This window comes from Falco punctatus (assembly GCF_963210335.1).
Source record: "Falco punctatus genome assembly, chromosome: Z".
Classification (NCBI taxonomy): Eukaryota; Metazoa; Chordata; class Aves; order Falconiformes; family Falconidae; genus Falco; species Falco punctatus.
This window is the reverse complement of record NC_137586.1, coordinates 58,158,414-58,302,592: the sequence shown is the minus strand read 5'-3', so window position 1 is coordinate 58,302,592 and position 144,179 is coordinate 58,158,414. Positions and strand designations below refer to the sequence as shown.

At 39.1% G+C, this 144,179-nt stretch overlaps 4 protein-coding genes across 42 annotated transcripts in view; 2 read left to right on the top strand and 2 right to left on the bottom strand.

Moving 5' to 3' along the window:
* LOC308056270 (uncharacterized protein) overlaps positions 1-34,422 on the top strand; it is a 70,661-nt gene extending 36,239 nt beyond the window's left edge. For 2 of the 3 annotated variants that reach the window (XM_080371355.1, XM_080371353.1), the window contains 5 exons: positions 7,914-8,071; positions 9,334-9,376; positions 12,738-12,924; positions 14,808-14,943; positions 15,641-34,422. In XM_080371355.1, the coding sequence (XP_080227481.1) occupies positions 7,914-8,071; positions 9,334-9,376; positions 12,738-12,924; positions 14,808-14,943; positions 15,641-15,770 (654 nt within the window). In that variant the 3' untranslated portion in view covers positions 15,771-34,422. The remainder of the gene's footprint in view (positions 1-7,913; positions 8,072-9,333; positions 9,377-12,737; positions 12,925-14,807; positions 14,944-15,640) is intronic. The other variant, XM_080371354.1, reaches the window with a different exon arrangement.
* MACIR (macrophage immunometabolism regulator) lies at positions 30,569-73,108 on the bottom strand. 9 transcript variants are annotated; one of them, XR_013924759.1, is made up of 5 exons: positions 66,461-69,850; positions 61,663-61,749; positions 47,609-47,678; positions 34,588-37,276; positions 30,569-30,666 (listed from the first exon to the last, which is right to left on the bottom strand). XR_013924759.1 is itself a non-coding variant. In XM_080371359.1 (3 exons), exon 3 carries the CDS (start codon positions 61,726-61,728, stop codon positions 61,105-61,107), a length of 624 nt encoding a protein of 207 aa, XP_080227485.1. In that variant the 5' UTR covers positions 61,729-61,749; positions 66,461-66,546; positions 70,815-73,108; the 3' UTR covers positions 58,694-61,104. The 9 variants fall into 9 exon arrangements, 6 of the variants coding, with proteins under 6 accessions (XP_080227485.1, XP_080227489.1, XP_080227487.1 ...); XR_013924760.1 differs by lacking the exon at positions 30,569-30,666 and having other exon boundaries at positions 34,562-37,276; XR_013924761.1 differs by lacking the exon at positions 30,569-30,666 and having other exon boundaries at positions 34,562-37,276; positions 47,609-47,675.
* Positions 73,109-79,393: 6,285 nt separating this feature from the next.
* Positions 79,394-132,570, bottom strand: PPIP5K2 (diphosphoinositol pentakisphosphate kinase 2). Of its 10 annotated transcripts, none has more exons than XM_080371115.1 (31): positions 132,433-132,570; positions 121,742-122,133; positions 119,426-119,621; positions 118,626-118,716; positions 117,655-117,740; positions 116,080-116,234; positions 115,577-115,678; positions 113,681-113,842; positions 112,479-112,600; positions 110,892-110,993; positions 110,254-110,340; positions 109,287-109,366; positions 109,096-109,201; positions 107,677-107,762; positions 106,889-107,014; positions 106,667-106,788; positions 103,048-103,230; positions 100,282-100,423; positions 98,978-99,201; positions 97,308-97,435; positions 97,004-97,118; positions 95,578-95,685; positions 95,375-95,491; positions 94,500-94,673; positions 91,956-92,129; positions 90,647-90,716; positions 88,511-88,630; positions 87,560-87,622; positions 83,528-83,659; positions 81,860-81,988; positions 79,394-81,198 (listed from the first exon to the last, which is right to left on the bottom strand). In XM_080371115.1, the coding sequence occupies exons 2-31, from the start codon at positions 121,883-121,885 to the stop codon at positions 81,101-81,103; spliced, it is 3,744 nt and encodes a 1,247-aa protein (XP_080227241.1). In that variant the 5' UTR covers positions 121,886-122,133; positions 132,433-132,570; the 3' UTR covers positions 79,394-81,100. The 10 variants fall into 10 exon arrangements, with proteins under 10 accessions (XP_080227241.1, XP_080227243.1, XP_080227245.1 ...); XM_080371117.1 differs by having other exon boundaries at positions 132,315-132,450; XM_080371119.1 differs by lacking the exon at positions 132,433-132,570 and adding an exon at positions 132,185-132,266.
* On the top strand, positions 131,728-143,764 carry GIN1 (gypsy retrotransposon integrase 1). 20 transcript variants are annotated; one of them, XM_080371135.1, is made up of 9 exons: positions 132,335-132,446; positions 134,767-134,841; positions 135,966-136,106; positions 136,976-137,169; positions 138,219-138,524; positions 139,219-139,407; positions 139,503-139,670; positions 140,138-140,426; positions 143,405-143,764. In XM_080371135.1, exons 3-9 carry the CDS (start codon positions 135,968-135,970, stop codon positions 143,701-143,703), a joined length of 1,584 nt encoding a protein of 527 aa, XP_080227261.1. In that variant the 5' UTR covers positions 132,335-132,446; positions 134,767-134,841; positions 135,966-135,967; the 3' UTR covers positions 143,704-143,764. The 20 variants fall into 20 exon arrangements, 19 of the variants coding, with proteins under 19 accessions (XP_080227260.1, XP_080227265.1, XP_080227256.1 ...); XM_080371131.1 differs by having other exon boundaries at positions 135,961-136,106; XM_080371142.1 differs by having other exon boundaries at positions 135,560-136,106.
* The last annotated feature ends 415 nt before the right edge of the window (positions 143,765-144,179 follow it).

Genomic DNA, 144,179 nt, shown 5'->3' with positions numbered 1-144,179 from the left:
ACCGACTTTCTGTGGACTGCCACAGCTTATCAACTTGTCTACTCTTGCAGCCAGAACTTCCTTATTTGGAGGCTTCTTTCTGCACAATTTAAGATAATGATGTTCTTTTCACCATCCATTTTTTGTTTCCTATCCTTCCCATGGCAGACTCCTTCGATTAGAAGTCCCTTCATTTGTAACCACTTTATAGAAATACTGAATCAGGCTGTGGTATTTCAGGAGTTTAAACAGCAGTTCCCCCCTCTTTGGACTTATTTCAGCCCAAGTCCAGTCCATTTTCTTCACATTTAGGTGGTGCTTGAGCAACTCCAGCCATATGTCTTGTTGTTACTGACTGGTATCTCATGCCCAGTGAGGTGCGGTGGTACCTTGGAGGCAGGTAACTTTTGGAGGGAGCTGTGCGTTAGTATTACAATGACATTACTTCATCTGAGGAAAGTCATTTCACCACAGTGGTTGGGTCAGCTGTGGACATCTCATAGATCCTTCATGTGACAACTGTTACACGGCTTATCAGCTGCGTGCTGCCATCGAATTCCCACTCCTGCAGGGAGCACAGCAGAGCCTGATCGCGGGGTCTCCACTCCGCTCCAGCCTCCGTCACTCCCATCAGGGTGCTGAGCTGGCAGTGTGATGCCTGGGGAGCTGTGGTGGTCTAGATTCCCTGCGTGCCAACCGTCCTGAAAGCAACAGCTGTATTTTACCCTGAAAAGCTTTCTGTAATACTGTGCTTCTGTTATTTCTCTAATTCCTCCCCAAAGTAGTTTTCCCCCATTGGGTTAGTACACTGATTTGCGTAAATTACTGAGATCAGTGGAGGTATAACTATTTGTAATATTTTTGCTTACACTTAGCAACAGTGGAGTTCCACTATACACTCCACAGTTTTGATCCCCCATTGTCCAGATCACTGGACCTTCTCAAACATGCTATTTCCTTCTTTGCCAATGTGCTCAGTTTTTCTGCTAAAGGAAAGCTATCTGGACACTGTGTGGAGATAGACAGTGATGTATTGAAAGCACATCAGCTTAGTCAAGCACTGATCCTTTCTTTACAGATAGCAATGTCTGCTCCTGTAGAACTAGCCTTTGCTGCTCAGCACAGTAAAGTGACTGCAAAGTCACCACAAAATGTCTATGGTGAAGACTTCAGAGTCGGACAGAGAAACTTTTATCAGCTTAACATGAGACCAGTAAAATAACAAAAGCAATCTAGCCATAAGTTCACTCAGATCTTTCAGAACCTGACAGCTAACTTCTTTACAACATGCTGCAGCCTTCAGGATAAAAAAAATACTATGTCTCTCAAACCCATTAAAAAGAAGGAATATAATTCCTGGGACCCAGGAACAAATGGGCCAATAAGGGGTTTGAAGTCTGCGGAGCATGCATTCTTCTATCATGAGGACATAGCTCCTAGAGAGCAAACAGTGGTTTAGGATCAATAGGAAAGCACAAGGATAAAGAAAGCATTAGTGTTTCCAAACATGTTTCCCAAAATTCCTCATTACAAATATTCATCATGTAAAGAATGCAGCTAATTAAATGCTGGGATGTACAAATCCACTAAAAATGCCAGCCAAAGCCAGAATTTCCTAGTTTCAGTTCATCATTGCTTTCTTGCTATGTAAAAGTTGTTTAAAAAGCATGTATAACTAGTGATTTTGTGGGTCAAAGAAGAAAAAACAAAGGTAGAGTTGATAAAATTATAAGAATTAACAAAAGATCATGTTTGCAACATGCCCTAGCTCCTCTCTGGTTTGTGTCTTGCCATGTTCCTAGGAACGATTTCCTGTCTCTTTGCCATAAATAGACCCTGGGAAAGAGGTCAGTGAGACAAATAACCAATCTAGTCCCTGCAAAGGAAAATATGAAGTAAATATCATTCAGGTTGTGGTCTAGGATAAGCTATAAGGACTACTGGCTACAAACAGAAATCTGTCCAAAAAGTCATCAATCTATCTTCCTTTCCAGAAATCAGAGACCGATGTATTCTAGTCAAATCAGCTCTGTCTGTCAAGTCCTTTTGTTATATTTGCCATTTATTCCATTTCTTTCTCTAATTCCCTCAACTAGGAGTGACATGGAACAACAGCAATTAGGAATAAATGCCTAAAGAGTATGAGTCTGCTGCCAGCATTCTGTATGGACTCAAAGTAGGAAAGTCAAAGGAAGAAACTAACAGGAATTAGGAGCACTTAAGTTGGAAACAGTAGTTAGGTTGGATATCACTGTCCTGACAGTAGAAAAGAGCATTCAGAGATTTAGAGATTCAGATGTAGAAAGAGGTGGAACTGTAAATAAGGAGCGAATTAACCTTCATGTGCCACCCAGGCCTCAGAGAAATGGCCTTCATGACAGTTCATAGCTATAATGCTCTGAAACATGCTGTGAGAAAACTGGAACACCTACTCTCAGGAAGTACTCTCACTGAACATGGTGGTGACAGCGTTAAAGGGGATGGATGTGCTTTTTGTCAGTCTTCATTGTGATTATATATAACAATGTCAGGTTAAAAAGTAATTATGGTTTGCATTTCTTAAGCTCAAAAGTTTAATGCCTCTAGGAAGCCCTCAGGCACAGTGTGAGTGACTAAGGCAAAGCTGCTCAAGGCTGAGGTAAGGGCAGTGGGAACAAAGATGTGCATTTCTTAACATCCAAAAGCAGTTAGACCCCAGCCTGGTAGGCAATTATGATATCACCTAAATTATCAGATGTTAGGTAATATTCCTGTTTCCAATATGAAACTAGTCCATTTCAATAGCTCAACCAAATCTTGCCTTCTCTGTTTATTGCAGTTCAATGCAGCCAGCACACTGGTAATTAAGTATTGCTCAGATAATTATACAGTGCTATTTACATTCAAAGAGGTCAATAACCTTCACTTTTTCTCAATAGCAGAATGCTTTCCTCATTGTATATTCTTTAATTAGCAGTGTCTCTGTAAAGAAAATTGCTATTCTTTATTTGTCTCTATTAGGGTATATTTGTGTGTGTAAATCATTCCATGCTCACCTCCTGACTTATCCAGAACACCTGGAAACTGTACCACGATTTACTATTTCTTTTTATTCCAAATAAGATTCAACAGTAACATTTACACACCTCATATAACCAGCTGGATACCAGTCTTCCATTTACCCTTTATTCATAACAAGACACATCACTTTGCGCCCATACCTCAGGGAACAAGTGAAAGCCCTTCCTAAATGCAGAGAAGAAATTTGAATGCAGACTTTAATGTTCCCTTTTCTTTCTGCAGTTGTCTTCTCTTTACATGGGAACAGGGCATTTTACAGAAAGTATATTTATTGTGTGACTCAGACACTACAGTGCATGCTTCTGTTTGCTTGTGTGCACCCTTAAGACTGTTCCCAGTGGGACAGTATAGAGAGGAAAATAATACTTTAAATTATTCTTTTTCTATGGTATATACAGAGTCCAATTATTATAAAGAAAGAAATCCCCTGCCTCCCATGTGTGGACCCTTCACATCATTTCAATCTATGACAAACATTCAGTCCTTTGTTCTTTTGAGCAAGCCTCTGTGTGTTCATCGCTAAGCCTAAGCACTTTATATAAAAGGCTTAGCTATAAATAGATTTAGGTCTGAGCCATTGCTCATAAAGATACAGCTTCTATTTGTTCTTCATTCTTGCTTGGAGCTTTATCATCATAGTCTGGAGCTGCCACGTTATTTAGAGCTGGTATACCACCTGATTTCTTCTCTACATTTTCTATGACTCCCGTGGCTGCAGGATATAATTTTCAATTTACATTAAAGGATCTGCTGAATCCAAGGTTTCCAGTACTTCCATTGTATTATTTCTATTAATAAATGAGAAATAACACTGGCTGATAGGATACACAAATTAATTTTGGCCTACTAACAGATTGCATACCCTGACCCAGGCAAAGAGTCATAATCACATGTATTATTTGACCTGATTTAAGTTGTTCAAAGTTTTAAGACAATCAGTTGTTCTTCCTGTGGGGCTTAGCCCTGCAAACTATGCATTACCTTTTGTGCAATTAATTGCAGCAAATTCTTCAACCTCAACAAAAGACCCAACTGGAAGGTGAAGATTAATCATATCCAAGACCACCTGATTGTACTTTTTTGTCTGATAGCCAATACAGTTCGGTGTAGGATAATTAGTTTCTTCAAATCAGAAGAGCTTTTACAACTTTTTTCCCCTATTGTCTTGCTCTTCAGTATGTTTCTACTCTCTCTACTTTAGATTTAAATTGCTTAAAGCAAAAACAAAATTAAAAACTAAATTAATTTAGTTCTACTGGTGAAAAATGCCATACAAACAGTTTTGGAGTCTAAAGCTCTCTGCTGATATATACAAGTCCTTTACTCAAGGGGAAAGGAAAAAGATGTAGGGGAAAAAAGATTTAAAAGCCTTAGTCTCTCCTCTGCACCAATGTCCCTAGCCCAAAGAAGAAATGCAAATGGGTTATAGCTATAATTTTGTAAATATCTGAACAATGAGCCTACCACCAAGCACAGTGATTGGGGGGTGGGGATGGGGGAAGGAGACAGGGAGGGGAAGATTTTAGAGGTACTACTAAGCAAGCAGCACCAAACCTCAGGGAGAAGCTGGTCAGAGAAAACCAGAAAATAACAGGTAGTGAAAATGCTGGAAGCCTGAGTGCCAGGGAGGGTTGTGGCCACATTTGTGGCCACATCAGCTGTGATAAAGTTAGGCAAATGAGAAATAAGACGCAAAAAGAAAAAGGAGTTCATTTTCTTGTTTCATTTAAAAGATGTCTAGTTTAAGAACACAGGGACACATCCAGGAAGACATTTATGAAAGACAATCAGAAATTTCATCATGTCACTACTGACCTGAAACCAATCTGAACCAGTGACCTGAGGTGTGTCTTATGCTTCCCACTGCCAGTCTCCTGAGCTAACCAGTCTTTTACTTTTGCTTTCTAGCAATGCTCAGTTTTCACTTTGTGTTTTAGTTTTTTCTATTATCTCTTCAAGGATTTGATCTTTGTTTTCTATAAAGTTACTTTTATTCCATTTTCCTAGCACTTGCAGTCTCTTGTGTAGCTTAATTTTAATCTCTTTTCATAGTTTTCTTGATGGTTTTGATTTCTTTCACTGCAAATAGCATGAAAAGTTCATATATCTTTTCAGCTTCTCCCTTCTAAAAGACAAAGAGGCTTAACTAGAATAGTAAATACAACTCTGCTCAAACAAAATTTTTTGAACAGAGTGACTCATTCAGGAAATGCTATGAATGTCATTTATTTTCTGGAAGTATTTACACCAAATTAAATAAGGCTGATTTGTGACACACCCCCAGGCTACATACAGTACTTCAATGACCATTTCAAACAATAAATGAAGGAGATGCCTACTTTTCTATTCTTATTTCTCCCTTATTTCAGTCTCTCATAGTTATACATTGCTTAACCTTTTCTTTTTTCTTTTCTTTTCTTTTCTTTTTTCTTTTCTTTTCTTTTCTTTTCTTTTCTCTTTTCTTTTCTTTTCTTTTCTTTTCTTTTTTCTTTTCTTTTCTTTTCTTTTCTTTTCTTTTCTTTTCTTTTCTTTTCTTTTCTTTTCTTTTCTTTTCTTTTCTTTTCTTTTCTTTTCTTTTCTTTTCTTTTCTTTTTCTTCCCCAGAAACATTTCCCTTAAAACACAGGCCATCTTAAGAAAACTAGCAGCAAGGGAAAGGGTTACTTCAGATGTTTCTAATATTTTTAGAATAACATTTACCAAAAAGCATTCACTTTCTGCAATCTATCTGGAGAACTTTGTCCATATTAGATACTACAGACTGCCAAGAATCCATGAAATAGCTGATAGCAACCCTGAGAGAACAAAAAATCTCTTTTACTTAAGTGCAGAATGGAACAGTAGTAGCTAAAATCTAAGTTAGTTCATTTACATACATATGCATATCATCAACTCAAGCAACATCACAGAGTTATATTAGGTTCCAGAGTGGCAGTATTGCCAGTGGGTTACTCTCCAGTCAGAGACATAAGAAATATTTTTATAATTATTTTTTCAGTAATATACCTTTGGCACTTTTTGTAGCAAAGGGATATGCATCAAAGCAATGCTCTCAAATTACTACTCATGAAAGCCACATGAGTAAAAAGAAATGCCCCTTACATCTGGCTTATCAGAATTAGGGGAACATGGCTGCCTATTAGTTGATGAAGGACATTTGGTCTCTCTTTGAATGTCTCAAATCCATCTTATTCCTTACCTAGATGTATTCATTTGAAATGGAGATGACATAAATCATTCTTGATGCCACAGAGCTCTATCTGCATTCATTCTAGACAGCACAGAAAGTGTTTAGAAAAGGAGTTTATAGCTATGTGCAATAATCGTGGTCACACAGCCATTTCAGTGTCTGCAGTGACTGTCACCTTCAGGCCAAGACAGTCAGCAGAACCCAGACCATGGACAGAATCCTGTTGAATAACACTTCATCAACCTAGAGCTCATTATTCTTTACACTAGGAATGGAATTTGGGTCCTAAACATATACTTTGGCTATGCTGTCTTTGCAATGTAGTTTTGTGTCTGAAGGCGTTATAAGCAAAGTAGGTCACATAGCACTGATGACTTTCAGGATTGCCTTCATCTTCTGTACTGACTTCAGGGTTGCAAATAAAAACAAACAAACAAACAAACAAAAAAAGAAGAAGAAAAAAGCAGAATGTAGGAAATACATTCATGAATGTTTATTTACACTGTTTTTCAATATTATGGGTTATCTTGTTCCTACAGAAAATTCATGTATAACAAAGGGATAATTACATGTGCCAATGAGCATATAGGCAAGTATTTAACTATCTAATACCCATGGGTGCATATTTTGTTTGTGGAAGAATATGTATATTTATTTTCAGGCTAGTAAAAAAATTACATGGGGCATTTGCAATTCAGCTCCTACTGACAACATTTAATTAACTCCCAATAACCAACTGATTTTATTCTGTGAGATTCTACCATCTGTGACTTTTGCAAATGACAGTAAAGCTCCTCATATGTCCCAGCATTAACTCATGTTTTCCATTTTATTGCTGCCAAATCTGATGCAATTGTTAGAGCTCCAGTCACAGCTCTTCAAATCCAAGGGTCTAAGAATATTGTTTAAAACACAGCTGGAGTTCACTATCCAGATGTGTGCACTTTTTTTTTTAAGTTGAGACATGTACCTGGGGGGAGCTGAGCTGGGAAAGTAGGGGGAGGAACTGCTTCGCCTACCTACTTACATTAAGAAGCTTAATGGCTTCTTGCAACTAACCACAGAGAAAGACGCTGACAATGCCCTTCAGTCTCAAAGAGCTTTAACTCAATCAGGAACAGACAAAAGGGTTTTGAAATGCTTACCATTGAAAGCTGTCTGAAGTGAATGGGAAGGGTTATGAACATAACGATATTTAGGGCAACTTTGCAAAGGAACTGAAATACAGCCCTTCAGACTATGCTCACTATTTTCTGAACTTAAACCTTTGTTCCCTCTATCTGCACATGTAAGTTGAGGTTTTCAGCATAAACCCAGACTGCAAGCAGCATTGCTTAGTGAAGAGATGCATGCTTCCCACTCTCACTCAGCTGCAGCCTAAAAAGTTGGAATATTTACAAATACCTAGTGAGGTTTCTGCATGCATGTATGACTTCTGATGAGCAAAAAACAATTAAGAGAGATAAACAGAGATTCTAATTTAGAGGGTGTTTGACTAGTTTGTCTTTTGTGACTGCACTGTATTCTCTGGGGCTGCTGATCATTAAAACCATATGATGGTTCAAAAGCATAAGAGCATGTCACTAATTTCTACACTTTTGAATACTCCCTGAGATTATCCCCATCTCACAGGAATCGGTTTCATATTAGTTCTGAACTTTGGCACCCTTTCTTTCTAATTGCAGGATGAAGGGAAGTGCAGACCCCTGGAAGTGACAAAGCTGGAAGGAGCGGAAATTGGTGTTGACACCAGCCTGGGTAAACCATTTGCGTTTAAATGCATACCTCAAAGTGGAAACAGGATTTTCTACTTCTGTGCAACTTCCAACCAAGAAATGAAGAGGTAAGTGATCTTTCATTTTACAGTGTCAGTTTGGTTAGAGGGAGTTGGAATTTTTGGAGGGTGTTTACATACTTGCTTTGATCAGCAGGAAAAAAATAAAAAATCTGTCAGCTACTTATAGGAAGATGCTGATTCTAGTTTTCATTTGCAAAAGTTTCAAAACCTGTTTTTCAGCTTTACAGTTTTTTTTGATGAGACTCTTTTTTCATAAAGTCTTTAATGTTTGTTCTTTGTTCAAGATCCCCCTGAAATTCTGATATACCTCCAGAAAAAAATCTTCACCTATATTCTCATGCCTTCTCCCCCACTGTTATATCAAATGGAAGTGTAAATCTTCCTGTGGATGTAAAGTTGCTTGTCAGTCATTTCACATGAATTATTTCTCTTCTACCCAACCAGGACAGTGCTAGCAATAAATACAATCTTATCTTCCATTTCCTTTTCTGTCATTCTGTCATATTATCATTTTAGTACCTTAAAATGCAAGTGCACCACAAAAGCATATTGGTTCTGGTAAGAGGCAGTGAGTTTGGGTTTGAATAATAGTTAGACTTAAAAAATATACTTTTTGCATTTCCCAAAGACTATAGATGACAAAACAAAGAGACTAAAACTACCCAAAACACAAGTAACAAACTTGTAAGGCTTTAATTTCAGAATGTACTGAAAGCTAATCTTATTTTCCTCTTTGTTTTATTGTGAATTATTAAAAACATAAGGCTATGAAGTAGGATGATAACTGGTATTCAACCACCAAACTTTTTATAACATCTTTCTACTTAATATAACACCCACCATTGTAGTATCAGAGTATTTTCCACTTCCATATTCTATACCATTCACAGTGCAAAAAGAATAACATTGCTAACAAACAGCTTGCTTTATTCTGTAGTTTCCAATTTCAGGATTCTTTATGTTTCCCAAAAATTCCTTATCTGCGTTATAAGAAAGACACATGAAGAGTGATCATTTAGCCTGACATGTTGAACAAAATTCAAAATATGTAGAATCCCTTGTCTGTAGTATTGCCTGAAATTATTACAATGTGTTACACAGCAAGCTTTGAGACTTATTCCTCTGAGAGGTAGCATGTTTATTTAGAATTAATCCACCACTTTTCTACCTTGAAGCCTTGAATATGTCCTTAAAATTGCACATCATTTTAAATGCTGTCTATGTCAGCATGAGTTAAAAGAGGCAGTGAAGCACGTTTATTCTGGTCTACGAAACTAAGCTATCCTCATTTTTCTGTCATATTACAGGTGGCTGGAGGCTATGGATAAAGCAGTGCATCCTGTCCATCAGGTAATCCTTTATTTATGTTAGAAGCACGTGCATACCAGATTGTGCAGAAGCCTGAGAGACAGTAGATGTATTTGTACATGGTCAGGTGCAGACAGCAACATGGAAGCTTCATAGTTTTGTTCTGGGCTACTGGGACATGAATCAGCTCCAGTCTAAAAGCCATATACAAACATTATGGTGACTCAGCAAATAAGCTTTGCGGCCATATGTTGGAATACATCAGAGTGCTTCCTCTCCGAATGTCAGCAGCTTTAAGCTGGTTCAGAACCATAACCTAAAATGAGGGTGTTGGAAGGGAGGAAGGGAGAGACAACTCCCCAAACCACATTTTGCCTACCAAATAGTAATTACCAACAGGTAATACTGTTTGGAGTAAAGGGAGAGGAGGACAATGTCTTCTTGAGGATTCCCAGCAAGTCTGGCTTGGTTGCAAGCTACCTGCTTTTTCTGACAGAGTATTAAAAGGCGGAGGGGTGCTGCTGCATTCTTCTTTCCTGTATTTTCAGAGATGAAGAAAGAGATAAGTTAGCAGATGAACTGTGGCTTATCTATCTTTTCATACAGCTGTGCTCTCTGCTAGCACCTATGGCTGTAAGAAACATAGCCACAAACTGATCTCGAGCTGCTACAGACAGGCCTTGCTCAGCCCAGTTTTGTATGAACAGTCCCTGGCTGAGCCCTGAACTGGGAACTGCAAAGCTAATTTCAGTACTTCCAGGGCTGAAAACATAGGAGGCAAAGCCACTTTAGCCTGCCCTTCCCTGGCCCCACAATTCTTATTCTTTCCTCCTACAGGAAGACCACCTTTGTAAAAATGTGCTGTTGATCTGTGAAATACTTATTAAAAAGTTTTAGGTACTGAACCAGCTTGGTTTTTAGCAGAAAGAATGTGCAGCTCAAATGCAGAGTAAGTATCAAAGTTTGCCTTTTTTTTTGCAGATGAAATAAAATCATCAATTAAAAAAATGAGAAAATTGCAAGGTACAAATTATAACCTGTATTAATGCATTGGAAAAAAAGAAAAACACATTTCTTCCTCCTTCTCTCAACTCAGGGCACACAAGTGTACAGATGGGTTTCCAACAGTGAAAGGAGGTATTTATTGTTGCTTTAATTTTTACCAAACTCTTCCACCAAATTAAAATTGATCAAAACATATATTTCTTTTGGCTTCAGCTTTCAGATGAGATTGCAAGTGCAAAACCAAATTTGTTTCCAAGTATATTCTACCTGGCAGTGTTTCTTAAAGTAATACAAAGGAATCCACATACTTGAAAACCACAAAAATAAATCAAATAATTTAAAGTGTGTACCCAAGCAAAAAGAAACAAAAAATAGCCTAAGCCAAATAGGAGGATAAAGGCACATATATGCAAAAAGAAACACATCAAAAAAGTAATTCTTTACTGTAACACACAAAAATAACTTGTTGGATAAAAAGTTCCAATGTTATATGTCATGCATTCACCCGTTAACAAGTTGGCTCCTTTCTGTGCTACTGCATCTTGGTTTTGACTGCTTTATCTTTTTTAGTTTTGTTTTTGAGCAAACAGTATCCTTTTCAGAGGAAATGTTTGATTTAAAATGTTGCTTTCATTGCCTAACTTCTGCTTTTAATGAACACTATACCTGTTCCTTTCTTTTAACTGAACTATCAGTTCAGTTGAACAGAAAAGGCTCATATTTTCCTTTTTTCTTTTTTGTTTGCTATACTGTTTTGCAATAGGCAGTGTGTTACAATATGGCTCACAACACAGTGATTTAACAGACCAACATACTGACACAGTGTTGTCTTAATGAATCTACAAGGATAACCATTTTATGAGTACATCTAGTATTACTGAAATATCCTCCTCTGCACTTCCCTGCAGTAAGTCTCAGCAGATTTCCCATTCATAACAAAGAATACAGCTAGGTATAATGTGCCAGGTCTTTTTTCTGTCATAGCCTTGTCAAGGATACTAAAGAAATATCATAAATAAATGCAAAAGAAATCCCCTGTGGAATGACAATGACAATGACACTGGTTGATGCAGGGTTTGAAATATATATTGTAGACAAGTAACAAACACTAGGAGGAGCTGAGTACCTCACAACTCTCAGATACAGAAGAGAAGAAGAAATGTTACATTAGACAACTTGTTCTTATTAAACAACAGTGTATTTTTTCCTGGATTTCTGCTTGGATTCTCTTATCATACAAATACTCTATACAATGAAAGTGTTTCATGGATTGAGCTTTTTCTTCACTTGTAAGTTCCAATAGGATAATTTTAGTAATGAAAAAGACTCTGCTTTCCAGAAAGGAATAGGAAAGCATCTGTAAAAATTCTGTGTCATGGTGCTTCCTTCCAAGTTTGAGTACTGTGTTCTGACTTCAGACACCACCACATTTTCTCTGGAACCTGGAGAGCAGACAGTGAACCCTGTCTTGCAGAATACACACAGTAAAGGCTGCTGAAGTCAGGCATTCAGCAAGACAATTTTTTAAAGAAAGCTTCTTCATACAGCTTTGAAGTAATCCTGTTTCTATCAGAAAAACTTGTACTGAAACCCAAAATAGATGCAGAAAAGACAAGTTATTATTGTAAGAAGAAAGTAGAAGTTGGTCATTTGCCATCAAATATGTTTTTCTAATTTCAAGTTCAGCATTGACTTTTATCATGGTTTAACCCTGGCCAGCAACTAAGCCCCACACAGCTGCTCGCTCACTCCCCCACAGTGGGATGGGGGAGAGACTCAGAAGAGTAAAAGTGAGAAAACTTGTGGGCTGAGATAAAGACAGTTTCGTAGGTAAAGCAAAAGCCACACACGCAAGCAAAGCAAAACAAGGAATTCATTCACCGCTTCCCATGGGCAGGCAGGTGTTCAGACGTCTGATACAGAAAACGGATACTTGGGAAGACAAACACTGTAACTCCAAATGTGCCCCTCTTCCTTCTTCTTCCCCCAGCTTTATACGCTGATCATGACGTCATATGGTGTGGAATATCCCTTTGGTCAGTTGGGGTCAGCTGTCCTGGCCGTGTCTCCTCCCAGCTTCTTGTGCAGCCCCAGACCACTTACCGCTGGGGTGGTGTGAGGGGCAGAAAAGGCCTTGACTGTGTAAAACACTGCTCAGCAATAACAAAAACATCTCTGTATCATCAACACTGTTCCCAGCACAAATCCAAAACATAGCCCTATACTGGTTACTGTGAAGAAAGTTAACTCTATCCCAGACAAAATCAGCACAACTTTTCAAATTATTTTCGCGACAAAAGCTAATTTCCTAGTAGGGGACTACAGCTTGTGTCTTTTCATACCAGCAAGTCCTCCTTAATTTCTTAACAGAACTTTTCATTATATGCTTGCTTTACAGAACCATGTGTGGGTAGATGTAACACTGCATAACACTACACTTCCACCCTTGGCTATCAAAAACCCAGAATGTCTGGGGCTTCTCCACCAGCTGGACAGAAGCAAAGACATCTGGATTCAGCACTACTGCATTCTGAAGGATGGCTGTTTGTACTTTTATGCCACTCTCCGGTCTACACCTGCCCAAGGTAGGGACAGCTGCTGGATTTTGATTGTTAAAGCAGAAATGTTTCACTGCAGTTTCCAAATAGAACTTTTACCATTAATAAGAGTTTCTTATCAGCAAACTCACTCTATCTGTCAAAGCAAGTGAAGGAAGACCAGACTCAGCCTCTTTTCATAAAACAGCTATCTCATTCCCCTCCGTCTTCTTTCCCGTTCCTCGCACGGTATGATTTTTTTCTTTCTGGAATGGCGCTAGTCAGGATCTGTGCACATTATCTCAGAAGCAAGAATCAGCTACAAGGTCCACCCCTCCAAAGCAATTCACAGTGGCTTGAGACAGTCCCACTGATGGCAGTGTGCTGAAAGCTCCTGCATGATGGCAAGCATCCTTGCAGGGAGGGACATCATAAACTCAGACTGGTTTCTCTGCCACTAACAGGTTTTCACATCATCCATCAACAGGCAGAACTTCCCCACTCCAGCAGAGGCTGATGCTCCGGGGTGTAGCCATGGTCATCTAGCAGCTCTCCCCATGCCAGAAGAGAGTGTCTGGCCACTCTGTGAAAGCAGCAACGTGAGGCTACCAGGACCAATTGCAAGTAGAGGATCCAAGTTTCAGGCACTGAGGAGAGCCTGCAAACATAGCTCTGTGAAAGTCAGTATTTTTAAAATAACAGAGGTGCCCCAAGGAGAGGGGATGGGTCAGGACATGTGAATGCACTCTCCCTGTGCTAAGCAAGCTGGCAGTCAGAAGAATCAGAAATAAAATGCTGTTTGTACTTTCACTTACAAGCCAGCTCTCAGATCAAAAGGGAAAACTGTTATCTTAGGGTTAATGCTGTTTGTCTCATGATCATGCAAGAGGTGTTACACTTTATAGTCCATACCATTTACATAGCACTTTTCATCTGCTAAAGGCTATACATATGAAATGACCACTGATTTCCTCTCTACATGAAACTGAAGCTAAGACTTGCCCAGAGCTAAGGAATATGTTAGCAGAAAGGCAAAAATTAAGTATTATATGCTCATGACACCCAAGCCTATGCCTCTACTGCTAAATATGTCACTTTGGTGTTTAAATTTCCTACCACATACAAAGTCTTGTATACAGTAGTGTTTCCTCTCTCGTTATTGCAACTATTGTTTTTTCCAATTTCACTACAGATTCTCACCCTCTTATATAATTCTCAATGCTATAGCATGAATTTGATGCTGTTGTCACTAAATGTGAGACCCAAAAAAATACGTACCCTGCAGACAGTAAGAGGAAGCTGCAGTTAATCAGCTCCACAGTCTTTTTGGTTCATCACCATGTATAAAGTGAACATATGTATTGTTGCAGCCAAGTGAGGTCAGGGTGGGTGGTGGCTGAGGTGTGGGGAAAGGGGGAGGCAATCAAAAAACCTGCCAGCTGATATGAAAATTTGGTCCTGAAGACCAAATTCTGTCTAATGTCTTTCTATCACAGCTGGCCAGTCTGGCCTGCCATGACATTCCAGTTACTGATGGCAGCAAGTGAAACCACTGCTGACACTAGAATTTTTTTCATGTTGAAATCTATATCCGTTTAGTTTTTAAAGGAAGGAAAAGAACATCAAAAGCTAGAAAAAATATTTTGCCACTTCTTATTTAATGAAAAGGTAAATAAAACTATACTGCTGGTCATTTGCTGGACAGGAAGCATATTTTGCACTATTTTCAAATCAATTTTCAGAAAATAAAACCCTGAACTTTCACATTTTTAAATATTTTACAGGTAAATTCTGTACAACTCTGTTGAAACATCCAACACAAGGCATCTGAAAATCCAACTTGCAAGAATTGTTGGTATGCTTGTGATTGGCAGTGATTTCATAAATGGTATCTGCAATACACATGATGCATGCTATTTTATTTTGTCCAGGTGGCCTTTACCTGCAGGGTTATATTGTGAGTGAACAGTCTTTGGGCTCCAAGAGATCTGTAATTGAACTCAAACCTCCATCTGAAGAATTTAAAACTTTCTACTTATGTGCAGAGAATGTGAATGAAAACAAAAGGTAAACCAAACTTTCTTTTCCAGTTTTATTTGCCAGACTTTAGGAAAGTGGGAACACTGTAGCTTGGGAAGATCTAGTGACAACTTTTAATTCTGTTTCACTTGTTCCCCCAAATGTCCCTGTAATTGTAGCTTTAGTTAAACTGCAGTATAACATGCTAGCACTGTGATCATCAGTTCTGCTATTGTCAGTGCTGGAACTACAGCAAAGCTGGTGTGTGGAGGTTCAGAAAGAAACCTGGATAAGGTACCTTTCACAATGACGTGTGGGTGATTACACTAAACAGAAAAGCTATGATACCTCTCATTAGAGATAATAGAAAGTATAACCTCCTTATTCCAAAGAATTATTTACTTCCAACAATGACCATTAGAATTAAAAAAGAAAATTGGCTTATGAAATCACATTCTGAAGGTGAATTCCCACATCAAAATCCAGCCAAACTCCATGGCTGTCAGTGGGAGTTCATCTAAAGCCTACTAATTACATGATTTGGGTTTTAATGTATTGAACAAAGGGAAAAGCTTTTTGATATGTTGGAAATTGGTCTTAGGGTATATTATTCTTAAAGTCAACTCCTCCATCTCCTGTGTCTCTCCACTTACTATCAGCATACATAGTAACAGAGCTGTACAAACACCATTTGTGAAAGGTGTGTTTCACAGAATATAAAAACACATGAATAACACTTGATCAGGGATGGTTGTTGTTCTTTCATTTATTCTAGGTGGATTACAGCTTTGAAAGCTTCAATTAATAAGTGGTTACCTCTACACCAGGCAATCCAAGATTTCATGAACAGACCATTGGAGGAAACAAGGATGTAAGAAGACAGCTCATTTTATTTCCCTCCATTTCTGTTTTTGATTAAAAATTCCTTTATATGTCTTATGATTGATCTCAAATGATGCTCTAGCAGCAGCTAATCTTTAGCATTGCTATGTGTTCACAACTTCTGTAAGCATTAGTAAAGAAATATAAAGCAATATTACCTTCTTTGTGGCTGTCATTATTTTGTGTTTCTACTTCAACTCAGACCATGCATACATAAAGTCTGCTTTGTAGCAGTGAACTGACATCAACATTCAATGCAGACAAAAAAGAAAGCACTGTATTTCAACATATATCTTGTACTCCCTGATGTTTTATGTTTTATATCTGCCTTTTTTTTTTTTCCAAATGTACCCTCTGCATAGACTTCTGCTTTTCCATCCAGAAGTTTCATATTTGGGTTTGTCTTTAAGTTTGTAAATTGTGCAGGGCTTAAGGTTGGAACAGGCTGAGCTGACTGAAAAGTTACAGCTACATACCATTACATCATGTCTGGGAGAATGGAATAAATCTGTATGATATCGATAAATACCATTGTTCTTTTATGTTCTATATTAATAGAAAATTTAATTTTATTGTGTTCTTGGTTTAGCCATCTACCATCACAACACAGCACATTTGTGGAGAAAGAACAATTCAAGAACCAAAGACACTGTTTTGTCCAAAGTTAGCAGTGAGACACAGCATCATAAATCTTCATGAGGGATACCAGGGTGTCATGGTTTAACCCTGGCCAGCAACCCAGCCCCACACAGCCACTTGCTCACTCCCCCTCACCCAGAGGGATGGGAAGAATGATTGGAAAGGAATGCAAAACTCAAGGGTTGATATAAGAACAATTTAACAGGTAAAGCAAAAGCTGTGCACGCAAGCAAAGCAAAACAAGGAATTCATTCACCACTCCCCACAGGCAGGCAGGTGCTCAGCCATCCCCAGCAAAGCAGGGCTCTGTCACACATAACAGTTACTCAGGAAGACAAACGCCGTAACACCAAATGTCCCCCCCTTCCTTCTTCTTCCCCCAGTTTATATACTCAGCATGATGTCGTATGGTATGGAATACCTCTTTGGCTAGCTTGGGTCACCTGTCCTGGCTGTGTCCCCTCCCAATTTTCTGTGCCCCCCCCAGCCCTCTTGCTGGCAGGGCCCAGGGAACCGAAAAGTCCTTGATTGAGTATAAACATCACCCAGCAACAACTAAAACCATCAGTGTCCTACCAACACTGTTCTCACATCAGAGCCAAAACACAGCACTGCACTAGCTACTAAGAAGAAAATTAACTCTCTCCCAGCTGAAACCAGGACACAGGGTTAGACATCTGTGGTTATTACAACTAGTCATATACATAGTGTTTGACATTATTCTCTAACATCAAAATAATTCCTCCCATTAATAATTCTGGGTATTCAGTTTCCAAGCTTCCCAAAAAACTAATTCAAGTAAAATAACAAAGGTTAGTTCCATTTATTTATTGAAGCCATGGGCTGACTAAATATCTCATCCTACAAAATTTACAATGTAATGTTACAGCAAAGTACAGAAAGGAAAAGGATACGCACCTAATAAAGACAAAAAATAATGGCAGTTTGTAAGATTTTATTATGAAGCCTGTGATACTGGGTCTTCTTGTCGAGGTCCTTAGACCTCAAGATCATTTGAACACACCAGAACCTCAAATACTTGCTTGCTTTTACTATTAGCCTTGAAAATACCAATTGCAATGCCTTAAAAAGCTAAAAAGCAAGTGGCACTCCCCCAACCACTACAAATGTCTTTTTTAGGAGACTGATTCATTAGCTTCAGATACTTGAAGCAGTACTATTTTAAAGAAAGCTGTTAAACAGTTCAAATGGTTTGCTACAGTGATTTGAGTGATTTAATTAAAAAATAAAATGGTTAGTTAAACAGTGCAAACAATTTTCCGAAAACAGGCACCCAATCCCAAATATGCTTTGTTTAGATCCGTGCTCTGTGGTAAAATGTGTAACTATATTTGAAAACAAGCAGCCATCACAGTCATGTTCTACATTTACTGCTACTAGTTTGAAACTTCTGTGTTCAGAAATTAAATTCACATTTCTGCTACAATATTGAGAACAAGGAATTAAGTAGATATAAATTACTTCTTTTTCCTACTCTTTTCCATATTGGAGAAAATAACACACATAGGCCAAGTACAAATGATGGTGACTTGAGACTAATAACATCTCCTAAAGAACAGATATCCAATTTAGAGTGACAGTTCAGAGCTAAGAAGTAGACAAATAAGCAACAGGTAAAAAAAAATGCAGAAAAAATGGAAGACGACAATTGTGCTTCTCACTGGGGAGGAAAAAAAAGAATAACCAACCAACCAAATAACCAAATACTTACATGACCAGAATGGAGTCCATGAGAAGATCAGTCATCCCAGGGGTCCTAGTGGTTCCTTCCATTGTTACTAGCTTACTCAGCACATTTTTCCCTTTAATAAGTGCCATTTGCAGCCATCTTCAGAGAGAATCACATGTTCACCAAATATCTTGGTTTTATAAACTTTGAAGATGCATATGATAAAGACACAAAAACCTGAGAGAAATAAAATATTCAGTAACCTCAACAGCAAAGTGCAAACAGAAACAAGCTGCTCAATGTGAGTAAAGGTTACAGAATAGGGTCTTTTCTCTTGTTTTGCTAGCTTTTGGGAATTAGAGTGGTGTTCCCCATAATTGCAACAATTTCCAAAGTATATTAGTGTTACAGTAGCAATCTGTGCTTTATTCAGCCACAAATATGAAAACTTAAAAATTTACATACTTCCACCTATCTAATGCAAGTCAAAAATGTATCAAAAATGCCTCAAGTGTACACCTGTACAAAATAGAACCAAATCTTATTTCTGTTGTAAAACTATGTATTTACACAACAGACTTCTTCGGGCTCTTTGTTTAACTGGGTAGAGTTTGTTGAAATCCTTCTGTTTGATGGACTTGATGATTTTTCTTTCTGTTCTATGATTTTATACTTCCAAAGCCAAATAAAACACTAAGGTGTAGTAAACTTACCATTTCTCAAATGACCATTGAAGAAATATGAAATATGTGAACTCTTAAGAAAAAAAAATCAGGCTTTGTAATGATCTAGTTTTTAACCCAGGAAAACTGAGGAGGAGCCAAGGGCAAGCTTGCTAGGTTTCTCTGAGCCAAGGCTGGGTCCTTTCTGTACATTTGAGAAGAGATTAGAGTAGCCTGTGGGTTGTCTTCATTGTCCTGAGAAGTAGCTATGGTCCCTGAGGGGGCAGGCTGCCATCCAGTTGTTTTTGTGACACAGTTCATCTCTTCCCATTATTAACAGGATCAAAAGCACTTTGAAAAATATACTGTTTTTTTTCTCTGACTGTATTAACGTGAAAACTGTCAGATGAGGAATTAGCAAAATCTCAGTCCTAGTTACCATAGCTGATTTTACTATTATTTTTAACAGATATTCACACCACTTTCTGGGCAATACTTCTGGTATGAGATATAGTTCATCTAGCTTGGCAGGACAAACGTTAGTCATGGTCATAAAGTCAGTCATGCCTTTCAAAAAGAAAATCAAATTGGGATTGTTAGATCTATATCCTTTCCATTACACAGCCAGGTGGTGTCTGTTATAATGAAACAATAATGCCTCTGTTGTCTCTAGGGAATAGCCATTCCTTTAGTCATGCAATAATGTCTCCTGAAGATAGGAGGGAGATTAACAAAAGGGTACCCAGATTGCTCACTTTACCCTTCACTATCCTGAACAGCTAATCCTTTTATACTCAGGAAATGTCATTGCCATGCACCAAGTGTAGAGAGAAGTGATGAAGAGGATTTGGGTAAGGCTTTTTCAGAACAAAGTGAAAAAACTGAATTTCTTGGGCAGGAAAAGGGTAAGCCACTGGATAAGGTGATTTGGTGAAGAAACTGCAGTTGTTCAAGAGAAATTAAAAAAACCCTTTCACTTACCCTAGGGCAAATCTGGCACTATAACACATACCAAATTTACTAGGTGGCAGATGTGGTTAAATGTGGAAGTAATTTCTTTTAACAGGTAGGAGTTTTATCATACGAGGAACCTTACAACATGCACTACTTCTGTGCCATGGTTTATGTTTATTTATTTGTGATCTTTAAACAGGAATGTTTAAATAAGGCCAAATGAATAAAACCCCAAAATGTCTCTTTTGACAAGGTAGGGTAAAGTGACAAGCAGAACTGCCACATGTATGCTCTGGCTAGGTACCAGTGCACCACAGCAAAAAGCATATTGGAATGTCAGCATCTTATTGAAGAGCTACTTTTCCTCCAATTTTCTTAACATAATGTATGCAGTCTGAGGGCTGACGTGAAGTCTGCAGAATACTCCAAATCCAATCCCACCAGTCAAATAGATGGTTTCATTCTTCTTTCTGTTTAAAGTTAAACATAAGATTAGAAATGCCCAGAATCATATCTGCAATAGCAGTTTGCATCTTGTTGATTACATTTGTGACATTGGGGCATAAAATATGCCTTTCAAGCTAGACTACAGCACACTTAATTAGGAGTTGAAAAAAAAGTAGAAAGTCGTGGGTTTAAAATGTGTTAGAATTGAATCTGGGGATGCAAACTAATGAAACAGTTGTCAATATCATTTCATCTGTAGTTTATAAAAGATATTTAAAGAAAATTTCATGTTTAGCAATTCTTCAGTGTGAGGGTTCTTGGATTTCTCAGATGTATGACAGTTAACCCATAACATATCTTGCAAATCATCTCTATAGCACTAAAAGCATAAACAGAAGTGCTTGGTTATTTAAATAATAATATAACTGAAACATATCTGGTGATACCTAGAGCATCAACAGAAAACACATGAACTTATGAAGTTAAGGAGCACCAATGTTAAGTTTATTAAACAAAAATGTCCAAGGACACACCACTCTTGCATCACAATGTTGTAATTTGTTGGTGATGCATATTATCTCCAGTTGCAGCAATAAACTACAAAAACTGTGGCATCTTAGCTGGTTTTACCCCCAGGTTCTTGTTGCCAACCTCAGTTAAGAAATAAAAATACTACATTTTATAAGCCAGAAGAATCATGCGATAATTCCTCATTTTCTCTAATGCAAAGTCAGTTGGCATCATTTAAATGACTGCTGACAGCTTTACCTTTATCTTCACATGAAAAAATGTTAGGAGAACAGTGAGAAACAAGGATCACAAGGAAAACCCTACCTCCATCCTGAGAAATGGAAGTCTTTCTTGGCCTTCCCATGAGACTAAGAAAGGCCACTCTGCTTGAAAGAAAATGATATAGTAATACTTTTGCCAGTCTTCCAAGTTATTTCAGTAATGTCAACAGAATGCTATTGTTATACCTACAACACTTCAGATGGGAACTCAGTAAAGTAGGTTCAATATATTTCTGAAAAAACACGGCGAGGAAGCCCCCAGAAATAAGACACAAATAGTATATTTACAAAAAAACAAACCAACAAACAAACAAAAAAAACCCCAGAGGTACACATTTTGCAATGAAATGGAACAGAATTTTGCGTTCATCTCCATAGAAATAGTGGTCAGCCATGACATCTCCAAATCCAATTTTCTCCAAAGGCCGAGGGAGTTTAGATTTAAACCTTTATTTAGTGTTCCCCTTTGGAATCTAAGTTGTAGTTGTATTTTAGCTTTTGTTGCTATTCTTTCAAAAGAAAACACGGAAGGCAAAACTGGGGTAAGCTGCTTCATTGCTGTCTCATGTCAGCAAGGGATCAGCACAGCTGTGTAATCACTATGGCTCATTTGTTTGCATTGAAGACTTTATTCCTAAATAACCCGCATTCAAGGTTTTCCTTTCACTGCCAGCAAAAAACATCACTATATTGAAACCAGAACACTCCCATTAGCAGAGCATGATATTCCACTGAGAAGAGATCAGGTCATGTACTTGAAGCATGATTTATTCAGATGAGTTGCTGGACTCCAAATGGAGCTCATTTTCTGCCCTGTTCAGCATAAAAGATGTACAAGGTTCTGCAGAGGAAAAGCCACAGAAGGTCACCAAAGCATTTCCAAAAACACCTGAGTTATTCAGCAGGAAACACTCCGAAGCCACAAAAACATTTTTGTGAAATGCATAATTCCCTTTTGCAGCATGTTTCTTGAAGGGTAAAGGTGTTGGGGTTAGATTTTCACTTGCTTTCTCCCAGACCCTGGAATCTCATTTACCAGAAGCTGAAAGTCATCTTAGTGGAAAATATTTCTAAATTTTCCAGAGTTAATCCACCTGTCAAATACAAAAATTAAGACATACACATTAGCTAAAGCCAAAACACTGCAGCCCGCTAGGACAGAAATCTGACTACCTAATACCCAGACTTTGCTGACACGTGAACACTTATGCCCATTCCCTACATTGGCATTGCCCCTGTTCACGAGAAAACATGCTAATTTTATCTGAGCAGAGGGGAAGGATTTCAGCAGTGTGTAGAATCTGACATCTCTTATTCAAGATGATCTTCCCAAGGGTGATTTATGACAGCCAAGCCAGACAGATACCTCATAACAAAAAAAATCTCATGCTGACAAAGCTAGGAAATACTTCAGTTTTTCTGGGGAAAAAATGTTGCTTTCACCTAAAGGTTTCATCATTCAGGAGGTCTCCTGCTAATGAAAATAGACAGGAAAAAAGACCCAAAAATAATTTCTTAATACTCTAGGACAGCTAGAGGTTTTGAAAACTATTTGGTGGGGGTTTAATTTGTATACTATATTAGAGGATGTTATTGTAGCAATGTATAATAGCATATCTATTTTTATAATTTATAATTTAGTGTTTTTTTAATTTTACATTGCTGAGAACAGCTGTTATCTAGCACCAGGTGAAAAGTCTTGTTTTCATTGCAACAAACAGCAGCCACTGTGATTTAGAAAAAATGTTTGAAAACCTGATTTAAAAGAAGATATATTTCAATTAAAAAAATATGGAAAGCCTTTTTACACTTAAAAATAATTAAATATTTCAAGTATAAATTAATTTCTACATTTCTAAATGAAAATTATCTGAAATGAACATTTGAAAGAAGGATATGCTGCAAGAAACTTTGAACAAACTTGCCCTCGTCCCTTCTAGGAATGGAAAACAAAATTTGAAATGTGATTACTGACAAGTAAATTAAGGAATTTTGAGTCAATACTAAGGGATATACAATCAAGTACTGAGTGGTTGTTGTAGTAATAATAATAATAATAATGATGATCATAATCATAATCATCATAATAAAGTTTAGGCTGGGATTTTTCTCTGAATAATGTCATTGCTCCAAATTCTGAAATAGGAAGGCATGTAACTTTTTTAGCAACACTAGAAGTCTTTAGCTAAATATTCTTTCTTTAAAAGCTAACGTCAAATGATAAAATGCAAATCCTGATAAACTGCTATAGTTCCACAGGCACAGAATAGCTGCTGAACTTGTAGCTGTCCTCAGGACTTCAGCAGATGTACTGTGGAGATTCAACAACTTCAGTTCACTGCTTTGGTCTTTGTCACAAATAAAAAGTAAGTTTTCCTGACACAGGACAAGAACAACTGTTCACTGCTCTCCAGCTGCCACAGCAATTGATATTCTAAAATAATATGATGACAGATAATTGTACTCAGGACCAATAATAACCAGTTAATTTAATATTTGTCAGCTGCCATGGGACCATTCTTACAGTTAAGATGTTTTTCTCCACGTGGGGAAAAATAAGAAAATTAGCTTTTGGGAGGAACAAGTTTCCCAGGGCAGCCATTAAAGACTCCACAGGCAACTACTTTCCCCAGGTTGCATGTCCCTGTCAATGAAGTGTGATTCCCCTTTCTGCATACCTGGATTGCTTTTGCAGAAATCCCAGAGGACGCACTGCTCTGACATCCTCTTCCTCAGACTCCTCACCAGACTAGAAGGCTAGATGAATCAATACTCCATACAGGGAAAACAGCATGTTCAGCCTGTTCTGGACTCTCAGCTGACATGAAACAAATTAATTCTTTTCAGTGGGAAAAAACTGTAATCACTGAGGTTCTGGCCATTTTGGACTAGGACCCATACCAAGACAGAAACTAGGTCTCTGATGCTTCTATACAACTGCATTTTACCTTGAAAATTTGCCAATGATCAGCAAGCACAACTAATGATTTTCTTGTAAGGAAATTTGGCATCATGCATGTGCTGTCAAATCACACACAGCAAAAAGACCACTTGCTGGTGGCCCAGTGAACTGGGCACTGAAAAAATTATCATAAAACAGGTAAAGCTTAATTAAGCAATGCCCTGAAATTGCCTCTTGAAATCAGCAATTGCCATTACTGCTGCAAATATGTTTTTGAAACACAAATGGAACCATTATTTGGAGATGAAGTAGTATGTTCATGAAGTGAAAAGCATGGATCTGGAAGGGTATCTCTCTTAAGTGCATATGTATAGCACACAAGGGAGCATCAGAGCTAGTAGTAACTCACTAGTGGAGTCAGCAGCACAGGCAGTTCAAGGTCCAGTGTGCCTCTGTACAGCATCATGCAAAAGAGCCAGCACAGCAGCTTGTACTTTGTGTTTCTGTGTAGGATAGACATACCACAAGTTGTTGTTCACAAAGAAGTTTGAAAAACAGCATAGCTTTTGCCAGTGAAACAGACTTCACTCTACAGAAATAGCAAGGCAATCTGATGAGGGAATGGATCAAAGCAGTAAGAGCCACCAGAAAACAAGTTTTCAAGCTTTTCAAGCTGAGTCTGCACAAACTCAAGAAGTAGCCCCAGCCAAAACTACATTCATTACAGTCCACTGTCAATGAAACAGCATGAAAGCTGGGATAAAAATATATCCTGGCTGAACACTACAGTGCAAAGGCAGAAGGGGGAAAAAAAAGGCAGTAATTTAAAAAAAATATTTAGTTTATCTCACTAGATAAAAAGCAGCAGTACACACAGTGACTGTAGATACACAAACATCCAATGAGAAAGGTTATAGCAGGGGTATGAAGATCTGCCCGAGTTTGACTTCAGATATTACCAGCCACAAGACAAGCTGGCATCTATCTCTACACAGGCTGGAAATCAGAACAAATATGCATAATCCCTGAAAAACTGAATTCCGTCCTGCCACATCTTCATGATTGTAAACACCTCTGCTAGCAAAACAAAAGTTTACATATTTATGCAACTGTCACTCTTTCCTATGCCTTCAGAGTACATTCATTGCTGCTAAGGCTGCTTGTTTGCAGTTACTCTGTCAGATCATTAGGTCATTGCCAATTTTATCTGAATAGCAAGCCAAGTACAGCATAATCCCAACATTATCAGTAAGTAGTAATAACAGAATGGAGAAATACGGCCAGATGCTTTTAAAAATCATTCTAGGGGCCATCTGTGGGAAGACATGTAGGCTGTAAATAGGACAGGAAAGCAAAAGGAAACAGTGTCTTCGAACTGATGGCAATGAGTGGATGTGTAGGAGTTCCACCCACAACAGGGCGGTGCGAGTAAGGTAAACCCACAGAATAAATTCAATGTGACAGAAGAGTAAGAACAGTCACCTCTCTCTGTCAAGCAGAAAAATAATTCAGATCAAGGATTTGATTTGAATCAAGGATCCTCATTGAGTGGACAAACTGGAGTCAGCAAGAGAGTCTTCTGTCCTCCTCACAGAAGCACAAACAAATATGCAGGAGCCCGAGAAGAGTCATTGCATGAAGGACCCTTACAGACAGCTTCACAAGGATGGGGTGTGGCAGGTGCTGGCTGGGCTGCGTGAGCAGCCTGCTCCTAGTAAGAACCTAGTGAAGCACAACTACATGCATCCAGCATCCTGGAGCAGAGGAGCCATTATCACATTTGAAAACATATTCTGGCATTCAGGTAACAGCACAGTACAGCTGAGTAGCAGCTGTATATCCTTTCTTACAGGATGCTATGCAACTGTCACAGAAAACTTGCTTTGACATCAAGTTTGGACATGAAATTTTACCACTTGTTATCAGCTACTGAGATCTGTCAGAATCAGAGCTCCAGCTTCAGAGAGTTGAGGTCAGAGGTAAAGTAAAAAATATTGAATTAAAACCATAATGTTTCAATTTTTTTAACCTTTCTCTCTTTTCATTTCTTGTTTTTCGGTTGGTAGAATGAAGTAGCTATTGTATAAGGACTGTTATACCCAACAACATCATTTTCAGGTTCACTTACCAATGAATGACACATTTTTTGATTTTTATCTGCCAGTCTTGAGCTGTAAAGGGCTTTTTAATTATAAAGTAGTATGTGTATCATAATAGTAACCACAATACGATAACTCTTTTCTAGCAGCATAATAGCCTATAAATGCTAGTCAGAGTTGCCTCCACAGAGGTAAACTGGCTGCGATCCATGAAGAATAGCCAGGTAACAGCTTTGAAGAAGCCATGATTTGTCAGCTCAAGTGGTAAAATCCATCTAAATCTGCCAAAGGACCTGTAGGTCTGCACCACACAGCACGCTGCCATGCTGGCTCCCAAGGCTAGTTAAGACAAGCTAGCTCAGATACCTGGAGCAGCACAGCCAGTGTGGTGCAGCAATGTGGGTGGGCTACATTGTGGGTGACAAGCTTGCTTGAGTATATCTCCATAGCTGTGTGCTGGGCATGCAGGCTGTGCACCAAGTCTGCTAGTGCAAGGCTGTTGTGCCATAGGCGGGCTTGTTACCCGATGAACAGCACCAACTCACACACTGAGTTGAGGTGTTTCTGTTCCTCTGTTCTAGTTTGCATGCAGTAGGGAGCTAGATGCCCAGCTCCCCAACTGTCAAAACTTTACACATCTGTACCACTTAGCATACAACAGCCTTCGTTAGTTACAAGTTACCTCATTCCTTCATCACTTAGTATTCAGTTCCCTATTTTTCAAACAGTTCTCTGGTTTCTCATGTTACTTAGTCCTCATGCTCAGTTTCAACTTCTTTTTGGGTCTGGGGGATTTCTTGAGTTGGTCCACGAGCTGGCAGTTGCAATCTCCCCCTGCCAGAATTACCTTTCCCCTAGTTTTTGCTGAGCTCATTCCTCATGGTGAACTTCCAGTCAGCTCATCTGTCTTGTGGGGGTGCTTCCTTTTGAAGTTACACTTTTGGACAAAGGATCTATTGGCACTCAATAAAGCACTTAGCAAGATATACAAAATACTTATATCTTGAATTAACCATTAACAACTCACTTGTTTCAATTGTCTTAAAATCAAACTTCTAACAAAACATTTGATTTTATTAATCATTCCCTTAATCATTTGATAAGCCTTAAAGGTCTGGGACCTCCAAGCCCTTGTTGATACAAAATGAAAGTTTGCAAAATATGGTTTCCCTGTGCAATGGATTATAGCCCACTATAAACAGACACAAAATATGTTTCCTGTTAACAGGAAGAAAGGTGGTCTCCATGAAAACAGGTTTGAGATGCTGCATTGAGAAATTTAAAAATTAGATGCTTTCATAAGAAAAATTTGACACAGCACAGTTAGTAAACCTATTATGGAGCATTGCAGTGACAACTGAGAGACAAAAAAAAGAAAACTTGTTAGTAAAAACAAATTGTTCAGTAGTCAAGGCACATTAGCATAAAGCCAGTGGGAAAACACAAGAGGAACGGTTGCTTGAGCTGTAGATGTTAATGCACTATAGGCAAAACTCTCCATTATTCAGTTCACAGGAGGAAGGAGAGATGAACAACAACAGGAATTAAGTGCAAGTAAAAGTTGATTTTAATCCTGGATACATAAAGCTATGTCATCACATTCATTATGACAACATTATGGAACATCTACATACAAGGAGAGAACAGGTGAAAAGAGTAAATGGTATAAAATCTTGGAAGGACTGATAAAGATACACCCTGACATCTTTGTAACCAGATTTGTTTACAAGTGCAGCTAAAAGTAAACTGCTATCAAAAACATCCTTTATTTCACAATGTCTTGTAAGTTGTTTTGCTTGAGGTTGGACCAAGGCTATTTAAAATATTCATAGTCAACTTTATATATGCACATGTGCACAGACAGTCTGGAAGGATCCTGCTGCTGTCAGTGCCTTTAGTTTTAACATTCAGGTCACCCTAGACCCTGTGGGACTGTGCCATTGTTTACTGTCTAGTACTCGGACATGATTTTCTCTGGAGATAGCCGCCCAGAAAGAGCCTTTTGACAGAACAGAAACTTTCTACCAAGAAACGAGCAAAGAAACAGCTTGAAGACCTCTGTGCTAGCTGCTGAGAGGATGAAAATGTGTAATAAAAGAACACAAGACCTCTCCTAATTGAAAGCATGAATTTGTTTGGTTTCAGTTTATTTGCTCATTTCTTTGGGTGCCAAACTGGCATTCTTACAAAAGCAGTGAACCCAGAAATTCCAGCTCAGAGATGTGCAGCTTGATAAACGGAATTGCAAGGGGAGAGCTTTTCTTCTCCTGCCCCTTTGCAGCTTCAGCCTAATTGCTGTATCGATGGAAGAACAAAGACTCAGCAGAAATATTCATGCATATCCATAGTCTGCAACTGCTTGCTCTTAACATTTTGTAAATGGCACTGCATGAAAAATAAAGCTCTTGCATTGCAGGAGGTAAGATTGCAGTGTAAAATAAGGAGGGTATTGCGGCTGGTCACCGAAGGAGAGTATTCAGCAGTGACAAGTGATGTAGTGTAATTAGTGAACGTCAGAGGAAAAGCCATTTTAAAGCATTTCACATCAGGAAGGGCCTGTTGGAGATGCTGTAACTTTTTATACATGCTAGTGCTCACCTCCACAAATCATAAAAGGTGTCTTAAAACACTAAAGGGGCTGTCAAACTTACAGGCTGACAGGAGGAGTAATTTCTTTCCTAAACTGATTTATTGTTGTTATTCATGGCCAACAGAATTTATACCAATTTAAGCATTTAAGATTCGAAAGCTTTCAAAAATCTTTCATGCTAAGCAAATTTAGAGTGGGAGAACACAGTGTGATTTTTACTTACCAGCTGTGAAACAATCTTACTAAAGGTCCATGACTCCAGGGTTTTTTTTTTCAGGGACTTTATTCACAGTAGTGTTCTTACAGTACCTATTCCCATGATATTCACCAAAGTCATACTTTTTGTCTGCACTAGCAGCTGGGATACTTTTTTTTTGTTTTAACTGTGCAAAGAGACCCACTACTTTTGCTGGTTCTTTTCCCTCCACATGAGTTTCCTTCCTATTACTTACTTTTTCTCAAGCAAGGGAAAATTAGAAAGCATTAAGCACTAAATCACACTTTAAAATCATTTATTCCTATACAAATAAAAGCACTCATGAACTTCTCCACAGGATTTTTTCCCACAGGTTTTAACCAGCAGCAATGTAATATTTTTCTCTCAAGCATACAAGGATTCACCTCAGAGGTGAAAAGGCTTTCAAGTCAAATGTGGGGCATGTACAATGAATGCCAGAGAGCATGTGGTTCATGAAAATTCTTATGCATTAGTAATGTAAATGCACTCAGACTGTAGGACAAGAACAAATAACTTCATACAGCAAAAGCAGCTAAACTGAGCTATACACTAAAAACAAAAAGCATGATGTTTTCCACAAACTGGACAGTTCTAGGGTGCCAAGGGGATTACATACTGTCTGAACACATATTGTGTACTGAGAACAGAACCTCACACACAGCTTTGAGAGTGAAATCTAAAGACAGGCTTTATCACAATGAAGGCAAATAACAATAGCTTCAAGGAGTACAAAGGATTTGCTAGGGGGTATGCAAAGAAGCAAAGGTATTTTGCAGATGTAGTAAGAAGTCTTTCAACCAGTCCACTTCAAGTTTTCAGCCTTCTGGCCCCAGCAGCACCTCCACCACCTCTTCCCTTTGGTGTCTATGGGAACAACAAACTGCTCTGGCCCTGTGCACTGAGAAAGCAAGCAAGAAAGTGTGAGAAGGAAGCAATTGCTAGTGGACTTTATGTAACCATTTCATTAGAGCCAGGCTTAGGACCAATACATTCCTCCCTGATCTCTTTTTAATCAAATAGCCACTGGTGACAATGAAAGGAGTGCTGTACATACATGTGCGGCAGCTGCTGTGTGGGCCAACTGACTGAACTGTCAGAATTAAATGCATGAATTATTGACAGGAGCAATAATAGCTTTGTATCCTTGGTGCATCAAGAGCAGAAAAGGCACCATGACACTGCTACAGCCTTCAGTAACATGTGTATGATTCACAAACCCAGATTAATGTGTTTTCTGTGCCACATGTTGCCTCAGCATACAACAAATATCAACTAGAAAAAGTAGAGGACAGACACCCAAGCAAACGAGACTACAGGTGAGGCAAATAAACCGTAACAGCTCCTTTGAGGAAATTAATTTTAAAGGGTTTTGGTGATTGTTATATATGTTGGCGATAATAACTGGTCAGGGCCAGAGCCAATTGAGCCAAATTAGTTTATTAAAGCAAGTGGCAACAAGCAAAACAGCGCTGGGCAGCCAGGGAGTCTCCTGCTCCACCAACGGCGCACACCCAGTTCCCGAGAGTCACTGGTTTTATACCCTTCGTCTTCCTGTATACGTGTCTCCTTTAGCGGTGTACCCTGCGTCTGTGCCGCTCCTTGCTAGGTTGCTAGGGGGTCGTTCATTGTCTTCTTCAGCCTCCTGGTGGTCGTGGGGATGAAGGCTCCTTGTCTTCCTCACATCACAAATTCCTCGCCTTGTACTTCTGTACTCCCTTTTTCCTTGCTTCCTTGACCCCCACACAACGCTATCTTGCTTTACCACATTTGGTTAGTTGAGCGCTTGCGGTTAATCTTACACAATGTAGCAATATAGTTAGCCTTGCAGTTAGCCTTACATAGTATATGTGGCAACCTCCTTCTCCATTGTCTTTTAACTGAAATTGATGAACAAACAGTTTACTATCTATCACAGTGATGATTATGACACATGGCAGATACAGAACCTCTCCAGGGCAAAGAGTCTCTGTAAAAGGAAGTTCCAGCCAGAGAATACAGGGACACAAAGATGGGCAGAAAAATGTAAGGAATATCAGGAGCAGAAACAGACCAGGGAAAAGAAGCAAAACAAAAGTAAATGGAGAGTTTGTGGGGTAGGAAACACAGTACAAGTGAAACGACACCAGTAAAGACATACAAGAAAGTGGTGGGGTAGGCCAAGGCTCAGAATGTCAGTCCTTCAGCAAAGCTGCTGCTTCACGGTGGACTGAGGAAGCAAGGCTGACAGGAATCCAAAGTGAGCAAATAACTATTGCATTCACAGAGAGGGCATCTGTAAATATTTCAGGCAGTGATGGGGAGGGGAAAATTCTGTTTTGACAAATTCTCCTTGCTTGAGACGCAGCATTGCCTTTGTGTAACAGTGGATACTGCTAAAACCTGAAGAAACTGGTAACCTAGAAAGCCTCTTCAGACCTTCCTCTGTACAGCAGCTCTGGGAAAATAGCCATTAAAACTGTAACCTATTTAACTTAAATAGGTTATCTCACTTAAATAGTGTCTCACAGGATAAATGTTTGAACTCTTACTTCAGCTTCTAGGTGACCTTGAAGTGTCAGTGTGAATACATGAAGATGACAGCAGGCAGGCTACATGCTGCAGTACAAACAGCTTGTTGCAGCAAGCCATTGTCAGTAAGCCTGGTAAAAGCATATGATCCGCTCTACAGAGCAGTGCTACTGCCAGCCATTCGTATCTTTCAGTCACGGCTGTGTACACCCTGTTTGCCTTCATTGCCAGCAGTGATCATCAGGAAACACTTTTAACTGTGATTCCTCAAATCTACAGATTATCTCTGGTGCTACTTCATTCCCTTGAAGTTTCTTTCAAACCAAAGAGTTTGTGTTGAGTGACCTTCTCCTTGAGGGTGAAACACAAGATTAATCCCTTTTAAACAAGCAAACAGAAAGGGGTGTAAAAAGTTAAAGGGCTTCTACGTCTGTCATGTCACCAGAAAGCTTTTCTTGTCCCCTGTAGAATTTTCTACTGAATGCATTTCAACTAAGAGCCAATGCAGTTGCAGTACCTATTGCTATATCTACATACCTATATAGGTATCTACCTACACAGATACCTATTCTTAAAGGCAGGAGGAAACAGTAGATCTGAGCTTCACCTTGTAGCCAAAACCAAGCTAGCGAAATTCAACAAGAAAGCCATGCTGTGCGCTCTAGTGATTGGCAACATTTCACTTTCCGTCTTGTAACCTGAAAAACTGGACTGCAATGAGGGAACACTCCTTAGTCAAACTTCATCAGAAGAAATCTGCTCTAAAATCCCAAATGTCAAAGCACAGAGACTTTGATGTTGGCCTGCAGGGGTAACGTCAGAGGCAGAAGGTGAAACTAAAACTAGGCCAAACCCACCTATTCTTCATGTACAATTCAGCATGCAGACAGCATTCCCTAGCTACTGAACGTTTCTTGAGCTTCACGATTCACATGGCTGGCCTCATACTACAGGGCTGCGCTGTTCCTGTGTGCTTTCCAGCAGAAAGCCTGAGTGCAGATTTCATGTGCCAGTCTGGCAGTCAGAAAAAAGAATTATGGGAACCATTGGAAAAAAATCTCTGTAATTGCAGCCCAAACATGCAAGGCAATGAGCCTCTTCCACAGTGCGTTGAAATTATTCCTGTTTTCCATGCCCTTTTGAAAGGTCACCCTCCTTCCCTGCAAATTTAACGAGTTATAACTAGCATATCTGAAGTGTCTCACCTTAGATTTGGGTTTATAGCCATTAGTAGAGATATGACAGACTAAAGATTTTCCCCTGTCAGTATTCTTCTAAAAGGAAATCCAAAATTTCATTTCCACTGAAAGAAGGGATAACATAATCTAGTGTAAGGCAGTATACTTTGTATATGTGACCCAGAAATATGTCATAGATTTTAATGGTCTTCAAATCAGACATAATATATACTGACTTTGATATAATTTTGATACATACTGATTAAAAGTTTCAGACAGTATTTCCCTTCCAATTTTGTTTTCCTTTCCATGCACACGCCATTTAAATAAGTTTATCTTAATTATGTTTGTTGTTTGGGGTTTTTTATATAGTTAAGGCAAGCAGCCTGGAAGGAAACAAAATTAAGACTGGGAGAAACTAAACTACTCTTGTTTCAAAAAAGATCTTCAATTTACATAGCTCCTTAGCACACCAAAATCCATTTGTGCAAAAGCATCATCAGGGATAACAGCAGAGGTCTGGAGGGAGTAGTGTTTGTTCATTAACAGCTCCTGCAGAATTATAGGACAATACATAACAGAATGTTTTCTTTGGGGATCTATGAGCTGATGGCCAATACTTTGCTCATATTCATGTTCTCGCCAAACAAGCAATGGCTATTTTAAAGATATCTGTGGAAGCCAATCAAAGCCAGGTTTTCAGGAGTGCTGAATATCCACCCCAGAAGTAATCAACAAGACCTGCAAGCACTTGGCCTATAAAAAACAGAGCTATAAATTTCAGTAGATTTTCTCACTATGCTGTTAAAACAAAGTAAAATAGATCCCAATTTCTACCTACATTGTCAGTGACTTTTTACTGTTACGTGTTACTTTCCGTCTTAGCATAACATATCTGTTTTCCAAAAAGCTAAATTTACTGCTGTTAACATAGAGTATATATATGCATATAGTATGTTTATGTATCTATTGGACATATACAAAAAATCATGAAAAAGAATCATAAATGTTAGCAGCCCTCACTGGAGTACAGATACAATTCAAGAAAAGCTTAATCATCATGTACGAAAAGCTTTATTTATTCTCAGAGAATATAGGAAACTGATAATGAACTAAACATAGATCCTGACCAAAGCTAAACTGGCTGTTTTCAAATTACAGCAGTTCTTCCTGTGGGTATGAATCCTGAATAGTGACTGAGATATGCTACTGACAGTCAGTATAGCCTGTTTGTCAGAGCACTTGCAGCTGTGAGATGTTGTTCTGTATGAAGAGATATCAGTTAAAATGTCATGAACAGCTTCATTCAAATGCTGCCTCATTCATGACTGAGGGATCAGAGATATTAAAATGCAATGCAGGTTCCTCACAAACATTGCCAAGCCTTAGTGCACTAGATGGGTATCAGCTGTCTGTGTAGACAATAAGCAGCAGAACTGAAGCCAAGGCTTCGAAGGTGGAACAAGATGTTAAATTCAGTGGTAAATCTTCGTTATGTTTTCAACCAACAAGAAAAGACCTCAGTTACGAAAACAACAATTCTGCACCTAGTAGCACCTGACACTTACCTACCTGTCATGTACTTTGAGACCAAATTTATGCATTGTAGATCAGATAAAGCCTTCCATTCCTCTCTGCAGAACTTCTATTTTGTCCTTTGTTTTCTGCTTATTGTTATGATTAAAGCAGGAAAAATCCTGGTACATGCAAGAGCATATGTTTGTGTGAAATCTATCTAATTAATAGCTTGAATAGCTGTAGGCAGAGTTGATGAGCACTAGCAGAATAAATAGGAATTAAATCTGGGGATGAAGGAATCCTGTTCTGAGGAAATGTTTAACCCCAGCCAGCAACTCAGCACCACACAGCCGCTCGCAGACTCCCCCATCACCCAGAAGGATGGGGAGGAGAATCAGAAAGGAATGTAAAACTCAAGGGTTCAGATAAGAATAATTTAATTATTGAAATAATATAAAACCACAATAACAACAACAACAACAACAATAATAATAACAACAACAGCTATAATGAAAAGGAGGGAGAAGGGGTGAGGAATTAAATCCAAAGGGAAGAGAAAATACAAAACAAGTGATGCACAGTACAATTGCTCACCACTGGCTGACCAATGCGGAGCCAGTCTCTGCGCAGTGACCCACAGGCCCCGGCCACCTTCCCCCGGTTTGTATACTCGGTGTGATGTTCTACGGTGTGGAATATCCCTTTGGGCAGCCCAGGCCAGCTGTCCCGGCTGTGTCCCCTCCCAGCTCCCCGTGCCCCCCCAGCCCTCTCGCTGGCCGGGCCTGAGACCCTGAGAAGTCCCTGACTGAGTATAGACACCAACCGGGCACAGCCAAACCCACCCGTGTGCTGTCAGCATTGCTCGCACAGCACAGCCACAGCACAGCTGCACCTGCTATGCTACGGAGAAGGAAGTTAACTCTGTCCCAACTGGAACCAGGACAGGAAATCAGTGTTTTCTACAGATACACCTTTAGGCTTTATAGCTATTAATTGTGGAATGTATTTAAAATAGATCATTCACAATGTGCTCACACTTAATTCTTATATATTTCATGAAAACATTGAATTCAGGAGACTGGACAGGTTATAAGTATCCTTTCTGTGCAGGCTACTGTTGTGTATTAGACACAGATAGACAGTAAGCTTTGCCAAATCATTCACTATTACCAGCTCTGCTAAGATCAAAGTGAAGTGAAATCAGTTTTTCATGAATGTTGTTCTTTTCCTTCATGGCTGCTGTTGATAGTGCTCATGGAAAGATGCATGAAGAGACAGGCTGAAAAATTCTAGCCCCAAAGGACTAACTTCTCTAGAATAAGCTGTTTTGAAATGCACTGTGACTTTTCTTGCAGACAGGTGGAAAAGAAAGAGATTATCATAGCATATTGCTAGCCCATCCCAGCAACAAACTAAACTAGTTACTGCTCAGCTGTACTGGTCAACAAGGAATGGAGCCAGAGTCTTTATGTTGTCAAACCATTGACTGTAGAGGTCACGGTATGCCTGGCAACCTACAAAGACAAATTAAGACAACTTCTCTACCCCATTACTTTGGCAACATAGAGCATACTTACACAAAGACTGTGTAACAAAATAGGAGTTTCACCCAGAGAATGTGACTTTTTCCTGATGAACAGTATTTTTTTTCTGATTCCTTTATCTCACTGGTCTGAACGCAGTCTGTTATAGGCAAATTAAGAAAAATCCTTTGTGATTTTAATTTCCATCTTTTAGAAACGTACTTTTCAGAACACAAAATATTTTCCAAGTCCAAATTCTTGTGTCTTATGTCTTTCTCTGTTGATTTATAGATTTCCCATTACAATTGGCCACCAAGCATCTCATGTTGCATTCTGAGATAGGGGAAGAATACTGTATAAGTATTTTAGGAAACACTCTGTATTGAGTAACAGATTTTTAAGTATTATGGAGAATATATTAAAATAAAAATCACAACTGCAGTACTCAGTTCTCTAGGAGAAGTCACATCTGCAAATAAGTTCTCAGCCACAGAAACAAAAAATTCTTTACAAATGACAGTAGTTAACTCTATGTTATTTACAACTAGATTTAGGTTAAATTCTGCAGTGAAATGATGTATAAAACTGCTAAAGCTAAATGGACAATAATTTATTATTTAATGGCAAATCTCCCCACACTAACATCAAGAGTAGCAGTCAAATAAAAAACTCTAAAATGTCAAGGAACAAAATAAAAAAGGAAAACTTCCAGTGAAAGAGAAGAAAACAACTCCCAGGGTAAGGAAACCTCTTTCTTCATTTGACCTTTAATTCTAAGGGTTCAATACTGAAGAATCTTAGTTTAATCGATAATCCTCATTCCTCTTAATAACAAAACAAAGAAACCAACCCAAAATCAAGACATTGGATAGAGATGTAACAAGAAGAAAAGAGAAGACTTCTTAAAGAAAAAAAACTGCCTGGACTGTTGAGAACTAAATGAGAGCCCTGCAGGCTAGCTTAATCAACTGAGCAACTGAGGATGACTTTTGTCTTAAATTATAACTACATTTCAGTTCTGTAAATAAAGAATTTAACCTTTCTTGCTTTTTATCAGAAGAAACTTGTTGACATCTTAAGCTAATATTTAGAGTAGATTTAAGGGACTCTAAGAGGCACCAACACAATTTTTAAATTATAAGAACTGCTGTTACAGAAAAACATTGTGAGGAAGAGGGGACAACTCCCATTAATGACCACCATGGGTAGCACCTTACTGAAGGTTAAATACAATTTCTTGTCATCATACATTTGGAGGTTTTTGGACACATCTTCAAAACTATGAAAAAAGGAACTTACCCAAATGGAAAGAACAAATCACTTCATTTCTTCAAAAACATAAAAGAGATAATTTTCTTTTTATATCATTGTTTATAACCTTATTAGAGAATTAAACATCTCCTGATCATGTACTTCTTTAAAAGATTAAAGTTGAGCTGTAAGTCTCTAAAAATATAAACCATAAGGATTCTTCAGAGAGTATCTCCAAATTTTGCATGACAGAAATTTCAAATTATATGCTATACCTATGTTGTAAAAGTTAGGGGAGAAAACAAGATACCTCTCTGCTTGTTTTATTTATGCTCTCTCTAGGAAAATGAACACTATAATTTGTCCATCCAACACGAAACCTCAACATTTTAATACACATTGAGAACCTATTAAGTGACAAACCTCCAGAAGCAGTTGCCTCTAGGGAATTGGTATTTCCAACATTGTCAGAATAGGGCTAAAAGCTGTTCAGCAGTTGCATCAGTTACCTGGAAGCAAAGAAATACAAAGGGTGTAGATAGTACAAAGACCGGCAGAGTGATATATGCTGACACACACAAACAACAGAACTTCAGTAGAGCAAAATCAAGGACAAGCCAGAACAATGACAATGACACCGAGATCACAGTTGACAAGAAACTGTGCATATACTCTCAGGTGCAAAACTGAGTTCAGGAAAAAAAAGTTGTATATAGACAGAAAAGAATACAAGGGCTTTTCTCTTTTTGTTGTGCTTTGTTGAGAACAACAGCCAAGTAATGCAACCAATCCTTGCTCACTTCTTAAGATGAAATATTACAAATTGAAGAGGCTGCAAAAATTGAGGCAATACTTAGAAAAGTGACATAATAGTAAAAGAGTTCACTTCATAAAAAAAAATAGATTATGAACACTTATTGAAGAATTATTTGCTTTCAAATAGCTAGCCTGGAGAATGAAGTGTAGGAGGTCCCCCTTCTGTGCAAGATTTCTCTGTATTCATGTATCTGAATTCTCTGTAGTCAAATGCCATGCTAATGGCAACATAGTCCAGAAGAACTTTGCAAAGGTAAGTGAGGAAAAAGGTGACAGAAGAGTTTCAGCAAAGATAAATTTAAGATTATGCCTATAGGGAAAAATAATCTAGATTTTGCCTTCAAGATGCTGAACTCATATTTGGCAATTACAACTCAGGAACAAGATCCTGGAGTCATCACTGAAAAGTCTCTGAAATCTTTGGCTCTATGTCTAGTGGCAGTTAAGAAACCCACGAACATGTCAGCCATCGTTACAAAAGGCACTGAGCAATGAGACCCATGGTTCTGTCTGTCTTGCTGATATCCAAAACCTTAGCACAGTCACGTCTTGAGTGTGGCCTCTGTAACTTAATAAGGTGTTAGAGGAGTCAAAGGCAAAGTGCCGAGGATGGTGACTAAAGAGATCACAGAAATGAAGCAACTATATCCCCCAGAGTAGTTGCTTTGTCAGGCAAGAAAGTAGAGGAGGAATATGATCAAGACTCACAAAGTATAAAGGCAGCAGACAAGGTGAATGCAGAACTGTTACCAAATCTCACCAACTCCAAATAGGGGACATCAATGGAACTGGGAGATCAGAGGGGTTAGGTTAATGTTGGTGTTCTCCAGACCTCAGGTACTAGAGTAGGTGATTAAATGGGTGACGTCACCTCAGGGATGACCCAGATCATTAACCAGGAAGGCACCAGATCTCCGTTTGGCAATAATGCAACAGTAAATTTCACATCCATTGAGGGTGAAACAAATGACACTACCTGAAAGGAGGCTGTAGCAAGGTGGGTGTCAGTCTCTTTTCCCAAGTAGCAAGTGATCAGACAAGAAGAAATGGCCTCAAGTTATGCCAGGGAAGGAAAAATTTCTTCACTGAAAGGGTTATTAAGTATTGGAACAAGCTGCTGAGGGAAGTGGTTGAGTCACCATCCATGGAGATATTTAAAAGATGTGTAGACATAGCACTTAGGGCCATGGTTTAGTGGTGGGTGTGGCAGTGTTAGGTTTACAGTTGGACTTAATGATCTTAAAGGTCTTTGCCAACCTAAATGATTCTATGATTCCGATTCTAAATCCTGGGCACAAAATAACAGCCCTAGCCCTCAATCACACTGTGTGTGCATAGGATTGATAAAAGGATGGATGCAATCTTCTGTGGGCTCCACACCCTTCCAGGCTCATCATATAGACATATCCCAGCCATATCAACCTGGCCAAAGGGTTTTGAGTACATACCTGCATCAACAGGAAAACCAAACTTATTTAAGTCCAAAGAAACATATTTAGTTGACTAATTCAGCTTTCCATTTTTTAAATTTATGTTTAGAATATGTAACACAAAGAATACAGGAAACAATGATAATCTGAACCCAGAAAGATATACGGCATGAAGATCAATTTTTTAACAAATTAGTGTACAGTCCTACTGTATAGGACTTTTTTCTGTTGACCTGGTTACTTTTTAACCAAATTTCTACTTTCTAAAATATGTAGATTTAACTGTAAAAAAGACTTTTAAAAGCCATGTAGATTTCAGTTATTTTGATTCAAAACTGACATTAAAAAAGAAAAATAGTATTTACATTTTCCATTTTCCATTTTAAAGCTCACTACTCAATTTACGAAACATTTAAATGTTATTTAATTTTTTAAGCAAAATTATCTGATGTTAATGTTTAGTTCAATCGAGATTTTTATCTAGTCTGTGAATGGTAAAGAAAAATAAAGAACAGCCCTCTACTTGGATGGTACAGGAAGTGATTTATATCCAGAGTATTCAGTAATCTATGAATCTTACACTCAGCTTTCTGTTTATTACACTCTGAGAATATGCCCTTAAGACTGTATGTCAACTTTTCATGCTGTTAACTTCTTCACTAGACTTAGATTTAAAAAAACCCTCTGTTCTGGAGATCCTAATGGAAGTAGGCAATCCCTACCTAAACATTTATAGGCATAAAAGAGTGCCTAGCAAAAAGCTTCGCGTTAGTTTAATACCTTACCCCAAGTCAAAACAAATGTTCAAGATTTTTTGAAACAAACACATAAACTTTCTGAAGATATGATTTCAAGCAGCTCCTGGCTCTCCACCTAAAGCCATTGTGTGTCTCACCCTAGCTATACAAATGGCATTCGTTACTGTTTACCTTGCTGTAGTTCTGCCTGCAGATCCTCACTTGCATGCTCCACTCCTCCACCAGTGATGTGCACAAGGGACTTGAGTGCTCTGTCTGCACTGAAAGCTCAGGTTCACTGCACATTTCCAGGAGGCCTCTGCTTTTCTGTTTTCTTCCTCTCTTCCAGATTCCCTATGAATCCTCCAGACACTTCCTTCTGGCTTTGGAAATCTCCTGCAATTCCCACATAAATAGGTCCCTGCCAGGGTTCAAAGTTGGGGCTCAAAGTGCTCTGTTGTCCCACTTTCAAAACCCACTGTCCCTCACTTAATTCTCACTCCCATGCCATGGCTCTATAGGCTTCCTCTTTCTTTTAAGCATTATTTACTCCTGCCCTGCTTGGTTTTTGTCCTGTAGCCAGGACTGTATTCGTCCCTTTCTTTCTGTTTTTATGTGTTGTTCACATACAAGTTCTCTCTATGCTTGCACTATATATTTGGTCCCGTGCCAAAGGTAACATTTTCTCCCATGCCTCTCCTTTCACTGTTGCCACCAGTTTGGCTCCCACCTGAGCAAGAACTCCTGGGGCGCAGGAAAACACACTTCCTTCCCTGTGACAGATTACCCTCTTCCTATTTTATACCTTACCTTTCTACTTGGCTGAAATAAGCAAAGCCCTTCGTGGGTGCCAATGTTTCAGCATGGCATCAAAATTCTTCTGGGCCACAGAAGACAACTGGGATCAGGAGGAAGTGTGCAGCATGTCCCTCCAGTTCTGTTTTCTGATTCCTGCCAAAATTGACAGAGTCATCCAGTCTGCTGCTTTGTGAGACTCATAAACAGCCAAAAGGCATTAGATTGGCTGCATTGTAGGTTCTCAGCCCTTGACCACAAAGCAGAACACGGCAGCTGATATCATGCATTAGCAGGTATTCTCAGCTAGCAGGGGAACTAATTCAAAGTTAAATAATTGAATTGAATAATAATAAGGTGCTTTCTTTTTGTGACAGTGGCCTGGAGTAAACCATTGTTTCAATGTGACCTTTTCCCTTGTTATCAGGAACAACTACATCCTGGCCAAAATAACCCCAAGTCTCAGGCTCAATCCTGAGGTGTTTATTATCCAGGGAAGATGCAATTATTAAAAATTTAACACGAAACTAAAGTTGCAGAGAATTCTAGTAATTACATCTTTGGAGGCATAATTGGCCTAAAAATAATGGTGGTATTTTAGCTGGAAGAAATGCTAAATTGAAGTAGCCAAATTAGTTGTGGTCTTACAGATGTTGCGAGGGAAGGTGTAAATTCGAGGATACCATTTTATGCAGTGTACCCATAAAAGCACTACAACATTGGGAGTGAATAATTACACAGCAGCCTTAAGCAATAATTGGTCAGGGAAACAATCTAAAAACTCAGTGTGCTGTGGGAGAGTGACATCTATTACAACATGAAATCCTTCCTTCTGACTATTTTTATTTTAACTCCCTTAATTTTTACCATACCAAGGATTTTAATTCTTTTCATGTATGTATTTTCTGTTCCTCAAAAAAGAAAACAAAAAAGAAGTGCCATAACTGAGATGAGAAATCATTATTAGGAAGCTGTTGAAAACAGAAATTCTCATTTGTGACATCCAGGCCAAAATACATTAGGCCCTACTGGGGAAACAATTTTTTTTTCACATCTGATGAATCAAAATAAGTTTGATCTTACTTATATGTTTCCTTAATGCTCCTGATTTCTACATTGGATAGGTGGAAGAGAAAGTTGAGCACTCGTCTCCAATATCTGAATGAGAGAGTCAACTTCCTACTGCTCAGCCAGGCCATGGTGTCTGTGTTCCCCATCCCACTGCAGTTTTGAGAACAGAAAAGTATTTGTATTGGGAGCTCTCCAGCCTTCACTAAATATGCTATATCCAACCCTCTGTTCCCAGGCAAAAAAATTCAGATGGTAACCAGCAGTTCGTTGAACAATCCCTCCACATTTTTTTGTTCCAAGTCCTAACTGAATTTTCACTGCATTTTAGATATTCTCAAGTCACAAGTGATGTGATTTTAAACTGCCTCTTATTTAAATGATAGAACATTCAAGAAGAGAGAGGAATAACTGCATTCTGTCATGAGTTTCATGCTGGAATAACACAGGCACAACACACTACTGTAACATACCATCAAGTTAAACTGCCTTCAGCTGCATTACCATGCACCTACCAATACTACAGGGCACTGAGCTGTTCAGCTGTGTGCACACACACAGAAATGCAACTAAACCAACACCAGTACAGTTCCAAGCTGTGCAACACCTCCAGAGAGTGTCATTAGACTCTGGAAGCGAAGACATGAAGTGCTGGATTGCAGTATTTGAACTCATTTCACCTGAGAGTGCTTGAAAACTTCTACCATGCAAAAATATATTTCAGCTTCTGGTCCCAAACACAGATAAAAATAAATATCCAAGGACAGAAATGTTCATCCTTTACCACCTAAACCATCTGTTTATTCCAGTTATTTTTAAAAATGCTTCTTAGCAATCTTGAAATTTATTAGCTATGCATGTGAAAACACAGGCCAGCCACAGAAAGCACGTATTTGATTATTAAAAATCAGTACGTATCCCTGTATCACTTCCTTTCCCCTTGCTTTATTTGTTTTCTCCTCTTACTAATCAGCCCACAATAATACTTAGCATATACTTTATGCTAATGCAGAGATCATATTAAATAACTTATCTGCCTTACAGACTCATTTCCAGTTAACATCCTTATAAATTAATGGTGCTAATTTTGATGCAGCAAATGATATCTTGTATCAGTTTATTTCATTATATTGAAGTGCCAAAAGAAAGATGTAATACTCATTGCCATTTTATTGGTTTTAGTTGGCATTATAATACCGTGGTTTCCTAAGTCACAGGTTCTTGTACCTTTATGTGGTGTTCTTTAACATTTGCAACAACCTGGTACCAGGTATTTGTTATACATTTTTGTTGATATTATTACCATTGCATTTTGGAGGAGTAGTAATGCATCAGGAATATACTGTTCCTCTCCAGTCATTCCTAAACTAAGCTAAACATGCCTTGCCTCCATAATCTTTCTTTATAAGTTAACAGTTCAAAAATTCAACACTTTTTTTTTTTCCCTTAGAAATCTGTCGTGGTTTAATCAGGCAGGTAGCTAAACACCATACAGCTGCTCAGTCACTCCCTGCGTTCAGTGGGATGGAGGCGAGAACTGGGGAAAAAAAAACAAACGTGAAATTCATGGGCTGAGATAAAGACAGCTTACTAGGACAGAAACGGAAGGGGTGTGTGGGGTGTGTGTGTAAATAATAATAACAACAACAGTTAGAATATACAAAACAAAGGATGCACAATGCAATTGCTCACCACCTGCCAATCGATGCCCAGCCAGTTCCCAAGCAGCAGCTCCCAGCCAGATTTCCCCCTAGTTTATATACTGAACATGACATTACATGGTAAGGAATATCCGTTTGGTAAGTTGGGGTCAGCTGTCCTGGCTCTGTCCCCTCCCAACTTCTTGTGCCCCTCTAGGCTTCTCACTGTTGGCATGGGGTGAGAAGCTGAAAAGTCCTTGACTTACTGTAAACATTGCTTAGCAAGAACTAAAATATCAGTCTTATCGACATTATTCTCATCCTAAATCCAAAACACAGCACTATACCATCTATTAGGAAGGAAACTAACTCTATCCCACCCAAAACCAGGACAAATTCTAGTAATTTTTCATTGTCCTATATATGAAACTTGGATGAATGCTACATCTAAGACAGAGATTGTTTTGGTTTCATGCTTATACCACATTGTTTTAACTAATCTTGATTCAGTTGAGAAATAACTAGATTTTTCTATTAATAGTCATACATTTGAACATATGATTTTGATGTATATCTTCTTTTTCGTTTGAAGCATGAAATTCAAAAATGACCTATGAGGGTCATCCCATATAAAGACCTAACATGGACTCACTACAAGAGATGTTTCTGACTGACCTGTTTTTAAAAATAGATTCCCACCACTGCATTTTATTCTGCCATTTAGATGTTGGCTTTTTAGAGCACAAATGCATAAACTGAAATCCCTTTTATTCAATGAGTGCATATGTGGAATGGTATACCTTACCATACATAATGCCATCTCATTGCTTTTGTAAAGTGCTATCCTGCCTAAATCTGTTTACATTTGACCAGTTAGAAATTCCTAATACTGAAAAAACAGCAAGATTTTATGCTGAAAAAATAAAGCTTACTTTCTAAGGCAAAGGGCATTCCATATTAAAGTTCTCCAAATCCTATTAAAAAGGATTGCTACTAGGATTAAACCAATAAAATCTCAGTGTTCTTTTTCCCTTCCCCTGAGCTGGTATCATTCCTTTTAATCTGACTTCACTATTGCACACCTCCTGTCTGTAGTTATTCTGCATTTTATCTTCATAAAAAAATCTACTATAGAGTTCAAGAATAAAAAATAATCTTTCCTTATTAGTACTCATAATTTACAAAAGAATGTCATCAAGGTAGAAGACAGCATGCATCTGGAAAAACCTATAACCAGCACTACATTAGAATGGATCCTATGATTTCAGCCAAAGTATAAAGAAAGTAATACAGATTACCTTTTGAGAAAGTGGCCTTGCTGAAACAAGCAAGTTCTGAATAAACTCTCTTGCAGAGGATATATTCTTTTTTTTCCCCTCAACAAAAAGCAAACATTTTATAAGGCCAACTGAGCCTTTTCTAAAGCAAACTAGATAAGATGCCAAAAGGACTCCCTCCCTTTGAATGATCAAGATTTTTCCTTCTTACAGCCCATAGCAATACCATCAGATACCCCAAAACCATATAATTTAAACAATATTAAATAGTTATAAAACAACAATTACAGTCCTTTTTGAGCTGCTTCCAGTTCTCTGCTCTCCAGACAGAAAGCTTATTTTCATCCAAGAAGGCAAAGGAAGAAATTCTTCAATTTTCATTCTGAGTTCAGTTCTGCTAGAAATTCTAAAAAAGAATTTTCCTCAGTCCATGAGGCATGGTTCCCTTTTTCTATGCTAGGCAGATTTCATCTTGTCCTTAGAAGTACCTTCACCATCAAAAATTAGAATCCCATAGTTCTTGCATAGAAAGAATGTGAAAAACCAAATACATAACCCCAGCCCAGGCATAACTTAGAAAAGTTGATTAACTAATTACACCAACTAAGAGGAAAACTACAAAAAAAAACAAAAAAAAAACCAAAAAAAAACCCAAAAAAACCAAACAAAAAAAAAAACAACAAAAAAAAAAAAGCACAAAGGAAATTAAATTAACTAGGCTGACTTGTTTGTTTGTTTGTTTGTTTGTTTGTTTTTGTTTTACTGCTGTTATTATGATACAATTATAGAATGCTTTGGATTGGAAGGGACCTTAAAGTTCATCTAGTTCCAACCACCCTATCATGGGTAGGGACACCTGTCACTAGACCAGGTTGCTCAAAGCGCCATCCAACCTGGCCTTGGATACTTCCAGGGTTTGGGGCATCCACAGCTTCTCTGGGCAGCCTGTGTCAGTGCCTCAACACCTTCACAGTGAAGAATTTTTTTCCTAATAGCTAATCTAAATCTATCTTCTTTCAGCTTTAAACCAGGACCCCTTGTCCTATCACTACCTGCCCTTGTAAAAAGTCCCTCTCCAGGTTTCTTGTAGGTCCTCTCCTCATGTTGGGTGCCCCAGAGTAGAATGCAGTACTTCAGTAAAAAATAAGAACAGAACAGAGGGGGAGAATCACCTCCTTTGACATGCTAGCCACACCTCTTTTGATGCCAACCTGGGTACGATTGGCTTTTAGGGCTGCAGGTGCACACTGTTGGGCCATGTTGAGCTTCCCATCCACCAGCACTCCCAAGTCCTTTTCCTCTGGGCTGCTTTCAATCCATTCTCTGCCCAGCCTGTATTTGTGCCTGAGATTACTCCATCACAGGTGCAGGACCTTGCACTTGGCCTTGTTGAACTTCATGAAGTTCACAAGAGCCCACCTCTCAAGCCTGTCAAGGTCCCTCTGGATGGCATCCCTTCCCTCCAACGTGTTGACTGCACCACTCAGCTTGGTGCCTTTGGCAAACTTGCTGAGGGTTCATTCAATTCCAGTGTCCGTCCATGTCACTGATAAAGATGTTGAACAGTGCCAGCTCAGTATTATCTTTAAGGGTCACAATACCTAGGAACCTCAACAGAAGATATGCTGTACAGACATGTCAAAAGAGACAAGCCCTTTAACCAAAACAGATGTTATAACTTAAGTGAAGAAGAACAAAAAGCTAAGGAGCAATAAAGCCATGGAGTACACTGGTAGATGACAAGATAAGTGCATTGGCTCTGCCCACCCTTGTATGGACTAGATTTCCAATAAACAATTGAAAAAGTGATTTCACTCAAGCCCAGAAAAACAGTCTAGCTGTTACCCAGCTATCTTAGCAGGACTTGTTATTTTAAGCACAGAACTAGAATAGCATTGTTAGGTTGCCCCCACACTTGATGTAGATATCACAGCAATCTCTCCATTACACTTCTGTTTCACACCTCTCCTGCAAAGAAGTGATATGATTTCTGCAAGACTATACAGGAGACAGGGTCATAGGTAGAAAAGGAATGCAACTCTGCAAGTTGCCTCCCAGCATCATGGTTACTTAGGTCTAGAAAATCAAACAGTCATATTCACACTCAGATCACATTTTTGGGGAAGTACCAAAAACCCCTTATGGCTACTTTTCTTCATTGTGAATTTCTTTGTCTGTTGTGCTGACACATAATCTCCCTAAGCACTATTTTAAAAATCATCTTGTCTGTTTCTTACTGATTCAGGATACGCATGGAAATATCACCTAGGAGCAACAATTTTTTTTTTGTGTGTGCCTTTGTAAGTCTAACAAAGCTGTTCAATGGTTTGACAAAGCAAAAGGAACTTTCACAATAAGGTATGGTTTGGCCTGTATTATTATAAACAGGGAGGGATGCTATCCCCAAGTGTCATAACATCAAAGCAAGGGAATTATCTAAGAAAACTCCAATTAACAGAAAAAATGCCTGCTTTAGCCTACATTTTTGTAGCTACCTCTAGGCATTACTTGCTCTTAATACCAAATTACAACTTTATTGGAACAACTAAGCACACAGTCTAAAATAGGAAATGTTAACATAACTCTGTCTTCTCATAAACCCTCCTATACAAAAACCCTAAGGTGCATTTTTACATTAATTAATCTTCAGTTCTGCTGGGTACTACATTAAATACAACACTAGTTCTTCAATTTATTTATTTTATAGAATTATCAGTGTGACTTAAATACAGCACTGAGAATCAACTTCCATGGTGAAGAGTTTAAAATTCAGGCTCTGGTCCCACGAGATGACTTGTGCATGCAAACCCTGTCACTCTTAAGCAACTTGTTACTGGGTGAAAATGGAGCACTTCCTCCTTCATTTTTGTAAGACATCACTTTCAGAAATGTTTTAATTTAAAACTGTTTGGTAAATTCAGATCGAGCTCTCAAATAGTTTAGAGAATGGCTAAAGGCAATTAGCACTTTGGTTCAGATCCTTCAAGTAATTTTTTCTTGTCTGTAATTTCTCCTCAGAAACATATTCTTTATTTTATAAACATCAACTATGATGTCTAAAAGCAAGAGAAAGAATACCTCTGGTAAGTGGGTCTGGTGTCATCAGTATGGTTCCAAAGCATAAGGAGTTCTCAGGATGGCATCTCTGCTGTGGAAAAAGCAAAGTTTTTCAGCTTAAGTCTGTTTTCAGACATGAATGCCTAAAACCACCTGATCTGCACCCATGATTGTATCTGAACCTGCTGACTTCGGTAGGAGCAGCAGGTATTCATATCTTTTATTCAAATATTACTGACATTCAGGAGTAACGGCTAAATTCATATACTCACATTTAAAATGCTGATACTTAGTTTCAAAGAAAGAGCTTTGTTTTTCATAGGATATAGAAAAAATGAAAGTAAAGCAATTATTTCACTAATTATTTAAAGAAACTGTTGTGACATTTAATTTTCACATTTGTAGAAAAACTGCAACATCCTCTGAAACCAAGTAGGTTGGTTGCTAAGGCTGCAATGAAAATAGTAGGCATTTTCAAGTTCCCCCAAAATTTATTTTTGTAAAAAAAATAAAAAATAAAAAATGCTGGTTTGGCAATAAAATAATGTCAAATAGCACATTTCAACAAGTTTCACAGTAAAAAAGTTTGTAGTTTTTTGTGAAAAATTGTCCTCAGTGAAGAAAATTTTTATGAAAAGGATAAGAAATAGATGTACCATGTTGAAGCAGAAAGATCTTGCAAATGTGCTTTAAAATTAATAGTAACTAGATGTCAAATTGAAGAAAGAAATTAAAAGCAAACTCATTGCATTGATTGTAGTCTTCTCTAATTTTTTTGCTATGAATAGGTGAAATACTGTATTTTTTTCCACATTTGCTAGTGTAAAAATCTATGAAATGGTTATGTTTCATTCTCTTTTTGCAAATGCTATTCTTTTTTCTCTGGATTCCAATGAACTCAGATTGTGAATTATAATAAGAAGCAAGATGACAGAACTCAACATTTTCCAGTTAATTTTATTCTGCTTGAAGCATTTCTGCTGTCAGCAGGGCTAAAATTTACTGCCACAGAAAAGCATGGAAAAGTCAAATATACCATTCTAAAATTCCACATAACTTGCATATAAATGAGGCCACACATGTGAAGGCCTCTCTCTTTCTATTTGTTAAAGTAGGGGTCAAACAACCAGCATGCGTTGCCAAAAAAAAAGGGTGGAAATGGAGTGCTGCTTATCATCCCTTTGTTGAGCAAGAAAAAAACAGACAAGAAAGGAAGAGGGAATGGAAAAAAACTCTGACTTGATAAAGAGAAAATCTTATACTCAGCATTCACAAATAATATTAGTTACCCTAGCAACTGCCACATCACATGGAACTCAGTCTGCCTCCAGGCTTCACAGTGTATTACAGAAACTTACTGGCTTTTGACCTTGGGAAATAGTTTACAATCACATAACACAGACATACATACACACCAGAAGATTAATACCCATGCAAGGAGCATATTCATATTTCTAAGTAATGTTTCATGTATTTTATAATTCTACTGCTCCATTCTGAAACCCACTTTCAGAGTGTATTGCACAATTTTTAAAGTCTGAATTTCAGATTAAGTTAGCACTGTGTTGATGCAGAGAAAAATAGCACTAATTGAGACCATTAGGGTAATGGGAAAGCAAGAATTACAAATGAACTATAGGGATAACATTTACAGGGCTATTCCAGAGCACAAGTATATGAGTGTGCTACTTTGTCCAAAAGCATTTATCCATAAATCCATTTTCCACAGTTAGTTCCATTTAATTACTGTGACTAATAAAGACTTTATGGTATGAAATCTTTTTTCCACTAACTTTTAAAAACCATTCCTTTTTATTTACAATTTTGCTGTTATTAATCTTACTGTACAGGATTCTACACTTACATTCCTCCATCCCTGTTCAATGAAGCAAAATTTTTAAGATACTTAATCCCATTAAGCAAGACAACTTTGGAAAATCTGCTTTTACTGATCTTCTTTCATCCATTTCTGCATTTGTCTTAGTTTTTATTTGATACAGATGTACTGAAAGTTCTTTAAAATCATTAACTTACATTAGTTCATGTCCCATAGGTCCATTCAAGAACTTTTTATAGCATATACATTGCTGATAACAGAGTGTGAAGGATCATCCTCTCCCTTCATCTAGGTATAACCTCATTGCAAAAGCTAATGAAACCAAAAGCAGAGCAACTGAAGAACCTGTAAATGTAATTTACAGTTGGCACTAAACTTGAAACATTTATAAAATCTGCTAAAGGTTTAATGCCGTATATTGCATGTCCAGAATGTATATTGAAATTAAAGGAAATGGTGACAATGGTGAAATCCCCTATAATAAACTCAAAAAACAATGAATACTTAATCTAAATATAGATATGAATAAATACAAAACATATCTCAACTTGATTTGGCTTTTTATTCAGTGCAATTGCATGCTTCAATATTAAAATATTTTCTCCTCTGTGTGTTATGGATAACATAATTATTTCACGGTATGGGAGAAAATCTAGAGCAGATTACATGCACTTGCAGTCCAACACTAACTAACATCCGCTAGCATCTTTGCTACACGCATAACAAGTTTTCCTGACCTTGTCTCATAAGCTGTTTCCGAAGTCTTTCTTCAGTGATTGAACATCAAAGCAAAAGTAGCACTAAACCAGAAGAAAGACCACCTGGTGAAATGTTACTTCATTCTATCATGATTTCTCACTCTAAAAATACATCTCTGTGCATAAACACATGCCTCCATAGAAAGCCCTCTCTTAATACGTTTACTTTTTCACATAATAAATAAACAGGTAATTCCAGCATTTCAACACTGGAGAAAAAAAATCTGAGTGTGCAAACCAAGTAGTGGGGTCACAGCAGTGCTTGGTGGGGGTGGCATGGGATGGGGTGAGCCAGGAAAGGAGACCCTTGCTCCCGCAGTGCTGCTAGCTGCTGTTGGAGCCTGCGGTGTGCTGGCTGATGCTCCAAGAGGCATTTGGATGACACAATGAGACACTCGCAGAGTAAGCAGTATAGCATTACATGGCAAAATAAAACAATTTTTGACACCAGGCCAGCTGGATTTCATTCCTCTTTCTTCGATAGTCCCACACAGCAGGGATTAAGTAATAAAAGCAAGATGCATTAAATACAAAGTTTTTAAGTACATTAAAGCCAAGAATCAAATTGCAAATCAGGCATCAGAACTGCAGCTTGGTCATGCAGCAATCAGATGTAGTATCTGGCCATGTTTTTCAGAAGCTGGGGAACCTGATGGTAACTACTGTTGCGGTGATGTGGACAGCTGGGCTGACCTGACAGCTTGCTGCTGCTGAAAGCCCCCACTTGCCCTTCCCAGCTCCAGTAACCTTTGTCTTTTCACACTAACTCTGGCTCCAGTTGGACTCTAAGGATAGCTAACTTAAGCCACGAAAATAGCAGAAGATGTTCTTTTTTTCCCTGAATCTATTTTGTGACATTCTAACACAATAAAATGGCTCACAAGCGATCGAGCAGTATGACAGCTAAGACAAAGTGAGTAATGGGAACACAATGGAAGGGACAGTGAGTTAAATTATTAATTCATGGACATACAAACCCAAAATAAATAGGAAAACTCTCAATTTTCATGGCTTTGGTAGCACAGAACACAACTTTTGTGTTCTAAGAAACTTGTTTTAAGCAGATCTGTGTTAAAGAAAACTGTTTGAATTATTAGTCAGCAAATCAGGTGATGGCTTTCATTTATAGGTGTTCAGCCCAAATTTAAATTAGTACAGAATACACTATGAAACAATATTTCACACAATAAATGTTCTTTCAAATATAGCTGCCTCCCCACAGTCAGCAGAATGTGAGCCTGGAAGTAATTATTACATGAGAATGCGCCAGAAAAGACTACCTTTTATCTCAGACTTCATCCTTAACTCCACATGCTGTAATAGCAGTTCATATAATGGGAACAGGGAGTTTTTGAACTGGTGTGATACATGGAAGCACGCTTCTAGTCATTTAGTATGCAGACTGCACTACCACATAGCAAACTCTTGGCTATATCCTGCTTTACATAAACATCAGCACAATGATTCAAAGAAAACTATTTAAGTAAACCAGAACATGTGCAGTCCCCTGTTCACTCTGTGGCTGCAGTTTGGGACTTGAAAAAGGGAACTTTTAATGCAGTCCAATATCTTGTTCAGGAAAATCTAAACCCTAATACACTGCACTGCTGTCCAAGGAAGCCCTGGCAAGTCTGGGGTTTAACATTTTTATTATAAAAAGCAAATTCCCGTTTTAATCAACTAAAACAGAGGTTTCAATTGAAAAAAAAGCACTTCAAAATCTAAGCTTTGATACGCCTAGTGACAGTGAAGTGAAATAAAAAGTCATAAGGGCACAATGGATAAAGTTCATGCAGGTCAATCAGAAGTTATGGAACTGATACAAATATTGCTGGATGATATTTTAAGATCAGACTGGACACTATAGTGGTCTCAGTCTGCAGCGAGTGAAGAGACGGAAGGCAGCTTGATGCAAGCAAATGTCAATTTATTGTACACAATCACGAGTTTATATACACTTTCAGAAGCTGCGCGCTTTAAACAGATTGGTTCTTGAAGCTAAGCATTGCATACTAGGCAATCCCCGATTGGTGGTTAACTACCATCAATTAACAGCAAGGTGTTACCTTTCCTTGGCGCTATCTGTGCCTCATTCCCTTATCTTCTCTCAGCATGACTCACCCTGTTGATTGTTATCTATTCACATTCCTTGTCGTCCTCCCAGGGTTTGTGGCCTACAAGCTCGAGCACGTTCCTTTCAGCTAACAGGGTCCTGATTTCCAGGCCCCCTCCTGCATCAGTCTAAAATCTTTCAGCCTGAAAACTGAGAAATGGTAAATATGTTCTTTAGATTGTAGACTTTCTCAGAGCAATGGCACTGGTAATACAAGACTTCAGTCATTTCTCCTATCTTTATAAACGCCTTCTCCTTTTTAGGATCATCTAGCTGATTTCTAGGCTTTTCTTATTCTTTACATATTAGGACAATCCAAAAAAACCTGCAACAGTAACTTTCCAAAACCTAACCATAGAGCTTGCTTTCAATCAGATACGTAAAAAGCCTATGTTTACACTTAGCAGCCAAGTCACATACACCCTTCACGGATAGCTACCAGAACAAGTATTTGTTTCTAGTAAGTACATCTGAGAATGGACAAATTTAGCTCAAAGTTACCAGTCATAATTACTTTTGGACTGGTAACAGAACAAGATGAATTGCAGTACAAGAGAGGAACAATCTAACTGGGAGTAGAGGAAAGAAAAGAATATAGAAATTGATCTTAAAGTTTCAGCAACCCAGGGTTCAAGCCAAGAGAAAAAACATTTTGACTTGCCAACGTATCTTGAAATCCAATCAAGTACATTATAAACTATTATAAACCTTGGACTATAAACTATTAGAAGCTTTGGACTTGTGGAGGGCCGACTTTGGCCTGCTTAAGAGCCTGGTTGACAGAGTCCCTTGGCAGACAGTCCTGGAGGGCCAAAGGGGTGCAGAAAGGCTGGAAATTCTTCAGGAAGGCAGTCTCAAAGGCACAGGAGCAGGCCGTCCCCATGTGCCAAAAGATGAGCCCATGGAGGAGAAGACTGGCCTGGCTGAACAGAGAGCTTTGGCTGGAACTCAGGGAAAAAAGGAGAGTTTCCCACCTTTGGAAGAAGGGGCAGGCAGCTCTGGAGGATCACAAGGATGTTGTCAAAGAGACGAAAGCCCAGCTAGAATTTGGGCTGGCCACTGCCATAAAAGATAAAAAATATTTTAACAAATACATTAGAAATAAAAGGAGGGCCAAGGATAACCTGCATCCTTTATTGGATGTGGTGGGGAACACTGCCACAAGGGATGAGGAACAGGCTGAGGTACTTAATGCCTTCTTTGCCTCAGTCTTTAATAGGAAGACTGGCTTCCCTCTAGTATTCAGCCCCCTGAGCTGGAAGACAGGGACAAGGAGCAGAATGAAGTCCCCAGGTCCAGGATGAAACAGTTAGTGACCTGCTGCTCCACTTAGATGTACAAAAGTTTATGGGGCTGGATTGGATCCACCTGAGGGTACTGAGGGAGCTGGTGGAGGGGCTCACCAGACCACCCTCCATTTTTTATCAGCTGTCCTGGCTAACTGGGGAGGTCCCAGCAGACTGGAGGTTATCCATTGTGACACCCATCTACAAGAAGGGCGGAAAGGAGGATCTGGGGAACTACAGGCCTGTCAGCCTGACCTTGGTGCCAGGGGAGCTTATGGAGCAGATAATCCTGAGCACCTACCTTCATGCTGCACACACAGGACAACCAGGGAATCAGGCCAGCCAGCATGGAATTATGACAGGCAGGTCCTGCTTGATAAACACAATCTCCTTCTGTGACAAGATGACCCACCTAGAGGATAGGTGAAAGGCTGTAGATGTTGTCTACCTGGACCTTAGTAAAGCATTTGACACTGTCCCCCACAAGAATTCTCCCAGAGACATTGGCTGCTCATGGCTTGGATGGGGTGCATTCTTCACTGGGTGTAAAAAACTGACACAGAGGCCAAACCCAAAGAGTGATAGTGAATGGAGTTAAATCCAGTTGGCAGCCAGCCCAGTGGTGTTCCTCAGGGCTCAGGACTGGGGCCAGTTCTGTTTAATGTCTGCTTATTGACTATCTGGATGAGGGGCTCAAGTGCACCCTCAGTGAGTTTGCTGATCACACCAAGTTGGGTGGGAGTGTTGATCTGCCTGAGGGCAGGAGGCTCTGCAGAGGGACCTGGGCAGGCTGGAGCGATGGGCCCAGGCCAGTGGTGTGAGGTTCAGCAGGGCTCAGTGCCGGGTCCTGCCCGTGGGTCACACCAGCCCCACGCAGCGCTACAGGCTGGGGCAGAGCGGCTGGAAAGGGCCTGGTGGGAAAGGGCCTGGGGGTGCTGGGTGACGGCCGGCTGGGCAGGAGCCAGCAGTGTGCCCAGGGGGCCCAGGCGGCCAGCAGCATCCTGGCCTGTATCAGACACAGTGTGGCCAGCAGGGCTAAAAAAGTGATTGTCCCCCTGTACTTGGCACTGGTGAGGCTGCACCTCAAACAGCGTGTTCTGTTTTGGGCCCCTCCGTACAAGAGGGCTGTAGAGGTGCTGGAGCGTGTTCAGAGGTGGGCAAAAAAGCTGGTGAATGCTCTGGACCACAAGTCTTGTGAGGAGCGGCTGAGGGAACTGGGGTTGTTTAATCTGGAGAGAAGCAGGCTCAAAGGGGGCCCTTACTGCTCTCTACAACTACCTGAGAGGAAGCTGTAGGCAGGTGGGGTTGGTCTCTTCTCCCAGGTAACTAGCAAGAGGAAATGGCTTCAAGTTGTACCAGAGGAGGTTTAGATTGGACATTAGGAAAAATTTCTTCACTGAAGAGGTGGGGAAGCACTGGAACAGGCTGCCCAGGGAGGTAGTGGAATCACCATCCCTGGAGGTTTAAAAAAACATGTAGATGTGGTGCTTAGGGACATGGTTTAGTGGTGGACTTACCAATGTTAGGTTTACATTTGGGCTTGATAATTTTAAAGGTTTTTTCCAACTAAATGATTCTGTAAGAAATGGCTAAACCAGCCTTCTAAAAACCCCTCTGAAATGCTAAGGTTAACTTTTGTGAAACACTTGACACCTCTGAAAGATGACTGCATCTCACAGAATATACAGATTTGAATAGTTTATATGTAATCTCTTGTCCCACCTCTGCTCCCTGGAGTGATGAATAATTTTTTAGCCATGTTTGTAGTTCTACTTCAAAGTTTTAAATTAATAGGACTGTGACCATTTCCACAAAAGTTTGTCTACCATTTTAACTGATACCCCATCAGCATTTCTTCCTCCAATACTGCTTTTTTTTTTCTATTATCTCTTTACCAAAAGTGACTTTAAAATAGTATCAGCTGAACACTGAAATGCTTTAAAGTATATGGAAAACATTAATATAGACAGGTAGAAATTTTACATGCAGGCAGTTACTTGCAGCTGTGTTTATTCTGGACATCTTTCTAGTTTCCTACATAAAAATTGGAAAATGTTAGCCCCAAATAAAAAAATCTTAACTCATTGAGCTAAGCAGGAAAAAAAGGAATCTTACACTCTCATTAATCTAGCTTAAGATGTTGGTACTCTGCCACCCGATACTCCAGTGCACTATGACATGTCTCCCTCAGTAGTTTTATTGATTTGCATCTACAGTTCACACCGTGAAGCATAGCTGCAGTATTTCTGGCCTTAAATAGACTTCCAGAAGCATTTCAGTACTTAATGCTTTTCTTCAACATTTCTTAAGTCTCTGAAAAATAGGTTAATGCAAAGCACTACAGCAAAACATGGCCTGCTCCATTTTTCATATGGTTCAAGCTGTTAATGCTGTTCTGAGTTCTTGCATATTTTAGCACTTGTGTCTCTTTCACCTTCACAGGAAGAACAGGTCATCAGGAGCTTCAGCAGGCAAGAGTCTGACAAAACAGCAAATTGAAATAGGGCAATAATCCTACCAGACATAATGATTGGGTTTTATACCAAATACATAAAGAAGCTTCAAGCTTTTTTTTTTGTAAACTGAAAATAATAATAAAAGGAACATAATAGACAAAAGTTCTTTGTGCACAGGCAGTTTAGACTTTGCTTTGTCAAAGAACTATGAAATTGCACCATCTCCATATTGTCCCTGTGTAGAGCTGCAGAATATCACCAAAACACCACAGGATTTTAATTCAGACCATATTCAAGTGGCAAAAAGTTATTATTTCCTCAGAACTCTCTTCCAAATTTCATCTAAACTTATGAGTATGCAGGTGTACACTCATAGCCTCAAGCTCTTTTCTACCTTCACTGCAGCCCAGCTCCAATCGCATTTTGCTAAAAATCTCTCTTCACTTTCATCATCCAGAAATATGGACAATTGGTTCCTAGAGTTTTGAGACTAGCACACCATCTCCTTCCACATCTCTGTTTTGATGCTGAAGCCATACGCTATTCCAGCCTTCCTACTCACACAGCACTGCCCATCTGAGGTTTTCTATTTGTTTCTCCAGCCTTTCGCCTGCTATATTCTAAGAGAATTCTTTCTGCCCTCCCACTCTTCACAGAAATAAAAGCATTCTGCAAAACTCTCCTTTGTCCTCCCCCTCTTTTCACTGCAGACCAATTCTTTGATAGGTAAGATGAAGCATATGTGCTTTTAAACAACTGTCTCCTAAAAATGGGTGGAATGTAGTCAGTTACTATCCTTCCCTTCCCTTTTGTTTTCAGTTCAATCAGCTGATTCTGGATTTCCCCACCCCCAAGACTGACAGTCTTTCCCCAGTGCTTCTAACTTGGCCTAGATAGCTCCTCTGTAGGTTTGCATTGATACCAACCTCTACCACCAAACTACTAAGGCTAACTAAGTTAAGGAGGATGTAGGGCAGACTGGGTATCAAAAATGGAGGAGTACGTTCCTCCTCCTCCACCACCACCACGTGAGCCATAGCACAAAAATGCACAAGATTAGATTTAGCACTTAACAGCACTGGAACAGTAGCACTGAATCTGAACTACTGCTATCCAGAAGCAGCCAAATGCAACAACCAAAGGCAGCTTCTGAGGGAGTACCATCATTAAGAACGATCCCTGCATTATAGAGGAGGAAAGTAAAGTAGCTGTTGATTGATGGAATTCACCACTCTGATGCAAGGATAAAAGGCCATAGAATTGCTTGATAATGATTCCTGAGACACAAGAGACATTTTTTAGTGAATCTGTGATACTTTCAGGTCAGTTATCAGCATCTTGTAACAGCCTACACTCTCCCAAGCTGCATCCACAGTTTAGTGTCAGACGCAAACACATACAAAAGCAGCTCACAGAAAAGATTGTTATGCTTAAGTATCATAACAATACCTAGGTTTTACAAGAAACAAGGACCACAGACAGCTAGGGAACCCCCTTGCTCCTTCCAAAAATGGAAGTTTTCCATATTCTATATACCTGAATACATAAATATCTTCCCTGAGTGCTTTTATGATGGAATAAAGAGGAAAAAAATATTTCACTAGCAAAACCACCACAGTCATCTGAAGGTTCTCATGGACTTGGAATTAACCTCTGGCTAAAAAATGTGGAGCGATACAGACAAAAGAATAATCAATAATCCAAACATTAAGTGTGGTGTTCTGAGGATACCATTTGCATGTTTTTGCCACTCAGTGTTCAGTGTAATCACACCTCATGGAAACTGACGGCCCAATTAACAGATCAAAACACTGAAAACCATTCATGCAAGCAGTAAGTCCCCAGAAAGATCATCAATAAAACTGTATTTGCCAAATCCTCACAGAACATGCAAAGAAATGTGCACTTTTACTGTTGGCTGCCAAGTTTTACCTTGTCTTTGAAGTTATCAGCACTGTAATAAAACCTAGTTGTCTTCAGTTTTAGATCTGCATTCTTCCTACAACAACTTAAAAACTTAGTTACATTTCTGTAATGCAGCCCCACTATAAAATTAGTCTTCCTCAAATATTTTTTTCTATTTTTTAGGCTTATATTCTCACTCAAGATAATTTCCCCCATTGTTTCTTTTTAGCATACATTAAGATGAAGTTTATCCCTTCCAAACATCCAGAACATCAAAATCTGATTATGTTGGATAATTTCTGTTCCAGATTATTTGGTACCACTGAAAGAGTTAGAAGTAACAGTTATGTTATCCATTAAAAATTCTTTGCTTATTATAAGTAGTATTACCCATATGCTATGACAGCTGGAAATGTGTGAGTTAAGCAAACATTACCACATGCAAGCATCTTCATAAGCAAATCACCAAACAGATTAAAAAGGTGTGTAAGTACTTTGTTTGAACTTGGCTAGATAGCCATCAACCTATTAGTGTAGCTATAGAATTAAGGCACAGGATGACATTAGAAACATGCACAAAGTATTAATAATTGAATGGCCCATTTCCTGAAACAAAGTAACAAACCTAAGCACCTATTTTACAGAAGTCCAAGACCCCTGGTTTAACATTGTTCTTAAGTGATCCCTGGTCTAAAGCTGTATTTTTCAAATGTCCTCTTTCTCCTACAGAGCAAAAGACTCCACAACAATAGACATTTATACCACCCTTTTTATTTTGCAGCCAGAAATACAGTTTCATAGAGTATTTCAATAAACAGTGGTGTTTATTCCTTAAACAAAATCCCCATCTCTTTGGCATTTGACCATATTCTGTTTTTCAAACTAAAGACTATATAGGAAGATTTTACTTTCAAGATCATTGTTCAATACATTAAATTTACACAGGTGTAGTTAACTTTCAGAAAACACATCACTTCGTTGCAGATTATTATAATAACTCAAAAAAACCCCAAAAACAACCAAACCAGCAAAATGCAGGCTACTGGGCTGCCTTCATTTACAACTGTGGAATAAGTGACAGAATGAGAACTCCTCTTCGTTTTCCACAGTGAATTCACTATACTAGTGCCTTCTATTAATTCTGAATTATAAACCAACCAACAAACAAAAAAATATCTTAATTCTACCAGAAATAGCTGATGAACTAATTTATGTTTCAAAACAATGTGATCTCATTTTTAACTTCTGCAGCAGTCATCAGCAAAACCAAGTTGCACACTGCTTTAGTAAAAGACTGCACCTAAAAAAAGATCTGAAAACTATTTTTCATTTTTAAACATGTTACTATAATGTTTTAAACACATCTAGTAATACAGCTGTCAAAACTGCATTTAATGTCATGTTTGAATAAAAAAATCTTAACAAAAGTAACCCAATGTATTCAATCTACTCAGTTGTATAATCCAGGATAATTTCTTCAATGCTAAGACAGAAATACTTCACCTGCACTCCATCCAAAAAAACCCACCAAACAACTAACTAAAAAAAAAAAAATCAGCCTTCCAGACCTCAGGTGTTCAGTGCTTCAAATCAAGTGCATTTCCAAAGCAATGCTGAAGTTATCTGACACCTTCCATTACTATAAATGACAAAGAAATAATGAATTAGAATTAAAAACATTATTGGCATACCAATGTGGCCATTCCAGTGTATTTACTGGAATCTGCAGTAAATCCTTGTTTGCGTGTCAATACAGTGTAAAAAATAAATCCCACTAACAATGACAAAAAAATTTCAATCCCCAAAAGGTTTGGTTTTAATAAACCAAATACCCTGAACAAGTTTTACAGAAGAGAGGTAAAGCAATTACTTCAGTACACAAACTAAAAAATAATTTAACAGGATTCAAGCAGCAGAAGTTTGCTTTATGAGTGAATCTCACCATCACCAGTGACAGCACGGTTTGAAAGTGTTTGAATTGGATTGTTTAACTAGCAAGTGATCCAATTTAGCCAAGCTAATTTTCTTCTCAATTATGTAAAAAAAAAAATATAGACCAAGCAAAAAACTTCACCTTTTTCTACATTTTCCTGTAGAATACAGGAACATGAACTAAAGCCAAAAACTTCCTAAACTTGAGTACTTATCCAAGAGCAATTTCTAACATCAAGCCAAAATTCGCAACAACGAGGCAGACATCACCAATTTTTCCAGTGTTAAATTACTGTAAATACTAGATCTAACTACAAAAAAAACAAACTTCCCAAACTCAAAAATCAAACACTTTTTTTTATTAAAAGGTGTGTCATGGTTTAACCAAGCCAGCAACTCGGTACCATGCAGCTGCTTGCTCACTCCCCCAGACTCCAAAGGATGGGGAGAGGAATTGAGGGAAAAGGTAAAACTGGAGCGTTGAGGTAAGAACAATTTAATGATTGAAATAAACTAAACTAAACACTAATAATAAAAATAATAATAACAGCTGTAATGAAGAGGAGGGAGAAGGGGAGAGGAATAAAACCCAGAGGGGAAAAAAACCCAAGTAATGCACAGTACAATTGCTCACCACCTGCTGACTGATGCCGAGCCAGTCTCTGCGCAGTGATCCACAGGCCCCAGCCAACTCCCCCCAGTTTATATACTTGGCATGATGTTCTACAGTATGGAATATCCAACTTTGGCTAGTTGTGGTCACTGTCCTGTCTGTGTCCCCTCTCAATTTCCTGTGCCCCTCCAGCTTTCTCACTGGCAGGGCCTGAGAAACTGAAAGTCCTTGATTTAGTAGAGATTACCTAGCAACAGCTAAAAACATTAGTATGTTATCAACATTGTTCTTACACCAAATCAAAACATAGCACTGCATCAGCTAACAAAAAGAAAATTAACTCTATCCCAGTTGAAACCTGGACAAGATGTCCAAAGAAATATTCACCAGCTGCAGTCAAATTTGCATCAGAAGCTGCTTGCTCAGGAAAGATTTCTCTCTCCAAGTAATTGTAATGCACTGCATTGACAAGATGCTATTAAAATACGGTAACTTTTTGATAACATTTAGCTGATACAACTGCCTACAGCGTGGACAGTCATGTACACAGTACAACAGTGGATTTTCGCAGCAACAGAGAAATAATCAGAAATTGGTTCTAAATTCAGGATGATAGCTCATGTGTTATTTCTTGCAAACATACGGTCCCCTCTAAGCGTAAGGTGTTGGAGCTGGTATTGTAGCACTTCTGTGTCAGCAGGTTCCTTAATGCTCATTTTATCTAAATTGAGGTAGTCCAGAGATTTTGAATGAGTCCTTTTACCTTTTAAAAGGCAAAGAGGCAGGGGACCATGAAGTGCCTTGTAAGGTTCATAAGGCAAAGCCTTAGTGCATTTATCCCCTGAGCTGGGCATCCGTCGTCTCCTCCTTCCATTTACTGCTGGGATCTCATATGGCTGATAGTACCTACTTCTAGTTTTGTACAAACGGGAGGAACGCGTAAGTCCAGAATCAAGCTGTTTGGAATGCCAGTTCGGCCCAGATTCCCCTTTATTCTCTTCACTTCCTGTACACTTCTGGGCTAATTTTAGCAGCTCCTCTCCAGTTGTGAAGCCAACCAGGTAATTAGAATCCATGTGAAGGATCTGATATCCTGCAACTGTCCGTCGCATTGGTGAGCAGGGGGTGCTGGAACAGCGGGGCTTCTCTGCTTCCATTCTGCCCACAGGACTCACCTCAGCAAGAGGCACAGGGAGGGTAGACAGGGTACTTCTGGCCTCTCCATTTACGTCAACTTCCATTTTTATCACAATGCTATCCTCCTAAAAATAAAACACAGCTTGATCAGAAATATGAAGAGAGGACCGCAGGAAAATTTTCTATCCCCCAGAAGTCATGACCAGCACTTCCCTGTTCAGCTTCACCTCATGCTTTGCAGGGTATCGCATAACAAAACTATCACTAACATCTACCTTTAAAAATTATATTAAAAAAATTCCAAGATAAGATACCATAAATATACTCCTGATATTCTTAAACATTAAAAACATTTGAGAAGCATTGTACACAAAAAAGAAGCACCTTTCCAGTCCATTTTTCCATCCTTTTAATCCATGTGACTCTTTATGGTCCCTCACCTCTGAGACCATCTACATCCACAGCAACTTCTGCCATATTCAGCTGTGTATTTTTTCTATTGCCAATAATCTCAGTAAACAAAGCTTTAAAAAAAAAAACTTAACAGCTATTACCTCAGTCAGGTACAACCATGGACTAGGCCTGTCTACCGAGGGTACTACAATGCTTCTGTCTTCCAAATGTGAGGACAGCTTGCTTTAGATTCATAGAATGGCATCCTGGCTGGTCAACAGCTGTCTTTACAGGTCACCAACAATCCCCCACTCCCCCAAAAACCCTATTAACTTATTCACAATCAACCAAACTCACACTATTTTATTCTAATGCATTTCTTACTAGTATATATTCCTATACTAGTATAGGAAACTGTATACTAGTGTTTAATGAATATAGCACAAGACTCTTATAAGCATCTTAAGAATAACCAATATCTGAATTCTATGGTAATTTGTTTTTCTATTTCTTTTGGAAACAGATTATTTTGCCTTGACCGTTCCTCCCTCACAACTATTCCAAACACATTGCCTGGTGCCTTTACAGGTACAACTGCCACAAGCCATTACCATCTCTTAACAGGCAAAGACAAGGTCACTATCACAGCAGGCATACACCAATGGATGCCTGAACACAGAAAAGGCTTAGTTACTTTAATTTCTTTGTTTTCAGCATCATCTACACCACCTCCATGACACAGCTACTTCACAAAATAGAAAGATCACATCTGTTTCCAAATCCATGCTTCCTCCACTGTCAGCCTCACCTTTGTTTTAAACAGTAACTAGTGGCTCTCTAGCCAACACAGTTCACAAAAAATTCAGCATAGCTTTGTGTGTGTTCAAGGCAACGACACTCAAAGAAGGGAAGTTAGTATGAAAGTGTCAAGCAGAAACACAATTCAGAATTTAGGTGGCCATAAACCACATTGAAAAGCTCACTAAGCTTCACCAACAAGACTGACTTCAAACATGCCATTATCAGTTTGCAAACTTCTAAAGCTGCTACTTGCTGCCATTCTGAGGCTTAGATGCAACAAACAAAGGAATACTTTATGCAAACTTCTGCAATTACATACTCCCTAAAATGCCACCACGATCAATCTCTATTCATTTGTCTTAAAATAAGAGGGGAAGCTGTGTGCAAATCTCACTTGCAAATGAAAATAATCCACACTCATGCAAAATTTAAGCATACTCTGTTTCTGATCAGGGACTGGGAAGGATGCTCCCATCTCTGATTCCCTGCTTAGTCTCAAATAAACCTGCTGCTCCCTATGCTAATAAACTAGGAAAAACAAAATCCCCATAGTTTTGCAGAAGGGGATTTTATTTGCCACTTACAAACTTCTATTATGGAGAAACTATTACTAATGTTCCTTTAGCCTTAAACATCCTTTTTCAGTTCTCACAACTGTGGTCTACTTAGGATTCTTCATCACCAGTCTGTGTAGCACTGCTTGTACAGATATACTTCATCCAGTCAGCTTTTAAGCATTTTGAATTCAACAATACAGTAGCACAACAAAACCTAAATAATTAAAATACTGAAGAAAACCAATCATCAAAATCTTTTTCCACTGAAAAAAAACACCCACATAAAACTCAAGAATGTTGCCCATTATATTTATTTGACTTTGAAATATATACATGGAGTCAGTTAGAACTTTTGGAATAGCAGCAGTTGTTTTTTACTACCTTAGCACAATACCTAGCAGTGAGGCAATAAATATGGTGAGGTTTCAGCCACTGAGTTAGAGATATCCATGACAATTCCTTGAGCAGAAATTACAGTTCCTGCACTGTCAAGAACCATGGTTACTGGAGGCACAGCACAGAAAAATTCTGCATTAAAACTTTCAGCCACCCTGTGGTTTTAGCCAAGAAACCTAAATATTTAGCTGTCCCTGTTCTTTTAATTCCTGATTTTTACCCTGCACTTCAGAAATCTTTCCAGTAATCTCCTAGGAAAACTCAAGCCATTCTGTTAAAAAGCTGAAATGATGCTAGAAAAAGTACAAATAAAAGTCACACAGCAAGGTTAGAAACTGATCATATTAACTAGTCACATATAAACAACAACAACAACAAACACCCACAAAACCAACAATCTCTTGCCACAGCTATATCTGCCCTAAAGAAAGGGAGGGGAGAAAGATTTTCTTCATGTGCTTTGAGTTAATAAAGCCTTGTGAACTTGAAAGCAACACAGAGGGTCTTCTCAGAACACAGGGCTTTCTCCGAACACAGCTTATAAAATTAACTCCTGTTTGAAAGATGGGTGTGTGCCCTGGTAACAAAAAGCAATCAACTTTGAAGAGTAACTACAAGCAGGAGGGAAGGAGGCAGGAGTTCACTACCAAACAATTACAACTCGTTGGCCAATAACAGTACAAAGGAAAATTAAGAGGAAAAAAGCCTTCACATCGGCAACCTCGAGGAGGAAACTGCAGAACTTCCATTTCTGTGCTTCAGTGCAAAGAACAGCCCTACAAATAAGTCTGATAGACACTTGAAAGCAACAGTAGCATCAGCAGCTGGTGGCATAAGTATCAGAAGGTCAAGGGAGCAGCACTGCTAGCTGGTGAGAGGAATGACTGGCCAGCTCCACAGGCAAGGGTCCAAAACTCAGAATATACGTTCAGCTGTTCTTTCCCCAAGACTTTTAATGTGAGTTACTCAACCTGCCATACGGCTTCAACATGCTTTTTAAAAAAAAATAAATAAATATTATTTAGAAGACTTCAATTCAAGAGATTCACAGTACCTATGAATGTAGATACCATCACCTACAAATACATATTTAATTTTTTTTTGATTGCATTTCTAGGACATTTCCATGGTTATAAGGCATTAGATGACTGCTGTGTTCATTGCTGGGTAGTGGTACAAGCCTGTCAGTAATTCTCAGCATCAACTACAACACTAAAAAAAAACAGTACTTCTGAAGAAATAATTTTTTTCAAGTGATCACAGCTGTCTTGTCATCCTCCTCAAAAAGAATGACAATGGAGTGACACTAATTCAAGTATCATTAAAGATTTACTATGGAATGAAAACAAGAAGATAAAAAGATGGCATATCCTTTTCTTTGCTGCTGCTTTCCATATTTAAAATGTATAGAAAATAACTGAAAATAAGTTACCAACAGGATTCACTTCACCAGTACACACCAGAAGTGCTTCCAGAATACAATTAACTTCATTAAGAATTTACAATATTTTATCAATTCACTCAATTCACTTTATATTGTAAAGCAGGCTGTGCACAGAAATTAATCTGACCCAATCCATCTCAATACTGAAAAAATTGTCTAAAACACAGAAGAGGAATAATGAACAGAAACTTGGTTAGCTAACAGTATGTTAACTACTATAAATCACTGTATTACCCCAAAGAATATATTAATATGATTGGGAGATTTCTTTGAGGGTAAAACCATCAAAACCTCCACATTTTGCAAATATAAAGGCTTTCTGATGATTGAATCTTTCACGAAGGTGTCAGATACAACTCAAAAATTAGCATGGGACAACCAAAAAACAGACCCATGGGGGACAGCAATGTCTTAACATGACACCATGCTAAAATACACACTTTAACTCATTTGTTGTTGGAGTCTTTCGCTTGTGTTTTTTTCCTGAACATTTTTTATTTTTTCTGTTAAAATATACTACTTACTGTCTTTCTGAAGAGATGTATGCCTCAAAAAAATATCAAATTTAATTACTCAATACTTAAACAGGACAAAGATTAAGAGGGGCTTCCCTTGACACTCCTGTGCTTTGTAGGAAGCCTGCATTATTTTGAAACCACCACAATAAATTGCTCTCAGCAAAAGAACTGGTACTCTGTAAATCGGTATTTACATTGTTAATTACCTTCTCAACTAGAATCTGAACTGATTTGAGAAGATCCCCTTTTTTTTTTTTTAGGATGACCATTACATTTCTGTCAATCCAACCACCGTTTTTATTTTATCTTTTTGAGAACAGATTCCTTGTTGCCAGATGCCAAGCCTGCAGGTAGTACCATTTCTTACAAACCACAAAGATCTGTCTCATTGATAAAATGTTCATGATTGGAATAAGCAGATGGCAGAATGGAAAGATGGCAATGGATTCAGTGATGCCAGCTCTGTAGAAGAGTCAAACACACTGGCCAGAGACACCGAGACAGTTTTGACACTTCCCAGTCTCTGTGCTCCCATTACTTAATACATGCAATGCACTTAAACAACACAGTGTTTGTCTATAAAAGATCAGGCAAGTAATGTCACCCAGAACATACTTTTAATTATTGTTTCTATTTGTGAAGCAGAAGAATAAGGTCTATGTCTTTCCCCTTGCAGTCTGGAAAGAAAAAGTCACATACATACAGTATGTGCTCTTAAAAATCCTACCTTATTTCTCTGTCACTTAAATATGCTGATGGAAATACGTTCTTGAAGGGCAAAGTTTCCTGGAAATATTTATTTCCAATCTGCAACTAAAACAAGTGAAATGTTTAGATGAAAGGGAAAAAGCAAGCTAACATTCAGCTATGTAAGAGTACCCACAAAGGTGCCACATTTCTTTTTCTAGACTGGGGCTAGACTTTGAGTTGCACGCAGCTTGTAGGTTCTTCCGGTACAAGCTGGTGATACTGCTGCACACACTGCCAGAACCAGATGGTTGTTTTTAACCATGCTCTTTACCTTCAGCTGAAGGGACTTTGACTAACACTGCTTCACCATGCTCTTGAAGGTTCCCCATAACAGTTGTTTTAGATTGATACCAAGTTTGTAGAAGGGTGCGTGGCAGGGGGAGTATGTGTGTAAAAAAAAAAAAAAAAAAAAAAAAATCACAGAGAACAAGCTCATGAAAGTCATCAATGAACATACACATTCTTCACAACCTTTTGCTGTTCCTTAGGAGAAATTCCAAACTAAGCTAAAAGAAAAAGAGGATGGAGGTAATAATAAATTGTTGCACCACATCAGAGGGCATTCTGATGGAGTAAGAACAAAGTATAGCACAAGTTTTTTCACAGAATTACATGCAAGAAAATGAATTTATGCATAAAGCATATGTTTTGATTCTGCAGGCCTTAAGAAAACAGATTAATATTACTGAATTAATATAGCAAATGCAATAACTTCAGGATATGATGCAGACCACAAAAGAGCTAGTAAAGTTACCTACAGATTAGTGGTGGTGGTGGTGTGTTCTTGTCAACAGGTGAAGCCCTTCAGCAATCCAGTATACTGGACAATAAATACCGTATGGTATATACAGAGCAAGTAGTTACTAGATGTTTTGCAAAAGAAGGTTAAATCAATTTATAATATGTTCCTACATATTTTATATATTTATATAGTTTCTAGAAGCAAGAACTATTTAACCCGTTTGTTAATTATTCTTATTATTAATGCAGGTTTAAACAGAAAGCAATTATGATCCAGGAAACAACCTTTTAAAAGTGAAGGGGATCCCAAGTGAATTACTGAGGAAGTACAACTGGCAACTCCAGCAACTAGCTCACGCCAGATCAGCATGACAAGAGCACACAATTTACACAGAAAAAGAGACAGATGGAATTCCAAGAGCCAGCCCAGGCCAATACATTTTGTATGAGCAGACTTAACAAGCAGGGAAAGTAAAAGAAAATGGTGGGAAAGAAGGCCATTTAACTTCTAATACCTCTCTGCCAAGCAACATTACAGGGAAATGTTTAACAGAGGGCAGCTTTTCTGAAATTATGTAGAGTCCTTTAAATGAGCAATATGATTTCCTTACTGGATGGAATCATAGATGAACGCTTCCCTCCAACCCCCTTCAGCACTCTGATGCTCCTGGCCAGCACAAAGTTTACTGTCACTACTCATCAAAAGATGAAACCGTGAGACACATGTAAAGAAGATGATGCATGCTGTAAACCAAATAATTTTTATTATTTAATTGGCTACTAAGATAACAGAATGTTTTCCTTATATTTGCACTTTATTTCTCTGTATTTTTATTTTCATCTTCTCACCAACCAAAATCGAAGTTTCATTTTCAAAGTTCTCTTATCTCCCGTTTTAAGTTAGCTCACTTGGAAAAAAAACAACAGAAAGCCACACCACAACCTGACCTGCCAACAAATATTAAACTGCCTTTTAAAAATATAGACAGATGGGGAGGGGGAGCAGATTTTTTAAAAGTATTACAGATTTCACTGAATAAATACTGATTTTATCTTTAAAAACCAAAATGCTAACGGGAGTGTCTCCATTATTTTGTCAGACAAGAAATGCATGTTTGGTAGTATCCTATATTGCCATATCTGAAAATACAGCTCTGCAGATATTATTCTGAAACTACAATGTAAAAAATAACTATTATATTCAGCCTTTGACTAGGAACAGCTATTCAATGAAAGATAATAGTTAAAAATAAGACCTACTCAAACATATCTGGCAAAATGTTTAATCAATGCAATGCAGGTTTTTTGCCTTTCTTTTTTAACTGAAGCACTTTAAATGATCAGTTTCTTGCCTTAAACTTGATGTAACCTGCAGCAGATATTTAGACGTTTGTTGGAAAGGTGTCTCATTCATTTATATCATCTACTACATGTGACTAAAGGTCACTTCCTCAAGCTTACTAGAATTACCTATAGAATGGTTTGAAAGTTATCCTTTCCTTCCTCCTCAAATGTTCCTTCCCATACTATCACACTACCTAAAAACAACTGTTTAAGTGTAATGCAAGTATGGAATACAAAAGAAATAAAAGCCCAACAGCACATGTAAGTACAGTAAATTTGTATTAAACTTAAAACTAGGGCAAGCAGAGAATACTCAGTTTGTCTGACTTTACCATAATATACTGTATTTGCATACGATTATGCATGCCTGGTGGCCAAATCAGCAGCATAAGGCTCATCAAAGAGATTATAAAGAAAGCCATGCTACACTGTTGGCACTGTTACACAAGAACTTAAATTTCAGTGATTGCCCCTGCCATTGCCTCACTTCCCTCCATTTCAAAGTCACAGTGAGAGCCACCCTCCTCCATCTTCATTATTCCAACAAGCACTCTTCCTCAAGGGGGGGCAGAAAAAATAAGTAACAGCAAGTACACCACTTAAGACAGAATACACCAACAGCAGCAGGGTAGTGGGAGGAGAAGCTTTCAGTAAGGGAGATGATGTGGAAAAAGAAGGAAGGAGAATTGGTACTGCACAATTCTACTACCCGTCACAAAACAGAGCATTGGTTCTGCAGCCCTCACTACACCCCTCCTGGAAATGCTCCAAGGACTCTTGCTGTATTCAGGACGAGCCGTGTCAGAAGTCTGCCAATTACTGGTACAAGCAGCAAGTCCTTTTCCCCATCACTGACCCTCTCCATCACTCCCACTGAGATCTCTGTAACTCCAGGCTTCTGCCATCCACGATTTCCACATGCAGCTATGCAAGGATGTGTGTATGCCTGTACACTGACGTACTGTCCCACTCCAGAGAGCTCGCTAACAGGCAAAGATATGTTCACAGAAAACATTACTAATGCATGTAATTTGCTATTTTCTTTGTAATAGGTACATACACACCCACACTGATGCCAGCTAAAACCCCTACGCAAAACAACATATAAATAACTTTTATATGAAGAAATTAAGACCCAATACTATTTTCCTGCATATCTGTAGACCACTCAAAATAGCACCTCAGCTGTTCCAGGGACACTCCCTCAATACTTCAACATGCAGAGACAGAATTTGCAAAACACACCTGCCAGTATATCAAAGCAGCTTAGCAAGCTTCCCGCTCTGTAAAGTAATAACACATTAATGCACATCAGATTGCACAAACGCAGTGAGTATCACAGACAGTACAATCAATGTTTAAACAGAGCTTTGAGCCTCTGCCTACTCTTCACCAAGCAAGATTTGTTACAGAGACACACTACGCTACCCACGGAAAGCTGGGCACTACTGCGCTTTGTTAACTGTCACAGTCAGGTTGACCACTTGCCCGAGTGCCGGGAACGGCACGGGTCCTGCGCGCCGTGCGAGGCTGAGACTGGCGAGCGACAGACGCTTACACGCAGCCAGGCGCCAACAGGTGACCCCGGCCCGGTCACCCCGCGCCCCCGGCGCAGGCGGCGCCCCGGGCCGTTCCCCGCAGGCCCCGGGCTCTACGCGCCGCCCGCCACGGCCTCCCGCACGCGGGTACCGGCTCCAGCACCCGCGTCCCCTCAGACCCGCCCCGCAGCCCCAGGCGCCCGGCGCGCCTCTCCGCCTGCTCACTTCCACTGCAGCCAGCTGCTGCGGCGGGGCGCCAGGCCGCCGTGGGCTGGGAGCGCGGGGGCCGCCGCTCGGCCAACGGAAGAGGCGGCCGCGGGACGTGCGCCGGGCCCGCCGCGCTGCAGGACAGCCCGCCTTACGCGCCCCCGCCCGCGGCCCCCAGCGGGGCGGGGACCCGCGGCGGCGGTGGGCACCGCGGGGAGGGGGCAGGGGAGGAGCCGAGCGGCTCCCCGCGACGCCCGGCCAGGCCCGCGAGTGACACCGCTACGACGCCCCGGCGGGCCCCGCCGCGGCTCGCTCTCAGCGCCCCCACAACAATCCCGGCCGCCCCACGCCGCGCCTCGGCCCTACCGCACGGCGCCGCTCCCGCCCAGGCTGGCCCTGGCCCTACCGCCCTTCCTGAGCCCACCCACCGACCCCGGTCCGGTAACCGCTCCGGGAGGCGCAGGCAGGGCCCGAGGCCTTGCCGCCATCCCCGCCTGCTACCTGCAATCCAGGGTGGCAGGGCCTGAAGCGGAAGGCGCAGCGAGGGCGCTGAGCGCGGCGCGACCCGCTCGGCTCGGCCCGGCCCGGCCCGCCCCGCCCCCGCGCCGGGGCGGAGGGCGGAGCCGCAGCGGCGTGCCGGCTGCCAGCTAGCGGCGGGGGCGGCCTCCGGCCTCGGCCAGCTGCGGGCGGCGCGTCCCAGCGGCAGCCGGCAGCCCCGCACCCTGCGGCGGGGCGGGCCCGAGCCGAGCCGGGCCGGCGCCCTGCGGCCGTGTCCCCGTCCTTCCCGCGCGTCCTTCTGTCGGTGAAACCGGGCCCGGTGCTGGTGTCTGTGAGGTGGAGGCCGAGGCCCTGGTGGCGGCTGGGGCGGGAGAGGCCGTGCCGGGCCCCGAGGCGAGCAGCCCCTCGGAGGGCAGCGCTGAGCCGGCCGCGGCGCGCCGGGGCTTCCTGCGGCGGGGGGCCGGGGCTGCGCTGGGGAGGCAGTAGGCGCCAAGTCAGCAGGGCCCTAAGAGTTGAAACGTCTTTCTGGATTGCCCTGCAGAGGTGACTCGAGTGCCAGGCAGTGGGTCAGCCTTGTTGGCACAAGCCTTGTCTCTTACCCATTCCACCTATTACGATACTCTCTAGCTTCATAAGCTTCAGTCTCGCATACCTTTTCACTTTGTCCACAGCTATGAGAAGGTACGAAGTAATCACCTCTTAGTGACTCTCTTCACTGAAAGACCACCACCCATCTCTGTAATTTACGTGGTATTTCCACATCTACTAAGTCTGGGCACTGGTCACTAGATACAAACCTTCAGTAATCATTTTGCCAACAACCAGTTAGATTATTTCCCAATTTTATTTTGCTAATCAAAGATTGAGCAAAGCCGCTATTACTGCGCCGAACCTTGCAAACAATGACTTGACTTCCCTCCTGTAAGTAAAAATAAAAAGGAAGGGGAAGAGAAAGTGTAACATCATAGTCCCTCTTTTTACCATCTGTTTGTTGGGAGCTGAACCACACACCTGGTATTTCTAATTCCCCTGGGGTGCAGCTGAGACAGCTTTTGTTCCTAAAACTGGGTCTTTAAAGACACATTCTTTAATACATAGCTAAAGTTTATTACCCTCCTTGGGAATGCATACGTGCCCTCTGTAGAAAGGCCGTTCTCTGGCCTCTTTCCAGTCTCAATGGTCAAGAAGGCTGCAGCCATCAGGTCTTGAATTGCAGAGAAGGGTGTCAGCATTAGGTATGCACCCAGACTGGCTGGCTACCCACTGTGCACCCAGATGCACCTGGAATGTGCATTTATTGGAAATTCTCAACTAGAACAAACAACAGAGAAACATGGAAGAACGGTTTTATGTGGAATTATACCTAGCCTCTTTAGCTCCTGCAAGACCTTAAGAGTCATTGGTTTTGCAAGTTCACAGAAGTGTTCTAAGAACTAATTCAGTAGATTTAGTAGAGAACATTGAGAGTATATCTGGTCAAGCAGCAGTGCAAAGGAATCTGGGTTGTAAATCAGTCATGATGCTTTGTGTGGCTTACAGTGCACAAACTCCTTTGGTTTGTGTTGACATCTGCAATACTAGTTTTAGCCGAGTCAGAAGTCTCATGTTCCTGTGTGGTCCTGCAGTATAAATGAGGCTATAAAATCCCGTGAGTCAGTATATCACAACTTTTCCCCAACAATCTTCCCCCCTGCCAACTTCCCCCACTTGCTGTCAACTGAGACAGTCTCTGAGGTGGACCTCCAAGGCTGATGGGGGTTGAGGGTGGGGGGGGGTTGGCGCAGCAGTGGTGAATGACTTCAGGAGACAACAGATGCTTGGGGGTGATCACAATGTGTTCTAGAGAAGTAACTGTTTAAAATGAAATATGCTTTGCAGATTAGCAGTCCCCATTGTCCCTGTGTTGTGTCTGTTGTCAATGTCACATCCCTGTCGTGTGTCCCCCCCCCAAGCAGGTATTTTAACATTTAATAAACATAATATTTAATAACATTTATCACATTGACTGAATTGGCGTGGTGCAAAATTGTCTTTTAAATTTCTAGGTGCCAAAAGAAATATAGATTCCAAAAACTTCTCCCAAAGATTCTGAACTCCACACCAAATATTTGAAAATAAACATAGATCTTCCTAAAAGTCCAGCATTTTCATAGTTCTGCAATTTCCATGCAAGCAGCAATGTCAGTAAGATTTTCCCAAGACTGACTGCCATATTTCACTATTTTTGCAGTGCTCTGAAAGTCATCGTATGGGATTTTACATGCAGAACAAAGATACTTTGAGGTGCTTGGGGTTGTTTCCGCCCCCCCCCGCCCCCCCCGCCCCCCCCCCCCCCCCCGCTTAATATCTGGTTCACACCTTTTAGTGCTGCTTCAACACAGAGAAGAACACAGACCATTACAGACCATTTTCTCTGCATCATCGCCCTGACCAGAACATGTTGGAAACAGCTATTTGTGATTTGAACATTAATGAAGCTACTAAATCACAAGGGCTGAAAGCTGAGCAATTTGAAGAATATTTACTCAGTGTGTTTAACTGTGTTTTTGTGCACGTGGATTTAATAAGCCTAATGAGACAAACATTTTTTATTAAATACTGTTTCTTTTCCCTTATTAAGGATAGTAGCCATTATTCTGAAACCCTAGATTTTTCTGGAAAACCATAACAACATCAGGATAAATAACAAAGTATTTATTTGGGGGTGAGTGGTGGGGGTGGGGTGAGTGACTCCGTGTGTGCGTGTGTGTGTCTGAAATAGTAGAATAACTTTGACACTGGAAAGCATCATTAAAACTGGAATATTTTTATATTAAAAGCCCCAAACCCCCACTATTTTTAACAACAAAATGTCTTAAGTACACCATTTAATAAAGTCCCACCTTTATTTTTTATATAGCAAGTTAAAAAAAAATCAGTGAGTGCAAAAAGTATCCCTTGATGTACTTTTTGGGCCAAATTAACTTTTTGCCTTATTAAACTGATTTCCATAGGAGTTATGGCTACTTAAGCAAGGCTGAATCTGTGTTCGGATGGAGGAGGTAAGCACAGGAAAGAATGTGAAAAAAGTGATGAGTTTAGCTTTGTTTTTCAGGTGTTTAGCAAGTACCAACGCTGATTCAGACCATCTCAAAGCAACAAACAGAGCCAACCAACACGAAAAGGTGCAGTGTCCTACACTATAAGATTTAAAAGTTACTGGGAAAGGGAAGTTTTGGACCAGAAATGATGCATTTAGTATGCACATATACAGGAAAAGGCAACAGAAAGTACTTGCTAATGTTGCTCTAGGTCTGTTAAGTGAACCTATGTCAGTTTATCAAAATAAAAATGTAAATCTATTAAATAAGCAAGAGAAGTGATGAAGACATGTTCATGATGAGGCCAGGTTGCTCACAGAGGTGGTGCAGTCTCCATTCTTCCAGGTTCTCAAGCCTAAACTTGATGAAGTTTTAGGTGACCTGATCTGGTCTCACAGATGACAGTGATCTGAGCAAGAGGTTGAACTACAGACCTTGTGAGGCCCTTTCCAGCCTGAATTATTCTGTGTTCCTATGATCCTTGGTTAACTTTACTGGTTTTGGATTGAACGCAAAGCATATGTCAAAATGTAGTGTAATTGATAATGGTATACAGTAGGGTAGGGTAGGGTAGGGTAGGGTAGGGTAGGGTAGGGTAGGGTAGGGTAGGGTAGGGTAGGGTAGGGTAGGGTAGGGTAGGGTAGGGTAGGGTAGGGTAGGGTAGGTTAGAATAGAGTAGAATAGAATAGAATAGAATAGAATAGAATAGAATAGAATAGAATAGAACTGAACAGAACTGAACAGAATAGAATAGAACAGAACTGAACAGAATAGAACAGAACTGAACAGAATAGAATAGAACAGAACAGAACAGAACAGAATAGAACAGAATAGAATAGAACAGAACAGAACTGAATAGAACAGAACAGAATAGAATAGAATAGAATAGAACTGAATAGAACAGAACAGAACTGAATAGAACAGAACAGAATAGAATAGAATAGAATAGAACTGAATAGAACAGAACAGAACTGAATAGAACAGAACAGAATAATAAATTTCAGTTGGAAGGGACCTACAACAACCATCTAGTCCAACTGCTTGACCAAGTTTGGACTGACCAAAAGTGAAAGCATGTTACTAAGGGCATTGTTCAAATGCCTTTTAAACACTGACAGGCTTGGGGTATTGACCACACCTCTGGGAAGCCTGTTCCAGTGTTTGACCACCTTTTCAGAGAAGAAATGTTTCCTAATGTCAAGTCTGAACCTCCCCTGGCACAGCTTTGAGCCATTCCCAGGCGTCCTGTCACTGGGTGCCAGGGGGAAGAGCTCAGCACCTCCCTCTCCCCAGGCAGCTGTAGAGAGCTCCTCAGCCTCCTCTTCTCTGAACTAGATGAACACTGAGTCCTCAGCTGCTCCTCACAGGACATGCCTTCCAGCCCTTCCACCAGCTCAGCTATTCTCTGGGCACATCCAAGTACCTTATCATCCTTCTTAAATTGTGGGGCCCAGAACTGGACATGAGATTGATTATATGGTCAAGAACATTGCACAAAAAGTGGATTTATCAAAAACATGTTGGATAAAAGATGCATCCAGGCAAAAATAGCCTAATACACCTCCCTTTCAGGCTAAGCCTGAGATATCCATGTAAAACAGGAGAATCTCTGTTCCTGCAGTTCTCATTTATCACTTCATTGAAGCCAAAGAATTTCTCACTAGAAGCTGTCAACCACATAATCCTGTTTAGATCAGAGTAATTATTACCAATTTAGGCTAACTTTTTGGAAGAGAATACACAACTAGACATCATAATTTCCATATACAAGTTCTCCTTCTCCAGCAAGTTTATGATAGAAAAATATATGCTGATCTCGGTATAGCTTGGAGGAGACAAAAAGTGATTTCTGGTCATGTACACTGTTATTTCAGAAAGCTGATCCTTCCCTTAGTAGCAGATCACATGAAACGTTATAATTCTTAGAATCACAGAATGGCAAGACTGGAAGGGACCTCTGGAGATCATCTAGTCCAACCCCATGCTAAAGCAGGGTCACCTACAGCAGGTTGTACCAAGTCACATCCAGGCAGCTTTTGAATGTCTCCAGAGAAGGAGAGTCCAAAACCTCTGGGCAGCCTGTTCCAACCCTCAAAGGAGAGTTTTTCCTCATGTTCAGGCAGAACTCCCTGTGCTGCAGTTTTTGCCTGTTGCCCCTTGTCCTTTCTCCGGGCACCACTGAAAAGAGCCTGGCCCCATCCTCTTGGCACATGCCTTTAAGATATTTCCGTGTTGATAAGATCGCCTCGCAGTCTTCTCTTATCCAGGCCAAACAGCCCCAGCTCTCTCAGTCTTTCCTCATCGGGGAGATGCTCCAGTTCCCTCAACATTTTTGTAGCCCTCAGCTCGACCTTCCCCAGTAGTTCCCTGTCTCCTGAACTGGGGAGCCCAGCACTGGACACAGCACTCCAAATGTGCCCCACCAGGGCAGAGCAGAGGGGCAGGATCACCTCCCTCGGCCTGCTGGCCACGCTCCTCCTAATGCCCCCCAGGATCCCAGGGGCCTTCGTGGCCACCAGGGCACACTGCTGGCCCACGGGCACCTTGCTGCCCACCAGCACTCCCAGGTCCTTCTCCGCAGAGCTGCCTTCCAGCAGGTCACCCCAGCCTGTGCTGGTGCCTGGGGCTGTCCCTCCCCAGGGGCAGGACCCTGCACCTGCCTTTGTTGAGCTCCATGAGGTCCCTCTGCCCCAGCTCTCCTGACCAGGTCTCGCTGAATGGCAGCACAACCTCTGGTGCATCAGCCGCTCCTCCCGGTTCTGCACCATCAGCAACGCACTGAGGGGACACCCTGCCCCTTCACCCAGGTCACTGGTGAACAAGCTGAACAGGACTGGGCCCAGCACTGACCCCTGGGGAACTCTGTGAGCTACAGGCATCCAGCCGGGCTCTGCAGCACTGATCACAACCCTCTGAGCTCTGCCACCAGCCAGTTCTCAGTCCACCCCCCATCCACTCACCTGACCCACACTGCCTGAGCTCACCTGTGAGGGTGTTATGGGAGACAGTGTCAACAACCTTGCTGAGGTCAAGGTAGACACATCCACTGCTCTCCCCTCAGTTACTCCAGCAGTCAGTCCACCATAGAAGGCTATCAGGCTGGTCAGTCATGATTTCCCCTTGATGAATGCATGTTGACTGCTCCTGATAACCTTCTTTTGCTCCACATGCTTAGACATGACATGCAGGATGGGCTATACCATCACCTTTCCAGGGATGGAGGCGAGACTTACTGGCCTATAGTTTCCTGCTTCCTCCTTCTTGCCCTTTTTGGAGACCGGAGTGGCACCAGTTTTCCTCCAGTCCTCAGGCACCTCTCCTGTCCTCCATGACCTTTCAAAGATGAGGCAGAGTGGCTTAGCAATAACATCTGCCAGCTCCTTCGGCACTCTGGGGTGCATCCTGTAGGAGCCCATGGACTTGTGTCTATCAAGCTTACTTAAATGATCTCCAACATGATCCTCGTTGACCAAGGAAAGGTCTTCCTTCCTCCAGACCTCCTCTCTTGCCTCCAGGGTCTAGGAGACTGGAGGGCCGGTCTTGGCAGTAAAGATTGAAGCAAAGAAAACATTCAGTAATTCTATCTTCTCTGTGTCCTTTGTCATCAGGGCACCCACCTCATCCAGCAGCAGGCTCACATTTTCCCTAGTCATCCTTTTTCTACTGATACAGTTGAAGAAGCCCTTCTTGTTGTCCTTGACCTCCCTCTCCAGATTTAATTCCCAATGGACCTTAGCCTTCCTCATTGCCTCCCTGAATGTTCTGACAACATTCCTGCATTCCTCCCCAAGCAGCCCATTCCTTTTTCCACATTCCATAAACTTCCTTCTTCTGAGCTTTGCCAGAAGCTCCTTGCTCCATACAGACTTCCTGCCCCCACTGCTTGATTTCTTACTTGTAGGGATGCACCGATCTTGAGCTTGGAGGAAGTGATGCTTGAATATTAGCCAGCTGTCTTGGACCACCCAACTTTGTAGAGTGATAACCCATGGGATTCCTCCAAGTAGGTTCTTGAAGGGGCCATGAGCTCTCCTGAAGTCCAGGGTTGCAGTCCTACTTATTGCCCTGCTTCCTCCTCTGGACTGGAAGTGTATTTCTGTATTTCTGCATACTGCATTCATACATCATGTGCCATGGTGAGAAATGTTTTAATCCATTGTATTTATTTTTTTAAGCAAGTATGTGTTAGAACTGTTTTTGTATCAATGCGAAGACTTTAAGCTTCTTGTAAGGTTTTCTCCACACCAGCTTCTATCTTTTTTATGGTATGTTCTCTATAATTAGTTCATCCTCCTACTCAAAGGCCTACATCTGATGCCACTCACACACACATCTTGCATCTCTCCAAGATTTTTCTACAGTGTGAACTGCAAATAGAATTTGTCTCCAAAGTACAGATGATTTGCAGGGCTCTTGCATTGTTTTGTATTTCAGCTTGTTCTTTAAAAAGAGGAATCAGAGACAGAACTGCACATCCTTTGAAGTCTGAGCCAGACCTCCAACTAGCTATTTTGCAGGGAACTTCAGAGCTGGAATACTGAGTCTTTGTTGATCCTGATGGAACGGTATTTGATTAGACCACAGGACTGTAACATTTAAAAAAGAATAGTTAGAAACCTGATGGAGATAATACAGCATATGGTCTGGAGTATGCTGGATTTTATTGCTTTATTTATAGATGTTTGGCTATTTTTTTTCATTCAGAATCTGTTTTCCAAAGTAATACTCTCTCTGGACTGCTTTGTTATTACACCAGTTTTCATACCTCCATAGTCTTGATAGGGATTCCTACAAAATTGAACTGTGAAAGCACATCTGCTTTCTCTTTACAAATTTTACTTGCTCATATAGTTATATAGAGAACTCAAATTTATGTCTTTATTATAATAAGGAAACATAAGCCAGATAAAACAAGATTTAAAAATAATTTTAGGAGTTTTTACAAAAAGTTTTGGTCTGTTTGGTAATGATGCTTTATTTTTGAAGGAAATGCTAAATGTTTACTTGAAGTATGTTTCAGGGTGGTAGTATTTTGGGAGTTACAGTCATATTCAATTGATTTTCTGTGATTCTCTGACCTCTGTGAAAGCTGGTTGGAGTAGGATGCACAGTTCAAAACGTTTAATGTGAGACAGAGTCCAATTGTGTAAAGAAATTGGACTAAAATTAGGTTCAAATCAGCTCAGTACAGCCCACGTTCTGCCTCATTGCCAGATTAGTAATAGGAAACTGAAAAACACTCACAGTGGTTCTGTATTTAATGTTACCATTCTGCAACAGAAGGAAGCACTGCAGAATGTGTTGCTACCACTTACCTTTTGAGGAGTGATTACAGCATAAAATGATAAAACCTCCTTTCTTTCAAGTCATGTCCTTCACCACCAAGATAAATTTTGGGTTATTTGTATATTCATGGCTTATTTCTAAATTGTTTTCCACTAAGTCTACTGAGTGAACTACCCCATGTACTTCACACACTCTTAAAAGAAAAGAAAATGGATAGAAGTTGCCAGAGACTTTGTTTTTATTTAGGAGCATGTTAAAAAAAAAATTATGCCACAGCTTTGGTTGACTGGAATGATGTGCATACTTAAACAGTATTTTTTTAAAAATAGTAAACAAGTACATTCAATTGTGCGCAAGACCAACACTGTGAATAACACAATTACACTACAGAAAATGAAATGTTTTAAGTATATAGCTGTGAAACCCTTCATATTTTTGGTATTTAACCAGCATTTTTAGAATTAAGTCTGCTGAAGCCATTTCATGTGTGGTAAACACTGAAAACAGATCCTATGGAGAAATGAATGTAATTATAGTTGCAAGGGCTCTGGAAACGAGGAAGAGCCCTACTTAAAAATATTACTTGAAAGTGATGTGTTCTGCAATTTAAATGTGAAAGGAATTATCCAACTTGTAGTTTGTGAAATCTGTTATTAATAACCAGCCACCTGAACTTACAAAAGGGGACATTATTTTCATTGATTTGGGATAATTATGATTATTCAATAATTTTTCATGCCACAGATAAAAACACAAGAACTGCTGAGACTGGATAATTCTCTGCACAACCCAGTAACTCACAGTTCCACTGACTTAATAATGCTTTTCACAGCTCTTATAAAAAATCCAACCAAACCCATTAAAGATTTCACATGAGAGTTGTTGCCAACCACCTAGATTGGAAGGAGAGAGGTACGAAAATTCCCAGGCTATGATGAATCCTGAGTATTTTGTAACAGTAAGCACTGAGTTCTGGTAGACCACAGTCTCTCTCTACTCTGAAGGGATGATAATAAAGCGTCGATGGAATATTTATTATTTTTAGGATAAACTTACTAGCAGACCAGCTGTAACCATTTATCTTTTTACAAAACCTGCTTTTTAGTATCACCTTTTTGTAGAAACATATGGCAAGGCAAATAAAACTGTCTTTTTAGTAAACAAAAGAAGGTTATATGTTTTTATCAAAAAGACAGTTTTATCCACTGGATGATATACAGGTACCTGTATACAAGCATGTATACTAAACAACAAAAGAGAAGGTGTATTTGAATGTTACAGGTCTGATGTAAACACAGAATAGAAGTAAGAACAGTCAAAAGTGACAATACATTAACTCACTCCATCATGCCTAATTATTGCAGCATACATGATACAAAATAATTCAAGTGCAGAAAATATCTGCTTATCTTCAAAACCAGGCAAAAGTGATCTCTTTGGAAATGCAGTTAAACTAAAAAAAAAAGCTTCTAGCCAAGATGCATGTTACATTTCAGCCCATGAAAGAAATTCACTGGGAGATTATAAACTCCTGAAAATAGAAGCTTATAATAACAACAGACAATGCCTTTGTTACACTAATATCAACAGACCCACTGTAACACATACCACTGCATTGGTATTTTCTTTTTGTACAGGTTTACAGTAAATATTTGAAGACACTGAAGAGGTTCAGGTGCAGCTTTTCAACTAAAGGTGTGTATTTCAAATTGATATATATATTTCCTGAAATGTTTTAGAAAATAAGAAAAAGATATTTGACCTAAATATGTAGTGTGCACACTAGTTAACCACGTATAAACTTAAAAGTCTTACGTGCACTATGCACTGCAGACATGAATGGCTTTTGAAAGCTCAGTAATTTAGCTGAACACACGCTAATGAACTGTTTAAAAAGTTGCTTCCAGTTTTGTCTTATCAACTTCAATCCTTTTCCGAAAGAGTTTCACCACTAAATTCTACATCTAGTGAGACCTCTTCAAGAGACAGCTTAACATTTGAAACAAAAGACCCAGGGGCAGCTGTAAAGGTAAAGAAAAAAAGTATTAGGTTTTACACTTAAGAATATCCATACTAAAAAGCATCAAAAGCAAGAAGAATGCAAGTTACCTAGCATAGAAACACACACAAAGTTACACTGCGTCTAATGAAACCAGAAACGCCATGTGATTTTTTTCTAGAAGCCCTCTAAACAGCACAACCATCCAAAAGCAGTGTAGCTGGCCAACAGTTCAGACTGAATGTACTGATGATTGACTACATCATCATGTTACTGGCAGCTTTAGACAGAACCTGGTCACAGAACTCTATGGTATATGTTCAGAAAACATCTTGGAAATTCTGCCATTTGAATAAATAGATTTCCTTGGCTTGTCTTATGTGGGAGAGAGCTGGAAATACTGTCATACTTCAAAACAAAACCCCATGAATTTTCAGGCCATAGAAATTCTTTCAAACACTTCAGAGGATAAGAGAAAGTAACTAGTAACGCAGTTTTACTGCTAAAACTATTTGTGGAATGCTATTGAGTTCTCGTTGACCCACAAAATGATTTCACTTACATAGACAGGGAACGTTAAGAAATAGCTGTGCTAAGAAATTATGTAATATGTAAGAAAGGATCCTACTGCTAGAAATAATGTAATCAAGTTAGCCATTCTGCCTCTGACAGAAGTTACTTACATAAGGATGGTTTCTCTATTGCTAGCCTTTCAGGCAAAGTTTCAAGTGGTGTTGGTTGAATTTTTGCAGGGGTATATGTATTTAAAGAAATTTTTCTTCCTGACAGTGGAATCATGTAAGTTGGAGAAGCTGAAATGGGGGTTGGGGGTGGGTGAGAAAAGATACACATCATGAATAACAAAAATACTCTCACCTGAATAAAACGTCAAAAATAGCAGCCAAAGAACTGTGTATCTGTCCAGCAATATGGATGCCACACTCACACAATCTACAGCTCAGCTGCTGATACTGGACTCTAGTGTCAATACTTCAAAGCGTGAAACACAAATCTAAAAATCTCCCTTTTACCTCAGAAAGTGACACAGTAACTTCATGCTGATTAGGCAGCTGATCCAAATTTCAGTAACAGCTGCCTTGCCAGAAGACCAAAAACATTAGTTCTCATAGGTTATAAAGACTGCACTGGATTAGGCATTTGTCCAAAATGCCTATGGGAAGTGCATGAAATACATTATTCTCTAGATAACTTCCAAACGTAAGAAAGCAGAAAGAGAGTAAAGCACCTATGACCTCAGTTCTATCAGGTCTAATTTCCAACCACTTTTTCGCAGAAAGGCGACAACCAGACCACCACAGAAGTATGAGTTTTTCAGAAGTATTTTTTTGTCTTGTGTACTCTAAATTCTGATTTTGAAAACACATAAACTTCCGACCCAGTGTAACAAATAATTTTAAATAGCTGAGAACTTTAAAATACCTGTAGGCCTCCTTGAGGTTTTTTTCAGTAACATCACTTTTCTTAAATGGTTTATCTTCCTTCTCAGATATAGAAGGCCTATCCTATCAAATTAGCTGCCAATTAAAATCTGAACTGTATAAAACCAAAATAACAGGGGGAAAAGGGAAAAATCCGATAACAGAAAGAAAAAGGAAAAATCCTAACAGCAAGGTAACCTTTGTATCAGTACTAGAAAGTATAAATTTTCTGATCAAAGCATGATTCTTTAGACATTTCCTCAGGAAGAACGATTTCCAGTCACCTGACACATGAATTATAAGCATCCTACTATGTGGTAAATCTGACCTAACTGAAACCATTTCCAGAGACACAGCAGTAGAATCACAATCTGAAGTCACCTTCCCAGAGACACACACATGGATAGAATTCAGTTTGCGTTTCATTTCAAGATCACTTAAACATTACACATGCAGCAAAACCTACTAAAAAACTAAGTAACTGCAAGGCATTCCAAGGGTGAAAGCCCAAGTAATACTGAAAGAAGCAGGAAATAACCGTTCTAAGATGTAAAAGGCAACACTGCTCTGCTGAGGCTACTGCCAGTACAACAGTATAAAGCTGAAAATACTGCATGCTCACTAAAAAGCATTCCTTGTAATTCAGCTCACAGTGTGGGCAGTATGGATTAATTCTCAATGTGAGGAAATAAACCCATTACGATTTCTTTAAAACCTTAATTACTACCCCAGCTGGGGTTAATTCCATGAAAGTGTTCACACTGCAAAAGTTAAAATTATGGTTTATATACATATTTCTTTTTTTTAAAAGCAGTATTCTTAGTTTACGTGTTAGCTGTAAAATACTGGAAAGATTAACGAAACAATATTTAACAATTTAAAGAGAAAATAATTACAAACTAAAATCAGTACATGTCTCCTGTGGATTTTCCCTTGATGGAGCAGCAACAGATGCAAGAAATTCATCCACCTGCTTCAGAGACAAGGAGTTGTGTAGAGTTTCCAAAGGGCAAATAGAAGGCACCATGGAATATAGTTCAAACCCTGAAAGAAAAATAATAAAAGAAAAAAAGATTTCCAAACATAAGACAGGATTTAAGCTATTGTATAGACAAGTATTAAAGCATCATTAGAAGTACTTATTTTAAATCAGCACATGCAGACATAGTACTCTTGAAATCATGGACACCACATATTCCAGGAGTTGGAATAAGATGTGCCAATTTTCAGGGCATACTCAACTAAAGGTACCATGTAACATACCATGGGATACAAATCCCATGTACACATAAAGTGGTCTTCAAACATTACAGCTGTGCTCTACTACCAAATCAGTTCACGAAAATAACTTTCCTCCAAGACATACTTAGGAAATCACTAAAAAAAACACCCCAAAACAACCAGTCAGGAAATGACAGGATTTCTCCTACTCATTCTGATACCTGCACAGCACTAAATAGGTAACTCATTCATGCAAGTAAAACAGGATAGCTATATTGTCAACTGTTAGCAAACAAGAGCTAAAAATGCTACAAATTCCAAGAAATAAATTGCAGAATCCACATTCTATCATCTTCAGTATTCCGCGAAAACAAACTGTTGCCTTCAATATCAAAAGAAAACCGCTGTTAGCACTTCTGTACCTTAAGGTTACATGTTTTAACTTTGTAAAACAGATTTACACCTACCTTTATGCATTTAAAAACAGTACTTAAAAGACTAGAAATTTAATATATTAGAACAGGTAAGTACAGCAACCCAAAATCTAAAAATTTATTGGACTCTGCTTTTCTGCATTAGTATTGATCATACACCAACCATGCATATCAATTATTACTAACATACTAAAAAGCATTTAAACTTCTTGGAAAAAAATCCCCTGCAGTTCTCTAAGGTGATGCAAGTTTGATAACTCAATGGAAAGCTCTTCATCCAATTGCATTTCAGTAGAGGAAAGTATATCCATTAGCGTTTTCAACATACAGCTGTAACATTACAACTTTGCAAATCAATATTGTAAATTTACAGTGGCTACAATTTTAAGATTTCTAAATGAAGAAACAATAGTGAATGAAATAATGTTTAGAATTTCAGTTCAAGGTACATTTATTAGAGATAGCATTATGATTGTGAACTGTTCTCTCCCCTAAAATAATAAGCATCAATATTCCTGTGATATCCACTATTCCCCATTCACTCCCCATTTATTGTTTTGCATAGAGAAGGTAACTGAACAGAATTTCAACCCTCAAATATCTGTATGTATACTTGGAACCACCTTGGCCATACTCAAATTTGAGGGACAGTTGCTTCAAATATACAGTCAACTGAAGTGTATTTATGTCAGCTTCACTTACATTACAAATAAAATGTTGCATTTCATGGAGACTCGGTCTTTATGTACAAAAGAAACACCACCACATACTTAATTTCTGTTTTCCTATAAAGGCAGTAGCTAAGCTTCAGTGTAAGCACTAAGATGTTTGGCATACATATTAATGTCCTAAATAACTATGCATGCATGCAAAGCGCAAACCCTTTCTTTGCATTACAATAAAATACAAGATTTCTCTTTACTTTAGTAAATAGTAAATAGTGACAGAATAGTCACTATCACTTGAATGAGGATTTTTTTTTTTTAATTTTGCAAAGAACATAGTGGGACAATGTCAGGTTAACTTTTTTAATAATACTGTTATAGAGCAGTTTTACTGGAGACTAAAAAGGAATTTCAAAATACACCCATACCCTTCAAAAAAAGAAAAGAAAACATTTTTCTTCTTTCAGGAATTTTCCCTCCATAGGCTTTTGTTCAGTTTTGACAATTCTGCTATCAGATAGCCATATCCCAGCATGTTGTTGTAGTATCTTTGCATCTAAGGGGTATGACTAAAAAGATACCCTGGAAATCTATCTGCAGTGTTTTATTTGAATATTTTATGATAAATATTTTATGATGTTATGAGAAATAGATTTGAATATTAATGATGAAGCCTGACAGTATCCCTTTTAAAAAGCTGTTTCTGTAAACTAACAGCCTTTGAGCTTAGGCTATCTTTATTCTTAAAGCTCTGTCCTCATCAAAAGGCAAGACAATGAAAGGGTTAACGCAGCATCTCAAAAAGCCACCCTGCTGTCTTACATTTAGAAGCTATAGAGACATACCACTGGAGCCTAGAAATTCCACAGAGGAAATGGACCAGCACCTAAAGAGGTGTGGGTTCTGCAGAGGCCCAGAAAATAAGGTAAAGCACTGTCAGAAGATACTTGTTTCACCATGTTCCTTGAACTAAAGATGGGGGGTAGTCTGAAATGAGTTAAGAGGGTGTGGTAATAACATAAAAACCAAGAAAAAACAGAGTGAAAGGGACAAGGAGAATCAAAATGATAGTCCAGAGGACAGACAAAACAACATCAATGTTCTTATGTTAGTGGAGAACCCTTGGAAACCTGAAATATACTTAGGTTTCATAGGAGCATGCATTAATCTTGTAAAAGATGTGTGGTAAAACTGTATTAAATCAATCAGAACAATCAATGCATTCATTAAAAGCAATTTAGACTCTTTTTTAAAGAATGCAGTCACAAAAAGGTAGTGCTAAATGGAACATAAAGTAATCATATTAGACGCTGATACTAAAATGCAGCTCTTTCTTTCTAACCTTTTATACTTTGGAAATACTTGGTTTGAATCTAAAGATTAAAAAATGGACTCCTAACTTCCCTATTTGGAACAGCACACTAGAATTGGCTGTTTAGATCAAGACTGTGTAGCCTCAATAGTATTAATTCAGCTTTACTACAGCAGTTTCCCTTCAAGAAGCACTGCAGTGCAAAAAGTCACTATGGATTCCAAATTAATGTAATAAAGGACTACTTTGCTTCTCAGCAAAGCCAAACAAAAACTCAGCCCTTTTTTTAACCTTGTTTCTAATCGAATATATTTCAAATCTAACACAAAAATGCTGATGATTTCCACTGCAGTTTCAGTAATATGACCATCACTGTACTCAGCTAGCAGTCATATACACTTTAAAACTGCAATTAAGGAATCTGGAAAAGCTATGTTAAGATCTGGTGGATACTGAAGACAGTCTACTTTTCATGAACAGGATACATTTTGGGCCTATTTAATCATGTAGAAAGGTATGTACAAAATATTGTGCTAAGGAAGAAAAAGACATACCTCTGTCCTGTGTGTTAAACCAGACTTTTTTGTAACTATGGTAGACTGAAGACAAGTTAACTCTCGCTCTTAAAGCTCAAGAGGTCAATGTAACCAACAGACAGCAATCTTGCTGTGATTTTTAGTGCAATATTTAAGTAATTTGCACATCTGATGAACAGAGAAGTACGATAAGGTAAAATAAATTGTTGTCTGATGATAAATATAGCAATTTAGCAGGAATGGAACCAAAGCTCTGCTTTAGTTTTTTAACTTGGCATCACTTCAAGAAGATAGTCATAAATGCCAGTTGTCAATTCATTGATTTGTTTTAGAATCAGGAGGCTCAGGGAAACTCAGGATTTTAGAACCAGGAGGCTCAGCAGGAACAAGACAAAGAAGCAGCAGCAGCTATCAAGAAGTGTATGTCCAATAAAGATCAGATTTAATTCCGGTTTTATCTTGTACCATACATTCTGATCACAGAAGAAATTGGGGAGAATAATTTATTACAGAGATCATGATTAACAGTAGAACTTCAATTTTTTTAAGGATTTTTCTAAGGAATGAATTTTGATGTTGTATTTATACTAATGAATGGTAAAGAAGGGATTTAGGATATCTAATGATTACAAATATATTTGGAGTTGTGTTTGAAGTTAGGAACGACAGACGGCTGGATGATACTGTACACCCCGTGTTTGAAATAAAAATAAAAGGGATGAAGCAAGGAACCTTCTGTTTTTGTTTTTGTTTTTTAAAATAAAAGCAAAACGTACCATTGGTTGGGTGTCGAGCAAATGAGATAGAAAACCTTTTAACAGCAGAACCGCGTGTGGTGTCTGAGAAAGAGAAAAACAGGTACCTGAAATTTGTAACAGCTACCAAAAGAGGGACATTTTTAAAAAGGAAAGAAAGAACAAAAAAGAAAAGATGAGAAGGTATTAGAACTGAGTGGCATGCAGAGGGGACCAAGGAAAAGGGCTAAAATCTAAATAAGGGTTAAAAAGAAGAAATTTTGGATTGCTGGTAACTACTAGATGTGTAATGAAGTGTATGAAAACAAGCAGAATGAGCTGGTGATTCTGGCATACAAGGTTATATCAGGTTAGAGGAGAACACTGAGTAGTGAACTGGGGGGAAAACAGTATGAATACTGTTTCACCTCAGAGTTATAAAGGTGTGCTTTGGCATCTTTACAGTCTGAAATCGAGTGAGAGAGTTTCTTCTCTACCCTGGATTATCCAAAACTAAAAATCTCCTGCTCCATTGTAATCCAACCCCCACCGAAAAAAGGTCAGGAATCCTAAAATTTTCATTGTCAATACTTAACTTATTAGTTTATAATTTCTTTAATTCCTTGTATATGCTCCAAGTAATTAATTTCATTTCAAGATCAATATGTAATGATAAAACCTGAAGTTTAAAATGAAAAAATAATTTTAAACCTGAAATTTCAGTTTACTTAAAAAAATGCACTTCCTGAAATCTCCTGGCACGCATTACAAGTCTGTGAGCTCTAGTGTTCATTTCAAGACAGAAACACGAATTAACTATGCTATTAAGTTAAATATAAGCAAGCTACGGGCAATAAAGAAGCAACAGAAACTCTATTAATACTAAGGCAAAGGATTGTAGGATTCCATTAAAATCAGTAACCTAGGACTTATCTTTAGAAGTTTAATGTGGCACATGGGTTTGTGTGCGCATGTGCGAGAGTGTGCACATACCATCTATGAAGCCAGAAGAAGTCAGCTTTTTACGATGAGTACGAGCATAATCCTGTAGGTTAGGTGCACTTGAAGAACCCCCGAGCACTGAGGTGCTAAACAGGCCCGCACAGTGAGACCCTGATGGGAGTTAGAGAAAATACATACAACAACCAGGTGTTCGTCCATTCACATTGGGGACGCATGCAGCATGCAAGCACATGGCTCTTACCACACAAAAGGCAGCTTTTGGCAGTGCCTTGGACAGGTTCACAATATGCTTGTAATGTCAGAGTGGTACTTGTAGGCTGAAACTATCATAATTTATTGTGCTTCTACTCATGACACAGCACCCTCTGCTACATGTGCAAAGAGGGGACTGGCTTTAACAAAGTGAGTCCTTGTCCTGTTTTCACTTTTGGTAAAGAAAAGTTACCAGTTAGCATCAATGTAAACATAACCAAAACAACAAAATAAAACCAAGATGAAGATGATATGAAAGTTGTGTGTTTTAAAACCGGCGGTTCTGAAACAAATATAAACTGAAAAATACTGCTCATTGCTTTAATCCAAATCAACTTTTGAAATGTCAGACTGCAATGAAGTACTTATGCATTTCTTGAGCCTTAATATGGAAATCTTCCTCTTCTAACCCCAACAAAATGTTACCCAAATTGGAAATACTATATTCGTATTTCAGCTACCATAATTGACAGTAAGTTGAAAATACCTAAAAGTTCCATCAAATTTAGCTTGATTTCCTTTCCAGAGAAGACTTTTGTACATCTCTATGAAAGTGGGAGTACTTTTGTTACAACTCATACACTCCTGCCACTAGGATGGGAGTTTTAACGAATCACTGAAAGCCACAGACAGAAATATAAACATAATTTTTATAGCCATCTACCACAAATGAAATTTACGTACAACAATGAACAAAATGGAAAAAAATGTTGCTTTTTTTTTCCTTTAGTTTTGACTACTAGTTGAAAGGAGAAGTGGTTTTTCACTCAGAACTTATCTTTTACATTTTAGATAAGTAGCAGCAGATTTTTTGTGAAAATCAACTCTCTCTTCAGGGATACTTCCTTTCATCACTTTTAATGACCCAGTGAGGGGAAACATTAGTAGCACATGTGACCAATCACAGGCAAGATAAATTGGTGCCAGGCCTGTGGCAAAAGCCTTTCACGCCAAATGTAATACCTTAACCTACACACAGAAATACATCAACTTCCACAAGCCATATTGTGTCACACATTGGCAAAAGAAAAGTTATTTAACTTTAGCAAGCACACAATATAAACAAGAGCACCTGATGTATGCATTTTACTAAGGGAAAAATATAATAGGGAGAAAAGTATCACAGAAAGATTAGACATACAAAAATTACAATATTTACAAAGAAAGTAAAAGCTACTTCTAAGTCTATGCATGTAGCTTATGCATTTTTTACACTTCATTTTTCCCATGAAAAGACACACTTAAAGAAAAAAATGCAATGTTGATTTACAGTAGTGCACAATTTCATGTTTTTACATACAAGACATGTATGCCTGTTTCAAAGAAGCAACAGAAAAGCACCACTTGAATTAAAAGAATTTGAAATAATTAATTGAATTATAGCATGATTCATTCCAATGCTGAAAGGAAGAAACTGATTTTAGGAGAGGGAATGTGTACAAAACCCCTGATATTATCAAGAAACTTGAGGTTTGTTCCCCATCCCCCTCCCCCTTGATGAAACAGCTTCAGTTCCATCAACTGCCCACAGTAGGAAAGGTTGATCTTCAAGAAAAGTGTTTTAACAGTTTCCAGTGCAGGCCGTTTCAATTCAAAGATTCTTGCAAAACCCAAAAGCTCAGTCATGAATTACATTATCTTAAAAATATACTTTATGTTAAAAATGATCCTGTGTACCTGTTGCGACCAGTACAGAGTCAGTAGTGTGAACAATGTCAAATAATTTTCTCTATTAAACTTTTGCTGCAGAAAAATTGCCCTGTTCATATGCAGACACTAGGCATATATTACTGGTAACATGTACTACGGGGTCTTGTTAACATAAAAGCTATTCAAAGAATGTACAACTGTACAGAACAACGGGCAGGTGGAAAGCTGCTAACATCAAACAAAATTTCAATTGTAGGCACATACCTAGACCACTCTGCTTTTGTTCCAGAATAGTTCTCGGTGTTCTTAAGTTACTATTGCTTTCTGATAGGACCTGGATATAAAAAACAGAAAAATAAGGGAAAGTAGAACAGCAGCATGAAACATCCATTTAACTTGATACAGCAGCCTGTTTCAGACATACAAATGTTAATAAGCTGTATGATAAGTGTTAGTAAAAATATGTAAAGGAAACATGAAAGATCATGCAATATCCCCTTCTGAAGGGAGTCCATTTCACATATGAGTTCCTTGCAATGAAGTGGTGCAAAGCAAGCATTCAGAATGAGAAAGGACACAGACCAAGACCAATATGAGAACAGACATTTGAGACATTTTATTTCATTTTACCAAACGCACTCTCCTAAACTGCGCCTGTATTGAAAAAAGGAGGGGAGGGAAGGAAAGACAGACAAGCTATTGAGGACACCATACAATCACTGATCCATGCATGGGCTCAATCAGTGTAATCTTCAGATGCTCACAGCCTTTACTGATATAAACTTTTCCTATGTAAATAGTTTTAGAATTTTCCACAATAAAAAGAAATTATGAAAATTTTCAAAGAAAAAGGATATGGTTAACAGAACACCATCCATTGTTATACATGTAAACAATATTTTGACATACTAAACAATCTTTAGATCTTCACTCATACTTCAAAAGAAAATTTACTGTTTCTTTTTTTTCCTGCCTTCCCCCCACAACATTTAGGAAAATCTTCAAAATATTGTACAAGTCAATGGATGATGTCCCGTGTTGGGAGTTTCAGATACCTCCAGATACAGAAGGCGAGAATTATTAGTGCTAGAGTTTTTTCCCTGCAATAGTTAATACCAGGCCACTGAAAATATGATATATGCAAAACAAGTTTTGAATAGCAGTATGAAGTACCAAATAATTATTTGATATGGTATTGGTTGCAATTATTAAAAAAAAAAAAAAAGTTTTTCAATTTACCTACCACCAAATTAATCAATGCTGTTTTTAAAGTCTTAAAGGACAACTAAACCAAAGCAGAAGTCTGTTTCATTAGGCAGTAGACTAAGTCTTTTTTACTGTGATAACATTTGTAATTCCTATAAAGAAACCAAATTTTTAGGAAAATGTATGGCACATTTAGTGGAAAAACATGCACTTGCTCTTTTTCCCCCCAAACATTCTCGGGAACTGATTTTAACAAGTGGACAATTTCCTTCAAACATAATCCATAACAAGGGATTAGATGTCCTTAAAGACAGTTCGTTGTTGCTTGGAATGCATAATAATGTTTAATGAAGTAAAGTTTAAAAACCTGTTGCCATGAGCCAAAAATACTGGATGTGAAAGCCAATGATTTAGGGGAGACAGGGGAAGAAGTGATTTGTTCCCCTGATCTGCGTCTTCGACGCCCAGTACCCACACCACTGGTGTAATGCAGCCAGGTACCAATACACTCTGGGCTAGACACACTCAGGGGGCTCTCTTCCTGGAAGTGAGAAAGGGGGCAAAAAACAGCAAAGCATGCAAAGTTAGATTCAACAGAGCCAAATGAACAGAAAAGAAAAAAAACCACTCTGCTTGCACCCTTTTATATACTGCTTTTAAAACTATTAAACAGCAAATAGGGAAGATTAATAGTACAATATTAGGAACTTAATAGTTCCACTTCAATCTTTTCATCCAATTATATCTTTTAATATAACACTTCAATCAAATTTCTGGTAGACTAGTTATTAGACATGAGAGATAAGTAATTCTTATCAATAATTGATTTATAATTTTAAGAATTTCTCACATGTTGGAAACAGAACATCTGTTATCCTTGACACACTGTTTAATAGTTTCCCCCCTCTAAGTACATTCAACTTTCCTATTTATTACTTAAAAGTTTTCATTTCTAGCCTATAACCTTATCTGAAAGACTCTTCATTTTTAGAACTGCTTTTCAGACTTTACAGCTGACTCACTGGTAGTAGCACCAACCTGACTGGTAATAGTTTTCCAACCTCAAAAAAGCCCTAAAAATTATCTGATGGTGGACACCTATTAAGACTTCAAGGGAGGACAGTGTCAGGCTAAGAGTCTCCCATTTCCTACATCATTACGTATCATTAGCAATCAAGTTTTTTAGCAATACATAATTTGGTTTTCAACGCCAATGAGCTTTACTTTCATGTTTTACCGTTAGAACTCTGCTTTTTTTTTTTTTATTTTCATGACTCAATCAGTTGCAATTATTCTGCAAATATTGCTGACTACGCCCCAGATTAAAACTTCCATGTAATCTCACACCTGACAGTGTGCTTTCAAGTAAATGGACACAGGTGAAGAGAGAATTCCCTTATAAGAAAACAAACCAAACCAAAAAAAAAAAGGTTCAAGGCAGTTGCAGTTTAAGTTGTAATGACTGTCTTTAAACACTTCAAAATACCTTTGGTTTAAATATTCCAAATACTGGTTTTGCAGATTTCAGTAGGCCAGATGAAACCTCCAATTTTATTCTTTCAAAAACCTTTCATAGTGTATGTTTTCTTTGTATCAGCTATTTTCTTCCAGCAAATAAACAAGCACTGAATGCTAAAACACATCTATCTGAACATAATATATAGCTATACAGTCAAAATTTAGCTATTTTCATGTTATTGATACCTTTTGAAAGTAACTTCTACGTAATTTACGACAATGAAAATGATTAAAAGTTTGAAGTAATAGACTATTAAGTTGTGTGTATGTGAACTCATAACTAGGAGGGGAGTTTGCATGATCATAGTGAAAACAGCTTTTAAAAATAAAAAAATACTGATGTTGTGAGCATTTGTTTATGATAAAACTTGGAAATAGAAAATGTAAGACATTGACATTTATTATCTCTGTTAATTTATGGAAGTCGTGAAGTTATACAGATATCCTTATAGAAGGGAACCATGCATCTTTTTCTCTCCACACTACCAATAACCAAGTTACTTGCAAATCTGTAATACTTTCATTGCACACAAACAGCCCATTCCCAACACAGATATGAAAGGAAAAGCTTTTGGTGTGAATCTTCATTTCTGATGGTTTTAAGCAACTGAAAATGAGGCAATAAGAAGCTGTTAGTCTGCTCCTAGCATTAATATCACAGAAGTGCCACTATGCACCATCTGAAGCTTTGCCACTCAACCACAGAAATGGTATCAGTGATACTGCCGTGCATCCTGCAACCCCCGTGACATTAAAGCTGTGTCTGTGAAGCACACCTAAATGTCATAGCCTTCAAGACAGGAGACTAGACTGTTCAAGATGTGATCTAAAGAATTAATGAAGCACAAACCCCACCCACTTAAAAAAAGCTTCCAGTTTATTCTCTTACCTTCAAATGCTTGACAAGTGGAGTTACTTTCACTCCACGTGAAAGCAAATACAGCAGAAGACATGTCTCTCACCTTCTGTACCTCCCCTACCACCCCCAATCCCAACATTCCCTCTCAGCATGATCACCCTGAAGGTTTGTTTAATTCCCAATAGCAGCTGTCTTGTAAGGGTGAATACAAAATAATGTAAGTTAGTTTGAAGATGTAGGTTTAGATTGAAAAAATCTTCATTTTCAGGTATCAGCTTTTCTAAAATGGCTTAAAAAGAAAAAAGGAAATAAGTCTTATCACAAAATAATAATTCATTTAGGAAAAAAAAATTCCTTCAGACAAAATTACTGCCATGGAGGATTTCCCATAGAATAAGAACAACCCTTTTGTGAGACATAATATCATACTGGTTCTGTGTAATCAAAAGCAGAATTACATCTGGTTTTGTTTTGTTAAAAGTAAGCAAAAGTCATTTTCTGTGAAAAGACATTATCTGGAACATAAACACTTACTTCAACAGAACCAATCTTCCTGGATCTTGGAAGGGGTGACTTTCTGTGTATGTGAATTGGGTCTGAAACCATTGGCTTGAACATCACTACTGACCGATCTGCTTCATCTCTCTTAGGAGCGTGTGCCTCCTCATCACTATCATTTCTGTGAGAGGTTTTCCTTGAGCCTTCATTCTACAAACAATACATGATTAATTTTTAATTTAGCTGCACACCTTGCAACTTACAGACAGAAGTGTCTGTTAAATAAATCTTCTGTGAAAACATAAAGCCAGCTGACGTTAAAAATACAAGATGTAAATCAAGTATTACTGAACAAATTGCTCTAGACTATGTGTATTTGCTCCTAACCAGCCACATTATGATAGTGTGGTTCTAATTAACCACATTGCTCTGGCTGCATAGTAATATAATAAAATGCTGGCCCCACTAGTCAATAGAAGATTTCCAGTCAAGCTCAGCTTTCATTCATTTCTCAAAAAGGAGGTGGTAACTCCACAGACCCACCCATACCTCTTTGAAAAGTCCTTCTTCAACAATCAGTGTTCATAAACATGCCAAAATGCCTTACTTTAACTGAGTTGCCAGATACCATTGATGTGATACTGATGTTGGTACCACTTTTCTTACAATGAGTATTTCGTATTTCTAGCAAAAGCTCTGGCAAAGCCATAGAAGGACCAAATTACTTGTGTCCATTACCTCAGTGTCCATTCAAAATGGAACAACGCATTGGGACTGCCCATATTTTACTAAACATTTTTCTACCAAGACAAAAATCACATTTGTATTTTTTACTAAAAAAATTGCCAGCGTTTATTTTAGGTATGTCTGCATACAGAACTTCTGCTTTAAAGAAAAGGCCTAATTATTACCTCTCTGGAGGCAGGTCTGTATCCATATCCAGCTGGTAAATTTTTATCTTCCTCACAGCCTTTGGCTCCTGGACTAAAGTGCAGCTCTACGTGAAAACGTTCTTCTGAAGAAAGTTCCTGAAGGAAAATTATCAAGTAGGTTTATACTTTAATACACAGCTTAGCACGACTTGTTTCTGAAGAGATTTATCCATTTTAAATACCTTGTTTGGATCCTCATAAAGCATGATAACAATCTGTGTCATGTAATTCAGTTCATTGACAACATTTAAATAATCCATAGCTCGTTTCCATTGTTCATCTTTTGATTCCTTATGAAGAGGGGGGGAAGGGGGGAAAAACAACAAATAAAAACCAGCGATTTTCTTTAAAAAGACTGTTAGTTTCCCTTTTTCCCCATTTACACGGATTTTACATACAGACTAGAAGCACAAAGCTTTTCACAGCTAAGGAAAAAACAGATACAACCAGAAAAAAAAAAAGTGACTTATCAAATGAATGAAAAGTTGAGATCAGAACTTTTCATACTTTATTTCAATGTACCTTTCTTTCATGTTCTTTCACAAATGATGATATATGTCTTGTAGACAGAGACACTATTTTAAACTCCCCCGATGGCAAATGTTAAATCTTGCAATAAACTCAGTTCAGCTAGTATACTGTGGAAAGTGTTTCTAGATATTGCTCTGCCAGTCAAACAGAGTAAATGAAAGCTTCTAGTATGTAGATGAAATACAACCATCACATCCCAAACTGTTTAAAATGAGTATTCACCTATTTTCATGCTCTAGAAAAAATACTTCAAAGAAAACTTAAAAGTTTATCAGCCTAAACCTAGGAATGTATCTGCTGTAGCATATGTCACAGAGGTCTAGGATTAAAAATGCTTTTTGCCATCAGTGAGTTTAGTCATCTATTACCAGAAGAAAGCACGTCAATACAACCACTTAGAAAGTTAGTATATTAATCCAGCTCTATCTTAGAAGCAGCTGCATAGGCCTTGTAGTGCTGCGTTTAGCCTCTCCAAGAGGTCAGTTAGGTCATTTCTGAATCTACAGATCTTGTATTTTTTAGTCCTTTGTTTCAAAGCCAATCAGATGGAGAATAACGCACCTCCTTCAAGGTATTCTATGACAATGTAGGAAAGTAAGAGAACCCACTGAACAGGAGAAACTTCACATGACATGAGCCTTCTTCAGGTCAGGTAGGCAGGTCTTGACAATATGCCAATGGTCAAAAATAAGCAGCCAGTTCAAAAGTAAATTCAAGAGAACCCCAAATGATAACTTGAAGGAAAGAGAGTTACAAGAATTATAGGTGGCAATGTAAGACAAAAGAATGGGTTATCTGCCCTTTTAAAACCTCTTTGAGACCATAACATATACAGCTGATAACACCAATGGAAGTCAGCATCACTTCAAAGGGCGTGCTGATTTCCACCAATGTGAACACCAGCAATTTGAAATATGTCTCTGCATATACAATAGGAAATCAATTGTTTAAAAGTGTGATAGATTTCAAAGTCACTTAAGAAAATTAAGATTCCAATTAATACAGTCTTAGTTAGATTGAGTCCTTTTGGTTCCTTTAAAAATATCACAGCTTTAACAGGAAAAGTGTTCAACTTACATCACATAAGGCACCATAACGAAGGGTGGACAACAGGGAGTGGACATGACTCTCGCTGGTGAAATACAGCCGTGTACGAACATGGCGTTCAGGGGACATAACACCCCTGGAGTAACTTGAAAGAAAAAAAACCCACTTACTATCCCATAAGGAGATGCGTGCCTATTTTAGAGAAAGCTGTCAACAAATACTACTTATAAAATTATTATGAGCTAGTAGGACATTCCAAATATGAAAGCTATGGAATACTTCCATGAAGTATTACAGAAATTAATGTAACCATGTAAAAAAATAAAAGACTTACAGAGGATGGAGCTTATTTACAGTATCATCGTCTTGAGTTCTCTGAAGGTCAGAACGGATTTTTCTAACGAGGGGGGTACAGTAACCTTTGGCAATCTCTAGTTTCTCAGCCTTAGAAATACCATACTCCTGTGTAAGAACAAAGTGACTTTCAAAATTCAGTTAAAAATGAAAATGCCTTCTAATTCAAAGCTTGTATATTAAAGCTGATTAGTCATCTATTAGTTTGCTCTGGTTGCAAACTGTTTCGTTTAATGTTTTTATTACATTTGATTACTGATGTCTCTTCATGTAACAAGTGGTTTGCCTTTTTGCTGTTTGATTTCACACAGAGAAACAGTTTTTAATTCACTAGTCAAACCACAAAAGTGGATCCACCTTCTGGTATGATGAAGCTCTTTTCCTTAAGCAAAACATCTAGGGAACTATTCCTCCTCCCCACCCCACATTTACATATCTATGATGCATTTCATCTCACCTGATTTCATGTAATTATTTTTTTTTAAGTCATTAAAGAAACAGACACATTACCTACTTAATATGTCTATCTTAATTTGGGATAAACCACCCCACAGATCCCCTATTCTCAAATAATGCTGAAAATGTTCGTTAAATACAACCAGAAAATAATGTATGTGTTACAGTATCTACAGTATTTAAAAATTTGCTCTTCCAGAAGCTTCATGGGTTATGCTGCATGTGATATAAAAGCACTCTCACCATTTGGTGGATCTTCTGGTTACCCAAGAAAGCAATGTGAGCACTTTTCCTTTGCATTATGTAGGCTTATCAAGCTTTCTTTGTTTTTCTTCCTTCACTATATGTTGGAAGTTTCTTCCTTCACTATTTTACCTGCTCTTCTCTAACACTGTAAAAAATTTAAGCTTAACAGGCCCACATAACACTACACATACTTAGTATCATTGTTGGTTTTGCCCTCCTTGCTGTCAGGGACTGTGAGAAATGGGGAGAGAAAGAATTTCCCTCGCTGAATATGATATGGAGAACACCTCCCTTACAATAGTGCTCTGTAGCCACAGGGACACCTGGGGAAAGCTTTCATCTGGTTCTGTCCTGTTATCACAAAACAATTTCACGTCCTGCAGCCTGTAACATTTTAGAGCTAACTTGAGTGGTATATGGAAGTGTAACTTGTACTGTTTTCTGGCCTGAAATTCTACGAAACCTAATGTATACATTTTTATCAGGGAGTGTTAGCAGCCTGAAGCAGCAGAAAGGTCTTTTAAAATTTAAATTGCTTACGACAAGTGAAATTAGATGGGGATTAACAATGTAATTTGCAAAGACCCTGAAAATGAAATTTTTGGAAGCAGAAAGAATTAAATTAAATGCCATTTCAGAATACACAGCTGTGCACAGAGGCACCGCTTAAATCTGTGAAGAATGGCTGAGATGAACCACTTTTAATACACTGCAGTAAAGGAAGCAGACATGTTACACAGTTCAAATTGCTACCAAGATTTTCTTTGAACACAGTTTAATGAATCAAATTTTTCATACAAAAAATGATCAGCTTGCTACTAGAAAATAAGTAACGTTAAAGACTTCTATTACTGCAAAATACAGAAGACTTCAATAGGAAAGACAGAGTACATGTTTTCATTAAATTTGAAAAAGCATTTATTGTATATAATAACTGAAAATGCTTACCTGAGGGATCACAATGTCAGCTAAAGCCTTTGAAAGCCTGTATAATTCCATTGTGTTTTCTAATTTTAAGGAGCCATTGTGCTGCACATCATATTTTATACAGTCGTAAATATCAGGAATTTTGCTAATATCGTATCTTCCATTTTTTGTTTTAAAGTCTTTTTCCAGCTTGGCCCACCTACGCAGCATCAGTTCAAGGGTTTCACTGTGGTACAGCTGAATATCTGGATAGACACGTATCTCCATAAGTAATCAAGACCATCCAAGTAACAAAAAGGAAATTTTAATTGTATGGTAGTAACAGTTGAATACAGAGGGATAAAAGGGATCAAATAAGTTAACTGTGTTACTTCTTAGAGGGAACAGATGTGCATATGGTAAATTTTACTGCTGAAAGCATCACAGCTACATAGCTACATTAAGCTTGTTTAAAGCTTCACTGCAGAAACGCACCGCCAGCCCTTTAAACAAAGCTACAGCACCAAGAATAAGGCATCCACAGCACAGATCAAAAAAGCAACAAAAGCAACAACAAAAAAAAAAGCTGTAGGAAAATTCTAGGAGGCAGGAAGAGGAGCAGGACATCATCTCTGTTTCAGAACAGACCACACACCTTATTTGTCTCTTTCCTGCATGTGTCAACAGCAAGACCCAAGAAACTGGTAGAAAGGATGGATTATCCCCATCCCAGGACATCAGATTAGACCCAATAGACAAAACCCACCAAGACCATGCACAGGTGACACTTGTACTGCTCAATCTTAGGACAGAAGCTGTTTGCATACTATACACTGCAGGTAACACTGAGAGCAAAAATTACAGTATTCAGTTAGTATCAAAAAACCACTGTGGTCACTTCATGCTCCAGTTTTCCTGCACCACTGGTTCACCATCATTAATTCTGAGCATCACTGTATGCATTACTACTGCACATCTTACAGCAAGCAACAGATCTTCACCAAAGATTCTTAAATATAAAGATGTACGTATGTAACTTAGCTTTACTACCATCTGCTTTTCTTATTACCTTTGTGGACTGCTGAGTTTCAAATAACTAAGACAACAATTTATGCAAACGTTTGAGGACTACCCTGAACTTCGGAACATCAAAAAGCTTTTACCTGTAATATGACCATGAGTTTCTCCTGCTTTTTACTTTAAAATTATGCATGTGGAAACAGACTGTGAAAATCCTTAACTCAATTCAAGTTCTGCTAAAAGCGTATTTAATGAAGTTATGTTACAATTCTCTCTCAGATGTAAACAAGAGGAACTAAATAGAACTACAAAAATGTTTTAAGTACCTGCAGACTTCGGATCTTCCATTCTTTGCCTGATCTGAGAAGTCAAGCTCTGGATCAAGGAATAGACCTTGTCACATGTCTTTACAGGATTTTTAATAACCTGCATTGATTTTATCAATGAGATGCTTCCAGATGGAGTAAGCTGCAATTTGAGATAAACACAACATTATCCAAACAAACTGACTAGATTTGAAAGAACTGGGGAGGTAAGATGGAATAGATGGAAGATTCCAAGTATTGGAGGAAAAGCATTCAAGCAGGGTGGTATTAATTTTTGAAACCACTTCTCAATTATCTACTCTATTTGAGGCATTAAGAAAAGAAAATACATCAAAAGGTAGTAAGATTTACTAGAGGTTCAGAGGTGACAAGAAATTCATAGGGTAACTAATTCTGTACAGTAAAAACGACTAGTATCAGGAGTCCTAAAGCTCTCTTTTTGTTCCCAGACAGGAAAACTGGAAAGACTTTGAAAACTTTGAACATATTTAGCTACTTTCCAGAACTTCCTTTCAAGTAACTACTGTATTCAAAAGCTTACAAAAAAATCTGTAAGAAATGTTATCATTAGGCTACACACATCACAAAAATTTTATTTAGCATAACTGGAAGGAAGAACCAGATTTGCAACAGTAACCGATACCTGAAAAAAAGTTTGTCTCTTCCTGTTTTAGGTTTTTGTTTCTATAGGACTGCAGCACACAAACACAAACAAAAAGAAACCCTTTAAATGCACATATATCAAGAACACACAAGATGTCCTTAAGAGCTGACTTAGAAATTGTAGAAGCTACAAATTGTCACCATCAAGTTGAGTGTCACTAAAACAATACAGTCAATATCCATGTAAGTGAGACTCAGCCTCATTTTTTCAGAGAAGTCTGCATTATCCAAAGGAAGCTCTCCTGCTTTTGGCCAGGATAGACTTAGTTCTCTTTCTAGTAGCTGGTATAGTGTTGTGTTTTGGTTTTGTGCTGAAAACAGTGTTGGTAATACACAGATGTTTTAGTTCTTTTTAAGCAGTGTTTACACTAAGTCAGAGACTTCTCAGCTTCTCACTCTGCCCCACCAGTGAGTAGGCTGAGGGGCACAAGAAACTGGGAGGAGACACAGCCAGGACAGCTGACCCCAACTGACTAAAGGGATATTCCTTACCACATGACATCATTCTCAGCACATAAACTCTCCTGGAGACGGCTGAATACCTGCCTGACAACGGAAAGCAGTGAATGAACTTGTTTTGCTTTGCTTGCATGCGTGGCTTTTGCTTTACTTATTAAACTGTCTATACCTCAATGCACAAGTTTTCTCACTTTAACTCTTCCAATTCTGTTTCCCATCCCACCCGGGAGAGTGAGTGAGTGGCTGTGTGGTGCTTAGTTGCTGGCTAGGGTTAAACAACAACATAAGCAAATTACGATATCAAACAACAATTGACATACATTTCACATACCTATTTGCACTTTCCCCAGTTTCCTCAAATGCATAGGATAATTTAGATTTTTTAGCCCAGGGGTCCTCACACTTTTAACCAGGGGCCGGCACGGATGCAGTGGCAGGCAGCCATCTGCGGCTGCTTGGTTTCCGCCCCCCAGCCCCTGGCGGTGGGGGCGGGGGGGGTGTCTGTAAATACCGGGGGCCGGATTGAGGACCCTGGGGGGCGTATCCAGCACGTGGGCCGTAGTTTGAGGACCCCAGTTTTAGCCTTTGTCTAAGAGTAAGCAGTTCCTACCTCCCTATTATGACCAAGTAAAGTGATAGGAAAGGTGCTCTGGCACAGAAAAAAAACATACAGATTGTTTTCCCAAGTAGCAAGTAAGTTAAAAAAAACCCTGAAAATATCCAAACCAGAAGAGTTATTGCCACTTTACAATCCCAAAGGTTAGTTATTTTCAGTGACTGTCTAGTAAAATGGGGGAAAATGAATAAATCCTTGAGACTTGTACCGTCTCGCTTTTTCCCCCCAAGTACTGCTGAATCCACTGCTAGCAGTAGTTTGGATGGTACTTTTAATTACTGTTTAAAAAAAAAAATCCACGTGAAGTGGATCATACAGTGTAATAAAATTATTTTTCAATCATTTGCTCTCAATACCTTTTCAAAAATAGCATTTTAGCTTAAACATCATTTGAGGACTTGTATTTAGTTGTTATACCAGACAGAGTAAGTGCAATTGAATGAGAAGTGTCTTAACAGTAACAAACATTACTTACATTTAAAACCAGGAACAATCATGTTATTCTGTACTAAGTCAGCATAAACTATGTTAATATGTACTAATTTAGCATGTTAATGAGACATTTTCTTTCACTGATTAGAAACTACTGGTTTTCAGTGTCTTAGCATTCTTAAAATTAAAAAGCCTTGTAGCAGATTAAACATTAAAACAACTGCAGTGGGCAGGCAGCACATTTTGTAATACCACCCACTGCCAAAGTAAAGATAACAGAAAGTGTAAACAATACAGTTTCAGTTCATTAATAATTAATTTTTTTTTAATGGAACAGTGAAAAAGACCTATGCATGAGGTCCCTATCCCCTATATACTCCTATTTCGAAGTCTGCAGCTATTCTGAGTACTTAAATTGCAAGATAGTTCAAAATATCTACTATGACATTTAGTGGAGTTTCCTTTGCAGTTCAAACTGTTAACAAGCACATAAATGGTTTTTCAAAATAGATACATAAAATCACTGCTCATTACTCCTACACAAGAATTTGTGGGGATATTTATTTCATTTCATAGGAAACCAATCATATGCTAACCTTATCATAGTCATCAGCAGTAAATTCTCTGTCTCGCTGGAGAATTTCATGGAGTCTTGCTTTAACGCGATGCTGACAGCTGCTTAAAGAATCACTGTCACTGTCCAAAAGACCATTCATATTAGCACTTTTCACCATCTGGACAAGAATAGGAGTCAGTTCTCCCTCTAAGGCCAGTAGTCCCTGAAACAAATAATACAATTAATCAGGCAAACAAGGATGAGAATATGAGCATCTTAAAAAACCCCACTCCAAACACTAATTTAAATTCGAGATTTTATCACTTGCCTGTGAGTTAGGTAAACAGGGACTTGGCAGACAATACAGATATTTACACAGAAATGGCCCCCAAAACATTGACTTGGTGTGCAGCATTGCTACAGTTGCTGCAACAGTGATGGTGACAAGTCATAAAGCATGGTCCCCAGCACCAGCTGAAGTGACCCTAGCATCTCAGTAGTGCCAGCACTGCTCCTTGGAGGCCACAGCTGTTGAGGTCTTGGGTTGCAGGGAGTGCACCATGCCTTCTCCCTGAGGCTGGCAGCAACAGCAGCCTGACTTGTGGGGAACATGCTTTTCTCGGGGCACTGAATCACTAGATAGCAGCTACAGAAAAAGTTAGCAAACCAAGGAACATCTGGGAGGACAAATGGGAGATAGACAGGGTCTTTGCAGAGACTCTACTGAGGCAAAAGTCCAAACCCTGTGTAGCACAGAAGGATAATCAAAAGCTACCATTGAACAACAGGTGAACAGACTTCCAAAACAGAGAAGGCCAGAAACTTCTGTGCCTTTCCTGGTAACAGAAGGGCTCTGGGATAAGGAAGGAAAGGGGGTGTGTGTGTGTGTCTCCTTGCTGACCATTATTGCTGAAATAATTCTGCATCAACACATGCAGCATGGAAACAAACACAAGAAATTAAAAGTCTTAACACTTATAGAGCTTTGCATTTATTCAGATTACAGAGATGTGTTGGAATACTTCACATGAACGGAGTTTTCCCATAGCTAGATACAGGGCCTTTTGGAAGCCAGGAAGGCAAGGAGGCAGATTTGGGCTCTATATAAAGGAGTAGCTTGAATACTGGGACTTTTGCTTTCAAACCAGTGACAATCAAGTTGAGATCTTATTTTTAAGAATCAGAGGACAAATAAGCACAGGGCAACATCATGGTGGGCCTCTGCTACAGACCACCTGATTTAAAAGAGGAAATAGATGAAGGCTTGTTAACACAACTGGAGAAAGCCTCCTGACTGCAGGCTCTGTTTTTCATAGGTGCCCTTTGCTCTGGGTACCTCATGCATGGGTAACATTGCAAGGGACAAGCAATCCAGATTTCTGGAAAACACCCAGGACAATTCTTTGACACACGTTACTGATGAACAGTTAAGCAGAGGCATTCCTCTGGACCTGTTATTCAGAAGTGTCAGGAATGTGGAGGTCATTGGCAGCCTTGGTAACTGAAACCTGATATTATGACAGATCCTTGGAGCAGTAAACGAGAAATAATTGCATTAGAGCCCTGGACTTCAAATAAGCAGACTTCAGCTTGTTCATGGAATTCTATGGAGGGGTGTCCTGGAGGACAAAGGTGTCTGGGACAGCTGAATGATCTCCAAAGACAACCTCTTCAAAGCACAAGAGCAGTCCACTCTGACGTATGGGAAGTCACACTGAAGGTCAGCATGGATATAAAAGGAATGCACAGAAAGTGGAAGCAGGGATGGGCTACTTGGGAGGAACAGAGAAACAACCTGAAAATGACTGATGGTATTAAAAACCTAGAGAGATTGTGGAATCTCCATTCCTGGAGATACTCAGAACTTAACTTGATGAGGTTCTGAGCAACCTCATCCAAACTGGCCCTGTGATGTGTGGAGTTGGACTGGATGTCCTACTGAGCCCCCTTGAAACCTAAACCTCTCTATGATTCTGTATGATTACTGTAACTCATTCACCTAAGAAGTATTTATGGAACACTTGTACTGTGTCCTCTCACACAATTAAAAGATCTGTATCACTGAAATGAGGAAATTAGTTAATTATTAACAAGTGGAAGTACTATGCCTGCAAAGGGCTACTCAGTAGTAGGAGGAGGAGCAAAAGAGGAATCTGCCTAGCATGAAGAGGGGTAAACGAATATTTGGCAAGTTATTATAGGAAGTTCCGAATTCTGTGTTTTATATTAATAGTTGCTATGAATCTACATTTGTAATGAAAAAAAATTCATGCTTTTGAAATATCCCCACAAAATTTTTGTAATTTCACCTCAAAAAATATGCGTAAAAAAGTATTTCTATGAAGTGCCAAGATGCAGTACTGCTATCACATCTCACTTATTAGATATTGATTCTGACAGGCCCAAAGTAAAAAGCCTCTTGCAAGAGCTTTAAGAAACTACTTCTATGAATTCGGAAAAAAGCATGAACGTATGGTCTGTACAATTTCCCATTAAAATATATGCAAAGCGGTTTATTAATTCCACATTTCTAATAGTGTCAAACCCTCTAATTTCCTCTTTAAAGTTAGAAATTAATGAACCTGGTTTCAGTGATGTGTTGCCTTTTGTACTCAAAATCTTTTGGTCCAAATAAGCAATTTTTGCTCATGTAAAATGATTACATTACCTCAAATCTATTCCAGTATCTGTGCTTTAACCAACACACATACAGAGTCTGCTACAGAAATTTGAAAAAATTTGAGGAGAGTAAGCCCTAAACAAATAAGCAAGGTGCAGACTAAAAACATTGCCAATCTCATCCTGGGCTGCATCCAGTGTGGTCAGCGTGTTGAGGGAAGTGATTGTTCCCCTCTTTCCACTCTCATGAGACCCAACCTGGAGCACTGTGTTCAGCTCCAGGGCCCACAGCAAAAGAAAGACATGGACCTTCTCGAGGGGGTCCAGAGGAGAGTCACGAAGATGACCAGGGGCTGGAGCACCTTCCCTATGAGGACAGGCTGAGAATTTGGGGTTTTTAGCCTAGAGAAGAGAAGACTCTGGACAGACCTTATAGCAGTCTCCCAGTACTTGAAGAGGGCCTACAGGAAAGATAGGGAGGGATACTTTACCAGGGAGTGTAGTGATAGGACAAGGAGTAATGGTTTTAAACTGAAAGAGGGTAGATTTTGATTCGTTATTAGGAAGAAATTATTTACTGTGAGGGTGGCAAGACACTGGAACAGGTTGCCCAGAGAAGTTGTGGATGCCCCTTCCCTGGAAGTGTTCAAGTCCAGGTTGGATGTGGCTTTGAGCAACCTGGTCCAGTGGAAGGTGTCCTTGCCCATGGCAGTGGGTTGGAACTAGATGGTCTTTAAGGTCCCTTCCAGCCCAAAGCATTGTACGATTCTGGAGGTTGTTACTGGAAAGGACTAAGGTATATTGCTAGGGCTGGATAATTAAAACCTGTCTGCATCTGCTCAAAGAACTTCAAATACTTGGCATATGAATTGGATACTTTTTGTCACTGAAATAAATACTCTTTGAAAATGCATTTTGGGTAAAACACAGCCTCATTATATAATGGGGACTCTAATAAACCACAAATCTCCTCAGTTTTCAAAAAACAAACTTGAGAACATCAGAATTTTTACAACTAAAAATACAACTTCACATTGTACCTTAGCAAAAGCTGCTGCAGTCATCTGAACTCGTCCTTCATCAGAAGCGTAGATTTTGAGATCGTGTCGGTAAGTGCTATGTAATCTAAGTAAACCACATCCAGGAAATCCAGCATAATCTCCTAGCAAACAAACATTTTGCTCAAACTCTCATTTTATACTTAATTAACTTCAAAAGGGATTTATGCCATTGAACACTTTTTAAATTTTTTTTTTTTTTACCTTGTCCACCTGGATACATACACCTGAAAGCCCTTCCAAGCTCCTCTGCTTGAACCCTGCCTGCAGGAGTCAATTCTCCTCCCCATTTTAGAACCAGAAGCAGGGATGGCTCATTTCTTCTATTATCTAATTGTACACAGAGAGAGGAGTTTAGTAGTGGAGTATATTCTACATTTCTTTTTTTTTTTGCAAATGAACAAAAATATTTGGATTACACAGGGCTTCAGTAAAGAATCTCTTCAACATTATGAAACCTTAGTAACATTCTAACATTAAGAAAATACTGAACTGGGGGACTAAACAGACACCTAAACAGAGAAACCTGAAGTAGTTAAACTACAGAGAAAATTTAAGTCAAGAATTTGTAGCATGAATTCTGAAGTAAACCGAGACAGAAAAATTAAACCAAATTAGATGCTAAATACCCTACAGTTATTTCAGTTAATAACCAAGGGTCAAAGACCAGAAAAGCTTATGTAAATTCTAAAGATGGCAGTAAATGTTGAGTCCAATTTTCTTATACTGTCCCCAAAACCACTGTTTTTGGTGAATCACTGAAGCTTCTTTTCACCCCACTTTTCTGTTACAAAAAAGCTCTGTTAATACAAATTTACTACATAGCTTTTTACAATTCAGCAGATTAAGAGACTCTGAACATCTGCCAACAATACAAACATTCATTCAAAACAACATATTCCTTCTTCTTAACATCCAGACATGTTATACCACTAGGCCATGACTATTTAAATACACATATTAAGTGATTAGGTGCAAAAGTAATACAATACCTTCCTCTTCACTGGAAGTCTTTGGGCAACCATGAGGAAGATATGTTAGCTGAACTTTGCGGTTTATGCCTGAAAAATGCCCATACCTGAAGTAAGAACAGGGGAAAGTGAGAGGGGAAGAGGGAGAGGAGTATTTTAAATATTTTCCTCCAAACCTGCTATGCTCCTGTAACAGGATCTAATAAATCTATGCTGGTCACTGATTTGTGTATTTGATCACCATTTATTGAGGCAGTGCTTAGAACAAACCTAATTCAACAAGCACAGAATGTCTATAGAAGTATCAACCATTCTATACTGAAACATTTAGCAATACTGTCTACTACTTTTTTTTACAACATGGAAATAAATCTGGAAAAAACCCACAACATTTGCAGATTGCATGACTAACTTACCTATTCAGTTCCACAACTACAGTGGCTATCAGTATCCAGAATCTGATCTGGCAGTGTAGATGGCTACTATTTGTTACACAACTAAGTTCTCAAGCAGAACTTAGCATTTCAAACAGTTGTCATAAATTTCAGTAAGTGTCTTTGCCCTGATTTTTTTTAAATTAATGTTATCTACTACCATTTAGAGTTCTGAGACCCCAGATGTTTAACAAACCTTAAAGCCATAGGTTTTTCTTTGCTTTTTTTTTTTTTTTTTTGTTATTACATAATTCAGGCTTAATATACAATGCCTTATTTATTTGGAATCCTCTAAGTTCACTGTAAGCAGACAGTACACACGGAGAAACTTCTTACTGGCTCTATCAGACTTCATTATATCACACACTGCAAGGAGCAGACCCTGTACTCATTTTCAAACAGTTGTCATAAATTTCAGTAAGTGTCTTTGCCCTGATTTTTTTTAAATTAATGTTATCTACTACCATTTAGAGTTCTGAGACCCCAGATGTTTAACAAACCTTAAAGCCATAGGTTTTTCTTTGCTTTTTTTTTTTTTTTTGTGTTATTACATAATTCAGGCTTAATATACAATGCCTTATTTATTTGGAATCCTCTAAGTTCACTGTAAGCAGACAGTACACACGGAGAAACTTCTTACTGGCTCTATCAGACTTCATTATATCACACACTGCAAGGAGCAGACCCTGTACTCAAATACTTCCATTTTAAAAACACGCAAAGTATAAAATTTGAGATCAAACCCCCAACTTTTTCATGTAGAAAGTACACTGAGACACTATATAGTGCAGGAAAAATTCAATTAAAAAGATAAGGAGAAAAAACAGCGAGATGGCCCAGTTCTTTGTATGTCAAAGGTCACATTCTCTGTTGATAACACCTGTGCTTCAACAAATACATCATTACATATTCGATAATCATTGCAAGCCAAGCAATACTTGGTCAAACAGGCCAAAACAGCAGAACAAAACTTCATTGCTATGCAGACTGAAAATTAAACACTTACATTTCTAATACAGTCTTTAGCTGTTCAAGTTTTGCTTTACTTTCTTCAATTTCAGAATCATTGTTTTGCCCAAGCTCTACAAGGAGTTGCCTTGCTATATCAAGCACTTCCTAAAGAAATGAAACATAGGACTTACTTAAATAAATAATCTTCTACTTACAAAATACCACTGCAAGAAAATAAAGACAAACTTGCCTGCAACTGTTTTGGTTTTTTCAGTTTTAGTTTTCCAGATTTATATCCATCGCATTTTTCAAAGAGATCAAAAAACCTTTAAGAGAAAGAACATTGATTTAAAAAATGCAGTTAGGAAGTTAAAATATTACTTGCACAAGTGGCTTTTAAGCCTAAGTGGTCTGAAATTAGCACCCTTACGCTATTTGAAAAGCATGTTAAATCTGCACAGCAGGTCAAACCAACCTTTATCCAAATCTCATTTCCTGAGGAAGTGTTCAGCACAGCAAATTAGAAAAATAAGAGCACTGAAAAAGTTCTCTTACTGACTTGCTAAGTGTTAGAAAGAAAAAAAGGGAAGATATTCTAATGTCAATTCTTAATCTTCAAGAAAATTCTAAAGAGAAGTAGGGACCAAAAATACCAAATGAGCAGTCCTACACTTTTACACCATGTATCTTTGAATGCAAGAATCCAGTCCCAAAACAAATAATTACTTTTTACTGAAACTGCACCTAATTCCAGGCCAATTATGTAACGCACTTTATGAATGTTAACATAAATATGGTATCTACCTGAAGTTTAGAGTCAACAAACTTTGACAAAAGTAAAAGACAGAAGGGTTCTGCAAGCTGACAGCTCACACGAGAACATTTATGATAAACAGAAAGGCAGAAGTCATGGTCAAATGGTGAACCAGAAATATTCTCTGCTGCATTATTTTGGATAAAGTTGTCTATAGCAATAAATGCATTTTCATTAAGATCAAGCAGGACTATTCACAAGGCATAGCATGTGATGAAAGGAATTCTGCATAAGTAATTTGACAGTCCTGTTAATTAGCTGCAACATCAGTCAGACTTAAGAGAAAACAAAAAAACCCTTGTATGATGCAATTCCTGCTCAATTCATTGCTTGCACATCCCCAAGAACTGAACTCTGCTCTAAAGCATATAAACTTATTTTTACCAAGATTTTACTTACCTCTGATGTTTTACTTCCATTTTCATTTTTTGTTTTGGTGTTCGGTCCCCATGGCGTATTACAGCTATAACACATCTAAGCTCCATCCTGAAATTTCAATAGTTATATTTCACAGTTCTATGTATGGGGATCTTCTATTTGATATTAAAACCATCACAAATCAAGATAATTGACAAAGTTGTAGTTATCTGACATAACTACAGAAGTGATGGAAGGATATGGAAGAATTTAAGGTTAACTGAAAATGATGTAAGGTTTAAAATACAAATATTGATTTTAAGACTTGAGCAACTACAGAATATCTATTTTAAGTAGTTTTTAAAATGATTTTGAGGTTCATTAAATGAGAGAGCATGTTTATTAGAAGTGCATATTAAGTTGGTGCTGGAACAATAATTAGCAGTGAAGGAAGCTATGCAAAAAAGATGCTACACTTGAAAATCTGCTGTTCTATACTCAGCTTGACTAAGGGTCAGAAACTGATTGCTGGCATAGCAATTGTGATTCCTTCCTTGTTTTCATCACACAAAACAAGCGCTCATAGGCCAAAGTGGGCACACCTTGTGAAGAGAAAAAAAATTCACACAAAAGTTACATTAGAAATTTGCACAGTTCAGGTGTAGCTACTATTTTCTTACATTGTTCCAGAGGTAGTTGGCACAATAGGGATGTCTTCAGCTTCCAGGGGAATCGACCATGGTATCTGAAACTGGGGAGCAAGTTCTCTCATTATGATATTTCTAAAAAGGGGTTAAAAAGAAAAAAACCCACATCATTAAGTTTAAAGCACAGCTTATACAATATATACAAACCCCAAACCAAACAGGTAATAGATACATGCATTTTTATCAATGTGGTTTTAGAGTACTAGTAGTCATGAGACTCTAGATACATATGTTTCTTCTACTTGTATAATAAAACCCGACTTAAGAATTTAAAGCTACTACAACTTCTACAGGTACATTATACTAACGGCCCTGGATTTGTAAGAATCCTCAGGTTTTGCACTCCAATTCCTAAAAGAGTTCCTTGAAAATGACTGAGACTTGTTCATACAAATATTTAGACACTGTATTCCATTGTCTAACTGAAAGTCTCTGATAATCAGCAAGCCATTCTCATCAAAGAGTAAAGAGCACTGGAAAGACTCTGGTCATAACTACAAAATGACAACACTGCCTCCCCTACAACAGAAGGTTGTTCACCTTGGTAATGCTCTGTTTACCAGGTATGTCATCAAAATATACTGAACTTCAGATTAATATCTACATAAGAAGCATGTAACATGAAGGAAAAAAACTGTGCATCTTAAAGTAGAATAAGCCAAAATTTAATTTCTAAAAAGCTTGAAAAAAATTTGCTGTTACTTAACACTGCAATATATTACTTTAAGGAATAAAGCATAAGGAAAAAATGGTAACTTTTTTCAGAGAATTCAGCAGCTACAGAAATTTGGAAAAGGAGAAATCAAAACAGATCTGAGAATTGTAACCCTAACTCAAGAAATGGCCAAAAACAACAGGACTACAGTTGTTACCTAGAATTTCAGCTTAGCTCTTCCTCTGTTTAGTAAGATCCCAGACCATTTGATAATGCAGAAAGTCATGTTGTATCTCATCAGTGCAATCTTACTGTAAAGCCAGTTTAGCTAGCCAAAATGGGATCAGCCTACTTTGAGGGCAACATTTCACTGGCATAGAGTTCACTATCCAATTATGTATGATCCCTTGTTATACTTTTTTTCCTACCAGCAGTAAAGAAAACATTATGTGACAGAAAACACCTTGATATTACATCAGTTTGGATTTATCAGTATGAACTCCACAAAATGCACAAGTATACAGCAGCTTCAGATCAAGGACAAGGCACATTAATTTGGGCACATACTAAACAGCAGCAAACATAACCATCCAGTGGCGTTTCTCTACTTGAAAAAAAATCTCAACTACCTTTAAGAATTTAGTCCAGCTTTCAAAATACTTATTCAGTTAGCTTTAAGTGTTCACAAAACACTCAAATTCAGTTGTTTTGCATGATTTCAGGAATAAGTAATTTTTTTAGGATTTTTTAAAGTAATTTATTATTTAATTTAATGACTTATTTTATGTGAGATTTCATTTTAAATTCTTACTTCAGGAATAACAAAAATAACAAGTACATAAAATATAGTCACATACAACAGAATGAATAGACAAAATTCCTGAAAAAGATCAGTGAACTCTTACCCCAGTATCTTAGCACAATCATCATAGTATTTCATGGAATTTTTCACAAAACTGAAGCCATTCACATCACAGACATAGGACTGTCCATTAGCACGCAGCAAATCAAAGCCACAAACTGTTTGCTGTTTTTAAGAATAAAAGTTCAAGTCATTGATCATCTTCCTTAGGACTGCTTGTTCTAAATAAACTTTATATTTTAACATGGTATTCATCTGAAAACATGACAAAAATATGACAGATTTTATATGTAGTGCCTTTGTCAGTTCCATGTTAGGTTCACTCATGCCATGCAAACACCCTCCTATTTTTAATTTTATATCCCCAACTTGATTTTACCCTTCCTACACATCCCTACAGTATCAGTATTGAAGGTCAAGTTCACACATGCATGAACTTCACGCTTTACAGCATAAGCAATGGTGGGCCTACAAATTCCCCTTTCTGACAGTGGTTTTCCTCCCTCTACACATAGTTTTTAAACTAAGTTGGCAGGCAAGAAATGACAAAATATTGATAAAATAATTTTTACCTAAATTTAAATTTGACAGTATAGTTTTTGACACTGACGTAACATTGACATTATTAGTACAGAACACTAGATGTTATTTCATCAAATTACTTCTTTAGATCTCAAAAGCCCACTTTGCTGGGTGACATTTCACATCCTACAGGCTCCAGAATGCCAGCATAGTTACAGACAGATAATGAGACAGACTGGAAAACAGCCTTTTAAAAAGACAGGTGAAAGGAGGGTAAGAGATCGAATGAAGTTTTGAACGTAAGAATCTTAAAACTATAAAACAAATTGAAACTATTGGATACTCCAAATAAGGACCTAGTCAGTACCAAATTAACATTTAATTGGGCCCAACATAGTTATTAGGTAACAAAAGTTACAAACACTTAACTACTGAAATTGTGTTTTGCTAACTCGGAAACCATTAACAAAGCACAATAGCATCATGTGAATTCAGGAAACTTACACAACTTAAGCTACCCATTCAGAACTTTTCAATGCACTAAAGGAATAATTCTTCTAGATTAAAAAGATGTGAATATGGAAGTTTAACATTCCACCTTCCTAGGAGTTCTGCAGCACTTACCACTGCTGGCTCTGTGCATTAAAACCCTACAGAAGTTTCATGTAATAAACAATTATTTAACAGTAAATGTTTGATCAGATAGGAAAGTAATCTGCTTACTTTAAAGGCAAGGCATACTTTCCAAGCAATTAACTTCTCTCTTGCATTCAGGATGACTGGATACCTCACTTCTTTTCCTTCACTGTCTCGTTCTACTTTGCCATCCAATGCTGGAGACTTCCGTGCTTCAGCATGAGCATAGTCTGGACCTACTGTGTACACCTTTATCGAAGAACAGGAACTCTTGATTCAGTGTAATTAAATTACATTCCATATAAGCATACAGTTCGCTAAATTTGTCTCAAATGTTATAACAAATTCAAAAGATACTAGCTGCTTTCATCATTGAAAAGATTACTCTGAAGTACCTTCCTCAATGCCATTCTCTGCATTCTCAGAACACTCATCATTTACTGACAACCTAGGATAAAGCAAGACGAGGAATAGCTGGACCACAGGTAAAGAAAAAGAATAAGTATAAAACGTGATGAATAAAAATTATGGTGATAAAGAGGTAAAGAATAATGTTTTCCTCTCCGAAACATCTGCAGAACTTGATGAGAAGTTTAATTCAATAATCATTTCAGCTTACCTGATTATGGAAATCTGGCTGCAGGGCTAAGTGGTTCTCTTTACTAAAAAATATTTTCGTATTTTAGGCAAGACTAAACAAAGTAAAGATCTGCCCAGTTTTAGCATGACAAGGCCAGGGCTTGAGAGAATGATTGTGCAATCTACTCTGCCACAGTTACTGAAAGGACTGGGGCATATGCTACAAGAGACTTGTCAGCAGCTCACAAAGATGGGCTACTGCCACTTTAATTAAAAAGAAAACTCTTAAGCTGTGATAAAAAGCCATTCAGCTATGCCAATTTAGACAATTCAGGCAATAGGGTGAGTTGGGATAAGCTGCCCAATATAAAGGTCACAATCTTGTTACTTGCAGAAAATCCATTGTTTATTTGAGGTGTTAGAAGTCCACTGCTGCTGCCTGATACGCACTACAAGTAGTCAAAACAGTCCCCACCACGCAAGTAATTTCAATCTCTTCAGTTTGCAAGACACTTCTCTTTTTGCAAACGGGATGTAAAAGTCTTACAGAGACGTCTGTAAACCTATTGCAAAGTATGGCACAGTATAACCATCTGAGGAGTATAGCTCATGAAAACATAGCAACTTAAAGAATGGGGAATTTGTCTAAGAACATAAAATGACCATAGCTCTCACGTATCACCAAGTGAAAGAAACTGATTGCAACTGATAAAAGGGCTCTTTGGCCTAACACTGGATTAGATCTCACATGCTCTGAACCTCTGCTTTTTGTCTAAAAGCAGTGATCTCCTCTCAGGCCTCTTGTAAAACATTTACTTTACATGTTTTGTGATGGGCTTAAAATAGCCAGAACTAATACAAAGGGAAAGAAAGCAATCTCCATAAGGGGCTGGCTTAATACTTAGTTTGTTAATGTTGTTTTAGCATTCTTTTATGACACCTGATCATTACATCTGTTAGGATAATAAATGAACAAGAGTGAAAATAATTACAGATAAAGTCATTGTATTATTTTCTGCAACTTCATATCATTTTAGTAAGTAACTTTTGTATATTAATTAGAATACTAAGATAGTTGGTAAAATCTATTTCAATTACAGATTTCTTTGTAACCTTCAGACAAAGTATCTAGGCAGCATCTGTTTACACAGGAATGTATATGCTGTTCTGGCACTAACACAATACAAAAAGGAAGAAAATGTGTTGAGTAATAATACTTGATTCTAACATAAGCAAAGCTGCTCTACAAGTTCTGTATTTCACTAGAATAAGAATTATGTTCTTTACTTATGAACTATATCAAAACTTCATTTGACACAAAGATATACTTTCATCTTTAAAACTGACAAGTTCTTGGAGCACTTGATAGTTCTAAATATAAATAAGCATGTGCTATTGTCATACCTTCACATCAGTGCCATCTGTAGGCATGAATTCCTCATAAATATAGGAGCCTGTTTTTCTCACACTGCTTTCAGGAGAATAAACACTGCTTCTGCTGCCAATCTGAAATGAATATTTTTCTATTAATAAATTCATAGGCTACAGCCTGAGAAACTTTAAAACTCCTTAAAACAATGCACCTACTGAGAAAACACTTCCTGTACAAAATGAAGCAAGCAGGTTTTGATGATTCCCAAAAGTTTAAGATTCTAAAAGTGCTATGATAGTGTATGCTTCTTTTACCTGTAAGAATCTGCAGTGGGCTGACAATCCACTGCAAAGAACAAGGGTCTTCATTCAATCTACATGTTTTCCTGAAATTACTTTCTCTGATCTGCCACTACTCCTACACAAGGAGGACATGACAAAACAGGTCCCTGCTAACATATGGATAGGGCAGAATTACTCCACAGTTCTGTTAGACATCTACAATTGCTTCAACAGCTTTAGTATGATACCCTCACCTTTCGAAAGAGCCTCTGGCTTCCACCCCCAGCAGATGTTGGATAATAAATGTAAACATTGTGGTCCTCAGCACTAACTGGCTTTTCTACAAAAGGCTTTTGGAAGATTTCTCCATTCACTTCCACATGATCTTCTCCTTCAATCAAGTTGCATTCTGAAGAAACAGTGTGAACAACAGAAATGTAATAATTTATTCATGGAATGAAATTATTAGAAATTTGAGGCAATTTTATAGGATGAAGTAAAAAATTATATCACAGTTTTGGTTCAGTGATTTGTTACTGACTGCCTGAAGAATCGATGGTCATGTGCTAAACATGTCTGCTGTAGCAAGTCTGTATTGTGTTAATTTTAATCTTATGTTCCAAGATTTCTGTTGATTCCCTCAGTGTCAGACAGCACACCATCTCCTACAGATGCATAAACTTGCATGGGTGTATTCTTTTTGAAATGTTTTGAAGATGGAGCTAGAGCTGTTTGACTCATTCTTCAGTGCCGTTCATGAAGAATGAACATGGTGTGGTCTCAGATGCACTAATACTCTGCAACGACAGCAGGCTGAGAACTGTCTCATACTGTGTCATTGATGGACTGGGCACAGGTCCTCTGGAATTAGGAATCTCTTCACAACTGGTTGGCCGCATGCGGCTGCTTTAATTTGACTTTTTTAGCATAAATGAGTCCTTTTGCCCCTACCTATAAGGTACTCAAGTTGCCAGCTGGGGTTAAATCACACCAGTCATCTAGGGCTGTGGCTTTAGCTGTAGACATACTAATCTAAAATTCCCTACCTCTCTACACCACAGTAATACTTCAGTTTTCTTTCTCTCTTACTCTTGTGTCTTGACCTGTCCTGTGTCATTGCAATCTCCTACTGTTGCTCTAAGTTTCCACTTTAGTAGAAAAAGCTGTTAAGTTTGTTATCAGATATAGGAAAAATTAATTCCAGTTTATATTCAGAGTATATCATCTGCAGATCTGTCCAAACTAGATTTCCCTTACCTGGTTGCTTGTATTTAGAAAGGAAAGTATTCAATAGCCTGACTTGTTTCTGTCAATATTACTTTCCTAAGCAAAATTACTAATCATTGTTGGTAATGTAACATCACCAATGCTGCTCTCCTCAGCAACATATTAGAATCACAGTTTGAGTTTGGAGGCCCTTATACTCTAGTTGGTCTGTGATGGTGGTAAGATAATTGTGACCCCAGGCTTCAGAATCATGCTTTTCAGATGCATACTGTACTGCCAATGGCTGGGATGGAATTAAGTTTTCTTCACAGCAGCTGGTATGCTGTTATGTTTTGAGTTTGTGACCAAACCAGTCTTTATGTTTTAGTTGTTGCTCAGCAGTGCTTACAAGCCTCAACAGTCTTTTCTGTTTCACATACTGCCCCCACAGCCAGTAGGGGTTAACCCACAACAATAATTTAAATACTGGAGGAGAAATCAACCTCTGCAGAAAAGAATTAATTGTCTAGCAAGTGAAAATTGGCTTTCCACTATGTATGTGCTATTCTCCATTGGAGAACAAAGCAATGGTAATGGCTGATATTTTAGTTAACAGTTTTTACCCTGGGGATTGTTTGGATCACGGTTCAGAACTGCATAGCGAGGAAGTAAAATGCCTTCAGCTTTAAGAATGCCATATACTTCTCTCCTAGAAGAAGAGAACAGAAGTTGCACAGTAAGACAGCAAATCCTGCCAATATTTGTATTTTACAGTCCATGAGTAAGGGAGAAGAAAAAATACATACAAATGTTGCTCCCCAGCCCCCCCCCCCCCCCAGTTACACAGGATAAGACTACACATATAATACTCTATAAATACCGTGCTTTTAAGGTCACTGACACAGCTGTACCTTTACAGTGATCTCATCAAGATCAATAAAAACGTAATTTGCTATGCCAGTCCTGTCCTTACCACTGTGGCAGTGCAACAGCAATTTACATAGAACAATACTCTTGTTAAAGGAGATTATTAACATGAAGAGTTGAAAAAGTGAAGGCATCTAAAAGAGCAAGTCTGCTCACTTTCAGAAGGCTCCAATGCTTATTTTTGCTCATTACTGTTTTTTTAATATTTGTTATGCATGATTGCAGCTCCAAAAGAAAATTAATTTTGAATAACCACATGATCTTTGAATACCAACTTCTGTTAAGTATCCACTTGACAGAAAAAAGACCTTTAATAAGTCATATGAATTCACAATTATAGGATGTTGTACAGTTGCTATACATACCTATGCTATACCTCTTTTCAGAGTTCAAACTCTTTTATTTGTTATGCTTTAGACAAATGTATCACCAAATTTCTACCTTGGTAAATGTTCAGATGTATTGATATAAAAGCAATAAAAGAAAAAAACACAGCTACAGGCACATCCCACAAAACTATGCATACATTAATAAAACACAGCATTCACTGCAATTTTATTTATACTACTGTGCAATACACTGGAACTATTGATATGCAATAACAACAGATTCTCATGTCACCGACTTGAAAGTAATTTGCTGTTTACAGGTAATTTGTGTTACTTACCTATCTTGTATGTGATACTGCATATTCAAGTCATTGATTATGAATGGATTCCTGAGTTTTGCATAGGCAACTGCTTTGTCCAGTGGAAATCCTAAAATATTTAAGGCAAGTAAATTAAAACTACAAGACACACCACCAGTAAATAGCCTGGAACCCTCATATTCAAGCTTTAGAGTATAACCGGAGATATGACTTAAGTGGGAAGATGCTCTGTCAACTATAGACACATAACATCAGCTTAAGACCACCATGAAAGTGCAGCCTAATTTCCGTATGGGCTGCCAAAAACAGTGGTCCTGTCTCCAGTTCTCTTCTCCTTACTCCACATGCCCTCCATTTCCGTAGGGCTAGAATTAAGGCTTTTATTGCCTCTGTCCCAAAACACGATTTTTAACTTCAGCCTACTCCTCTTTGGTTCACTGCCCAACCCCACAAAGAAACCTAGATGTTAGCAGAGATACATGACAGTGGCCAGGGACCCAACACTCCCACTGAGAAAGTAGCATGCCTTCACAGTTATTGGACCAAAAGTGTTAGTCACCATTTTCACTAGCTCCACAAATATTTACCAATGGAATAGCTATTTTAAACACTATGTCAGACAGGACTTTCTCAGGCAATAAAACCAGTATCATTTAAAAATTTTATCTTAAAAGTTAGTTGTATTATATTAAAAAAGACAAATGAACCTCTTCCTAGGAAAATCTAATAAAACTACAAGACAAAAAAATAAAAAGATCCTCGAACTGGTTAAAGTATTCAGATGTCAAAAATACTTATGTTATTATTGGAAGATGTACCTTTAGAATGAAAAGAAATGAGACAGTCACATAAAGGCCAGTTTTCTACTGGCTCATTCAAAATAACATCCTCTTCAAATATTACCACAGTTATGTACTTAAACATGGAGAGGCGTTCAAGAATTTCTTTCATTGGTTTGGACTTAGATTTCTTCGCCATTGAACAAATCCCAACTGCGATTTGTCTTTCTGGTGGCTGAAGAGGGTGAGAAAAAAACAATTATTATTTTTACATTTTCTCAGAACACAGCAGGGTTCTAGCAGCCCAATAGTAGAGCAGGCTGTTTTCTGGTAAAACTCACATGCTACCTTTAATTTAGTAAATTGCTAGGAGGTAACAAAATGCAGCGTGACAGCACACCACACTGCATCCTGATAAAAATGCCTCAAAAAATTAAACTATTCAATAGCTCTACACTAATTTTTGTGAGTATTGCATCAGGAATAATACACAGGATCAAAACCTAAATCAGAAATATGAAATCTGAATGAAATCATTCTTGCAGCTTACTCTGAAATTAACCAGCAATTAATTTTTCATCTATTTAATTTTCCTACATCTACTCAGTAGTCACAAGGCTTCTCATCTTATTACCTAATATTACAACTGTGTAGAAGAATGGCTGCAGAAGCGTGGCCTTAGAATCTCTGAAGATCTGCACAATCCAGGCCTGGTATTAGAACAGGCCTGTAATCAGAATTGTACTGAAGTTGCTGTGCTGAAGTTAACAAGAAAGGCAGCCTTGAGCTATTCTTGAATCCTGAGACCAAGTCATTATGTTGTGCCAACAGGCCGTGGCTGTAACAAGCTACAGCTGCTGGGACAGCAGGTGCAGGGCCAAGAAAGACAGGTACTGGTATAGGAAAATAGGGAGTAACAAACTACAAGGCTGAAGCACAGCAACACAATTAGCTACATGGATAGAATGCTTATTTTAGTCATGATAATTAGGGGTGTGAGAACCACGCGCGTTTAGAGGCTACTAACCAGTTATATTTCTGCTTCACGAATATGCATGTGTATCAGTTCTATATAAGTAGTGTTAGAAACTAATAAAGTGGAGCAAGATGCATAACTCATATTGAGCATCTTCTTGACTCCGGCGAACCCTTCTTCCAACACAACTGAATTATGAAAAGGCAAACTAATTAACCAGAAAACCAAAAAACCCCCAAAAAATCTATTCTAGATTTCTGAGTTATTTTGTGCATAGACAGTTTCATTTTTCTTCTGTATACTCTGTATTGCCTTCCATGTTATAACCCTTTAAAAACTCTTTCCCCCAATGGTATTCCTAAGTGCCACAGCCAACCTCCTACTCCATTTAAAAAGAAACGAACAAAAAACCCCCAGAACAATCCTTTATTTCAACTTGCTGTTCTTTTAAAAGAGCCAATTGCCTTCCTTTGCTAAAACACACTGACTGAATTGAGCTGAGCTGCTGATTTTGCACCACTACTCTGCATTTCCAAGTTGCATTTAATGGTAAAATGTTCTGTTAACACTTCCTTGCATTACCATTTTTTAGACATGCTTGCAATCAGTGAATATCTAATTTATTCCCTGAAGTTAAATGTCACAGACTAAGACAACAGCAAAACACAGCTAAAAAGATAACATGACAAATTATGCATATTAAAATCAAGAGTTCGTCTAAAATTCTAAAACTAAATTTTAGTTTTAGTTTTAAAAAAATTATTTTTTTAAAATTTATTTTAAATTTAATTTTTTTTAAAAAAACTAAAATGTCTAAAACTAAAAGTTTGTTAAGCACAGTGCTAAAATACCATTCAGAACACTCTGCAAGGATAATAAACCAAGGCATAACAGATTAATTTAGCATGCACTGTGTATACACGAAGAGAAGAATGAAAACATGTCAGATCTTAATGAAAGCAACATTAAGATGAAAAAAAGAAATGTTGAGTCTGTTCAAACTGAAAAAGTAAAAGACAATACACAAGAAAGAAAACCTCATTTTTTGGTACTAGTTATCCAAATAAATAAAATTAAGACTTAATGCATCAGGTTCATTCCAGAATCCACGTCAAGTCTGCAAAGCTGGCACATGAATCTCAGCTGCTCTGAAACTCTCTATTAAGGTCTAGCACATCTACTTCAAAGATCTAGGTATACTTACTTTTCAAGTGTGCTGCATTTCCAAACATAACTGACAGATCATTATCTGAATATGACCGATTTCCCAACTCAGAACACCATTTCAGTATTACAGTTTTGTGATTTAATATAATTTCAAAGTAAAACAATGCTACAGAACATACAGAATAGTACACACATGTCCCTACAGTACATACAGAATCGTACTCTTCCTCTTCTTCTTCCCCATGGTCATAGAAGTGCTCATAATCTGCTGATCTGGCCGAGTCCAACAACCCTTCTCCATCTTCTCCTCCCACGAAGAATCTAGGAGGATCATTCTCTGTTGCACTAACAGACATGGTTACAAGATCTACAGAGATCTATGTAGAAACTGCAGCCACTTTGGCAGCTGAGATACTGGGCATGTTTCCCACTGATTCGGGAACACAAAAGTCCCCTGCTCTTTGATGTTGCTTGTGCGGTGTTGCCACTGTGACCACGTTGTCTGCCAGGCACTGTTTAACCGGTATCATCTGTTCATTATTGGTTTGAATTGCTGCTCCAAGAAATCCACAATAGGCTTCCTGAGATGATACAACTTTTTAACCTAAAAGAAATATCCAAACAAACAACAAAGAAAAAATACAGTTGATAAAGGCCCATAAAAAACCCACCTTCTCATTTAGACAGTGTTTGGACATTTACATACCTCTGAACAAGCATCGGAAATAAAACCATGCACACTACATACAGTCTACATTTTACATGTATGTTTACGAGCAGGGGGAATAATTTCAAGATATTTTCAAACTACTGACGCAGACATTTTACAAACAGACAATATGACCCCCAAAAGTAAAAACTGTTAAATGCACTTTTTTCCTATAAATTAAGAAGGCAAAGTTCGGAGCATATCTTTTATATAAAAATAAATCAACGTAAATCTTCTCCAATATTTGCAATAATTAACTCACCGTCCCTGTCATCAGGGATTTTCCCAAAAAGCTTCCTGATCAAATGGCAACAGCAAAGAGACAAAACACTGCTGGAAACTACAAAGCCTCCATTAGGACCAATCTTAAACAGAAACATACTCTTTCAAAAACTGAGCAAATCTTCAGTGTGAAAGCAAAATGTACGTGCCAGCTTGATGTTTGCTTATTTATTTCCAAGAAAGCACTGCTTTATTTTCACACTGAAAAATTAGTATTTAGAGATGTACACTAGCACTGGCTTCTGTCAAAAGTACTTCTATGCACTAATGTACCAGTGAAGTGAACACATACTGTACCCTTTTAACCAGTCACGTGAAAATAGAAACTTGGCCAAACAACTTGAATATGGAAACAGAGACTGAGTGTTCTGTTGTTTTAAGTAGATAACTGTTCTTGCTCTAAAGTTGTACATGGCTTTTTATCATTAATTATAATCTATTACTACTACTTAGAAAATGAATAAGCAGTTGTTATAGAAGCTCATCTGATCAAACAGTTTAGGTTAGGTTGTTTATTAGTCAGATCATTACATAAGTGCCATTCAACAATGATGTCTCAGCAGAACTTAAATTTGTTTTTAAGTATCTGTGAAAATTACTTTGGTTGCTCTATGAACAAAGTGAAGCAATAATAAATTCCCAATTGTGATCAACCATTCAGCTTCCTGTGAAAGAGGATGGTAAACAGAGCAAAAGTTACCCAGAAAGAATCTGCTGTTGATATGGAGAAATAGTGTGAAATGGGGACAATGGACACCGACTGTGATTGTGTATGTCTGCTCAAGGAATGTGGGTACGGTGACTGGTCATGGGTGCAATGTCTGGTCACATAGGCACACAGCTCTGAGGAGACAACTACAGTTTTGAGGAGATGCCTGCCCCTCTTCCTCTAACAAAGGGGAGACGGGGAGACGCCTGCCCTTCTTCCTCTAACAAAGGGGCTATTTTAAAAAAGGATGAGAAAAGGATGAGAGATATTCCAATGCTATCTAGAGGGAGGGAGTGCTAAGTTTCCTTGCTGAAGAAGATCGGATGGTCACAAGAACATGAATCACCTACAAACCTGCAAGACCACCACATTCCAGGAAACGGACTGATAAGCTAATTAACATATGAAGCGGGGTTTAGGTAACGGATATGTATAGGCGTTAATTGAATATTCATTTGTTTCATTGTATAAATGTGAGATGGTTCGTCACTTCGGGTATGCACTTCGGGTATGCACGCTTGTGGAGGAGCGATCCCCCGTGCATCTGCGCGCAATAAACATACCTACTTTATAACTTTCGAGTTATAGAGTCTAATTCCGCACGTCAATAGTCTGCTTCAAGTTAACATATTATTTTCTGCAAGATTTATTACTTTGTTCACCCATCTGATGATGGATGAATTATTAAGATTGTGACGCCATGCTACTGGCGTCATTTCATGAGTCACATGAAAACATGAGCCCCAGTTTTCAGATAGTTTGTTAAAGTAACACCAAAGACACAGGATCAAGAAAAGACACTGGCAGTTTTCAGGCTTGTAAACTACTGCATAGACTCACTGAATTGCATATATATTGGCATTCTGACTGCTGATGATTACCACCAGCTTATCTTCCAGACCGCAGATGCTCTTAACTACTGTCATTAGCACAAATTTGAGTCAGGATATAATGAATAAATTATGTATTTTTTAGAATATATGCTTTCAGAGGTGGGAATTAAAATTCCTTCCCCTTCAAATGGTTTGGCTACTGTAAAAATTGAGGAATCCCTTTCTTGTGGTGTGTGAAATAAAAAGAGTCCAAGAAAGAGACATGGAAAGAGAAATACAAGAGTAAGTGACTGCAACTACAGTGAACTTACAGAAGTCTCCTAGAACACCCAGTAAGTTCATGCTTGCATAAAAATGTGGTTCTCAAGCTGCACACCAAGGAGAAATAATAACTGGCAGAGATAGAAGATAGAGCCGCCTTTCTGCCCCAGAAGTACTGTCAAAACTAAGGGAGGAAACCTCTAACACATGGTGCCCTGTGCACAATTCCATCTTGCTGCCCCTGAAGCAGGCAGGAGTCTTCCCAGTGCCATTTTTTTGTATTAAGAAGTGAGCAGCAGCAGCAATACAGGGCCCAAAATGCTCTATGTGTGATCCTCTTGTACTTAGTGCATAAGCATAAGCCTCATCAGACAGTGAAGATTAGAAGATTACATGCATGCCTCAACCATGCAAGACCGCAATGTAAGCAAGCCAAACCCCAAAGTTCCATGTTGAAGTACACACTGACCCATTTCCAAAAAGAACATCTAGGCAACAATCCCCTTCCGTGCAATGACCTTTCCAGGTAAAACTAATTAGACTATGTTCCCTTTCAGCCTCAGCTGTTACACAAGGCTTCTGTTCTGCAGCATACAGATAAAAACCCCTCCACTGATTTTGAAAAACACAATTTAACTAACTATGTTTCTTAAAAGGACTTCCAACCAAATGTTTCTATTACCAGTTCCACCTGTCCCAAAACTTCCTATTCATGACCACGACATGACAATTCTTGGCCAAAAAAAGAGGAAAAAAAAAATGTTTAAAGAAAACAGTAAATCTGCTAATTTTACATTCTCAACTTAAAATAAACTCATCTCAGTTTTTCCGTAACAAGTTAGATGGCACTAAAATCGCATACTGTAAAGAAGAAGTAAAAATCCTTAAGTTTAACTGGTATTATTATCACTTACTAGTGGAAGGTATACAAAATAACATTCTAAATACTTAAAATAACACACAGACTAACTTAACATTAACGTACCAATAGGGCTGTATTTGAATCACAGATTTTGGTAGCAGGCTAAGCATGACAATTCCAGTGTTTACTCCAGCAGTGCACTACAGACTTTTCTCCTAACAGAACATTTCTCTACTTCCAGAAGTATACTCCAAAAGAGTAAGTAAAAACATAGTCTTCAGTAAGTGTTAACAGATACCCCACAAAGTATTCCTGTCCCCATTGCACGTGTTTCAGCAGCTCAGCAATCCAGCCCTGGTGTTTCCCATATTCACTCAGACCATAAAGATCAGTATTCCAGTAACTGTCAGCAACTTATCAGCTCAAGAGTGGTGATCTGTTCATCAGCAGTGGTCTGAACAGTCATGTGAAAGGGGCTCGAAGTTCTAACAGCCACGTTCCAAATACTAATAAAACCATATACAACTCCTATATATGAACAAGCGTTTCACCAGCTTTTCTTCTGTGTTGCTACAGCTATCAGAAGAAATACACACTGCCTCTACTGCACTCTGATGGAAATGAATGGAACAAAACTAGAGTAAAAAATGCTTCTCATCTATTATCTCAAGAAAAAACCCCAACACATCATACATTAAATAGCTATAAAACATCTCTGAACCACAAATCACTAAGGAAAACACCTTTTGGAAATGCCATTATAATAAAACAACTGCAAAACACTTTGTGACATTTACATTGTGAAATTTAACGAACATGTAACTGTACATGAAGCATAAATGGTCCTCATCTGTTGCATGATTCTGTAAATATATATATACACAACAGCAACAAAACAGTCCATTCCCCTGCACCCTCCCCCTGTATGGCTCCTTTTAAAGCTTCCACTCTTACTGGTGTAGGCATATTCAAACTGTGTCCATTACCAGCTTCCTCCAATTCAAATTAAGTATTTAAAACTCACATGACTTCAACAGCAGTTTTTCAGGTAGTCTCAGTGAGATGACAGAAAGCTTTCAACATCTTCCTGCTAGAACTGCTATACCTAACATTTCGTTAACACTACACTGAACAAATGTTTGCTTCAATCTTCCTGAGGCATTTTGCCAGTTTTTAAAATTCCAGTTTTGCAGTATGATGTATGGTGTAACAAATCACTAAAGAGCCAATTTGTTGGGTTGCTGGTGGAGCAGAAAGTATGGCGAGGGGGCAAGGGGGAGGCAGAGGGGAGACAAGAAGAAAAAATCAGCAGAGTTTGAACTCTGCGAGAGGTGACAGCAGTGACTGCAATGCTGAGTACTTCTATGGATGTGTGACATATTTCTACAAATGATTCAAAGAAACCTGGTAATACTTCAGATTTAAATGTGAGGCTCCAGAACTACTAACAAAACCTATGCTCAAGAACAGCATCTCCTCAGGTGTGACAGACGATCAAGAAGAGAAAGGAAACAGGACAGGCACAAGAGAGAAAAAGAGGGAAAGGATGTCAAGACCAGAAGCTGCTGAGTACACCACCATGAGCAAATCATACGTGTCTTGTTTATTACTGTACCTTACACAGCAAAAGATACACATCTTCTCCAATTTACTTAAATATTCGATGTCTGCTGTGTCACACAGTAATAGAAAACATAAATATTTACACACATTGTTCTGTTCTACCACACATGCTGTGAGGTGGCGAGTAGCAGCTGTCAGCCCATTACTGAGATATGTTACATCTAAAGAAAAGATGTAAAGCAGCTCTACCCCAATATCCCTGAACCACAAAGGATGTTACAGTTTTAGCCTGATACTACTTTGTGCAAAGTAACAAAAAGAAAAACCAAACCCAACCAATCACAGAAAATGCAAAGGGATATAAAGGTTTCCAATAATTACTGGAATTTACAAGGTCTAGTGGTGTAATAGGCTGATTAAGAAACATGAAACCGAGAAAAGCCTTTGGCTCTCATCACTTGAATACACACTTCAACAGCCTTAAGAAGTTTATTGCCATTCTCTACAACTCGTATCTGCCGAGTAACACAACACAAGGAATTGTGCTGATGTACAACAAACAAGAAACAGGTTAAAAGGTAGCAAAGGAAAAAGATGCAATTATAAAGGTTACATTACACTGAACTAAGTCACTTGCTACAATCTTGCATTAAACTAACATCAAGCTCTACATTTCACAATACACTAACATATTCCCCCATCATATGTAATCCACACATCAAGACAAGCTTTTCCAAAATTTCTTTTTCATTCTGTTAGTACTTTCACAGATTAGCCTGCTTTCCCCCACCTAAATCAATAGGCAATCTGCAAAGTATTAGAAGGGAGGGCAGACCATTGTACATTCCCCTCTCCACTGGCAGGCAGCATGGCATGGACAAAACATGGTAGGCACCCACACAGGTATTCATTAAATATAAACAATCCTATTATCTCCCTCTATTCTATTCAAAAGCAGCTGACTTTATGCACTCCAACCAGGACGCTGCACCCTGCCTGCAACCCACTTTTTTAATAGTCCTTGCAGACTCTCCCAGGACTCCACCGTAACTTGCTCCATTGCACCCCAGCACAGGGGTGGTCACACCTTGACTACTTTCCTTGCTCCATACCAAGAATCCTGCACCTTCTCATCCTGTCTAGACTCCCCATCCAATGTGTCACCACTACTACCTCTACCTGCTAGTCCCAATCTCCTCCATTACAGGCAATGGGGCAGGAGTCTCCAAAATCTGTCAGGTAGTGATGAAATGACAAGAACCTCCCAAAAGAGAAGATGAACAGCCTTTATTTGAGGCTTTTAGCCAGCCACTTGGTTATGCATACAAGCCAAACACAGCTCTCAGACTGTCAAATGAAGGCCATAATCTATGACAAATAACAAATGGGAACATGGAAAGTTCTTTCTGTTTGCAAGAACACCGCAAATATTTTGTACAGTGTTCTAAAAGCAATACGATGTAGTACTTGATGCATTACTCCACCAGAAAAATTGTACCACCTCCCATTCCAAAACAGACTACTCACCTTTCAGTTTCACTACTAAGACCTGAAGAAACATTCTGAAGAATGAAGGGGAGCTGTGAGTCTTCCTTGCCAGGCAACTGCTTGTATTGAGTTTACATGGCAAGGTTTTGGTAGCGGGGGAGACTGCAAGGGTGGCTTCTATGAGAAGACACTAGAAGCTGCCCCCAAGTTGGACAGAGCCAGTTTCAGCTGGCTCCAAGATGAAGCTGCTGCTGCCCAGAACTGAGCCCATCAGTGATGTGGGTGGTGCCTTTGTGATAACGTATTTAATAAAGGATAAAAACCACTGCACAGCAGCTGAGAAAAAGATGTGAGAAAATGTTACGAGAAACAAACCTGCAGATGCCAAGCTCAGTGAAGAAGAAGGGGGAGGAAGCGCTCCAAGCACTAGATTCCCAAGCAGCCTGCGGAGATCATGGTGAAGCAGGTTGTCCCCCTGCAGCCCATGGAGGTCCAGTGCAGCAGACAGCCACCCTGCAGCCCAGATGACTCCACGCCAGAGCAGGTGAATGTGGCCTGAAGGAAGCTGCAGCCTGTGGAAAGCCCACAATGGAGTTCCCAGCAGGAGCTGTGGCCTGTGCTGAGGACCCCATGCAGGAGCAAGTTTTCTGGCAGGACCTGTGACCCCACAGAGGACCCACACTAGAGCAGTCTCTTCCTGAAGGACTGCACCCCGTGGAAGGGACCCTATGCTGGAGTAGTTTGCGAAGAACTGCTTGCAGTGGTATTGTGCGAGATTCCCATTCTTGTGACCTGGGTAGTGCAGAGGGACGTGCTGGTGCTATCTCTTCTCCCTGGGACCCAGTGATAGGACACCAGGGAATTGTTCAAAGCCACATCATGGGAGGTTCAGGCTTGACATTAGGAAGCATTTCCTTACTAAGAGGGTGGTCAAACACTGGAACAGGCTTCCTGAAGAGGTAGTCAATGCCCCAAGCCTGTCAGCATTTAAGAGGCATATAGACAAAGCCCTTAATAACATGCTGTCACTTTTGGTCAGCCTTTTACCCACACTTTCTTCAGCTTGGTGGTTAGAACATTTTTCTGATAAACAGAAAACAGGAACTTGAAACCACTGAGACAGGAAGGAACAGAAACAGTATTTGTCCTATTCCATTCAATGGTTCAAACAGTTACACTACTGCAATCCAATTTCACTTTCCTTATATACCACTAATTTTCCTTAAAGGTGGCCACTAGTTTCTTTTTAGGGAAGAGAGTATGCTGCTCTGGATTCCAAGCACAGGCCTGGTGCCTAATGTGTAAAATCAAACCACTCAAACAACAGGAATCCAGAAATACCCACCTTACTAGCATTTCCTACTGGAAACAATTCCTGTCAGTGTTATTCACAGGGGCACTTACATTTCTTGAAATGCTGTACAGCTAGGATAGCTAACTAACTGCAGTTGCCTAACCAGGCACCTGAATTATTTTCCAAAAACTGCACCACTGAATTATTTCTGCCTGAAATAAGATTTCAGTCTGAGCATTCGCACTACAGTAGCTTAGCCCAGTGGCCTAAAAACTTAAGAGTTGTACTGGGCCATGTGAACCAGAATTCTATTAAGAAGCCAGCTTTGCAGCAAGGAAAGACATGCCTTTTAGGTTGCTGACGAATGAGATTTCTAGTAAACACAACTGTTACAGCTTTCAAACAGTAATTACTTGGCTGATTTCCCCATGTTTGCTTTCTTTCCTAGTAATTATACAGCAAAGTATTTCCAGTCATTTAGAATTACCAAACTTAAAAGTGAAGTAACTTTTCAGTGCATCTTACCCTTACAAAATTCTGTCCTTGCACAGCTTATTTCCCCCCAATATCTCACCAGTAAAAATGTGACTTTTTCAGCACATGCGATGACACCTGCTAAAATTCTTGAGTTTTAGCCCCAAACACTGCACTATCACAGGGCATCATTCAACTTTTCAGCAGTTATAAACTGCAAAATAAACCATTACCGTCTTTCAACAGGAGTGTCAGAAGAGCCTTGAAGCTGTCTGGTAAATATCACTATTCTCCCTTCAAGACAGAAAGGCAGTATTTTTTTTTAACTGGCAAACACTACTACAAACTGACATGTGGCATGTTGCAAGTGTCTCCTGCACAGCCACAGAATAGATAACCTTCACATCAATTAACCTCCAAGTTCCTTTCTAAATCAAAACTTGTCAAAAACATCACTTAAAGACATTTATGTTTGGGGCAAGCTTGAATGTTTCAAGAAGGGCTGGCCTCCAAACTTTTAGAGATCTCCCTCAGAGATGTCAAAACAGCTTTTCCATATTCTCCCAAAGAATTGTTACTTCAGCTTTGTAGAGATGAGAACCTTTCTGCAAAATAATTCTGAACTAAAGTTCATTTGGCTCAGCCTCTGGAGGCCTGATCTGTTCTAACCACAAATGCCAGAAGGATGAAAATCTATTTTGCAGAACAATCAGACAACCAAGACAAGCCAACCAATATCAAAATTTGTATTTCTCACATACTGAACCATAAAAGAGGCACACTACATCAGTCAAATCCTTATGCCAAAACCAGTTCTACATAAGCAGTAGTTTTGTTATTGGTTGAATCAAAACTTGTTCACCAAAACAAGATTCTATTTGAAATTTGATACCCCAGGTGAAGAAAAAAAAAAAGTTTGGCTTGCCACTAGAGTAGAAAAATGAAGCAGAAGGGATGCAGAAATGATGAAGCAGAAGGGATGCAGAAATAATGGAAATGGCACAGCTTAGATTAAGGGAAAGAACACTTAGAAAGACGCAACATAACGCAAAATTACTATAACAAACAACTGCAAAGAGTAGCTTTTCAGCTTAGGGCACCAGATAGAAGTGGTTTGGATGAGAAAGGAAACCACTTATTTCACTGTGGTTGTGATACCGATCTCCCCTAGTCTTCTTTCTTCTGAGGAGAGCAGGTAACTACAAAATCAACTACTACAAGGCAACAATAAAAGCGCCCAAAAACCAGAAGGCTGCTCTATCTATACACCTCTCCTACCTAAGCACCTGACTGGTTATTATCTGAGTACTGTATGTAAGTTTCTTTCTTTCCCAGCTTGATTCAATGCAGACAGCAACCTCCCTTGCCCCAAGGAATTTTGCACCGAATTTATCGTCAGTTTTGGGGATATTAACAGTGCCCCAAATCCAGCGGTTTAAGAGACATCACACCACCACCACCCCACCCCGTTTAGGAATGCTGCCTTTCACTCCATGTACTTCTTTATACCAAAAAGCTTCGCCTGCCTTCCGGCAGCACACCATGCTGCAAACTCACATTCCTGCTTTTTCAGCAAAGCTGCTACTAAAACCAGAACAGACCACAAAACCAGACAAAACACTCGATACGCTTATTGGCCATACCCACCACGTTTTACTGATGATCGCAGCTTACCGAACAGCACGATTTAGGTCTGCGCGGAAGACAAAGAGCACAGGAGGGTGCTGCCCGTGCTGCGCTCAGGTAAGGGGGGCGGACCCGGCCAGCCGCCCACCACAGCAGTAAGCTGCCCGCTGACCCGGCTCCGCTCCTCACGGCACCTCCCGCTGCCGCCGGAGCCTCCGCGCCCCGCGGCGAGGCCGATATAGCCCCGGGGAGCCCAGGCAACAGCCCTCAGCGCGGCTGGCCTCGGGCACCGCCCCTCCGGCCCGCTACCGGGGCAGCCGCCGCGCCAGGGCGGGACCGGGCGCCGGCTCCTCACAGCGGGAGGGGGGGGCGGGGCAGCGGCCACCACTGCCGGCCCCCAGGCCGCAGCCCGAGGGGACGACCTGCCCCACTGCCGCCCGCCACCGCCCCCCGTCGTCGATCCAGCTGACGCTCCCCGCATCGCCAGGGTGGCGGGGAATGGCGGAGGGGAAGGAGGGAGCGCCGCGAGCAGCACCGGGGAGAAGCCGCCTCACCTGCGCCTGGTGCCGCCTGCGCCCCCCGCGCCCCCCCGGACCATTAAGGTACCGCCACCGCCGCCCGCCACCGCGCGAGCCGCCCCGCCCCTCGCGGCGGCCCGCCCCCACCCACACCCCCCGCGCCTGCCTCCACTTCCGGGGGCGCCACATAAGTCTCGGGGCGCAAGGGCCGCCGTTCTGGTTGCCGGGCCGGGGAGAGGTGGTGTTACGCGGGCTGCGCCCATTGAGACAGGCCGCGCCGATACCTCTGCTGGAGTAGGTGCGTGCCCAGGGCCTCGGCAGCTCGCCGCGGCGCCCGACGTGCCCACGACCTCGCCGCGGAGCCGAGAGCAGGTGGTGGGGATCGGCGGCGGGGAGGGGAGAAGGAAAAAGATCGCGTCGACGTCGCTCCTCGCATGCGTGAGGCCTGCGCGCTGGGCAGTGGCGACTCGGGACTACCGCTCCCAGCGTGCCCTGCGCGGGCCGGGGGTGCCGGGCTTGGCGTCGGGCGGGAGCGGGACTGGGGGCCTTGGCGCGGTGGCGGCGCCGCGCCGGTGCATGCTGAGGGCGGGCGGGACTCCTACCCTGGAGGAGACGCTTCTGGGAGGTACGGCCGGCGCTGCCTAGGGCGATAAACCCTTGGCTCGGCGTACCTGCCCTCTGGGCCCTGCTGCCCTCGCCCCGCCGCCCCGCCAGCCCTGCGTGTGGCGGCCGCAGCAAACGATAAGGGAGTGTTTGCGCCGTGGTGGTCTGGGGCCGTGGGTCGATTTACTTGCCCGTGCCTCTGAGGCAGCACTTGGCTGCGGCACAGCTGCTGTCCCGACCTAGGCCTGTGCCTGGCGCCGTGGTGCCCGCGGCCCGTCCGGGGGTGTCGGGCGCGGAGGCACCTCAGAAGTGACGGTGTTCTGGTGTGGCGGGGGGCGCTGTCAAACGTGGCTCAGGCTTGCGAAAGGCAGGGAAGGATGTAGGCAAATATGTCAGTCTTACTTACAGGTTGCTGGAAGCACTTTGGTTAGGCTTCAGGGCTCCACGGGGAGTTCCCGTTCCTGATAGGGATTGCAGATGGAGGCAAGGGAAGTACTCGAAAGCTGGACTGAAAAAGCAGGTTTGCAGTGAGCTTTGTAGTTATGTGTGGGAAAAACAGGCACTGGAGAGTAAAATGTTTAAGGTTCAGCAGGTGCAACTGTTTTGGCCAAGGCATGAGAGCAGAAGGAGCCCTGGTTATATGGAAGTTTCATTCTCTTTGCTGAAATACTTTCCTTGACTGTAAAGCAGTGTATTTTTTTCCAGCTTCAAAGGTATTTATTACTGATTGTAAAAGTCTTTGGGTTTTATGGACTACCAGATGTATTATGACTATTGATAGTGATAGCATATGAATTATCCAAAGTAATGTGATTTATTCTAAATAACAGAACCAGAAGATCTTATAATTTGTTATTTTCAGGTGCTTTTTTTTTTTTTTTAAGATCAGGCCAAATGAAGTAAATTAGATACTGGGGGGGAAAGTGAGTAGGGATGCAGGAAACTAAGTATCAAGGAAGGAAACTTAGGTACTGTTGTCCTCTTACGCAGTCATCCAGCAGACTATTGAGAGCACTTAACTTAGTTTGTTGGATCAGGATCCTAGTAAATACATTAAATATGTGTGGATACTATGCAATGCATTATTTCTTCGTTGGCTTATGTATGATAGAATTTCCGTTTAGCTGACATGTAAGCTGTGGTCCTGCTCAGATGCATCTTACTGCTGTGCAGCTTAATTTTGTTAGAGTCAATAACAGTGTACTGCATGGAGAATATTCACAGTGTTGGGCAAGAATTTCGTAAACAAAAAGTACTGGAAGAATAGATATTGTTCTGGAATATATTTTCTTGCCATGTGTGAAAGTCTGCATCAAGCCAAAATGGTCCATCATCCTGGCAGTTAAATAATAAATCATACCTGGCTAGTTCTGACTTAGTGATGCTTAGCTAACTGCAGGACTGGCTTTCAGGAGAACCCTGAATGAAGCTTGAATGCATGCCTCTGGCAGATAGGATATTTTAGTTGCTCTTCATGAGTATTCTTTTACTGTCAGAAATGCTAATGACTTATTTAAAACAACAGAAACACAAATTTTATCATGGTAGCCTCACCTTCTTTGTGGCTGTTAGTTATCCAATTTACCAGCTCAGTGAGTTGCTGTGGCTTGTATTGTCAGATGTAAATTTACATGAAACTGCTGCACCAGCCAAGATCACTAAAACAGTACTCTGTTCTGGCTGTACTCCTTTCCTGTTCTAAAACACCATGTTTCCTCACAGGCAGGATTGCAGCAGTGAAAAGTTTTATCTGTGCTAGTTCTCTGAGGTGTGAGAATTTTGCTTTGAAACATTAATGCTGATGACAAAGAGACTTGGCTGTTACTGAAAGCTGGCTCTAGGTTGTGCAAAATGAAGTATTCAGTGGAGTGGTGGTCTTATCACTGTTTGAATGGGAAATTCCTGGCATGCATTTGACGTTGATAACACTGCAATGTTTAGCCCAGTTGTATGATATAGAATATCATATATATAGATATTCTATAAATCATGTAGAGTATTTTATTTTCTGGCAGGAATGGAGTGGATAAAAGCAGACATAGTTATTCTTTAGAGCTCTTTGCCTCTTTTCCACCCCTGGTATATTAAAGGTAGGTGAGAATCTGTAAATTGACAAAATAAACATCCTGACTTACACATTTTGGCTTTCAAATAATATCACCATATAATGATATAGTATGGATTCCAGAGTGACTGGATACTGTCGCTTTCCCATAATTATATGCTGCTTAGCAAATACGGCAGACAAACTGATTACTCTTTCTAGCAGGCTTTGCGTTATCACAGTGTCTAGTCTTGGGAACTGTCAGGATGAGGAAGAAATTTGCTTAATACTGTGGGTAACCAGCGTAAATTAAGAAATTATGACATGGCAGGCCCCAAGCCTGATCCTGCTTTTGTAGACATCAATTAAAGCAGGATCAGCTGCTGTTCCATACAAATCTTCATTGCTACTGGAACAGATTGGGGGTGGGGGGTGGAAGTGACTGAAATCACATAGTGCCTGCCTGAATATTTCTGTCTGTGAGTGTATTTGCTTGTCATTATTTGTGAATTATTTTGATGCTGTTTTTCCTAGACCCAATTTCTTCTTGTACCAATGACACATTTTACTAATGCCACTTTAGTGTATTAATAAGATCAGGGAAGTAGCCAGTGTGAGGGAAAGAAATGTTACCTTTCATGCAGAGTCTGGTTTGGGAGGTCAGAATCTAATTGTCAGATGAAGTAATGAACAAAATAAATTTCTGTCAGTTTCCTTGAGGGAGTTGTTTTTTCCTATTTACCTATGTGCTTTTTTCCAACTAGGGTGGCTCTTTGGACACATCTAGTTTCCAGCACACCTGCACTGAAGAGCTGTCAAAATGTTTAAGAATGGGAATTGCAACTTCTTTTTCTTTGCTCTCATTTTCCCCTCTTGTCCAGTGAATATCCACTTGTCCAGTTGAAGTATCCACTGTTTGGAAGAATAAAATAGAGGTTGGAAAAAACCAACCAAAACTTTGCATAGAACAAAATTAGTGTCTTATGCAGTATTTCTTACTGCTAAAGTTGGTAACAAGGGCATAGCAAGAGCAGCACACTGGGTGGTGTAACATCTTAGATGCTACATTATCAGGGTACCTCTGAACTACAAAGGAATCAGTAACAACTGAAGATGTGCTCATGTGACAGTTGCTCCATCTAATGAATCTGTGCATTTTGTTAAGTGTAGCAATGGTCCGTAGTGGAAAAAATGGTGGGCTCCACCTGAAGCAGATTGCCTACTACAAGCAAACAGGGGAGTATCATCCCACAACATTATCAAGTGAAAGAAGTGGAATCAGGAGAGCAGCCAAAAAATTTGTTTTCAAAGGTAAAAATGTTATTTCAAACTACTCTGAAAATAGTTTTTTAGGTGAACATTTGCTGATGAAATAAAAAAAAGGAAGTAGGATCTTGCTTTGCAGCATACTGTGATTTTAATATACATTCTCTATGACGCAGACACTCTACTTAACCCTTGTTAATGTGTAATAGGATGTTTACAGAAATTCAGTCTGCTTTAGTCCATTCCAGGAGGGATTTATATATCTAACTAAAACCCAGAACTTGTTCTAGATACTGTGGAAGTATGTAGCCATTGCAATCCATAATTCAAAGGACTAAAGAAAGGGAAATCCAGATCTGCAGCTGTAGACAAGGAATGGTTGGTCTGGTCTGGAGGGTGCTGTGTGTGACTGGGCAGAAGTGCAAGCCATCTGTCACCCTAGAGCCTCCCAGCCCTTCTCAGCTTTATTTCATCCCTATGAGGAGGTGTATGAACCTTTTTAGGGTGCTGTGCTGTCTCAATCCTATCTGCCAAGTTTGTGTAGAGAGAAGGCAAGGAGGAGTTAAAGCTGCAAATCACAGTGTCAGGTTGCTGGCAGACAGACTGGAAGTCTCATAAACAGGTCCTACCTCACCTTCCCACCCTCTGCATTAGCTTGTGTTTCAGTCAAACTTGCTGTGGAAATGTTTGCATTCTGACTTGCCCTGGTAATGCCTCATGTCCAGATTAACAAACACAGGTAAACAATTGGCTTTTTGGAAGAAGTAATTACTTGTAAACAAAAAGTCACATTTACACAGAAGTGAATTGAAGTTGATTTAAAAATTCTGTACTAAATTATGCCCAGTAGTTTGGTAAACTAAGCAAAAGACAGAGCACTTGCATGTAATGTGCTGATACTTTTCTTCTTTCAGAAAATGAATTGTTCTATGTTGGAAAAGATGGGAAACAAATGCGCCTGGTAATTGTTTCAGATGAAGAGAAGAAAAAGGTACTTGAGAAGTGCCACAAGAATGCTGCTGGCAGTCATCATGGCATATCAAGAACGCTGACTTTAGTGGAATCTAATTACTACTGGACCTCTGTAACAAATGATGTCAAGCAGTGGGTACGGTCTCATAGCTACAGGATACTTTTTTAATGTAGTCTTACAAGTGTTTTGTGATAATATGGCTTTGATACAGCAAGCACCTGTACTGCTTCATGATGAGGAAGCATAAGTTTACAATTAAACAGTAAACGGTCGTCCTGGCAAAGCACAGTGTTTCTTTTTTTTTTCTACTGCTGACCACATGGCTTGAATATTGCTGATGTTACCCAGTGTTGAGGAGCCATACTGCCTTTAAATACGCAGGGCACATACAGTCTTTGAGAAGAGGTTTCTTTTGCAAGGGCTCTTATGTATCTTTGTTAGAATGCATTGTGCCATCCTAAGGTGATGTAGCCAGAGTGGCTGCTGGCAGATAAGATTACGAAAAATGGTGCCTCTGCCATGCAATTAGGCTTATAGTTAAAACAAATCACTGCTTAGGAAAGTTCCTTCTCCTCCTTCACCCAAAGATACTTGGACGGGATCCCTGAAGAAACTGTATGTAAATGTCCCTTACAGCCGAATTACTGTTGTTATTGGCTTGCTGCATCGCCTGAATATTTATGTGCAACTGTAACATGAACTGAAAGTGCATCTTTGCTTTCAGTTCAGACTTGGACAAAGAGGCCTGTGACTTGTATTATGCATGGAATGTTATATATGCTACCAGTGTTTTTCAGCAACAGCGTACACAGTAGAACCAAAAGGGGAGTGATTAAGACTGGCTGCTTCATGCTTCCTTTAGTATTTATAGGTGGAAGTGGGTATTAAAATTTGTACTATGGACTTGAAAGAGCACACTGTGCTTTCAGGATGGGAGAGTTCAGCTATGAATTTCTGCACATGTTCTTCTCCCGGCCTTCACTGCTGTTTGGTTTTGGTTTGGTTTTGTGCTGAGGCTGAAAAATCTAAGGGTAAAAAATAAGTAAGATGATAAAATGAATTTGTTTTGCATTGCCTAGTCTGACCTAACTTAGAGGAATAGTGGAGATTTATGTTCCTGCTGATTGTCTTAAACCTTCACCATCGCTTTTTATTGATAGCATCCTCCCTGATTTTTGCACTAGGTGTATGCTTGCCAGCATTGCCAAGTGACAAAGAATACAACCACCACACCATCCAAAATAGACCCTATCAAAGCAGAGGACCCATGGACAGCTGTCACTATAGATCTAATGGGACCTTTTAATGTTACCAACAGAAGCCACAACTACATCATAATTATGACAGACTTGTTTACAAGATGGACTGTTATCTTGCCGCTGCATGACACTTCAGCAGCTGAAATTGCAAAGGCAATCATAAATGTGTTTTACTTATATGGGCCACCTCAAAAAATGCCTATTGATCAAGGGAAGGAGCTTGTTTATCAGGTATGTATTTACATGACTGGTTTCTTTTATTGCCACACTCCCCCCCCGCCCCGCCCCCCAAGAAAAAAAATAAATTTCCTCTGTATTAAATTTGAATTTCAGACCATTCTTGGAAAAGACTGTAAATATTTTAATTAAAAAAATATAGAAGTTAGCACATACAGAAAATGATAAACCAGTTACTTGCAGTTATAACATTATGCAATATTTACCAGGGTTTTATTCTTTGGATAAAGAACAAAGCAAAATGATTTTCTGGCAGTCATAGTGCAGGTTTTGTCAGTCAGTTGAACTGACACAAACTTTCACACTCCAGAATGCCGTATTTCATTCATCCATATTGTCCAGTATAGCAGATAATGAAGGGTAGTTTTGACATTGGCCTATAGTGATTATGAAGAGCTCTTCACACTTTGATCCTCTCAGAGATGATGGAATCATAAAACTGATATGGAGGAAATGACAGATTGAATTAGTGGGAGAAATGTGGTTAGAAACCATCAGTTACTGGCTCCTAAGCTCTACTGGTTCCTTTAGCTCTCACTCTCAACCCTCGACTGTTTGGTGGAAATATGTATGTAAGACTTCTGTCACCATCATAGCAACAAAAAGGATAGAAAACTGAGTTTGTTTACTTAAACTGTGTGTACAGAAGAAGGGAACCTTTAGTAATTGTGTTCTTTTTATTTTGAAGATAAATGAAGAGCTGTTTGCACTGTTTGGAATGAAAGAAATTGTGTTGTCTTATCCTCAGACAGATGATGCAAATGAAAGAACGTGTAAGACAATCAAAGCTTTTATTAACAAATACTGCACCAACCATCCAAATGACTGGGATGAACATTTGTCTGCTATTGCTTATGCTTTCAATTTGACAAATTTGGTATGTGAAGGTTCTTCCTGTTCTGACTGAAGTTCCCCAAAATATCTGCAAAGCTGTATGCTAAATTCCTTGCTTTTTGCTCCACATTTAAACAGGAGCCACATCAAAACACCCCATATTTCCAAATGTTTAATCGCAACCCGTATGTTGTTGAGCCAATGAATATATGTGTGAAAGGAGAATACAGTATGTTTGCCAAAATATTTGAAGCAACTAAAAAAGCTAGTCAAGCACTGGAAGAACAAAAAACCTCAGATTGCCAGGTAAATGTTACATATTCAGATTTTACTAATAAGAAGACTGAAGATAGAAAATGATGGAAAGGCTTGAAATGTAAAGTATAACTAGCCTTTTAAAGCAATGTAGGGGTTTGTGGGGATCTTGGGGTTTCAGTTGCTTTTTTTTTTTTTTTTTCCTTTGCCTATGATCCCTGGATTCCAGTGTAACAATTCCTGTATGTATTTGGAGGGAGTAACCTTAAGAGACCTATTGCCAAAGATTCATATCTGACTTTGAGGGCTGCGTGTCTACAGAAGCTGAAATCCATTGCCTATGGACTATTGATTTACGAAGACAAAATAAATTCCTTTAGAACTCTCCAGCCCTACATATTATGAATTACACACATCTGAAACCACTTTGTTATGCTTCTGCATTATTAAGCAGTGTTACAAAAATATATAATCACTTTTGGAAAAAGAAAATTTAATTGATGTGTATCTTTCTGCAGGTGGAGAAAAACACTTCAGGTGAGCAAAAAATTAGAAACAAAATCACTGTCAAAAGGAAGCCAAAGCAATTAAGTACCCTTCGACTTAAAGTTGGTCATGAAGTCCTCAGGCGAAGAAAAAACTGGTGGAAAGATGGTCGTTTCCAGTCAGAATGGGTTGGTCCTTGTATTATAGAATATATCACAGATAATGGCTGTGCAATATTAAGAGATGTCACAGGATCCAGGTTGAAAAGACCCATCAAGATGTCTCACCTTAAGCCATATGTAAGAGAGTCCAGTGAAAAAGGTATGTGTGTGTATTTTTAATATATATATATATAAAAACCTAATATATATACTCTACAAAGTTTGTGGGTTTTTTTACTTTTTGGTATGTCTTGGTGTTAGGTTATCAGAGTGAAAGAATACTGATTTACCAGCATGAAATAAATTAACACTGAGTTGTAATAACTGCAGTTTTCAGTGAGGAGAACAGTGAGTGTGAGTGGCTTCGTACCTATGTGGAGCATGGAACACAGCTAATGAATCATGCTTTAAGTCTGTTTTAAAATTGCTTCTAATCTGTGGTTTGGCCCTGTTTGTGCTGGCTGGTGAAAACACGCTAGAAGTATGATCAGGCTGAACTTCAAAGAGCACTTTCTGACTGTTTCTGTTTTGATGTAGACAGGATTCACATTTATTTTGCTTGTGCAGTGGAAACCTGACTTTTTTTTTACTTAGTCTGACTGGTGCAGATGGTACAATGACAAAAGTGCCCTCTAAGCCTTAAAACAGAAAAAATGACTTTCCAAACAGATTTGTTTGGAGAGCTTATTTTAAAATAAAACTGCTATTGAAGTAGTAAATGTGTTTCTCTTACCAGAGCAAATAAATTGTCATGCTCTGCAGTAGGACTAGAAATTCCCAAAGACTTGGGTAATCAACCACCAGTCTTGCTCTTAAACACTCAGTGTGTCCTTTTGCAGTGCTGCCGGGTTAATCGAACAGTGGCAGCTGTTTCTTTTCTGTTGCTGCTGACTTCGAGTCACCACAGACATTTTGAGGGAAATGAATACTCTGTTTTAGAAGACTTCTGTTACAGAACAGGCTGCTTTTTGGTTCAGGGTTCTTGAAAAGTAAAATGATTCCCACCCTATTTGCATGTGTGGTTAAGATTTGGTTCTTGAAACTGCATAAACTGCATTGAGGTGGTAATTCCTTCCATCACCCCTTAAAACTAAGGGATTTGCAAAGCTGAAACTAAGTCTGGAATTCTGTGTGAGAAGCTGATATTTATGCCAGTTGTTAGTTACAGATTTTATAACCAACATACTGATTCCATGTCACATCTCTCTTTCTGTCAGACAATCACTGTGGGGCTTCCAGTTCCTCTTTAAATTGCTGATCCATAAGCAGCAAGTCACATGCATGTCAAGCATGCAGAGAATCTCCAGCTATTACAATGACTTTGGTAAATTATGTTACAATATAAGAAGTTAAGTGTAGTTGTGTTTGCTGCAGAAGCAGTACATAAACAGTTTCTTCCCTTTCCCAGGAAGCGACTGATACAGGCAAAAAAATCAATGGATTACGAGTGCTTATGAATCTTAAAATTACAGGCTGATATTAATACATATTTACATTGCTTAGAGAAGTAGACCAGGCTTTGCCAAAATAATTACCAGCCTTTATCAAACAGCCTAATAGCAATCAAGAAAGCATATTTTTTCAATTGGGTAAGAGCAGTGAAACCAGGCAGTGAATGACATCTTTTTCATCCATAAACGTATGGATGAAATCCTTATAGCAAAGGACTTCTCTTTATTAGCAGGGGTGGACTTTTTTTATTGGCAGCTGCTGTGGTGTTAAGTCTGGTGGCTCTCCCACCAGACTGGTGCCATAACCTTGGGTGGGAGCAAAGCATTTTCAGTGTTCTCTGTGGAATAAATGTGGAAAAAGTACATCTTAGGTGAGGATATTTGTGGCCTTGCCTACCAACTTTGTATTACTAAGTGTTTTTCTTACCTTACTCTGAAAATCTGAGGTGTTATCTTGTCTGTATTGCACTTCAGATGTGTGAGTTTGGGAGTTTTAAAGTGGAAAGTCTGAAAATGCAGTACTCACTTTTTCTTTTGTGAGGGTAAAATCTTCTACAGGTAAGAATGGGCAATCAGAAGCAACGTATTTTTCCATAACCTTGGTCACTCTTGGTCTAAAGATAAATCCTGAGTCAGTGCACTGACAGAGCCCTAGGTACAGGCATCACATATTTGCAGTCTGGGTGTACCTGGATTGCTTGCTTCCTGGGTGTCTTTACAGCCAGCCAGAGTTTCCAGGACACTCGTTGGTTCAGACAGGTAAGTGTATGTATGCACTGTTCTGTTTTCCTTGTTTGAGTGTAGTCTGGTTTAAATATTAAACTCAAGGGAATGCCTTTGGGCCCAGTGCAGAAAGGATTCATGAGTGTAAATAGGTGATTTAGGACAGATCTCTTCAGAAACATGACAAGAAAAGTAGGTTCACCTCCGCAGTAACTCCCACAAAGATCCCACTTTGAACCTACGTCTTGCAAAGGAATTTGTAGCCCCCCCTGCAGAGATAGGTAATTGTTGAATGGCTCTTCTGATTTAACAGAACGCTTAATTTCACACTAGTGTCTTTGTGTGAGCAAGAAGATGGGCCCTAACCTGATCATCAAATATTAATGCCATGTTGACAAGTACACTTCTAACTTGTCTGGTCAGACTGTTTTCATTTTATTTGAATTCATTCGTAAAATACGAACACTGTAAGCATATATTGGATCGAAGAAAAGCTCAATAGTACTATACAGTAGCAATCACCATTACTGTCTTTAAATTCTATAAACTTTTTTTATTTCTTTTTTTACTACTTAATGCAACACAACAGGCATTTGTAAGACTTCCCAGCAAAAGCTTGGAGTAGCCACACTTCTCTGTGTGCACAAAATGCAAGAATCTGCGTGTCCATTCAGTTAAGGTGGTACTAGTTCAGTAGGTGGCTATTACAGATGTAAAGCTAGTCATTGACCTAGCAAAGAAAAACTCTGAATGTGGAGTATCGCAGGCCTTATTTTGTGGATATAACGAGATGCAGCCAAACATTTGGTACTCAGTGAAATTAGGAAATTCACATTATCACACTGATGGCACTCAAACATTCTTGTTCTCATATGGAAAATGTTTTCAAAAGTAAGTTAATACCTCACTCACACTTTCAGTATGGCTTGAAGGATCTGGTTTAATGGCTGCTTTTCTTTTACAGACAATCGGTACTTTTTACAAGGTGCAGTAGTTGTTGACCATGACTATATTGGCTTATCTGAAAGATCCTATAATCCAAGTCAACAAGAGACTGTTGCTGAAGGCGAAATAAATGCCTACACAAGAGATGTCATGCCTGCTATACAAATGCTACCTGCAGCCTGCAAAGACCAAGAATCAACAGATGGTAAACATCATTCTGAGCTGACAAAGGATCATTGCATTGAATTGAACACTGCAAAGTCAGAGCAATGGTCTTCACCTTGTTGGACACTTCAGACCAAGATGGAGGATACTTAAGTGTAGCCCTATGTCACACTGCATTGCTAAACAGTTGGGAACTTCCGTGGCAGACTGAAAATATGTAATTAGCTCCAACTTCCTTAGCCAAATCCACTTTACTACTTCATGAATGTAAGAGTAGGTTTCCACTGGTTAATCTGTATGGGCTCTAAGAAGGAATTGCTCTGTTACCAAAAACTTAGGCAAAACCTAGTAAATGCACATGTTCTACTATTGTATGACTTGCAAGTAGGTGTCTGCTGATTAATTTATGTGGGCCTTGAGAAGCGCTCACTTGGTAACCAAAAGTATGAGTACAACCTAGTAAAAGCACATTTTCACATTGTACACTGGAATTTCAGATTTTGTTGATAAGAATGGCAGTGTGGCCGCACCTTACTGTTATCCTCTCAGGACACAATGCATTACTTCACTGTAATGATCTTTTCATTAATCCTTAGATGACTCCTTCATGTGCAGAAGTACTGTGGAAT

Coding starts and splice junctions, on each gene's coding strand:
- GIN1 (XM_080371127.1), top strand. CDS start 132,583: ATGCGTGAGGCCTGCGCGCTGGGCAGTGGCGACTCGGGACTACCGCTC. Junction 136,107..136,975: donor CAAAAAATTTGTTTTCAAAG/GTAAAAATGTTA, acceptor TTCTTCTTTCAG/AAAATGAATTGTTCTATGTT. Junction 139,408..139,502: donor CTTTCAATTTGACAAATTTG/GTATGTGAAGGT, acceptor ACATTTAAACAG/GAGCCACATCAAAACACCCC.
- PPIP5K2 (XM_080371115.1), bottom strand. CDS start 121,885: ATGTCTGTTAGTGCAACAGAGAATGATCCTCCTAGATTCTTCGTGGGA. Junction 115,679..116,079: donor GCCAGAGGCTCTTTCGAAAG/GTGAGGGTATCA, acceptor TATTCATTTCAG/ATTGGCAGCAGAAGCAGTGT. Junction 109,367..110,253: donor ATGGAAGTAAAACATCAGAG/GTAAGTAAAATC, acceptor TTTCTCTTAAAG/GTTTTTTGATCTCTTTGAAA.
- MACIR (XM_080371359.1), bottom strand. CDS start 61,728: ATGGAAGTTGACGTAAATGGAGAGGCCAGAAGTACCCTGTCTACCCTC.